The sequence below is a fragment of the Schistocerca cancellata genome, chromosome 8 (genome assembly GCF_023864275.1).
Source record: "Schistocerca cancellata isolate TAMUIC-IGC-003103 chromosome 8, iqSchCanc2.1, whole genome shotgun sequence".
Classification (NCBI taxonomy): Eukaryota; Metazoa; Arthropoda; class Insecta; order Orthoptera; family Acrididae; genus Schistocerca; species Schistocerca cancellata.
In genome coordinates, this window is record NC_064633.1 from 240,225,401 (window position 1) to 240,334,645 (window position 109,245).

The 109,245-nt window shown below is 39.4% G+C and overlaps 1 protein-coding gene across 1 annotated transcript; it reads left to right on the plus strand.

Annotated features, from left to right (window-relative positions):
- The first annotated feature begins 31,172 nt into the window (after window positions 1-31,172).
- Window positions 31,173-90,154, plus strand: LOC126094864 (myrosinase 1-like). The gene is made up of 11 exons (XM_049909496.1): window positions 31,173-31,317; window positions 32,056-32,186; window positions 34,713-34,847; window positions 40,765-40,887; window positions 40,971-41,151; window positions 47,576-47,670; window positions 50,178-50,325; window positions 65,677-65,792; window positions 74,173-74,307; window positions 74,396-74,502; window positions 89,888-90,154. The coding sequence occupies exons 1-11, from the start codon at window positions 31,182-31,184 to the stop codon at window positions 90,012-90,014; spliced, it is 1,434 nt and encodes a 477-aa protein (XP_049765453.1). The 5' UTR covers window positions 31,173-31,181; the 3' UTR covers window positions 90,015-90,154.
- The last annotated feature ends 19,091 nt before the right edge of the window (window positions 90,155-109,245 follow it).

Sequence of the window (109,245 nt, forward strand, 5' to 3'; positions counted from 1 at the left end):
AGCCTTTTTCATACAGAAACAGTACACAATGATATACATTTTTCAGTGACACGTCGTTTGCTACCGACAATGCAGCTAAACTAATTTCGACGTTTTGCAGTCAATCCAAGCCAACGTAGACAAATGTGAAGCACCAACAGACAAAGACAGACAATATTTATAAGATGTTTTGCAATCACATTCTCATGTTTTTGACAATTTATAATGTACTATGCGAGGATCCCCCCCCATGAACCATGGACCTTGCCGTTGGTGGGGAGGCTTGCGTGCCTCAGAGATACAGATAGCCGTTCCGTAGATCCAACCACAACGGAGGGGTATCTGTTGAGAGGCCAGATAAACGTGTGGTTCCTGAAGAGGGGCAGCAGCCTTTTCATTAGTTGCAGGGGCTACAGTCTGGATGATTGACTGATCTGGCCTTGTAACACTAACCAAAACGGTCTTGCTGTGCTGGTACTGCGAACGACTGAAAGCAAGGGGGAACTACGGCCGTAATTTCTCCCGAGGGCATGCAGCTTTACTGTATCGTTAAATGATGATGGCGTCCTCTTGGGTAAAACATTCCGGAGGTAAAGTAGTCCCCCATTCGGTTCTCCGGGCGGGGACTACTCAAAAGGGTGTCGTTATCAGGAGAAAGAAAACTGGCGTTCTACGGATCGGAGAATGTAATGTCAGATCCCTTAACCGGGCAGGTAGGTTAGAAAATTTTAAAACGGAAATGGATAGGTTAAAGTTAGATGTAGTGGGAATTAGTGAAGTTCGGTGGCAGGAGGAACAAGACATCTGGTCAGGTGACTACAGGGTTATAAACACAAAATCAAATAGGGGTAATGCAGGAGTAGGTTTAATAATGAATAGGAAAATAGGAATGCGGGTAAGCTTCTACAAACAGCATAGTGAACGCATTATTGTGGCCAAGATAGATACGAAGAAAGATACGAAGCCCATGCCTATCACAGTAGTACAAGTTTATATTCCTACTAGCTCAGCAGATGACGAAGAATTTGATGAAATGTATGATGAAATAAAAGAAATTATTCAGATAGTGAAGGGAGACGAAAATTCAATAGTCATGGGTACCTGGAATTCGGTAGTAGAAAAAGGGAGAGAAGGAAACGTAGTAGGTGAATATGGATTGGGGCTAAGAAATGAAAGAGGAAGCCGCCTGATAGAATTTTGCGCAGAGCACAATTTAATCATAGCTAACACTTGGTTAAAGAATCATAAAAAAATGTTCTATACATGGAAGAAGCCTGGAGATACTAACAGGTTTCAGATAGATTATATAATGGTAAGACAGAGATTTATGAACCAGGTTTTAAATTGGAAGACCATTGCATGGGCAGATATGGACGCTGACCACAATCAATTGGTTATGAACTGTAGATTAAAACTGAAGAAACTGCAGAAAGGTGGGAATTTAAGGAGATAAGACCTGGATAAACTAAAAGAACCAGAGGTTGTACAGAGTTTCAGGGATAGCATAAGGGAACAACTGACAGCAATGGGGGAAAGAAATACAGTAGAAGAAGAATAGGTAGCTTTGAGGGATGAAGTGCTGAAGGCAGCAGCGGATCTAGTAGGTAAAAAGACGAGGACTAGTAGAAATCCTTGGGTAACAGAAGAAATAATGAATTTAATTGATGAAAGGAAAAAATATAAAAATGCAGTAAATGAAGGAGGCAAAAAGGAATACTACCGTCTCAAAAATGAGATCGACAGGAAGTGCAAAATGGCTAAGCAGGGATGGCTAGAGGACAACTGTAAGCATGTAGAGGCTTATCTCACTAGGGGTAAAATAGATACTGCCTACAGGAAAATTAAAGAGACCTTTGGAGTAAAGAGAACCACATGTATGAACATCAAGAGCTCAGATGGAAACCCAGTTAAGCAAAGAAGGGAAAGCAGAAAGGTGGAAGGAGTATATAGAGGGTTTATACAAGGGCCATGTACTTGAGGACAATATTATGGAAATGGAAGAGGATGTAGATGAAGATGGAATGGGAGTAATGATACTGCGTGTAGAGTTTGACAGAGCACTGAACGACCTGAGCCGAAACAAAGCTCCGGGAGTAGACAACATTCCATTAGAACTACTGACAGCCTTGGGAGAGCCAGTCCTGACAAAACTCTACCATCTGGTGAGCAAGATGTATGAGACAGACGAAATACCCTCAGACTTCAAGAAGAATATAATAATTCCAATCCCAAAGAAAGCAGGTGTTGACAGATGTGAAAATTACCGAACAATCAGTTTAATAAGTCACGGCTGCAAAATACTGACGCGAATTCCTTACAGACGTATGGAAAAACTTTTAGAGGCCGACCACGGGGAAGATCAGTTTGGAATCCGTAGAAATATTGGAACACGTGAGGCAATACTGACCTTACGATTTACCTTAGTAAGTAGATTACGGAAAGGCAAACCTACGTTTCTAGCATTTGTAGACTTAGAGAAAGCTTTTGATGACAATGTTGACTGGAATATTCTCATTCAAATTCAGAAGGTGGCAGGGGTAAAATAGAGGGAGCGAAAAGCTATTTACAATTTGTACAGAAACCAGATGGCAGTTATAAGAGTCGAGGGACATGAAAGGGAAGCCGTGGTTCAGAAGGGAGTAAGGCAGGGTTGTAGCCTCTCCCCGATGTTATTCTCTCTATATTGAGCAGGCAGTGAAGGAAACAAAAGAATAATTCGGAATAGGTATTAAAATCCTTGGAGAAGAAATAAAAACTTTGAGGTTCACCGATGACATTGTAATTCTGTCAGAGACAGCAAAGGACTTGGAAGAGCAGTTGAACGGAATGGAAAGTGTCTTGAAAGGAGGATATAAGATGAACATCAACAAAAGCAAAACAAGGATAATGGAATGTAGTCGAATTGAATCGGATGATGCTGAGGGAATTAGATTGGGAAATGAGAGACTTAAAGTAGTAAAGGAGTTTTGCTATTTGGGGAGCAAAATAACTGATGATGGTCGAAGTAGAGAGGATATAAAATGTAGACTGGCAATGGCAAGAAAAGCATATCTGAAGAACAGAAATTTGTTAACATCGAGTATATGTTTAAGTGTCAGGAAGTCGTTTCTGAAAGTACTTGAATGGAGTGTAGTCATGTATGGAAGTGAAACATGGACGATAAATAGTTTGGCCAAGAAGAGAATAGAAGCTTTCGAAATGTAGTGCTACAGAAGAATGCTGAAGATAAGATGAGTAGATCACATAACTAATGAGGAAGTATCGAATAGGATTGGGGAGAAGAGAAGGTTGTGGCACAACTTGACTAGAAAAAGGGATCGGTTGGCAGAACATGTTCTGAGGCATCAATGAATCACCAGTTTAGTATTGGAGGGCGTGCGTGGAGGGTAAAAATCGTAGAGGGAGACCAAGAGATGAATACACTAAGCAGATTCGGAAGGATGTAGGTTGTAGTAGGTACTGGGAGATGAAGAAGCTTGCACAAGATAGAGTAGCATGGACAGCTGCATCAAACCAGTCTCAGGACTGAAGACCACAACGTCAACATGCGAAGATTTGTGTATGAACTCAAAGTGAAACAGTGGAAGACTTTTGCTTCAAATCATAACTCAGTACCTTTTATTTCTAGTGACAAAGTGAAATTAGAATTAGAACCCATACTCACACAATGCATTAGTGGACCGGTGGCAAGTCTATATATCAGCCTATTACACGTGGTTCCCAAAAGAGACGGATCGTTGAGGCTTGTGTTAGATTCACGACAGGTTAGTGACATTGTAGTTACAGAAACAGACAGACCATAGATACTTGATGAATTGCCACAAAAGGTTCATGGAGTAACAGTATTTTCGACGTTAGATTTACAGCCTGGATTTTAGCAAACATAACTTCATCCTAATTGTAGTTAATACGCTGCCTTCTTATGCTTCGGTAATTGTTATCAGTTCTGCAAATTACTGTTTGGCCTTATCATATCATCAGTAACTTTCATTCGTGGCATGAATACCATTCTTCCATCTGATAGAAAGGATCACAACGTATGTCGATGACATACTTATTGCAAAAGCAACTTGGCATAAAAACAAAAGTAGCACTGGATACATTCTCACGTTAGGGTATTACAGACAGTCTACGGAAATCAGACTTTGGAAAATCATCTATTAAAATTTTAGACCACATCATCACTGTTGACGGAATTAGACCTGACCCAGATAAATTTCAAGCTATCCGAGACATCACTTTTCCCACAAATGAAAAACAACTATCATGTTTCTTGACGTCATCAATTTTTCAAGTCTTTCATTCATAATACAGATTTAGATATACCAAGACTTTGTCAGTTATGTGGTAAAAACTGAAATTGGTTCTCGGATGATCAGGCATTAACTGAATTTCTGAATTTGAAGCATTCTTTACTGAATGCCCCTGTAGGATCACACTCGGACCTTTCCAAAGATTTGAGTAATGCAACAGGCAGTTTAAAAACGGCTCTTGGTGTTCATCTGTTCCAGGAAATAGAAGACAATGAAGTCATCGTCAAGAAGAGTATTGCCTTTGCCAGTCGTGTACTTTCCCCAGTAGAAAGAAATTATTCCATTACAGAAATCGAAACGTTCTCAGTCGTCTCTGCTTTTGCAAAAATTCGCTTTCTTATATTGTAAACATACAAAAGTCTGTAGGGATCACCGCGCAGTACCGTTTCTCATATCCGCTAAGTTTTCATATAATTGTCTGAGACGATGGAAACTTTGTCTACAGGAATTAAATTTCATATTCATCCATGTTCCAGGAACACAAAATGTAGTCGCTGACGCTTTATCAAGATCTCTCACTTGTTCTGAAACGACTGCTTTCACACAATTTTGTCTGTCAAACTTCAGTCTTCTTTACGTTCAGCAAGCTGCGTTTGAGGACTTTGTGTCTTCTGCATTAAAAGATATTGACAATGAACAGGTTTCTCGTGAAGTTTTATTTGGCCAAATTCATGTTGTATTCTCGCAGGCAGATGTATTTGGTTTCTCTCGCAGTTGCAAATGCTCAAAGTCGCCCAAAGCTAAACAACAGCAATGTTACTATCAACTTAGCAAGCCAGTGCGAACGCCAAATCAAACGAAAATAATTGTTAAAGCAAACTTTCAGTACCTTCGTTAACAGTCAGTAGTGTGGCACTGTCTAAAACGCTTCACGGAAATCTAGGAATGTGATGGAATCAACCTGTTACCTTTAACACGGTTCTCAGAATCTCCTGTGACAAAAGGGCAAGCTCAGTTTCGCAAGAAAAAATTTGGAAATTTGTGGTAAGGTCTTATGGGACCAAACTGCTAATGTCATGGGTCCTTAAGCTTACCACAATTTAATCTAACTTAAACTAACTTAAGCTAAGGGAGACACACTCACATCTATGCCCAAGTGAGGACTCGAACCTCCGACGGGGGGAGCCACGCGAACCGTGACAAGGAGCCCTTAGACAGCGCGCCTACCCCGCACGGCGGTTTCGCAAGAGCGATGGCTCCAAAACAGTGATTTGTGCACAGAAGCGTCTACTTTCAAGACAATTTACTATTTTCGGACTGAGAATAAGTTCTGCTGTACACTGATGTTAAAAATGTTGGTCTGTAATTTTGTTGGTCCGTTTTTTATCCTTCTTATATACAGGAGGGACCTGCGCTTCTTTCCAGTCGCTTGGGACTTTGCGCTGGACGAGAGTTTAGAGATAAAGGTAAGCTGCGTAAGAGGCCAGTGCCGTAGAGATTCTGCAATTGTGAAAAGTCAGTATGCTTGCGCGAATCTCTTGCACAAACAACTTATTAACCGGGAAATTTAAAACTTCTGCTTTACTTTTGATAACTTCTACTGCCACACCAGACTGCTCAATGAGTGACTAGATAGAAGCTTTAGATCCACTTAACGCCTTTACATAGCACCAGAATTTTTTTCAGGTTCTTGCCAAGACCTATTGCTACGGTATGGCGGCGGTAGCTGTAAACCTCACGTATCGAAATTTTTAGAGACGCACGAATTTCTATTCACTTCTACCTGTCGTCATTTGCAGTTTCTCTTTTGAGCCGAGATGCAGTAGCCTTTGCTTCTTCAGAATTTTTCGAATTTCATTGTTAAACCATGGCTGGTCTTTTCTGTCCTTAATATAGCTACTCGGCACATACTGCACCACAGTATGATTTACTATCCTTTTAAAATTTGCCCGTAATTCCTCTAAGTCGATCGTACAGGAACTAAATAACATTAGTTCATTGTCTAAGTGGGATGCTAACAACTCTCTGTCTGCTCTTTCTAGCTGCTCCCTGAGTTCTTGATTAGTCTATTAAGTTTAGTAACCAAACTCGTTATGATGACTTCATGTTCACTAATTGCTGTCTCTATACTGACACAGTCGTGGTAGTCGAATTAGTTGCTCAAGACAGATTTTGGGAAACATGTTCAGAAGAACTTCGCGCGACTCCTTGTCCGTGCCCCATGCGGTCATGTGGTCATAGCAATCGTCTTGCTTCATACACGGTTCAAGATATCGAAAAGAGGTTTATCGCCATTGATGCTAGGAAATGAGGAACATACATTGCATGATTTTTTATTTTTTTTATTTTTTAGTTATCAGTCTTGTGACTGACCTGAAGCGAGCGCAAAGAATTCATCTCTGGTGCCAACGTTTTCTTATCAGAATAACACTTGTAACTTACGTTCTCAGTTATTTGCTAGCCGTATTCTAATCTATGTTTTCCTCTACGATTTGTACCGTCTACAGCTCTTTACAGTACCTTGTGAGTTATTCCATAATGTTCTAACAGAAGTCCTAGCATCCTGGCTCTTCTTCTTGACAGTGTTTTCCATATATATTGTTTTTCTCACTGATTCTCCTGATTACTTCCTCACTCCTCATATTACCAGTCCATCCAATTTTCAACATTCTTCTGTAGCACCAGATCTAAAATGTATTTGTTCTCGTCTATTCCAGGTTCCCCACAGGCCATGTTTCACTGTCGTATAATGTAGTGCTCCAAACGACCATCTCAAAATTTCTTCCTCAAATTGAGGCCTCTAATTGATACCAGTAGGCTTCTCTTGACCAGAAATGCCATTTTCCTACTGCTAGTCTGTTTTATATGTCATCCTAGCTTCCACCATCATGAGTTATTCTGCAGCCTAGGCAGCAGAATTTCCTAACGTCATCTGCTGTTAGGAAGTTAAGTTTCTCGCTGTTTTCATTTTTGCTACTTCTCACTGCTTTCATTTTTCTTCGATTTAGTCTCAATCCATACTCAGTACTCATTAGAATGATCGTTCCATTCAGCAGACCCTGTAAATTTTCTTCACCTACAGTGAATCTTACTACTGATATCCTTTCCTCTTGAATTTTAATTCCACTGTTGAAGCTTCTTTTATTTCCGTAATTGCATCTTCCATGTATAGATTCAACTGTAGGGGCGAACGACTACATCCCTGTCTTACACCCTTTTTAATCGAAACAATTTGTTCCTTCTCTCCCACTTTTATTGTTCCCTCTTGGTTCTTGGACATATTGTGTATTGCTCCTTTTTCTCTTTGGTTTCCCCTACTTTTCCCAGAGTTTCGAACAAGTTGCACCATTTTAACTTGTCGAATGCTTTCTCCAGGTCTACAACTCGAATGTATCTTGATTTTTCTTCAGTCTTGCATCCATCATAAACCTCAACGTCATAACTGCCTCTCTGGTATCTTTATCTTTCCTAAAGACATCGTGCCGGCCAGTGTGGCCGAGCGGTTCTAGGCGCTTTAGTCTGGACCGCGTGACCGCTACAGTCGCAGGTTCGAATCCTGCCTCGAGCATGGATGTGTGTGATGTCCTTAGGTTAGTTAGGTTTAACTAGTTCTAAGTTCTAGGTGACTGATTACCTCAGATATTAAGTCCCATAGTGCTCAGAGCCTTTTCAACCTAAAGACATTGCCATCTAGCAAATCCTCAGTTTTCTTTTCCGGTCTTCTGTATATTATTCTTGTCAACAACTTAGACGCATGACCTGATACGCTGATTGTGCGATGATTCTCGCAATTGTCGGCTCTTGCACTCTTCAGAATTGTGTGGATGATGTTTCTCCAAAAGTGAAATGGTGTATTGCCAGTGCCATACATTCAAACCACCAACACGAATTATCGTTTTGTTGCCACAATGCTTTCAGAAATACAGACGGAATGTTATCTATCCCGCCTTATTCGATCGTAAATCTCCCAAAGCTCTTTTAAAATTTGATTCTATTATTGGATCCTCTATCTCTTCTATATTGACTCATTTCTCCTCTCCTATCACGTCGTCAGTTAAGTGTTCCCTCTCATGCAGGCCTTTAGTGTATTCGTTCCACCTATCCTCTCCCTCCTCTGCATATAACAGTGGAATCTCCATTGCACTCTTACCACTCTTGCTTTGAATGTCACAGAAAGTTCTTTCGGCTTTCCTATATGCTGACTTATTTCTTCCGACAATCATTTCATTTTCGATTTCTTCTCATTTTTTAAGCAACTACTTCATCTTCGATTTCTCAGCAACTTATATTTTTGTATTCCTTAAATTCTCTTAACATTTTTGTACTTCCTTCTTTCATCGATCATCGGCAGTATTTCCTCTGTTACCAATGAAATCCTTCACAGTTACGTTCTTTGTACCTATGTTCATCTTTCCAACTTTCGTGATTTCCCTTTTTAGAGATTTCCATTCAGCTTCAACTTAATTTCCTTTTGAGCTATTCCTTACTGCAGTAGCTATAGCCTCAAACTACAAGCATACCTCTTTATTCCTTAGCACTTCCGTACCACAATTCTTTGCGTATTGCTTCTTCCTGACGAGTCTCTTAAACTTCAGCCGATTTTTCATCGCTTCTAAATTGTGATCTGAGTCTGTATCTGCTTCTGTGTAAGCCTTAAATCTGCTACTTGATTCCGGAATCTCTGCCTATGACGCAATCTAACCAAAGTATACTCGTATCTCCCGATCTATTCCAAGTATACATCCTCTTGTGATTCTTGAACAGTTGTTGTTGTTGTGGTGGTCTTCAGTCCTGAGACTGGTTTGATGCAGCTTTCGTTGCTACTCTATCCTGTGCAAGCTTCTTCATCTCCCAGTACCTACTGCAACCTACATCCTTCTGAATCTGTTTAGTGTATTCATCTCTTGGTCTCCCTCTACGATTTTTATCCTTCACGCTGCCCTCCAATACTAAATTGGTAATCCCTTGATGCCTCAGAACATTTTCTACCAACCGATCCCTTCTTCTAGTCAAGTTGTGCCACAAACTTCTCTTCTCCCCAATCCTATCCAACACTTCCTCATTAGTTACGTGATCTACCCATCTTATCTTCAGCATTCCTCTGTAGCACCACATTCCGAAAGCTTCTAGTCTCTTCTTGTCCAAACCAGTTATCGCCCATGTTTCACTTCCATACATGGCTACGCTCCATACAAAAACTTTCAGAAACGACTTCCTGGCACTTGACTCTATACCCGATGTTAACAAATTTCTCTTCTTCAGAAATGCTTTCCTTACCATTGCCAGTCTACATTTGATATCCTCTCTACTTCGACCATCATCAGTTATTTTGCTCCCCACATAGCAAAGCTGCTTTACTACTTTAAGTGTCTCATTTCCTAATCTAATTCCCACAGCATCAACCGACTTAATTCGACTACATTCCATTATCCTCGTTTTGCTTTTGTTGATGTTCATCTTATACCCTCCTTTCATGACACTGTCCATTCCGTTCAACTGTTCATCCAGGTCCTTTGCTGTCTCTGACAGAATTACAATGTCATCGACGAACCTCAAAGTTTTCATTTCTTCCCCACGAATTTTAATACCTACTCCGAATTGTTCTTCTGTTTCCTTTACTGCTTGCTCAATATACAGAATGAATAGCATCGGGAACAGGCTACATCCCTGTCTCACTCCCATCCCAACCACTGCTTCCCTTTCATGTACCTCGACTCTTTATAACTGCCATCTGGTTTCTGTACAAATTGTAAATAGCTTTTCGCTCCCTGTATTTTGCCCCTACCACCTTCGGAATTTGAATCAGAGTATTCCAGTCAACATTGTCTTCAAAAGCTTTCTCTAAGTCTACAAATGCTAGGAACGTAGGTTTGCCTTTCCTTAATCTAGCTTCTAAGATATGTCGTAGGGTCAGTATTTCCTCACGCGTTCCAATATTTCTACGGAATACAAACTGATCTTCCCCGAGGTCGGCTTCTACCAGTTTTTCCATTCGTCTGTAAAGAATTTGCGTTAGTATTTTGCATCCGTGACTTATTAAACTGATTGTTCGGTAATTTTCACATCTGTCAACACCTGCTTTCTTTGGGATTGGAATTATTATATTCTTCTTGAAGTCTGAGGGTATTCCGCCTGTCTCGTACATCTTGCTCACCAGATGGAAGAGTTTTGTCAGGACTGGCTCTCCCAAGGCCGCCAGTAGATCTAATGGAATGTTGTCTACTCCCGGGGACTTTTTTCGACTCAGATTGTTCAATGCTCTGCCAAACTCTTCATGCACTATCGTATCTCCCATTTCATCTTCATCTGTCGATCTCATTTTTGAGACGATTGTATTTCTTTTTGCCTGCTTCATTTCCTGCATTTTTATATTTTCTCCTTTCATCACTTAAATCCAATATTTCTTCTGTTACCCAAGGATTTCTACTAGTCCTCGTCTTTTTACCTACTAGATCCTCTGCTGCCTTAACTACTTCCGCTCTCAAAGCTACCCATTCTTCTTCTACTGTATTTCTTTCTCCCATTGCTGTCAATTGTTCCCTTATGCTCTCCCTGAAACTTTGTACAACCTCTGGTTCTTTTAGTTTATCCAGGTCCCATCTCCTTAAATTCCCACCTTTTTGCAGTTTCTTCAGTTTTAATCTACGGTTCATAACCAATAGATTGTGGTCAGAGTCCACATCTGCCCCTGGAAATGTCTTACAATTTAAGACCTGGTTCCTAAATCTCTGTCTCACCATTATATAATCTATCTGAAACCTGTCAGTATCTCCAGGCTTCTTCCATGTATACTACCTTCTTTTATGATTCTTGAACCAAGTGTTAGCTATGATTAAATTGTGCTTTGTGCAAAATTCTATCAGGCGGCTTCTTCTTTCATTTCTTAGCCCCAATCCATATTCACCTACTACGTTTCCTTCTCTCCCTTTTTCTACTACCGAATTCCAGTCACCCATGACCACTAAATTTTCGTCCCGCTTCACTATCTGAATAATTTCTTTTATTTCATCATACATTTCTTCCATTTCTTCGACATCTGTAGAGCTAGTTCGCATATAAACTTGTACTACTGTAGTAGGCGTGGGCTTCGTGTCTATCTTGGCCACTAAATCCGTTCACTATGCTGTTTGTAGTAGCTTACGGGCACTCCTATTTTTTTATTCGTTATTAAACCTACTCCTGAATTACCCCTATTTGATTTTGTGTTTATAACCCTGTAGTCACCTGACCAGATGTCTTGTTCCTCCTGCCACCGAACTTCTAATTCCCACTACATCTAACTGTAACATATCCATTTCCCTTTTTAAATTCTCTAACTTACCTGCTCGATTAAGGGATGTGACATTCCACGCTCCGATCCGTAGAATGCCAGTTTACTTTCTCTTGATAACGACGTCCTCCTGAGTAGTCCCCGCCTGGAGATCCGGATGGGGGACTATTTTACCTTCGGAATATTTTACCCATACAGTAAAGCTTCATGCCCTTGGGAAAAATTACGGCTGTAGTTTCCCCTTGCTTTCAGCTGTTCGCAGAACCAGCACAGCAGGGTCGTTTTGGTTAGTGTTACAAGGCCAGATCAGTCAATCATCCAGACTGTTGCCCGTGCAACTATTGAAAAGGCTGCTGCCCCTCTTCAGGAACCACACGTTTGTCTGGCCTCTCAACAGATTCCCCGCCGTTGTGGTTGGACCTACGGAACGGCTATTTGTATCGCTGAGGCACACAAGCCTCCCCACAAACGGCAAGGTCCATGGTTCTTGGGGACGGGGGGGAGGGGGTCTTGAACAATATATTCGCTATTACTAGTTGAAATTTATTGCAGAATTCAGTCTTTTTCCTCTAACATTCCCACTACCAATCCCATATTCTCCAATAACTCTTTCTTCTACTCCTTCCCCTACAACCACACTGCATTCCCCCATGACTGTTAGGTTCCCAGTTCCTATTACGTACTGAATTACCCATTCAATATCCTCATATACTTGCTCTATCTCTTCATCCTCGGCTTCCGATGTCAGCGTGTATACCTGAGCTATTGTTGTCTGTGTTGTTTTGTAGTAGATTCTGATGAGGACAAGCCTATCACTGAACTGTTGCCGTAACTCACTCTCAACCCTACCTTAAGATTCCAAACCAATCATAATCCCGTTAAAGTGTTTTCTGCTGCTATTGATGTTACCCTGTACTTATCTGACCAGATATTCTTGCATTCTGTCCATTTCACTTCACTGACACTCATTATATCCAGACTGAACTTTATCATTTCCTTTTCGTATTTTCTAGTTTTCCTACCGTGCTGCATAATATATTCTCGAAACTTTCGTACCGAGACCAGGAAGTAACTCGTCTGCAGAAGTGAGAGATTGCTGGCTCAAGACGCATTTGGATGTCTGTAGCACGGCACGTTATACACCTAAACAGCCCCTGGGGAACGGTTCAGCAGGACGCGTGTATTCGTTAAAAGCATCAAAAGGGCTAGATATGAATTTGTGGAAGTTTCACCAAGTCGAACGTCTACGGCGAGTAGTTGTTTGCTTCTATTTCCAGCCAATGTGCTGACAGTACTGTGTGAGGTACTAATTGATGTCTGCTGTGTTACTGTTTTGTATTTATCTCTTCTTCGCAGAGTTTCCTATCCTTTTGACAAATGTATGTAATGTTTGCAGTTAGGATCTTCATTGAACATTTCAATGCATAATACAATTTCAGGTTCGATTAAGAACACCATTTAAGCGATTTTAACCTCCGTTTGTGACTTATGACATAAAGGAAAGATGAAGCGCGGCTAAAGCGGCTGCACTGCAGGAGGCAGGTTGAACCTGCTCCGTTCCTCCCTCCGTGCAGGTCCTCATCTCATGATGGTCCATGTGGTTTCTGGACCTGCTTCCACCACTCCCTAAAATCTGCTGATTTACAGATAACACACCGTACAATCGGTTGCTGCACTCGCTTAAATATGTCTGCTACAATATAAACAATAAACAGTACCACATGATTCCTGTACAATAATTTGTAAAACGCACTTTCATGACGTCCAGAGAGAAAGAAGGTTATCAAATCGTGTAACACCAAGGATACTTAAAAAAGCCTTTAGGTAAGTTTCTATTTTCTTTTCAAAATTGATTTCTTTTCACTGAAAAAGGAATTATCCACTTGTTTCACTGGTTCAGATGACGTGTTACCTACTTGTGATTTTCAAAATAAGGAAACTGCTAATCATAGACGTATTTATTTGCAAAGAAATATTCAGTAATGTTGAAATATGTTGGAAGTGTTTTAATTACACATTTGATCTCGAATCCTCAGAAAATAAAGTTATTCATTCACTTTTACACCTTGAAACAAAACAAAAAATTTGAAAAACAATTGTCATTTTTAGAACTCACTCACCACATCTGCAGAAGATGATAAAGATCCTTCTGGATCTCCTTGATATGGCAAGTGTTCGCACAATGGCCTATATTTCAATCTTTGTGCAGGAGCACTGACTTGAACAGTGACATCATATTCGTTTTTGCGTTTCCTGTCTTATAGACGGGACAGGCGTGCACAAAGATTCGATGTCATTACAGGAAGTAATGAATGTGATATTACGTAAAGGGCTTATGAGTTTTCTTCTCGTCACAGAGTGACAGAAATGAGAATCAACAACTGTAAAACTTGCATCTGACTACTCAGACTTCACTTGTGGTTTCGGCAGTTCTTCCCTTCATCGCTATATCCACTACACTTTTATGGATTCCAAGTGGATTGAAAAACGTGTTCTTACATACTTAGATTTGTGCTCTTCTTTGTGACAACTAGAAGATAATAGTGAAGTTTCATTTTGAATCCACTCATGCGCTAGTCTTTATACATATCTCTTCTGTGTTTCTGTGGAAAAGTCTCCTTTTCCACCTTAAGTAATATATAAATCTTTCAAAATGATTCAGCCTTTCTCAGTTTCTAAACTTTATAACACTCCACTCTTCAGTTCTTTCGACATGGATTTCTCTTGCTTACTCTTGGAACATGCACTTCCTTGGGGGAGAGGTAGGATGTACCGGGCTGCTGTCTAATTTTTTAAATATTTGTTGCCCATTGGTCTGAACATTTTCATTGTCTTCTAGTGTTGCTTTTTCTTGAATGAGTTTCTTCCACGCCTTCTGAATTCTAATTTAGAGGGCTGATGCATCTGTAATTTCATCGTAAGGTGCCCTTTTCCTTGGCAGTGTAAGTAGGCTGTTTATGTTTTCTTATTGGCAACGTTACGTAGCGCTCTATATGAAAATCACTGGCTGTGCTGTGTGCAGTCTGTGGCTAGTTTGCATTGTTGTCTGCCATTGTAGTGTTGGGCAGCGGCAGCTGGATGTGAACAGCGCGTAGCGTTGCGCAGTTAGAGGTGAGCCGCCAGCAGTGGTGGATGTGGGGAGAGAGATGGCGGAGTTTTGAAATTTGTCATGAACTGCTATATATATTATGATTATTAAGGTAAATACATTGTTTGTTCTCTATTAAAATCTTTCATTTGCTAACGATGCCTATCAGTAGTTAGTGCCTTTAGAATCTTTTATTTAACTGGCAGTAGTGGCGCTCGCTGTATTGCAGTAGTTCGAGTAACGAAGATTTTTGTGAGGTAAGTGATTTGTGAAAGGTATAGGTTAATGTTAGTCAGGACCATTCTTCCGTGGGGATTTTTGAAAGTCAGATTGCGTTGCGCTAAAAAATATTGTGTGTCAGGTTAAGCACAGTCTTGTATAAATTATTCAAAGGGGACGTTTCAGCAGTTGTTCTACTTTTCTAGCATTAGCTAGCTTTAAATACTTGAAAATAGAACTCTCGCCCTTCTTCGTGACTCTTCAGCTGACGATGATTCGTATTTAGAAATAGATGGCGAATATGAATTAAGATCGTCGTCGATGATAGGAAAAGTAGAAGTTAAAGTGGCTGATTCGCGAAGTTTTCCCCTCATGACACGCAAAGAACTAATGCTGCCCATAGAAGAACAGGAACGTGATGTAACGTTCAGTATATTTAAAAGACTCGTTACTATTCAGCTTAACAAATTTACGAAAATATTAACAAGGTAATATTTCAGGTCTTTACTGAGTGATTATAAAGAAAACAACAAAGAGAAATAAACTATTGAAATTTGATATCAAGCTACGGTACTATATCAAAGCTACGGTACTTTAGAAGAATATTGTAGTATATACCAGCATGAGACTGTAAATTCCGTAGAACAGCTTCTACGATATTTTTCCTCTGTGACTAGTAATCAATTAACAGCATAAGAGAGCTCTAAAGTGGAACATACACACACGACTTCTTGAGTCTTTAAAGTATGAACCCAACTTTCACGTAAAGAATGTAGATAACAACGCTCGCCAAATATTTTTGATAATGTAGATAGTATTATTGACGCACAGGCTATGTAAATATTCCACACGCTAGTTAAGTAGTACTCCACGACTACAACTAGTACTCTAGATATCTACATCTAGAAATGCAGTACCTCATCATTTGAATGGCATTTTTCGGCAAAACTGGGTAATTAAAGATACCTGCGAGGGCGTGCTAAAAGGTAATGCCTCCGAATATTTTATTCTGATCGATTGAGATATTACATGTCTTGCAGAATACTCGGTCAACTTTCCCGATTCACTGACGCAAGTGGCAACCCTCCGCCACTACAGGGCTTCGAATAGTAGCGTATAACCGGCGGTGTGTAACGTAAGCACATCGGTGCGTGAGAAAGAACTAAAGCGACGAATTCAAAGATCTCGTTCGCATATCGAGCACCTTCTCCTTGTAATGTAACTTAATTTATATATTCTTTGATGGCTTTTAATAAAGTGATGTCAATTCAAAGGAGAAATAATCCTAACAATACTATGAACAATGTAAATCGCGCGGAGAGGCCGCGCGGCTAGTAGTGACATGTCACGGACTGCGCGGCCCCTACCGCCTGAGGTTCGAGTCCTCTCTCGGGCATGGGTGTGTGTGTTGTTCGTAGAATAAGTTTGTTCAAGTTAGTTTAAATAGTGTGTAAGTCTAGTGACCTATGATCTCAGCAGTTTGGTCCCTAGGAAAATCACACACATTTGAACATTTTGAAAATTAGAACAGTGTAATGTAATTTAATTTTCCCCGACGCGGATCAGCAGTCAGCAGACTAGCTCAGTACTCAGGGTGGTTACGAGATTATAATAATTAATTGTCTCTCTCTTGAATCATCACAGATATTCCTCAATATATATAAAAAATATAGTTAAAACTCATGTGCTTATAGCACCAGATAATATTTCGTATCTCGGTTCAATGTGAAGTAAGAAATCCTGTAACTCCAGATTGTAGTTTCATCTCGAATAACAATATAGCATAATCCTTTGCAGATGGAATCTTATACTAGAACCAGGATCCTGTGACAAGGCCTTTCTGCCTAGGATGTTATCTCGCACCCTTGAGAAAATCTGAAAGTGAAATATATTAAATTATTCATAACGGCCGCATAGCTCGTGGAATCTGATAGAAAATTTCGTGGCCTAACTGGCGACACACCGCGAAGGTGAGCTGAAAGAAAATTACTAATTATTTTCTAGTACGGCACCTAACTATGGTCAATTTTACGCTAAGGCCACGTCTACTCAGGTCAAGAAGGGTTTAGGTTTACAAATAATTATGTACCGTTCTCAAATTTTCAGTCATAATTAACTATATTTTAGTTTCGTTTACAACTTACATAGACTGTCACAGCAAGATGAACCTCAGATAATCGTTCTTTATTCTGCGAGTCCTAGAAAAGAAGACAAGGAAGTTCAGTCACAGAATCTCGAATGTCCATGGAATATATTGCAATACAGTGCGTTTGTTTATTCTATGGTGTACATCGCCAGCTGTTCACACAATTATCATCACTACATGGAATTTACAATTTTCAAATTCATGAGCACCCCAGGATATACAGTGCAATTGCCCCCTAGGATGGCTGGGATAAAATTATTTATGCTTAGCAGTCATACCACAGTACTGTTCGATTATATTTATAAATTTCACAACATTGTATATGTATGTTTCTTAAATGACCTTTTCAAATATAGGTTGCACACAATAGTAATTAACATATGTGCTATGCCTAATTCTAAGGGAGGGTCACTACAATACTTCCCTTCCCGTGTGGCAGATGCTTCAGTCCGGAAAGGTATTAACAAATCTCACCGGAAAACTACTTTAGTTAACCCCACTATTTAGGTTCGCGGGCATGGGCAAACCGGGAGTTAAAAACCAGCCTAGCGTCTTCGGACTGTATGGCCACATTCATTCAGTGTCTCCAGAAATTCCAATTTAGATTTTGCTTCTAATCAAGGAAATGTTCATCGAATGTTCCCCAAGTGAACCACATCAATGAATACAACATGAGAAAGCAGTGAAATTATGATAACACAAATGGAAAAAAGTAAACAATCTTCTTGTAGATGATAAGCAGTGCATTTTTCATTTATAGTGAAACACAAACTTCAAATTATACTACTGAAGCTTGTGACCACAACATACGTGCACTCATCACACGTAATACATGTCGTCGATCGTCGATTCTCAGCCGTTGCGACACCGGTGTGACGAAGACGGTGGTGCGACCACACTGCTGGTGACGGAGCTGCCGGGCGCCCCCCTCCCTCTCCCCACGCTCCCAGGTGATTGTTGGGCGGCGTCCGTTGGCTCTCCGATCAGCTGATTCGCCTCTGCTCTCGTCCTGTCTCAGTATCGAGTCCGTTGCAGGCGCGTGAACATGAAATAACCCATGCTAGCATTAATTTTAACTATTTACGTAACAGATATTACTGACTAGTGGGAAAAGAGAATTATTTAGTGGTCCATTCGCCCGATATTCGCACATGAATGTTCGTTTTAATTTTCTGTAATATCTTTAGTTTCCCGAGCAAACTTTATTCCAGTTTTCGGAACACGATGTATTCTCTGTTTAATTCCTTTGAGAATTATGCAGTCTATTGGTTCGTGACCAGCAAAGTCTCGCTGTCTTGGAGTGTCCAGTAAACTCATTTAGTCACTTTACATAAATTTCAACTCTGTACCGTCATTCACAACTCGTGCGTACACAGTTGTATAACATTCACTGAGTCTATCTGCCTGTCACTATGGTTAGTGTCCAAAGGTAGATTTACTTTTGTCCACACTCACTATAGTGTTCACAGTGTTTGCTAGCTGTAACACACTTGAGCTTCACATGATATTAATATTCATTTTATTCCGTAAAAGTCATCTTTGCTGTACAGCCGTAATCTCAAAACACTAAATATCAAAGTTTTTTTACGTGAATAAAACGAATTATTATGCCAACTTTCATACTCTGGTTTGAGAGTCCTTTCATCTTTAAACTTTTAACTGATAAAAGTACACATTGACACAGTCTTTCACTGTCTTTATGCGTTTGCTAGACTTTTTTTAACCTTCGTAGTTCACGCTGATGCTTTTGCAAATTAAATTGCTTTACATGTAGTTTCTAACGAAACATTATTCACCACGTTGCTACATATATTGGCTTTGTCATTGACGTTAAATCTTTCAGTTATACAAGTTATGACATTAATATTTAGCCCCCATTAGGACTTGATGTTATCTTCATAAATTTTATGTCATAGGCTTCCCTCAACCTTTCGTGCCGAAAGTAGACCTTTGGCCATCTGTACTCCCGATCCTCAGGCAGTTACATGTGTGTTATTCATCACTTCTCACAGATCCACGCTTTCAACTATTTAAAGTTCTAAGTGAGGAACCGTTTGCCCAAAGACCAGGTCTCAATTGCGTGTATTCAATTCATGCTTACACTCGCATCATTCCTTACATACTGCGGTTCTAAACTTAATGCCATGCAGTTACTTTCTCTACGCGAGAACATATTCTCCTTTAATTCTCAATATTTCCCCCCCAGAAGCATGAAATTACATGGCTGAAGGCCACTTCTGCAGCAAACAAAATAGTTACTTAGATCCCAATAGTGTTCTTAAGTAATTAAAGCATGCCTGTTTACATTCACACTCCGAGAAATCAATCAACCGTCGCGACTAAGCATTGATACACCTTATGCACTCCTATAAGTACTTGGTCATATTATTAAATCACACCATTCTCCTACTTACTAAAACTAGTTAAACACAAAAAATGCAAAAGAAATTCTTATCCTACTATGTACATATAAAATTGAAATCTCTTTCTTAGTTATATTTTCAGTGCAATTATTTCTTGCTAATTCTACTTTGTTTCTGTGTCAGGGTCATCCTTAAGGCTGAAGGTCTTATAAATGCAATTCCCTATTGTAAAACTACAAACTGTCGATGATGTTGAAACGTCCACTTAGAACAATTATACACGACTGTGCTTAAACTGACACACAATATTTTTAGCGCAACGCAATTTGACTTTCAAAAATCCCTGCAAAAGAATGGGCCTGACTAACATTAATCAATACCTTTCACAAATCACTTACCTCACCAAAAATCTCCGTTACTCGAACTACTGCAATACAGCGAGCGCCACTACTGCCAGCTAAATAAAAGATTCAAACTACGGAAGGCATTAACTACTGATAGGCATAATTAGCAAATGAAAGATTTTAATAGAGAACAAACAATGTATTTACCTTAATAGTGTTGAAAAACCATAATATACATGTTCATGACATTCAGTGTTACAAATTTCCAAACTCCGCCATCTCTCTCCCCACATCCACCACTGCTGGTGGCTCACTTCCAACTGCGCAACGCTACGCGCTGTTCACATCCAGCTGCCGCTGCCCAACACTACAATGGCAGACAACAATGCAAACTAGCCACAGACTGCACACAGCACAGCCAGTGATTTTCATACAGAGCGCTACGTAACGTTGCCAATAAGAAATTATAAACAGCCTACTTACAATGTTTACCACATGAATACAAAACTTCCATTACTCACTAAAGTGTTTTACTATTTACATCATATTTTAAGTACAAACACTACTTTTCTTAACTGTTTATCCTTCCCTGTATGTACATTTTTAAATCATGATATGGGTATTACCCGCGTATTTTGTCTGATTCTGGATACCCCAGAATATAACATCCTTGAGTACCAATCTGATATTCCCATCAGCTTTTCCCACAGCTAGTAAGGCACTACTATAGCGAGAAAGGGACAGTTCATTTATTCCTCAATACAGCACTTTCTTTATTTCCTTCAACACAGCGTCGCGTTTACTCCTAGGCACGGAATAGAAATATGACAAAATGTCTGGTGCGGATGTACCTCCGTATCATACACATATCCTCGAATTATTCCAGGTTTTTCCAAAAATGTGCCTGCATACTTATTCAATAATCGAGAAAACTCACACTGCTGTTCACTAGTTAAATGTTCTGACTCCCTGACTTTTATTTGAATCTCTTGTTGTATTTTAAGGATTTCTTCATCATTCTCTTCTTTTATTTCAGGATACGCCCTCAATTGTACATTATCCTGTATATTAAGTACAAAGAGTTCCACTTCTACATGTTCGAACCACCGACAGTACCTATTGTGCGTTGTTTTGATCAATGGTAATTGCAAATTCTTGGTAGGCGTTCGTACAAAGCACAAGCCCTGTGGGATGTCGATCAAAGCGCTTCTGTCCCTCGGTACGTCCCATCCCAGGATACAAGTTGCATTTAAATTCTTAACAATGAAGAACGTGCATAATATGGCATCATTTCCTATTTCTATTCCTACCTGCACCTGAGCTTTGATGTTTTGGGATTTTCCCTTTATTGCACCCGTAATTTTACAATTTTAAACTTGTAACGTAGGTAGTCTTTAATTTTCGTTAATGACATTAAAGAAATTTTGAGACAACACCTACACAGCTGCTCCTGTGTCAATTAAAAGCGTTCCGAATACACCATTTACATTTACTGTACCGCAGCTTGCACGACCTTGGTTTGTTGGTCAGAACATTTATGCGGTTCTGTGACTAACTCCTCCCGCAAATCCTGGCCGTCATTATAACACAGCATAGAAATCTGATTATTATCGTATTCTAGTTTGCCGTCGCTTCCACTCCTAGTGGCCGAGTGCCTAAGGTTTAGATCGACACCCTGTAGTTTGTTGGCTGTTTATCATCTGCATCTTCTACTATTTACTCATTGTGCTGTCTATTTTTATTATTCTGTGTGGTATTCGGGTTATTAACCCATGTTGACGTCGAAGTATTTGCCGGCATGGGAGTGGCTTCGACATTATTGATCGGGACTTCCTGTCTATTTGACGGTACCTACCAGTTAGCAGCATTAAATGGCTGTGAGCACTATGCGACTTAACTTCTGAGGTCATCAGTCGCCTAGAACTTAGAACTAATTAAACCTAACTAACCTGAGGACATCACACACATCCATGCCCGAGGCAGGATTCGAACCTGCGACCGTAGCGGTCGCTCGGTTCCAGACTGTAACGCCTAGAACCGCACGGACACTCCGGCCGTAGCAACATTATTCCGCCGCCACCGACCACCTCCTTGTTTCAGACTTTTGGGCTGAAAATTACTTCCGTAATTCTCCCCCTTCCTCCTTTTCCGATCCATCATATCGCTTGGATTCTTACTGAGAAAGCAGTTACCGCTTGACATACCATTTACCCTATTTCCATTCCCTCCTTTTTTGTCCGTTTGGTCTCTCATAGCTATTACCAACTCATTCGTACCTCCAGTTATTACTCCGGTGTTGGTTTCCATAACCGCTATTCCCATGTTTGTGTTTATTACTTGTCCCTTCACCGTTATTAGTCATTTGTCGTGCCTCCTCTTCTGTCGAATCCAAAGAATCCACGACCGACATGAACGTCTCTAAATCATTGTCAGGTACATGTATCAGCTCCCTCCGTAGTCTGTATTCATAAAGGCAACTTGGATTCCAATATCCTAAGTACGTCGCGTGTGGCGATCGGCTCTGACCAGTAACTCGTTTTGTTAATACACTTCTCAAAATATTTTCTGAGCGTTCTTAGCTTGAAATTGCACATCTCAGGGTTATATACCTGTTTCCGTACTCTTTCTTGTATACTAACTGACCAAAACATGGCCAAAAAATGTTGCTCGCACTCGCTAGAAGAATAATAGTTCTCTGTCAACTCCGACGCCCATAATGCGGCATCTCCGATAATATATGACATAACAAACTGTATCTTTTGCCTTTCCTGCCAAGATGAAGGTAAGAGATTTCTTTTCTTCGGAAAACACGTGAAATTGTCTGTCTTTCAACAATGACTCTTCATGTTTCAGTGTAGCAAGAGTGGGTACATCATTGCGCACATCTATCGGATTATTTCTACACGCATTCACTGAACTGCGGATGGACTAACATCACATTATTTGCTGGTGAAGTTTCGTACGTGTCCCGATTTGACACATTATTTCATCCTGCTGTACATTAAATGAACTACTGCTGCTTGGACTAGGTGCGGCACAGTTCATGATTCTATTATCACAGTCACCCAATGATTTCCCGATAATTTCGAATCTTAAGGGTTCGTGGTTTATGCTTGTATTTTCATGAGTCTTGCGTCTGACATGATCAAGAATTACTAACTTCACTTCACCTTCTACCTTTCGTTCTATGTTTAAAGGACTCTCCTCGATCCCCGTAGGTAGTTATTTCACTTTGACATCAAGAGATTCCTGTACCTCTCTGACCTCGGATACTTCTCCGGCCAAATTATTTACTTTGTCTGGTAAATCTTTCAAACTTTTCTTAACTTCAGATACATCTTATTCTGCACTTCTATTTCGTTATTAACGTGATCCAATACATGTTGATCCCTGTCATCTAGAGCACGACTGAGCTTCTGTACTAACGTTTGTTCGCGTTTGACTAAATCTCATCCACTTTAGCGATTATGTTAGTCACAATCTTTTCAAACAACTAATTTTGCCGTCGGATATCTACCTCACGGTCTCTTTTTCTCTGCTGTTCCATTATTTCCAGTGTTTGAAACAGTAACGCAAGCATATCACTTGGCTTTCCTGGTTCTGCCTGAGTTCGTTCACTTTCGGCTGCTCTCTCGCACCTGATTCTTCAAATGAGGGTCCGACAGTCTCTTGTCCCCCCCCCCCCCCCCAGCGATTGTAAACACTGCGGTTCTTCACTGTCAGGTGGGATCGCAGTTCGTTGAGTTTCACTAACTACAGTCCCTCCTGCCAGCGATCCAGGAATATTTTCCACCTGGTCGTCGGTTTCATAATTTTCGAGTTCCAAACGGTTACGTTTTGTACATGGTCTCACCATGGTGCCAACTTACGTAAATTGCGTCACACGCAAAAATCAGGCAACAAGTAAACAACACCTTCTACACTAATAGTTACTATGGAAATGATAGAAGGCAACTACGTGGAAAGTTTGTTATTAACTGCATGCACCCAGGTACTACTGAGTAGCTTTATTTAGAAACCATGTCATGTGCATACGATTCCTTACCTCACAGTCTGTCTTGGGTCTGCGATCACTCATCCAGTTTCTTAGTCAGCTTCTCGTAGTTCCCGTGCGTATGATACATGTAACGGAAACGTTTCATTCATTAATTACGATATACTATATGCTTTTATACATGCAGTTAATCAATGACAACAATGAAATTAGGTCTCAGGAGTCTATGATCCGTTCATCATAAGAATTAATTTGATGTAAACATTGCACTATGTAATCTTCCGCGTTTGCTGGAACCTTATAGCATTTCGCTTTCACGTGGGACCGCAGCCAAGCTGTCTCGAGTACTGTCAAGTACGAAAATAAGGGTATGTTTTGTGCTGTACTTTACGTTCACGTCAACTTAGCATTAATATATGACAACAGCTTTACCGCCGCATTTAGCTAGGACAGCACAGGCCGGTCAGCTGGTACAACCAGCCTACAGTGACGTGGCCAGCTGCATGCAGTTGACCCGTAAAAAGAGATGAGCAGCGGAGCAATACAGCTTCGAATGTCGTTTAATTTTTAAAGAGAATAAAGTAATACGCAGCAAATCTCCCACAATACACTCCTTAGACGATTAGATGAAAACCGCAACACATTACCGTTTTTAGCCAATGTAAGATTGTAATTAAAAACAAGACTTATGAAAATTCCTGAATTAACCACGGGGTAATTTTTCTGCATAAGGTGTGTGTAACATAAGAGAGTATTAAAGAATTTCACCATATAGTTATATACTGAAGCCACTGAAGGAATTACTAACAGTCTGTCGTCTGGTAATCTCTTAGCTCCCTCCTTATCCGAATCGGATTTCAGTTCTGGAAGTGTCAGCTGCTACGTTGATAACGAGCCTATCAACAACAGAATCCACGAAGCCAATCAGGCGCCGAATTTTCTCATCTTCTTTTATGACGAGCCGTTCAATATCCGGCCAGCATTCGGCAGTTACGTGAAGAAGCTGCATGGCTTAGTTCCAGTATGCCTGGCACCTTAACAGTCTTGTTACTTCTCGGGCCAAATCCCGCAGCTTGACTCAAGATCAGCTCTGTTGGGTTGATATTGTAATGGTACAGTACCAAATGTAAAAATGCAACATTTGTATATGTGCCCGATGCGGTGAAAATTAATGTTTTTCATGTTTCTACGTACTTATCTCCCTGTGTGGTATAAAATAATGGACATAGACCAAATAAAGAGGATTTGGATTACCATTATTGCCTCAAAAAGTTAAATTGTTATGTTTTCTTAATTTAAACCACTTTTTGAACAGTCTTTCATAAAACATCGATAATTAAGAGTTCATAAGTGAAATGAAAACAGGAATTTCGAGTCCAATATGTAATTAGAAACAAGAAGACGTGCATTATTCATAAATAATTATGATGAGTTTTATAATTCCGAGATGTAGGTATTTCAGATTGAACGAGGAAAAGAAATGATACTGGGGAGATATGAAGCAAAGTACGAATCAACACAATTTACTCAGTTTCGATTACGCTACCAACTGTGCTACACGTTTAATAAGGAGTTCGTTTATCGACTGTATTACATACAACACTGGGGAAACTTCAAAGCCGATTACCTCTGTAAATTTATGAAAAAAGTTAAGAACAGACCATTTTCCGCACTTTCTAACCGTATTCTACGCGCGTGTTTCACAACGGAACACAAAGCAATCTCAGTCATTTTCATACTGCGCATTAACAGCGCGACAATCAGAGCAAAACACTGCAGAGGCTGTGAATGCACACGATTTTTGAAATAAAAACTCCGTACCTAAAGCGTGACTAAGAAAAACGTTGACGGCTGTTATTACATTTGAATATCTTACAGTTTCATTTACCGTCACTTACTAATAAGATAACTAATACGTAAGTAGGACTTACTTCCAAGACCGTAACAACACCAGGGAACGTTTGCTACGACTTCTGACCTATCATCGCGTTTGTGTTTGTTTACATCCTGTTTATTCTTATGATGAACGGTTAAAGTCGACGTGGGCGAAGTGCAGTTCCTGCAACTGATTAAAGTTTCGTTTTCGGCCCCACGTTAGGGGCAGTGTAACGTAATTTAATTTAATTGATATATGCTTTGATAGGTTTTAATGAAGTGGCGTCAAAATAAAACAGAAATAACTCTAATAATACTACGAAAAGTGTAAAGTAATTTAATTTAGACCGACGCGGATCAGCAGTCAGCAAACTAGCTCAGAACTCAGGGTTGTTACGGCATTATAAATAATTAATTGTCTGTCTCTTGAATCATCACAGATATTCTTAAATATGTATAAAAAGTATAGTTAAAAATCATGTGCTTATAGCACGAGATAATATTTCGTATGTGAGTTCAATGTGAAGTAATAAATCCCGTGACTCCAGGTCGTGGTTTCATCTCGAATACCAGTATAGCATAATCCTTTGCAGATGAAATCTTATACTTGAACCAGGATCCTGTGGCCAGGCCTTTCTGCCTGCGATGTTATCTCGTAACCTTGAGAAAATCTGAAAGTGAAATACATTAAATTATTCTTAGCGGCCGCATAGCTCGTGGAATCTGAAAGAAAATTTCGTGTCCTAACTAGCGACACATCTCGAAGATGAGCTGAAAGAAAATTACTATTTATTTTCTAGTATGGCGCCTAACAATGCTCAAAGTTCCGCCAACGCCACGTCTACTCAGGACAAGTAAGGTTTAGGTTTACAAATAATTATGTACCGTACACAAATTTAAAGTCATTATCACCTATATTTTAGATTCGTTTACAACTTACATTGACTGTTACAGCCAGGTGAACCTCAGACGATCGTTCATTCCTCTTCGAGTCCAAGAACAGAGCCGGCCGCGGTGGCCGAGCGGTTCTAGGCGCTTCAGTACAAAACTGCGCGTCTGCTACGGTCGCAGGCTCCAATCCTGCCTCGGGCATGGATGTGTGTGATGTCCTTAGGTTAGTTATGTTTAAGTAGTTCAAAGTCCTAGGGGACTGATGACCTCCTATATTAAGTCCCATAGTGCTCAGAGCCATTTGAACCATTTTGAACCAAGAACCGAAGAAGACCAAAAAAAAAAAAGAAAGGTAGTCACAGAATCTCAAATGTCCGTGGAATATATTGCAACACAATGCAATTGTTTACTCTTTGGTGTACATCGCCAGATACTAATACAATAATTATCACTACATGTCATTTATAAATTTCAAATTCATGACCACCCCAGGGATACAGTACATCCTTCAACATGACAATGCCTGACAACACACGAGCGCTGCTATATCTGCAATAATCCGGCGCTTTGAGTTCACTGTCATCAGTCATTCAAGTCCTGACTTGGCCCCATCTGAATTCATCTGTTTTCAACACTTACAGAATACCTTCGTGGACTTCTCTTTGATAGTGATAAAGCGATGCTAGCAGAGTTGAGATTGTGGCTCGACAACAAAGTCAAACGGTCTACAGGGACGGTACCAACAAACTAGTCTCTCGTTGGGAGAAAAGTGTTCACCGCCAGGTTGGCTACATTCAGAAATGTGTAGACATGAAGAACAACGATGTAGAAAGTTAATAACGATATTTTAAAATGCATTTGTGAGTTTTCACATAAAAAATTCGGCGGCATTATGTTTCAGCACGCACTAGTATGTGTAGCACAGAAATATTCCCTCGTTTAATGTATGTGTACTGCATAAAAGGACTGACTGAATGATGCATCATTGCCCAGCCAAAACCACAACCACAACCAAAACCACAAAAAAACAAGTACGCGAAACTTGGAGAAGTAAAAGATCTAACATTTTAGGCATCGTTTTAGAAGGGATTTTTCGAAATTCCACGCATAAGGGGGTGAAAAAGGGTGGAAAGTTTTTTTTCTTTTTTTTTAAAGAAATGTTGCTAGTCAGGCAATTCTGAAACTAGAACTAGGAAAATTGCTATTTCGTTTCTTGGTGAGAAAAAGAAAATGTGCTGCAGAAGTTTTGAAAATTCAAACTTTACGGGGTCAAATAGTGGATGATAGTTTTTTTTCGGAAATAAATCATTATTAAAGAGGTACTGAAGCGTTTTTCAAGCTACATCTATGAAAATTGGCGCAGTATTTGGCATCTTCGTTAAAAATAAAGAATATTTGTTCTATGTTTTTGGAAACTCAACTTCTAAGGTGATAAAATTTATTACATTTATATGTGTTTTATTTAAAATATATTTTATGAAATTATTAAAATACTTCATCATGAAACCAGAATCCTTTTCTGGTCAAAGTACATTCGGAAAAGACCGTGCTTTTATTGCCTTCATTCGCGTGAACAGTTACGAGATATTTGCAGTCTGTGAGCCAAAGCACAATTAGCTACTTAACAATCTTCACAACGGATCATGTTTGTCAGAACTCTATAGGAAAAGAAATTGTTATTAAATACATTAATTTTCCTGGGCCTAATATATGTCTATAGAATTATTTTTCTTGTAACTGTCATGCAAATTAATCTTTACCGATTACAAAATGGATCCAATGGTTATATACGATTACCTGTACACCAATATCTACATCTACATTTATACTCCGCAAGCCACCCAACGGTGTATGGCGGATGGCACTTTACGTGCCACTGTTATTACCTCCCTTTCCTGTTCCAGTCGCGCATTGTTCGCGGGAAGAACGACTCCCGGAAAGCCTCCGTGCGCGCTCGAATCTCTCTAATTTTACATTCGTTATCTCCTCGGGAGGTATAAGAAGGGGGAAGCAAAATATTCGATACCTCATCCAGAAACGCACCCTCTAGAAACCTGGACAGCAAGGTACACCGCGATGCAGAGCGCCTCTCTTGCAGAGTCTGCCACTTGAGTTTGCTAACCATCTCCGTAACGCTATCACGCTTACCAAATAACCCTGTGACGAAACGCGCCGCTCTTCTTTGGATCTTCTCTATCTCCTCTGTCAGCCCGACCTGGTACGGATCCCACACTGATGAGCAATACTCAATATAGGTCGAACGAGTGTTTTGTAAGCCACCTCCTTTGTTAATGGACTACATGTTCTAAGGACTCTCCCAATGAATCTCAACCTGGCACCCGCCATACCAACAATTAATTTTATATGATCATCCCACTTCAAATCGTTCCGTACGCATACTCCCAGATATTTTACAGAAGTAAAAGCTACCATTGTTTGTTCCGCTATCATATAATCATACAATAAAGGAGCCTTCTTTCTATTTATTCGCAATACATTACATTAGTCTAGGTTAAGGGTCAGTTGCCACTCCCTGCACCAAGTGCCTATCGCCTGCAGATCTTCCTGCTTTTCGCTGCAATTTCTAATGCTACAGCTTCTCTGTATACTACAGCATCATCCGCGACAAGCCGCATGGAACTTCCGACACTATCTACTAGGTCCTTTATATATATTGTGAAAAGCAATGGTCCCATAACACACCCCTGTGGCACGCCAGAGGTTACTTTAACGTCTGTAGACGTCTCTCCATCCGTTTGAGACGAGAGAAATCATCGCCGGATGTAAGAGTGGCTGTAGTAACTATAGAACGGCTTATGCAATTTGTCTCTTAACACGCTATATGAAATTATATTAAACACACTGGAGAAATTCAACTGTGGAACGAGTGATAGCGATGTAAAGGGTTTGCTAACTATTTTATAGCGCTGAAATTTACACTTTAGCAACGACTGTAACCACATCAAATTCCATTCAACAAAAATATCTGTGCAGACCTTACAGCCTACGAGATCGAAACAGCGGGCGCTAAGCTAGTGCTTACTATTAGGCAAATTGAGGGTGGATTGGGGGAGAAAGGAAAGGAAAGAAACAATCAGCTGCATAGGGAGTTCATGCGGAATAACCGGCGACGAGCGAGAGTTCGTGCCTGCCCGGGACTCGAACGCGGGAGCTCCTGCTTAGTGGGAATTTGCATTAACTACTGCACCACCCGGTCATAATGTTTATCACAAATGTGCGGAATATCTCGGCTCGCTCCCTGATCACCTCACGTTCCCACCTTGCTCCATTAATCTTAATTTCCCTTCCATGTCACTGAAGGTTGTGCTGTAATTGCCTATCGTGATAAATCAGTTATATGAATGTGTGTTGTCTGTTTTATCGGAAATATAAGAATGAACAGATACCACGTGAAATCCTCTGTTGCGATATATATTACGTAAATTGAAGGTGGGTGTGGGATGGCGGAGGGGGGGGGGGGGGTGAGAAATGAAAGAGAAGGAAATGAACAAATGATGTCAGCTGCATCGGGACTTTGTGAGAATCAGCGACGACGAGTGAAAATGTTTACTGGCCTGGGACTTGAAACTGGGACATGTCCGAAAGAACGGACATCACGGTTTCATATGACAATACTTGCGGCCCAATAGTAAATTCTGAGACATATCCAGTTTTAGCACTGAATAGTTCCAGAGTCATATAGTTACCACAATTAAAAAGTGCAAAAGATCGAGTTATTCAGTATTTGTACTATGGTGGTAAAATTTAGGACAGACAACTAACGTGGTCTTTGCCGTATTTCCAATGCTCTGTGACGTTCTTGAATGAAATTTGCTGACTTGGCTCCTCTTTTTTTTTTCCCCCAATTAATATCTGGAGTTTCTTGCACACCATTTTGAAACAGCTTGAGCCGCGGCACATACCGTAGTATTCTGAAACCTTCACCTGAATAGAAATTCTAATTCGACTGCGTGTAGCGATTTCTTAGCAACTGCGATATTTCATGTCTAAAAGCTGCAAAAAGGCTAGAGACAATTATACAAAATGCTGGTACCATGAGAATGTCAGACACTGCCTTCTAATTATGGAGACACTGCATCAAATTCGCTTGTGATTGGGAGGAGGAAATGGGTTACTCCAACAATTTTGTTACTCTCACAGTATGTATTGTAACAGTAAACGTTCCTTGGATGAGAAAATTGCTATTAAAAAAGTTCTATCCAATAGAGCCAGTTAAATAAAATAATGATTCTTCTCTAAATGAAAACCGGCTGTCCATGGAATTATATTGTTTTATGAGTTTTTACCAAAACACATAAATAATTATTCTTTTTATAGTCTGGAATATTTAGCTAAGCGATGAGTCACATATACCGTTGCAGTCGTTGACAACTATCCTTTTCTTCAGAACCAACGTTGCTAATCACCCGACTCACGCGTTTACGGCACCGTCCAAGTGGAACAGGTGAGAGTATCGAAACGTAATTGATAAGAAAGTCTCTACTGATACCATTGTATAACACTCACCTACTCATGAAATTCCCTCCGCACACCTCCGATAATATCGTTGGAAAGCACTTGTATGTTACAACAGAAGTCATCCCTAACGAAATCTACTGATTAATTGTTGATAACAGAAAATTATCTAACTTAATTTGTTTGAGATTTTGTAAACATCTTACGAAACTACAGCGTAGCTACATTACATATAGCTGTAAGCTTGGAGCAGGTTACATAGAGGCATTGGACATTGCCAATAATGAGGTTGCTGATCGCCTTTGCGGCTGTGCTGGCCGTTGCTTCGGCACAGACAGCAGCTGACAGATTCCCAGATGACTTCATGTTTGGAGCTGCGACAGCCGCGTATCAGATCGAAGGAGCCTGGAATGAAGATGGTGAGTTGAGGACGACTAATGTATTCAGCGGCAAAGTAACGAGAAGAAAAGAAACTTCGTATTAGAAAGCGTTCCATTATTATTTTCCACCAGTGTGGATTCACAGCCTCGACGTAACTTTTGAATGTTAAAACAATTTGAAGTATCTACCTTAACCTGCAAATTACCTTATCCAATAGCACATTCATTGTATCATGTTTCACATTACATTATCAGGCAGTTTCGGCCCGTATCTTTTTTCAAATGCAGCTGCATATTTAGAGATTGTCTAATGTGGCGCGAGTACGCGTCTCTCTCTCTCTCTCTCTCTCTCTCTCTCTCTCTCTCTCTCTCTCTCTTTCTGTGTGTGTGTGTGTGTGTGTGTGTGTGTGTGAAGAAGGAGGAAGAACAAGTTTCTTTTCTCGAGTAGAAAAAAATTGTTTTGAAATTTGACACATATACGAGTACCATCGGCGCAACTGCATTTGAACGTTTTCACACACCGGAACTCGCCAGAAAATGCAATGTAATACATCATACAATAAAGGTCACCTTCTATAAGGAATCTGGCAGCCTACGCTGAATGCTAAAAATGATTTTACCATTTAAATGTTCAATTATGTTATCTGTCTACAATAACGTGTGGAGTCAACATGTTCCAAATTGCTGCTAGTCGAAGAAAAAAGTCAGTACTAAACTTTCATGAAAATGCTTATTCTGTTGTTTTACGTACTATACTGTTCTGGCATATCTGTACAGGGAAGGGAGAGAGCATTCAAGACTACCTTTTCCACAACCACCCGGAATATACAACAGGAGACACTGGGGACGTCGCTTGCGATTCTTACCACAAGTACAAGGAGGACGTGCAGATGCTGAAGGCCATCAATGTAAGTGCACTTCCAAATCGAAGAAGACTCTCTTCAACATTTACCAATTGCAACACGTCTCTCTTCATTTTGTGTTCAATTCATTCTGCACTGCAAAACGATGGTGGTTTATTTGCTCTCCTTATTTGCCTTAGAGAGTGTCTGTACTTTTAGAAAAGTGCAGTTTTTCTCGAAAACGAATGTTGGTTCATTTTCAGGTATAAGCTCCTTTGAGTAAACATCTAAGGACGAACTAAATCGTGAACTTCAATTATGCGGAAACTAGTTGAAGCTAAGAAAGTCTAATATCAAGAGGCACTACAGTTTCGGACTGATGTAGCTTTCTCTCGAGCTACAGGAGAAAGAATGCATCCGTATTATCCGGGAGTTAGATGAATCAAATAAAATACGAGCAACATTCCAGCAGCAGTTTCCAATTTTATACTGCAAAGTAAAAGAAATTCTGTAATACAAAAGCGAAAGAATGCAAGTTCACGGTACAATGTAATGTCAGCGACGAGATTATTACATTTGGAACTATGTCCAGAAATGTTTAAGAATGTGGAAGAAAAAACTGCTGTGTTCTTTATAAAGAAACCATTCTAAAATTCGAGTTTGATAGAGTTGGCGAAACTATGGAAAACATAGTTGCTTTGAAAAAGGTATCTGAATCCCGCTCCTCATATATACGAATCAGTGCTTCAGCCAGTGTTCCACAATCCCTTTCTTCCCGAACTTTTTCCCCGTCACGTAAAGTCTATAAATACGGAAGTACAGTGCTTCCCTATTCCTCATTAGGTCACGTGTGAGCTTCAGCCGTGTTAGTGATGAGGGCTTGTACAGTGTCTTGGTTTTATGGTGTTACTACGGTCGATTATGAAAATGAAGAAATGACAGTCGAGGAAACCCAATGCTATCAAACAGCCTCCTCCTATTCCATATTGTCGACAGAGGCTAGGAGCTTTAACGTCTCCATCAGAATATCGTGGGCCGATAGGGTGGAAACTTCGAACTTCTCAGGTATCCGTACTGATAAGCATTTAAACTGAGAAAATAACATTTTTGAGCTCCTAAAACAACCTAGATCAGCAACGTTTTCACTTAGAATCATTGAAAAACGAGGAGAGAGAGATATCATTAAGTTGAGATACATTGCATGTTTTTATTCAATAACGTCATGTAGAATAATGTTTGGGGTAGCTCATCTTTAAGAAAGAAAGTCTTCATTGTTCATAACCGTCCTGTAATAATAATGTTTGGTACTCAACCACAACCATTTTGTGTACATCTGCTTAAAGAGTTGGGCATTCTGGCTACTGCTTCACAGTGTATTTATTCCCTTATGAAGTTTGTTGCAAATAATCCCCTACAGTTCTAAAGCAACAATGATGTACTTAATTACATCACCTGAAGGAAAAATGACATTCATTATTCGGTATTAAGTTTGTCTTAGCATAAAAAGTGGTGCACAATGATGCAACTAAATTTTTGATCGCTTACCCAGTGACATGAAATGTCTGACAGGGAGTAAAATAAAATTTGAAATCAAAGTGAAGAAGTTTCTCCTTGACAACTTCTTCAGTTCCGTAGTAGAATTTTTATTGTTGTAAAGTGTAAAAGATGGTGTGATAGAAATTCCTAATCCATGTCTGTATATTTAAAAAAGAAAAAAGGAACTTCGTATATCTTCATCCTGCAGCCACATTTACAGATTAATTTGCAACGAGAATGTAAAATAACTCATTCCACATCATTATGATTTAACGTGCAAAATTATCCTTGGAATACGAATATGACGAATCAGTCCTGTCTTTGTATGTGTCATTCGCCTATCACTCCTTCCTTTGCCATTACTTAGAACCAAGCCGTGACTTCCATACAGCACGAGAGGCATAATCATTACTTTGTTCAATTGCATAATAGCCTTTCTTCTTACTTAGTTCTTGTCCACAAATAGCCGTGGATCTGGTTTGTAAGTCAAAATGCTACGTAGTTCTCTACAAAAATTCCTCTTCAGTTTGTACAGATTGAAAGTTTATTACGCATCCTGTGACACGTGAGATGCGTGCTTGGTTCTTAATTTTGTAATGTTCACTGTCGTATCTAATCATCTATTTGATAATTACAAGGTGCCCTTGTTGTGTATTACAGAACTTTACGTCTCACATTTTTCGTTTCTATCACTGCGTATTTCTAAATCGCTGTTCATAGTGCACATAGCTTTCCAGAGTGGCAAACAATTTTGCAAAATAATTTCATCTCATATTATCATATATACAACAGATAAAAGTTGGCTTTATGTGAAATATTTTGCTTCTAAATATTTGTTAGACAAAATGTAAAAATTTTTTCACTTTTGACTAAGCTCGATTATCTATAGTTTCCTGTACAATAAAACTATCTACTCCAGTACTGGTTAAACAGGTTGTTAAAGTTCGAGATAAGTCTTACTCCGAAGTTTAGAATTAACATATGAACTAACAATCAAATATCAGCTATTAATCGACAATCATTTTTCGAAGATATTAATACATTGTAATTGAACAGGCGAACGTATACCGATTTTCGATTTCTTGGTCACGAGTATTGCCTACCGGGGACGTTGACATTATCAACCAGCCTGGTATCGACTATTACAACAACCTCATCAACGAGCTACTCGCCAACGGAATTCAGCCTATGGTAAGTAAGAAGTAATATTATCCACAAACTTAATGCAGTACAATAAACCTCTCTTGCGTTTTAAAACACCTGCAGTTACTGTACTAATGTAAATATGAATAAAAATGACACAGATTTTTAACAGCTGTGACAAACTCTACAGTCCTGATATCTGAAATTTTCCCTTACCTCATAAAGGTACTGAGACTAAAATCCCTCATGCTGTCGGGTTACGTAGTTCACTATCTAATAGGGCATCGCTCGAATGCAACTATTTTTTTCAAATAAAAGAACTGACATACTATACATTTGATTGTGATGCTTTAGGCACATCGGACCGTACCTCCAGCACAGCACATACCACAAGCGTTTACTGGGTCATGATTGGAATTAGGGGTGATACTGTGACAAACACGTTAATTCTGGGCCTTTGACAGTACGGCGGGGGTTAGTGTACAGAGAGGCTAGGAATATCACAGTAGTTTCACACCTTGCGTTTGTATGTTACCTTCCCTGTAAGTCAACAGTATACGATGATGAACAGAAAGCACTCGAGCTCGATAACAATCGAAGAAACCGGTAACTAGCTTGTACATTGTGTTAGTGTGAGTTCCGGCCGATGTGGCTTAGCGGTTCTAGGCGCTACAGTCTAGAAAGGCGCAACCACTACGGTTGCAGTTTCGAATCCTGCCTCGGGCATGGATGTGTGTAATGTCCTTAGGTTAGTTAGGTTTAAGTAGTTCTAAAGTTCTAGGGGACTGATGACCTCCGATGTTAAGTCCCGTAGTGCTCAGAGCCATTTGAACCATTTTTGTTAGCGAGTGTAGTATCAGAAATGTGACTGCTGATATTTCGTAGGGTACAGTGGAACGACACTGACTTGCAGTATGGTGCCAAAAGAATCCAAGTGAACATAGCTGCTGACGGGATTGGTCTCAGCACCACACCATAGGATAAAAAAAAAAGAATTAAAAATGTGTATACATTAGTTCCATTAGCAAATGGTAATCACAATTGATACGAACAAATGAGACGAAGTAAAACTGAAGGAAAATAGTAGATTAAGTATTGACGTCGACGAGATGTCTGCAGGTATAACACACAAATGAAATGAGAAAGGATTGGGAATAGTGGAAACAATCGCCGCAGTCTATTTACGGAAAACTTAATTGCATGATGAGACAGAGTGTGGATCCTCTGTCTTCTAAACCTGAATCTAATATCATAATCAATGATCCTTCATCCACAGTGAGTGTCATGTTATTGTTTATAGTATAAGAAATATTAATAGTTAGGTAGTGGGGTAAGAGGTCAACAGTAGCTTTATAACAGCAAATAGATTTTTTAGTTGTAGGCTCTAACTAGAAGTAATAATTAATGTACGGAAAATGAGGGGATTATATACCCTTATACACCGAAGCGCCAAATAAACTGCAATAGATATACAGAGATATGTAAACAGGTAGAATTCGGCGCTGAGGTCGGCAACGCCTATATAAGACTAAAAGTGTCTGGTGCAGTTGTTAAATCGCTTACTTATGCTACACTGGGAGGTTACCAAGATATAAGTGGATTTGAACATGGTGTTATAGCCGACACACGAGCGATGGGACACAGCATCCCTGAGGTAGCGATGAAGCGGGAATTTTCCCGAACGACGAGTGTACCGTGAATATCATCAATCCGGTAAAACCTCAAATTTCCGATATCGCCGCAGCTTGAAAAAGATCCTGTAATAACGGAACCAACGACGATTGAAGAGAATTGTTTAACGTAACGGAAGTGCAATTCTTCCCCAAACTGCTGCAGACTTCAGTGCTGGGCCATCAACAAGTGTGAGTGTCCTAATCATTATCACTACAAGTCACAAAGCTTTACGCCTCACCTGGGCCCTTCAACACCGACATTTGACTGTTAATGACTGGAAAAATGTTGCTTGGTCGCACGAGTCTCGTTCCAAATTGCGGATGGATATATAAGGAGAAGGAGACAACCTCATGAATCTATGGACCCTGCATGTCAGCAGGGGACTGTCCAAGCTGATGGAGACTCTGTATGTGGGGCGTTTGTAGTTGGAGTCATATGGGACCCCTGGCATCTCTAGATACGTCTTTGGCGGGTGACACGTAAGTAAACATTGAGTCTGATGACCTGCATATACCTATGTCCATTGTGTATTCCGAAGGAACTGGGCAATTCCAGCAGGACAATGCGACAGACCACACGTCCAGAATTGCTACAGAGTGGCTTCAGGAACACTCTTCTGAGTTTAAATACTTCGGCTGGCCATCAAACGCCCCAGACATGAGCATTATTGAGCATATCTGGGATGCCTCGCAACGTGTTGTTGAGAGAAAATCTCCGTGTCCTAGTACCCTTACGGATTTATGGACAAACCTGCAGGATTCATGGTTTCAGTTCCTCCAGCACCACACCAGGCATTAGTCGAGTCCATGACATGTCGTGTTGCGGCACTTTTGCGTGTTCGTGTGGCCCCTGCATGATATTAGGCAGGTGTACCAGTTTCTTTGGCTCTTCATTGTACAACCTTATACGAATAGGTAATGGGGCAATGGTATAAGTATAAATAAGTAACCCAATATTTCATATTCTCAATAACAGTGATAGTTGTTTTAGTCTTGTGTAATTTACGAATCTAGTGCGTGGACATCCTCAGAATAAGAGAAAGTGGCATCACATGGAAATTAGCTCCCGTATGGTACTTTCATGTCATGTTTCGTCAGTGAAAAGTTCAGATGAGGTTAATTTCACGAAAACGTGTTTGTTTAATAAAGACCTTGTGTTGTATAAGGCAATCAGAGAACAGAGTGTTTGAAATACAGTTCCAACACAAACGTCCTGCATATAACCATGGTGGCCACATAGCATATCGTTGCTTTTCCAGTCAACGGATCATGTAAGGTGTGCACTGTATACATACCCCATTGTGGAAAGGAGATTAAACCAAAAACATTAGCACATAATCTGGTCAATAGGAACTGTACATCAACAATTCTTCTCCTGTTCAGGTGGTACTAGTTTCCTTCACCGGCTGAATTCGAACAGATATTGCAGTTCGACTATACGGTACACTAGTTCGCTCTCTATCTCTGTTATGGAGGCGACAGCCTATTTCCCTACCATGACTTCTCAGCACTTGTTAATCCGCTTCACAGTAACGGAACATGTACAAAAAGTGTGCTAAATGTAGTAGAAAATCAGCAAAGGTTACGCATTTCGGATATACCCCTTAATATTAACCACTGACCCTGAAATATGTTATGCACTGAAATGACGTTCTTGTTGTGGTGCCGTATCCAAAGAACGATCCCTGGCACAACGGTGGTGGCTTCGATTTGCTCCAGAAGGAGATGGAGTGGAGCTGTAGTGTACAAAGTATTTTATTAGTTAATTACAATATAGATGTGAAGATTTACTTTACTTCGTATGTTCCACTTCAGCAGCAATGTTTTGAGTATTTACAATTATCTCTGAACAGAAAATGTCACTTGATATACTGAGTTTTACTGGTGTCTTCAGTGGAAGAATGACCGAGCTAATGTTCATATAAAATTATTCCTAAGTCATTTAATACACAGATGGCCTGTCCAAGACGATGCTGCCGTGTCGATCGTTGACTGCGAACTTGGCCGAACCATAAGTAGAGCATCGACTATGTAGGCCTAGCGAGGCCCTAACAGATGAGGCTACGACGTTGTTTCTCATTTATCATTTGCAACATGCAGCGATTAAACTTTTCCTTGGTTGTCAACCTTGCTTTGGGGCCCCGCTCGTCATATGACGCCACATATGTCAAACAATTTTCTGGATCATAAAGGAAAACCATCTGGAAAATGTAAAGATGTAAGTTCATTCTCAGACTAGCACAAGATATTAGTATTGAGAAGACAAATATACAAGCTATGGCTAAATTTTTTTCTGGTAGAAAGTTTTCAGACTGGCAATGGTTTGAGCTCAAATTGTGAAACTTTTTGATGATACCACAGCCATCTCTGTAGGCACAAGGAGCGTAACCGACTATCTGGGTGTGTTACAGAAAGATCTAAAAGATTTTATGTTGATTTATGTACATTTACGCACGCTGTTTGCAGTTTATAGATGAACAGACATTTTTTTTTCCCATCGAGAAGTGCTGCACCATCTATATTCAATGAAATCATGTAAATGTCATCACGATGTAACTATTTCGTAGATCTATTTGTCCACAACCAATGGTCACTTTTTACATTGTTTTCCAATGCACTACCAGCCTTCGAGCGAACAACACAAGAAAATATCAGCCACTGATGTCGTCGACACCCATTTAGCGTCAGCTCACAGGTGCCACAGTCAAGAAATTCCTACCTACATGAAGTGATCGGTGCTATGTACTCACCAGACAAATCCTAAAGTAGGGGAGACCAGGAAACCCCCTGATGTAAACAGCAAACTAATTTTCCGACCTCGTATATGTTTGACATCGTCGCTAGCAGTTGAAGTTATTAGAACCACAACTGGCTGTTTGAAGAAGAACTGGGAATCAGTTTACCAAACTCCTGTTCGAACTCCTATAATTACATGAATCAGCTGCGAATGCTGCATGATTTTCTTTGATAAGACCACCACCGATTTCAATACCTATCCTTTTTCCGAATGACCAAGAGTCCCGCACACTTACTGTTGTTCTTCCATTCTGATTTGTGTCATTCCCACTGTTTAGATGTCCAGCAGTTTGGTATTTGGAATTATCTTTTGGCTTTGCACAACATACATAATAGATGGTGAAAGCTACGCAATGAAATGTGTCCGTACAATATTTGTCCACCATTTATTGCACTGTTAGCATCCATTATCTGTTCTTTCTACCTCTCATCTCTGCAAACAAGATTACATTTTGCAACGGCCCTTCACTAACATTACTAACCTCAAGGTCTAAATGATTATGCACCCGTATCTTATCGAAGTCAATATTCTTGTTGTTATTATAATATACGTTAAGATTCATCACAGATCTCTGAAACACAAGTTAAGAAAAAAAAGATACAAAAACCATTAACAAACTACCAGCCTGAGTTACTGTTGCAGAATCCCGCAACACTTCAGGCATACCTATGTGATTACCTTTGTTGCTGTTGTCATTGTTGCGGTCTTCATCTCGAAAACTGGTTTGATGAATTCTAGCAATCATCTTCATTTCCGAATAATTACTTCAAGCTACATCTATTTGGACCTAATTACTTTGCCCATTTCTTGGTCTCCCTCCGCATTTTAACCCTCCACACTTCCCTCCAATACTAAAATGACGAATCCTTAGTGTCTGAGAATGTGTCCTATCAACCGATCCCTTCTGTTAGTCAAGTTATGCCCCAAATTTCTTTCCTCCCCAATTCAACTCTCTGTCTGCCAGTAATTTCCGCGATCTCCTCATCCAGTCTTCAGCATTCTTCTTCTTGATGACGTCATTCTCCTGAGTAGACACCAACCGAAGATCTGAATGGGATACAGTTTTACGTCCGAAATATTTTACACAACAGAATTCCATCATCATTTAACCACACATCAGAGCCACATGTCCTCGGGAAAATTTGCGTCTGAAGTTTGTACCTGCCTTCAGCCATTTGCAGAACCTGTGCAGCAAGGCCATGTTGGATGATGTTACAAGTTCAGATCACTCATTCATCTAGACTGATGTCTCTGCAGCTACTAAAATGACTGCTGTCCCTCTTCAGGAATCACATGCTTTTCTGCCCTCTCCAAAGATACCCCTTCATTGTGTTTGATCCTATGGTACAGCTATATGTAACTCTGAGGCACGGAAGCCAACACATCTCGGCAATGACTGTGGTTCATTGGGCAGGTTTCTCATTACTTGACGAAAAAATGGTGAATTTTGCTAACGATACATCATAAGTTTAACGCTCTAGTATGCTGTTTACAGGTAACAATGTACCACTGGGACCTGCCTCAAGCACTGCAGTACATCGGAGGCTGGCCCAACGAGTTGCTGGCAGACTACTTCGTTGAATACGCCAGGGTACTGTTTGAAAACTTCGGAGATCGGGTAAGTAAGAATTTCAGAGTTTTAATAGGCTAGCAACACGTTCACTTCGCCTAGGAGTTTGATGGCACTGTATGGTTTCACAGGTGAAATGGTGGGTTACATTCAACGAGCCAGCTACCTTCGTGCATGGCAACACAGATGTGAGGATGGCCCCGTCACAACCCGCCAAAGGCATCGGCGACTACCTGGCGGCACACACCATCATCAAAGCCCACGCGCGCGTCTGGCACCTCTACGATGAGCAGTTCAGAGCCTCTCAGAATGGTTGGTGCCTCAAGACCAAATGTGATGTCACGTGATGGTTACAACCATTACATTATTTGATCAAAAGTAGACATAAATACGAGTATAAGCGGGTCTACTCGTCGCCTTTGCAATGACTGAACGCTGCTGTCGACTAGTTTAATGAGATCTGTGAATGTCTCTGGTGGCTTGGTAGCCCATCCCCAAAAGTCGTAACCAGAGAAGGTAGTGATGGTGGACACTGGACTATGGACTGAAGCCGACATTCTGACTTATTCAAAAGGGTTGAGGACAAAACTTTGGGAAGGCTAAGCCATTCCACGAATGTTATCAGACACAAACCATCTCCATACAGATGCTGCTTTATGACAGGGAGCCCTGTCACGCTGATACAGTTATCGTCTCTGAACCATTTCTCTTCTGTATGCAATACGCAATGGAGTAAAATGGGTTCATACACTATGTGATCAAAAGTATCCGCACACCCCCAAACACATACGTATTTAATATTGGTGCAGTGTGCTCCCACCTACTGCCAGGTACTCTATATCGGCAACCTCAGTAATCATTAGTCATCGTGAGAGAGCAGAATGGGGCGCTCCGCGGAACTCACGGACTTCGAACGTGGTCAGGTGATTGGGTGCCACTTGTGTCATAAATCTGTTCGTGAGATTTCCACACTCCTAAACATCCCTAGCTCCACTGCTTCCTATGTGAAGGGTCACGTACAGTGCAAAAGCATACGGCCCAAACTCGTCTGTTGACTGACAAGAGACCTCCGACAGTTGAAGAGGGTCGTAATGTTTAATAGGCAGGCATCTAGCCACACCATGACACAGGAATTCCAAACTGCATCAAGATCAACTGCAAGTACTACGACAATTAGGCGGAAGGTGAGATAACTTGGATTTCATGGTCGAGCGGCTACTCGTAAGCCATACATCACACCGGTAAATGTCAAATGACACCTCGCTTGGTGTAAGGAGCGTAAGCACTGAACGATTGAACAGGGGAAAAAACGTTGTGTGCAGTGAAGAATTACGGTATACGATGTGGCGATCCGATGGCAGGGTGTGGGTTTGGCGAATGCCCGGTGAACGTCATCTGCCAGCGTATATAGTGTCAACAGTAAAATTCGAAGGCTGTGGTGTTATGGTGTGGTCGTGTTTTTCATGGAGGGGGCTTGCACCCCTTGTTGTTGTGTGGCACTATCACAGCACCTTCTTGCTTCCCACTATTAAAGAACAAAAAATGGTTCTGAGCACTATGGGACTTAACGTCTGAAGTCATCAGTCCCCTAGAAATTAGAACTACTTAAACATAACTAAACTAAGGACATCACAAACATCCATACCAGAGGAAGGATTCGAACCTGCGACGGTAGCGGTCGCGCAGTTTCAGACTGAAGCGCCTAGAACCACTCGGCCACACTGGGTGGCTGTTGAAGAGCAATTCGGGGATGGCGATTACATCTTACAACACGATCGAGTACCTGTTCATAATGCACGGCCTGATGCGGAGTGGTTACACAACAATAACATCGCTGTAATGGACTGGAATGCAAAGGGTCCTTACCTGAATCGTATAGAACACCTCTGGGATGCTTCAGAACGCCGACTTCGTGCCAGGCTTCACCGACCGACCTACGTCTCCTCAGTGCAGCACTATGTGAAGAATGGGCTGCGTTACCCCAAGAACCTTCCAGCACGTGACTGATCGTATGTCTGCCAGAGTGAAAACTGTCATTAAGAATAAGAGTGGGCCAACACCATAGTGAGTTCCAGCCTTACCGATGGAGGGTACCACAAACTAGTAAGTCATTTTCAGCCAGGTATCCGGATACTTTTGATAACACAGCGTATCTCGCCCCACTCGGCATTTTATTAAGTGATATTAAGGGGACTGCACCATAACCATGAAAAATATCCCTGTACCCTAACACTAGTCCTTTCAAAGGTCACTTTTATCACCTCACACATCTACAGTTAACGTTCTTCAATTATTCACCAAACCCAAACCCTTGCAACGGTTTGCCGCTCCTTACAGCGATTCATTACTGCAAATCACTAGTTTTCGATCATCGAGAGTCCAGTGGCGTAGGTCTTTACACACCTCCATCGCCACTTAACACTTATTAAAAAAAATTTGTGGCTTATGAGGAGCTACTTGAGCATGGTAGGCCATTCTTTAAACTCCCTAGACACAGCCAAATTGCTAGGTTGACTGTTGGTAGCAGTCTAGAGCTCATGAACGATTCCATTCGCTGATGTCATTTCTTATTTATTTTCATTTTATTTGCGTTTGGTTCGTGCCCATTCAGCCATCTCAGCAATAGAAAGACGATACTACAGTGTATTATAGATGATGTTCTTGTCAGCTACTTCGATTTATTAAGTTGTATTAAGGCGACTGCACAATAACCACGAAAAATATCCGCTTACTGTGACACTAGTCACTTCAAAGCTCACTTCTACCACCTCACACATTTACATCTAACGTTCTTCAAGAATTCACCAAACCGAAACCCTTCCATCGGATTGCCGCTGCTTACAGCGACTCATTACTGAAAATCACTAGTTTTCGATAATCGAGAGTCCAGTGGCGTAGGCGCTTATACACCTCCATCGCCACTTAGCACTGATCACAAAAATTTGGATTCCCATGCTTACCCAAGACATCTTCAGTTACGATACACTAATAATCAAAACTTTGTGACCACTGCTCTTTGTGAAATTGAATGTTCGTGGTTGCGTCGCGGAAACGATGCAACAACGGGAGTATATAAGCGAAGTAGGGACAGTCGAGGAACTGTTCTAACAATGATAAAAACCGCAGATGGGAACATACATTGACATAAGTAACTATGACGAAGGGAATATTGTTATGGCTGAGCACCTATCAACAATCATCTTGGAACAGTGAAGGTGGTCAGCTGTTTGCAATGTGTCGTGAGAATGAAAACTAGTAGAAGGTGCCATCTGTAACAGGTTCATTACAGAATACAATACCGGGTAGGCATCAGTATAATGACGGATTGATAATGTTATTGAACGTGTAATGCGAAGCAATGTTGGTAGTGAGCGTTTAAAGGGGGATACCTTGTCGACGGGGGCGAAATCGTTTTAATCGCCACCGAGGTGAGGACATATGTCCACTTTGATAGAGATACACAGCTAGTGTGACAATTTGGCTAAGTCTTTTGGAGAAAACTGAAGAACGGTGCACATTGTTGTAAATCGCTCTCTTTGGCAGACGACCCATATGAGTTCCCATACCTATCCAAGACTTCGTCAGTTACGATCGCAGGTGGTACGCGATAATCAAGAATGAGCCATGGTTCAATGGAAACTGTTTAGCTGGTAGGATGAATCACATGTCTTGTCACACCAGGTCGATGGAGTGTCCAGGTAAGCCATCATCGACACGCCATTGATGCAGCCTGGTGGGCATAGCATTGATGGCGGGGGATTCATTTGGCTTTCCATGGTACATGCGGTAGTAAACTAATGCAAGTGACAGCAATAGACTACGTGAACATTCTTGACGATCACCTGCAACTATTCAATATTAATGTTTTCCCTGATGGCGTTGGTATCTTCCATAGGACAAGTATTCATTAAATGGAGCCATAGTTGTGCTACAAAGGTTTGAGGAAGATGATAGCGAACTCACGTTGGTGTGCTCGTCACCGAATTTGACTGATCTGAATCTGATGGAAAACATGTGGGATTCTATCAGGTGACAGCTCAGCAGCTACAAACCACCGACCCATAACTTAGAGACACTTAGTGAAGTGTGCGTAGCCTTCTGGTGCCAAATTCTGCGAGAAACCTACCAAGGATTTGCCAAACCGATGCAGAATCAATGTTTTGTTGCTTTCCGAAGTTTAATAAACACGCTATTAAGTAGGTGGTTATAAAGTATTATCTCATCAGATCCGTGTAAAATATGGAAGGAAGTCATATATTTGACACTGCATGACAGTTCTTAAAGAACACTCACGTGCACCCTTCGCCATTAGGATAAGGGTCGTTTACACAGAAGTGTCTCATACTGACAACGGTGGCATCGTGGCACATGGCCTCCTCGAGAAAATGTTAAGTGATAGGGTACAACACTGTACCATTACTGCTCGATCGTTCCCCTTATGTCAAGGAGACTTGTCGGGGCATGGTCAGAGGCACTGACATCTTGCTCGATTACATCTCTGTAATAGCCTCTGCACTACTCAACGACAGGGAGTGAACTGACACTCTGTTGTGAGACGTGATTGGAGGAACCAATTTCTCACGTGTGAAGAGTCAATTAACAGGTAATTTTAGTTCTCCTACAGCAACCTAGTGTTTGTGTAGCGTTCCTCATACAGTTATAACAAAAACTGGTTTGATAGGATGAAGCATTCACTTGACACGATGAGAAGTGTTCTCTGAAGTGCTGTAGTCCGAATAAATACGCAAGTGATCTGTTGCTCGGTTCCTGTTATCAAAAGTATCTGGACCAACATTTAAGGTATGTTAACATTCGTACCATGCGAAGACGGTGCCTCAGAGTTTGGCATTTATTGCCCTATGTTATCTAGACGAACCCGTATCATGTCGTTATCCTGTAGCAAACGTGTAGTGCTACTCATCACTACAGTCATCTATGACTTAGAATATAAACACCTGTGGCATCTCTTCGCCTTTGCTGTGAAGCACCCATCAGACAGGAAATATGATGAGACGGTATGGTTACCCACCAACTGAATCTGCGAGAGGGTAGCGGCACTTTAAGCCAACTATATGGTGTTTCAATTTGATAGAAACCATGATGACCCATGTCATCAACATCTTGGTGCCCACAGCAATAAACATTTGATGGTAATTTGCATCGAATTAAGGTGCTAGACTAAGTAAGACGTGAAAACCACATTATCCTCCCAATCCGAAGATCGGACAACGACATAGCGATGGTAAATGGCACTGAAGCCTGAATGTTGCACATTGCGCTCCACTAATCCGCTATAGGCCTGTACAAAATTTCACGTTCTCGTAGTCATACTACCGTATTGTAGCTGTCGTGGCGAAGAAGAGAGATTTTTTTCCAAAAAATAAGGTATCTCTATCGTATTTTTTGTGAGTGTATTGTGTTTTTCGTTGGGAACGTAGGCACTGGCAAGTCAAAATAACAAACGAACAGCAAGAACTTTTACAATTAACGCAAAAGGGTATGATTTTTCGTAATTGATGAACATAGGGTAAGAAACTGAAATCTACAGTAGAAGAAAAATATGTAGAGGATTATTATTTATTCTTAACAAAGTTCGAAAGACAGTCGTGTACTCCACAGACAACAGCATGCATCGGCTTGGTATTTTTTATACACCTAGTTTCTTTGTAATATCGAATATGATGTCATCCTCAAAGATGTAATGAAATATCAAGTGCCTTGGCAGCACCATCGCATCATATTGTTGTATACTCGAGCACTTGTCACAAAATAATAGTTCGTAAAACCACCAATAGAAGAGACAACTACATGACAATTTTTACTGAACCAGTGTTATTTAAGAGTTTGACTTGGTAATCTTAAGGCTTATATTTTGGGTCGGATTTGCTGTCTGTATTCTTAAAGTAATCATCCTCAGACAATACAGACTTTTCTTTGTTGTTTTATATGCTTGCTGGATTAAACAATAAGCAGAGGGCGGTAGATATCTTAATTGATTTAAAAATATTCATGTTATATTTTGCGTTTGTTGGGTACAAAAATGTTCGCCAGTGGTTCATCATACTTCTAGCAATCAGGAAGCAGAAGGCAGTCCTCGATAAATGTGGAAGAACTCTGAACCGGACTGGAATGTTGCAAAAATGAGGGTGCCACAGGGTCGTGACTATATCTCTTATTTCTTTTTACACATGAAACAAGTCTCATTCCGTATTATGAGAATCGTGCTGCCAATAACTTTACGAACCCTATAGTACGTTAGCAAGAGTAAGTTGTTGCTACCTGGAAAGGAACATGCTGCATCCAGGAACCCAAGAAGAAGTGAAATATTACTTAACGTTTTAAGTAAAGGGAACATTTTAAGTTCCTTTCGTTCTACAATTTAAATTTTTACCCATACATCTTGAATTATGTAGTGATGGGCATGAATGGCAATGGTAATCTCTTGTTCTAAAGTATGAACCGATAGCAAGTAAGTAATCTCTCGTGAGCTTACAGATGAAGCTTAAAAATTCTGAGTATATTATTTATTATGGCACTTTTTGTACACTCAATAACACTTTTACACAACGACATAATTTTTTTGTAATTATATCAAGAAACACATCAGATTACGTTATTTCCACGTTGGAAATATAGAGCAAAATCTGGCGTCTTATTCGAGAACTCTGAATATACTAAAGTTGTAGTTGGCAAAGTACCTGTATTATGTAAGTGATTGCCTCGATATGTTTTACAGGTAGCGTGGGAATTACACTCAATATGAATGGGCTTGAGCCAATGACGAACTCGACAGAGGATATAGAGGCTAGTGAAAGAGCACGACAGTTTCAGGTGGGTACTGCAGCTCTGCCGTCAAGTATTTGGGGCTGCTACAACTTTTCAGTGTGTTGCTAGTGACTTAGAAAGTGCAAAAGATACTTATCACTTCACATTTTTTTTTTTTTTTTTGGTCATCAGTCTACTGACTGGTTTGATGCGGCCCGCCACGAATTCCTTTCCTGTGCTAACCTCTTCATCTCAGAGTAGCACTTGCATCCTACGTCTTCAATTATTTGCTTGACGTATTCCAATCTCTGTCTTCCTCTACAGTTTTTGCCCTCTACAGCTCCCTCTAGTACCATGGAAGTCATTCCCTCATGTCTTAGCAGATGTCCTATCATCCTGTCCCTTCTCCTTATCAGTGTTTTCCACATATTCCTTTCCTCTCCGATTCTGCGTAGAACCTCCTCATTCCTTACCTTATCAGTCCACCTAATTTTCAACGTTTGTCTATAGCACCACATCGCAAATGCTTCGATTCTCTTCTGTTCCGCTTTTCCCACAGTCCATGTTTCACTACCATACAATGCTGTACTCCAGACGTACATCCTCAGAAATTTCTTCCTCAAATTAAGGCAGGTATTTGATATTAGTAGACTTCTCTTGGCCAGAAATGCCTTTCTTGCCATAGCGAGTCTTCTTTTGATGTCCTCCTTGCTCCGTCCGTCATTGGTTATTTTACTGCCTAGGTAGCAGAATTCCTTAACTTCTTTGACTTCGTGGCCATCAATCCTGATGTTAAGTTTCTCGCTGTTCTCATTTCTACTACTTCTCATTACCTTCGTCTTTCTCCGATTTACTCTCAAACCATACTGTGTACTCATTAGACTGTTCATTCTGTTCAGCAGATCATTTAATTCTTCTTCACTTTCACTCAGGATAGCAATGTCATCAGCGAATCGTATCATTGATATCCTTTCACCTTGTATTTTAATTCCACTCCTGAACCTTTCTTTTATTTCCATCATTGCTTCCTCGATGTACAGATTGAAGAGTAGGGGCGAAACGCTACAGCCTTGTCTTACATCCATCTTAATACGAGCACTTCGTTCTTGATCGTCCACTCTTATTATTCCCTCTTGGTTGTTGTACATATTGTATATGACCCGTCTCTCCCTATAGCTTACCCCTACTTTTTCAGAATCTCGAACAGCTTGCACCATTTTATATTGTCGAACGTTTTTTCCAGGTCGACGAATCCTATGAAAGTGTCTTGATTTTTCTTTAGCCTTGCTTCCATTATTAGCCGTAACGTCAGAATTGCCTCTCTCGGCCCTTTACTTTTCCTAAAGCCAAACTGATCGTCACCAAGCGCATTCTCAATTTTCTTTTCCATTCTTCTGTATATTATTCTTGTAAGCAGCTTCGATGCATGATCTGTTAAGCTGATTGTGCGATAATTGTCGCACTGGTCAGCTCTTGCCGTCTTCGGAATTGTGTGGATGATGCTTTTCCGAAAGTCAGATGGTATATCGCCAGACTCATATATTCTACACACAACGTGAATAGTCGTTTTGTTGCCACTTCTCCCAATGATTTTAGAAATTCTGATGGAATGTTGTCTATCCCTTCTGCCTTATTTGACCGTAAGTCGTCCAAAGCTCTTTTAAATTCCGATTCTAATACTGGATCCCCTATCTCTTCTAAATCGACTCTTGTTTCTTCTTCTATCACATTAGACAAATCTTCACCCTCATAGAGGCTTTCAATGTATTCTTTCCACCTATCTGCTCTCTCCTCTGCATTTAACAGTGGAATTCCCGTTGCACTCTTAATGTCACCACCGTTGCTTTTAATGTCACCAAAGGTTGTTTTGACTTTCCTGTATGCTGAGTCTGTCCTTCCGACAATCATATCTTTTTCGATGTCTTCACATTTTTCCTGCAGCCATTTCGTCTTAGCTTCCCTGCACTTCCTATTTATTTCATTCCTCAGCGACTTGTATTTCTGTATTCCTGATTTTCCCGGAACATGTTTGTACTTCCTCCTTTCATCGATCAACTGAAGTATTTCTTCTGTTTCCCATGGTTTCTTCGCAGCTACCTTCTTTGTACCTATGTTTTCCTTCCGAACTTCTGTGATGGCCCTTTTTAGAGATGTCCATTCCTCTTCAACTGTACTGCCTACTGCGCTATTCCTTATTGCTGTATCTATAGCGTTAGAGAACTTCAAACGTATCTCGTCTTTCCTTAGTACTTCCGTATCCCACTTCTTTGCTTATTGATTCTTCCTGACTAGTGTCTTGAATTTCAGCCAACTCTTCATCACTGCTATATTGTGATCTGAGTCTATATCTGCTCCTGGGTACGCCTTACAATCCAGTATCTGATTTCGGAATCTCTGTCTGACCATGATGTAATCTAATTGAAATCTTCCCGTATCTCCCGGCCTTTTCCAAGTACATATCCTCCTCTTGTGATTCTTGAACAGGGTATTCGCTATTACTAGCTTCACATACGTGGCCTATAAATAAAATAATGATGTCTGTTAGGAAAGGTAATGTGTAATTTGCTCTACAGCTGGGTCTCTACGGACACCCTATCTACACTCAGACTGGTGATTATCCGGCAGTGGTGCGACAGCAAGTGGATGGCAACAGTGAGGCTGAAGGACGACCGCGATCAAGGCTGCCAACCTTCACACAGGAAGAGGTCGAGTACATTAGGGGTGAGTATCGAAATACATAGCAGTTGAAGGCAATCGAGATTGATTAACGTTATCCAGCACTGTCCGGAAAAGATTATGAAATAAATTGTTCTGACTCTCGATTAAATTTTCTTCTCAAATGTTCTCCATCTTAGATCGTTAGTAGCAACGACATTTTCTGAGTGGACAATGTCACATCCGAAAATGAACAGTAATATCTGCTTCGTTCCGAGACTCTGGAACTTCTCAGAATTCATCGGCAACTTTGATCGCGATATGTTGAGTAGAACTACTCCCGAAAAGAGTAACAATAGATTATTCAGTAAAACTTCCGAACAATTATCAATTAAATTAATTTGTTTCATTGCGTGGAGCTGTACGATAAGAATATATTCCTAATTAAATATGAAGTGTCAAGTAAGATTCAAGAGATGAACTTTTAAAATATCTCCAAATAACGCTCTGGGAGGTAACCGTTCGATACCTTCAATAACTGCGGATATTTTGACAGGTGAACACTCAGTGATTCTCAAGGCAACAACGAGAGGACGCTTAGCAGGGAAGTTCAAAACATCGGTATACAGGGCACATGCAGCAAGACAACACACGAGGACGGTAAACAAGAGCGCTGCTAAACAACTGAAGGTGAACAACCTCTGAAGTTACCGATGTTGAATATTACTTAACAATGGGTGTACATGTAGCAGGATTCCGATTAGAGTAATACCGCAATCGCCCATGTCTATTGAATTCTATCAATTCGACTGCATATCTGGTGTCCGCCTGCTTAGGCGTGACGTGCTTCCATAAGCTGCAGCGAGCACGGGTTCGATTCCCGCCCGCGCTGGGAATTATCTCCACTCTTGCAGTGTATGTTGTGTTGTCCTCATCATCACCGACCCGGAAGTCGACCAGTGTGGCGTCACCTGAAATACGACTTGCAACACGGCTGCTGAACCTTTCCGGATGGGGCTTCCTGGCCAATAATGCCACACGATCATTTCACTTCATTTCTATGCCCGTTTCTACACTTGCTTTTTGCTGTATGCCGTGTTAGTCTTGGAACTATTTTCCTGTCTAAAGTTTTGTTGCGTAAAATGGGTTAATTTTTTATGTAAGTAGTTGGTTAGTATTTAATACAACCTTCGAAGTAATCTCGTACACAACGTTGCCTTAGTGCGGTGGCACCGTCTAACGACCAAGCTCGAAATCACCTAACATGGGCGCTAAAGCGCATCAGCTCAGCCATCCTGAGTTGTCGTCTACGCTTCTTCTTAACTGCTCTACCTGTATTTGATCCTTATTTGGGCTATGGATTTTTTTATTTAGCAAGTGTTATATCTATTTTACAAACCAGTGTGGAGCTGTATTCTTATGATTGGAACAAGTTAACAGTATGTCGACGAAACTGGTGTGTAATTATATTCCTTGGAGGTATGTAATTTTTAGCATTCAGATAATATGGTTCCTACTGTATAATTGTTGTACGATCACGTAGATTACTAGATTTACATTATTTTCTCCGTACACTGTACGTCTAAGGATGACAACGAGTTATTATCGAAACGGGTCATGAAATGAGCTCTTTCAGATCAAGTGATATTGGTTTTTAATATTATTATAGACTAATTGACATCTGCAATAAAATCAGTTAGCGATACTCAGTTCAAGAATCATAAGCGAAGGAGGTACACTTGGAAAAGGCCGGGAGAGATGGGAAGATTTCAGTTAGATTACGTCATTTTCAGGCACTGATTGTTAAAACAGGTATTGGATTGTAAGATGTCTAAGAGCAGATAATGACTCAGATCTCAATTTAGTAATGATGAACATTAGACTGAAGTTTAAGAGATCCGCCAGGAAGAATTACAGCGCAAAGAAGTGAGATGCTGAATTACCAAGTAATGGAGACATACGCTTGAGTTCCTCTGAGGCTATAGATACTATGACAATGAATAACTCAAGCAGGCAGTTCACTTGAAGAGGAATGGAAATTTCTAAAAAGGCAAACACAGACATTGGAAAGAAGAACATAGGTATAAGGAAGGCAACAACAAAAGAAATGTTACAATGTTACAGCTGTTCGACGAATGATGGAATTACGGAAATGTACAGGGAATTCCAGGAATATGGATATACTCGTACAAGTCACTTAGGAACGAGATAAATAGGAAGTACGAGTACATAGACGTTAAGGGGAAATAGCTGTCTGAGAAATGTGAAGAAAAAATAATTGTTTGTCAGAAGGACTGACTGGCACGTAGAAAAGTCAAAACAGTCTTTGGTGAAATTAAAAGCAAGTGTGGCGACATCAAGAGCGCAATGGGAATGCCATTTAAATGCAAAGGAGAGAGCGGATAGTTGGAAAGACTGCAGTGAAACCTCTATGAGGGTGGGGGCTTATGGGGTGATAGAAGAAGAAACAGTAGTCGATAGGGATGGGATCGGAGATACATTACTATAATCGGTGTGTAAAAGAACTTTTGACGACTTACGTCAAATAAATAATAAAGGATACATATATTCCATCATAGTTCCTAACATCATTCGGGCAAGTAGCAACAAAACGACTATTCACGTTTATGTGTAGACTGTATGATTGTTTCAAATGGCTCTGAGCACTATGGGACTTAACATCTGAGGTCATCAGTCCCCTACAGGATTCGAACCTGCGACCGTATCAGTCGCGCGGTTCCGGACTGAAGGGCCTAGAACCGCTCGGTCACAACGGCCGGCAAACTGTATGAGACTGGCCATATACCACAAGACCTTCGGAAAACGTCATCCACATAATTCCGAAGATAGCAGAAGACGACAAGTGCGATAATTATGGCACAGTCAGCTTAACAGCTCATGTATACATATTACTGAAATGAATAGTATACAGAAGAGCGGAAAAGGCAATTCAGGATGTAGTAGATGACGATCAGTTTGACTTTAGGAACGGCGAAGGCACGTCAAAGGCAGTTCTGACGTTACAGTTGTAATGGAAGCAAGACTGAAGGAAAATCAAAACCTTTCATGGCATTTGTCGATCTGGGAAAGACGTTCGACAGTGTAATATGGATCAAGATGTTCGAAATTCTGGGAATAATAAGGATAAGCTACAGGAAAAGTACAAGGGTCGTTCAGTAAGTGACGCCCAACATATTTTTCTCGGAACATATTTATTATTAAGAGTCAGAATTTGGTGACAACATACATCAACATGTCTTGTCCATGCCCTATTTTTCTATGTTCTGTGGCCGTACGCCAAAGTTGTGGAAGAGCATGTATTCCCTGCTGGTAAAAGCTCTTGTCATGTAGGCGTAACCATGTTTTCACTGCATGACTGACACTTTCGTCTTCTTCAAAGTATGAGCCCCGTAGAAAATATTTAAGCCGCCCAACGAGTTGCAAGTCCGAGGATGCCACGCCTGGACTGTAGGGTGAATGAGGCAATGATGTACAACCCAATTTGGCGATGTGTTCCCAGGTTCTCAGACTCGTGTGTGGGCGTGTATTATCGTGTTGGAGCAAGACTTCTGCTGGATTTTCGTCCATCTGAACACGTCGGAAACGCTTCCTGAGTTTATTCAGTCTTCAAGTATGCCTCTCAATTGATGGTTGACCCTCTTGGCATCACATCCTCGAGAATGAAGCCATCACGATCCCAGAAGACTGTCACCATGACTTTTCCGGCAGACGGGGGTGGTCTTGAATTTTTTCTTTTGTAGTCAGTGAGGGCGATGCCACTTCATGACTGCCATTTTGTTTACCGCCCAAAGTGGTGAACCCATCTTTCGTTCCCCGTACCGATCCGTCATAGAAAGGCCTCTCCGTCGGTCTGAAAACGGTCAAACAATTCAAATGAAATGGCAGTTCTTTGAATCTTACGGTCCGCTGTGAGCATTCGTGGAACACATCGGGAACACCTTTTTGAGTATCCTAGAGTCTCGATCATTGCAGATGCACTTCAAATGCTGAACAGCAACTCTAGAACCAATTTTTGAGTTGTGATGCGCTGGTCGACACGAATAATGGCATCGGCAAGATTCAGCATGTCTGGAGCAGTAGCGTGGCCGATCACTGAGATCTGTTTCTGCATTTCCTTATGCTGTAACGTTCTTTAACCACCGCCTAACTGTACTCCTACCAATTGGCAGCATCGTCATACATGGCACACAAAAGAGTATGGATGTCCACCACGGTTTCTTATTCGGCAGACAAGAATTCAATAACAGGACGCTGCTTGTAATCTAAGTCGTATGTAGACGTCATTTTGACGCTGTGCTACGTGTCGGCCATCTGCCAGAACATTTCGAAACTTTACCGGCGCACAGATCAAACAGCAAATGTGAAAACACCAACAAGGACGTTTGTCTGTGTATTTTAATGGCTTCTTTAAAAAATGGGGGCTTATAGTCTTTTGCCCTTACTTTTCTATCTGTACGTCGAAGAAGCAATGAGAGAAATAAAAGAAAGTTTCAGGAGTGGGTTAAAGTTTAAGGTGAAAGGGTGTCAGTAGAAGGATTTGCGGATAAGATTGCTAGCCTGAGTGAAAGTGAAGACGAATTATAGGATGTATTGCACGGAATGAAGCGTCTAATAGGTACAGAAAATGGGCTGAGAGAAAATCGAAGAAAGACGAAGGTAATGATAGCAGAAATGAGAACGGCGAAAAAATTAGCATTGGATGTGGGATTCACAAAATACACGACGTGAAGTAATTCTAGTAATAGGCAGCGAAATGTAGCATGATGGACGGAGTAAGGAGGACATAGACCGCTGACTAGCGCTGGCAGATAGCGTATTCCTGGTCAAGAGAAGTCTGCTGGTATCAAATAATAGTCCTTAATATGAGGAAGAAATTTCTGAGAACATACCTTCGGAGCTCAGCCTTATATGGATGGGAAACATGGACTGTGGAAACACCAGAAGAGAATCGAAGCGTTTGAGATGAGATGTTACAGACGAATGTTTAAAATTGGGTTGGCTGATAAGGTAAGGAATGAGGAGGTTCTGTGCAGGATCGAAGAGGAAATCAATATGTGGAAAACACTGACAAGGTGAAGGGAGAGGATGATAAGACATCTGTTAAGACATGAGAGAACGATTTCAGTGGTACTAGAGGGAGATGTGGAGGGTCAAAATCATTCAGGAAGACAGATTACAATACACCCAGCAAATAACTGAGGAAGTAGATTGCAAGTGCTACTCTGAGATGAAGAAGTGAAGAAGCTGGCACAGGAGAGGAATCATGGAGGGTGTCATCAAACCAGTCAGAGGACCAGTGACTCAAAAAAAATATCTTGATAATTCAGTCTCAACTGTTCCCTTAATAACTCTATTCCAATAGCTGCAATTGCATGGCAGAATCTCTGTAATGTTGTATTCCATAGGAATACCGGTATCAACGCACTTTTGATCAATAGCACATTTTTTTTCGGCTATTGCATACGCATGTGACACATGTGCTCAGTAAACCAATCCTCCGCTATCCTCATGGTCTAACCAATATATGACGTACCACACCGGCAATGGGTACGGTAGACATCCGCTTTACACAAACCAAGATCAGCCTTTAGACATTTTAAAAGGCTCTAATCTTAGATAGTGGTCAACAAGCAAAATGTTTTTGCCGCATATGACCAATCCTGTGGGTAATAGTATCTACACAGGACAAAATGGTCATTTGGTGACCCATTCGATTGACGGTTCAGTGATAGAGCAATCTACGACCGTTCTGGCGAAAGGCTACTCCGAGTTGAGGTAATCCAGCAGAAAACTTTCAGCATCTGACAACAATGTCGGCCATATAACCAAGAAACAAAGTACCACTTCAAGGTGAGTTGGGTGGTGACAACTATCATGCTGAAGTTAGCAACTTGCTTTTTCTCATGTTACACTTGTGCCTTGAAAATGACAGGGTGTGCACCCGACGAAATGTCGACGTTTTTCAAAGATGACACCCGGGAGCATTGCAGTAAGTCGTTCGAACATTTTACACGCCGGAAGAAACTTCTACCAGGAGGAAATGTATTGTTGCTTGCAGAAGACTTGGCTGTCGTAGACTCATATTACAAAGTGTTCTTTCGTTTATGTTACTGTGTTAATATCATAATGTTGTTCCAAAGTTGTGGACAGCGCTAATTCTCAGGGCGGTTATCAATCAGGCAAAACATTCGGTCAGCTCTTGTTCGCAATAACTATCTGGTCTTTGCTTCTTGGTAGCAGTCTGACTGGGAATTTTCTTCTGTAACTGCCCGACATTGGTCTAAGTTCGAACGTCTTCGTCTGTCGGAGCTTAATATGACACCTTGCCGTTCTGTGATCAGCTTCACAGAGAACGCTTTGGACGAATCAGCTTTATCCCTTCTAGGAAAAGGTGTAAAAATTTGCAACGACGGCTAAGCACTTACCAGATATTGATTTTGTAAGTTAAACAATCTCCTCAAGCTCCAGAAGAGGGTAGGGAAAACGCATGTCGTTTGTTGATAAGGGCACATGTATGAAAATTATTACAGAATCTGTGAGGGCTTATTTTCGTTCACTGAGAGTGGTCCTGATATTATCTTACCCACGAACGAGAGTTATGCTGAAGTGACACCGAACGAGAAGGATTACGTTCAAGTTCAAAATTAATTTGACAATTCTATAGTTCAACATGTTAATTAAAGCTTTATTCGTACGCGAACAGGTGATAAAAATATTATACCACACCATTTCACGTGTTCCGTGTTAATCTGATTGTGAAGCCATACTATCAGATGATGAGGAAATGTAAGGATTATAGATTCGAAAGAAACAGAACTTGTTCATGTGGTTGAGGAAACGAATCAACACTATCAGTTGCGCAAAAAATGCGAATTGCCTGCAGCGCTGAGAGATAAGTAATGCTTGAACGACAGCAACACTTCTACCAATCTCAGAAAAATACCACATTTATGTACAGCGTTCGAACATCTCGTTGTGTAGAGCCGATGGGTCCTACAAGACAATACGGTTGGCTTTCACTTTCCCGTTTTTGTTCTTATCTCGGATGAAGGTTTTTTCACCAGATGCTGTATGCTCAATAGTCGCAGTAGGTAGGTATATGCCGATGAGAATCCCCAAACTACAGCAGTGAAGAATCGCCAACACAGGTAATAAGTGAATTTGTGAGTGGTCGTACTTGCTGTTGTTGTGGTCTTCAGTCCTGAGACTGGTTTGATGTGGTCGTACTTGACAGTAGGTTAATAAGTTAGCATTAGACTTCCCTCCGATTAACTGCACATGCGTAGACAGTATTTCTGCGAGACACTCTCCCTTGGTTCCTTGTTAACATTCCATTTGAATGTGTTGCCATATGTCCTTGTCCACCATCGTATGTGTCGTCATCACGACAGCGCCTTGTATAGTTCATCGACCTGTTCAGGTGTCGTGACCGGCCACCCCTTTATGTAGCCTGAGGCGGATTAATGTGGAGTTTCAGATGGAAGCATGAAATCAACTATTTAGTGTTTGTATCGATCACCCAGAACCAGAATGGAAACTATTTTCAATAATTTAACAGAATTTCCTGATAAAGTCTCAATTACAAAAGCCAACTAAACTGCATCTTCAGATATAAACATATATAACATACATGAGACTATCGGCATAGTCACAATTATCATTCTGATTGCCCCTGTTGGTCAACAGGTATTACCAATAACTGGATCAACCATGTGGAGACTGATATGGACAGGGAAACGTAATGAGGTAGCTACAAAATATCTTGGGCTATCAGACCATTTCTGCCAAACAATGAAAATAGTTTTGTAAGAATTTCCTAAATTATAGGAATACAAAAAGCATTCTTCAGTAATCGAAACATAAAATTTTCAAGAGAACCAGGTAATCAAGACAGGGATGAAGTGTATAGAGAAACCGACACCAATCCAAAATTCTATGAATTCTCAACATAATTGAAGTTGAGCTTTAAAAAGACATTTCCTGTGATTATCAACATCTCACACAATTAAATTTATAACAGCGGGTACTAAAAAGTCCTTCCAATTCCTTAAAACACCTCATGAAAAAGTGTCATAGTGCGCCATAGTTATTAAATTTCTATCATAGAAAGATTCATACAGAAAGATTCATAGGACGGTGTTGATTTCTACAAACAAAGTCATTTAATGACAAAGTAATAAACAATGCACAAAATAAATTCAAACCAAACAGAGGAAGACAAAGAAATGCATAATAAAAGACTGATAATGGAGTCTGAAGTAGAAAATGATCCAAACCCTCCAGCAATTTTCAAGCACTGGGGAGGAATTACAATAAGAAGTCCCCCAAAACAACACATGTAAAGAACTACAGACTAAGTACAATGATGTTACTACCAATTACAGAACATGATGTCAGTAAAACTACACCAAAGCTAAAACAAAATAAGCCAGTGGGCTCAGCTGAAGCACCAATGTTTATGCTGAAGTCATACGTATACAGTCATTCTTAACGCATATAATAAATGGATCACTCATATCACGGAAATTTCCAGGCAAGGATTGTATCTCCGCTAAAGATAAGGAGCACAGAAGACAAAGGAAACTACAGTCCCATTTCCGTACTGTCATCATTTTCAAAAATAATAATCTGAGCTATGAAAAACAGATCATTGAAACTCTGGAATAAATACAAGCTCTTAAATGGTTTCTGAAATTGTAGAAGTACTGATTCAGCTGTACTAGTATTCACAAAAGTGGTATTTCATCCTCCTGACAAATATGAATAGGGCGCAGGCATAGTTTTAGATCTTTCTAAGGTGTTTAATACTGTTCACCGTAAGATTCTGCTCCATAAGCTAGAAGCATTAGGAACGTAATGGGTCTTGATAGGAAGGTTTGGGTATGTGGATCCGTGCCGTAGGTGAGTGAATGTGTAAACGATGTAGACAGGCACCATCGTGTTGAAACCTTTTATTAACAATTTAAACAAACATGTAGTATGTTCGCACCACGCCAACAGAAGGCAATGGGCAATGTCCCTCGGATCCAGGCGTGCTGCACGGACGCGCCGACAGAGGCGTTTTTCAAGGAGGGAGCGAACAGATTTCTGCTCCCACTGCTTTGTGGCTGTCTACGTCGGGATGGGGAAGCGGCAGAGCGGCGACTGGTGCTCAAAGATAGGAAAGCCTCGCCAAGCAGGACTGCCCCGGGTGTTGAACACAGGCCTCACAGGCTGGAAAGCGGCTCTGCTGAAACGGTTGGACCTCTCTGCTTGTCTCAGCCCATAAGGCCGCAACAGAGCTGCTTACTGCTGAGATTCTCCAGTCAGGAAGTCGTGGCCTTTGCGTCATCAGTACAGCATTGGCTGACACTGAGAGGACGTCATATCATTGCCTAGCTCTTCGATTATGATATTGTGTTCCTGGGGAATTTCAATACCTCTGTCAACCGCTAACCTTTTGGGGAAGCAACCATGTTTCTGGGTCGCTTCAAAGGCTCTCGCACTAAAGAGCTTGTGTCATGTACCCACAAGACATTTCATCTTCATCGTCACCATTCCAAGCTTCCATACAGGCCACTGATCTAGGTGTGAGTCTCGGTGCTTGGAAAGAGGTCGACTTGAAACTGAGACAAATGTGACGGGTTGTTTCGACAGGTCTCTAGCTGCTGGTGCTGGCAGCGTTGGTGGTCTGCTTATGCCTCTGGAATGTGACAAAGTTTTGTATCGTTACATTCCTCCCTCCTTAGATAAAGCCTGACTATTGGAGTGTAGTGTAAGCGTCTAGCTACAAAAGAGATACTGGTGTACCAGACATTGTTTTTACAGTTTACATTCACCTGCATGTGTAATGTTTCCCCTTAGCATGTCCTTCTTCCATTTTTATAGTATCTTACGGACACTCTTCTAATGCTCAAGCATGGAGTTTCTTCCTTTCTGCACAACTCTACTATACTCACTAAAGATGAATGACTTTTTCTTTGGTGCCGACAAACTTGCTGTGAACCTGCTGGTTGAAGGAACGTAAAGGTGGGACGTGATCAACTCTTCGTGGGAGGTGGCAGTACGCCGGTATACAATAGTTCAAGATGACACAGGCAGCAGACGTGGAAGTTACTGTAGTGACGCGTTGGTGGCAGTATCTAGTCCAGTAGTTTTTAACACGACGGAACAGGTGTTGCGTCGTCACACGACCATACTGTACAGTTATCACCTGATCCAGTGAAGCGAGGAGGGTCGAGTATGGGGTGGAAGTCAGTATTTCTTTGGTTAGGATCTCGAAGGGCTGGTTAGGCATGCAGATTAAAGAGTTGTTTAGGGCTGTGGTTTCAGTTTCATTTTGAACAACGTTTCGCTGCTCCAGCTACCTATCTTCGCGCCAGTATGCAAAATATCAGGTTTAAAAGAAAATGGGGCAATCGCAGTGAACCTCAAAAACGGTCGGTGACACGGCAGAAGTTGTCCGTTACTGTCTTTCACCGTGTAAACCATATATTTCCCTACGCAATGCTACCTTATCAGCTTGAACCTTAGCTAGCTCATCTGGCAAATGGTAAATCGTCTCTTGCGTTGTCACTCTTGTATCGACAGACATTTTGCGTAATACTAGCACCATAAGTGTGCACTAACCCTAAACGGTAAAGAAAGGAAGGCAAAAAACACAACCAGACAGGTTGAAATATAAATAAATAAGAAAAGCTGACACTCACTTGAATGCTTGCGCCGACCGCTACTGCTGCTACGTAATTTACATTTCTGGCCACCCCTCCCCCACCCCCACCCATCAATTGGTCACCATTACACCCTCCAACAGTTCTGACAGCAAATATCTTGGATATTGATGACCAGGCAAGGTGTAAGTGTGTCTCTCCCTGCCGAAGCCGGGTGGAGGTGCAGACGATGTAGACAGCCAGCAAGTTGTTGAAACATTTCCTTAACAACCAATCACAAATGGAGACCAGGATCTGTGTCTTTTCTTGATACACAAGAGTGGTTTTCTCAGTTGTGTCTGTCATAGGAAAGAAATTCTGTTCGCTGATTACAGCGATATTGTAGTTACATAGATAACAAGTCGATAGGCAGTTAAATATGATTCAACATAGAGATAAAAATTCCATGAATTTCAATTCGTGGAGGGAAAATGACACTGTTAAATTAAAAGTGGATGGCACTTCTATAGACTGTCATAAGGAACACAGAATTTCTAGGTATAAATATCGATTCTGAACTGATGTGGTGCAAACGCACAAAGATACTTGCAACAGAATCCCATTACCATATTGCACCCTTAGAGTTCTATCATCAGTGTCCAACAGCCACTGCCTTCTTATTAGGTAATGTTCATATATACATTCAGTAGATACCTAAGGGGTACAAATGTCCAAAATATTAACACAGTTTTCAAGCTACGAAAAAGTGCCATAATAATAATAACCAAAACCAGTAGTGGAGCTCATTGTAAAGATCTATCCAAAACACTGGGTATTTTAATAATGTTATGCGATTATATTCGTCAGTCAGTTGTGTACATCAAAAACAATATAGATAATTATTTTACAAACAGCTTTGCCCATGATCATGGAACAAGATCTAGTTTACGCTTGTATTTACCAATAAAGGATAAACATAAAACTCAAAACATCTTACTACACCAAGGAATAAAACTGCACAATAAGCTGGCCAAGGGGATGAAAAAGGTTACTAACACAATCTTATTCAAAAAGGAAGTTATACAAATACCGATTAAGGGTTTGGCAAAATGTGTGACACAAATAAGGAAAAATAATGATAATAAAACATATAAAATGCCACTGAACTATTCGTTTAAATTAGTACCTGAGGTAGACTACATCAAAGCACATTTCGATAAGCGACATATGGGCGCTGAAGTCAACTTGTAATGGCAGGAAATATTTTGTTAGTGGTGCTGATGTAATCTGCTGTGTCGGTGTCGTTGACTGGGAATATATACTGACAGTCAAGACTTCTCTCATTACCTCACAAATCTATGAGGCGTGGTCTCACACATCTCTTGGGGTTTATGAAGCAGCTGACGTATGAAAACGTTGTGGAATCAGAAGACCTCGTCGCTAGAACTGCCGTCGCTGTTGGTGCCATTACGGACATGCCTGGAATCTTCGAACGGTCACGACCACCAATGGTCCGACGATGTCCTGCGTGCGTACAGGCCAATGGTCACGCACTGGAGCAGCTCCCCGTGAATACCAGTGCAGCAGTTGGCATGCTAAATTACCTTCTGTGTAAAGCGTCCCTGCCATCAGAAACTGCCGTCGGGGACCATATGTGTCACAACTAAATATATTTGTTTTGACATTCTCTACCCCTGTGTCAATTGGATCGAATACTTTCGGAACATCCTGTACGTCATTTCCGACAATACTTTCACGTTATGTTTCTTTCTGCTTTTTTCCAGAAAAAAAATTACTCCCAAAGCTATGCCATGTAGAATTGTAACATCTTATCCTCTTTCTGAACTCAATATCTCAGTCGAAATAGGGGGATGCTGAGTGACTTTTGCTGACTAGGGAATGGGCAGTTGCTGTGTGCAAAATGTGAAACCAAACATAGTCGCTATGGTAATGACATCAGCTGGTAGTGTGTGTAGTGCTACATTATGAAACAATGTGTGAGAGCAGTGGTTGAGAGTGAGAAATGAATGACTAGTGTTGTAACGGCCTTTTACATTACTAAATAACTCCTTTGTAATACGGTATTGTGTAGAAGGGACAAACAGAATGAGGTAGCACTGTTTTAAACAGCCTGTCCTTGTATTCGGCCATCCTGATTTAGGTTTTGCGTGGTTTGCCGAAATTACTTCAGACAAATGCCAGGGTGGTACCTGCTATAAGGGAACGACCGACTACCTGTCCTATTATTGTCACACTAGACTGTAAGTATGTAAATGCCCGTATAGATGCATTATGTAATTTTTGTTGCTCTTAAATTGTAATACCAAAACACGTACAGTGTCCCAGAAAATGAGATCTATGGGTTAATAAAACTACTATTACTGTAAGTTATTTTCACATCCCTCTGAAAGCGGGAATCAGGAGCGGATTAATGAAGTATTGTAGTTCGGGGAGGTTGCTTAGGTGAGAAAGAAGACCCAGGAGTATTCCTCTTGAAAGTTAAGGAAGAAACCTTCAAAAACAGTTTCGAACAGTTTTGATGCTTAAAGATATCAAACAGTTGTAAAAATATGTTTGTTTTAGGCAAAAATATTTTAAATTTTTTGAAATGTGTACAATTCACAAACTTTTTCTAGGTAACTTCTTTTATATGACTGTTAACACAAAGCAACTAGCTCATAAATCTTTTGTTAGGATAGAGTTTATAAGTAAATTAAGAACAAGTAAACTAAAATTACAAATGAAATACTTTTGAAACTGAAATTATTAATTTCTTCATTACTATAATTTGCCAAATATAAATAGTGAGATCTTCAGTAGATACTGAAATATGTTTTTCTAACTTTTGTTTTCAATACAATAAGTACAATTCACAATGATACTCGTTTTTAAACTAACATAGAGAGAATAAAAACGCAAAATTCATATTAATTATATTATCAAAACAATGTATTTGAGACTAATACCTCCAAAGAAATACAACGTGAACAGTGACAATGATATTACAACGTTACAGTAGCTCAAAGCTTACTTGCAGGTGCATAATGGCATAGTTTTGAATGTAATATTGAGTTTCTTTGATACACTGAATAATTAAAATCTGGCAATGAAGATCATTTTACAAACTATAATCAAACTTATATTTTTCTTCCTACTGCTCTATACATACAGTGTATATTTGGCATGCTTCATGCCTATTAGCATCTGATTCACACTTTGTTCAGGTTTTATACAAAACTGTAATCAGTGGGAATGCTAATTACTCAATCTTTCTGCATTACAGAAGAACAACTGCCACTATGTTAAATGTTATCTGTACTTAAGAGAACATAGCTTTCTATTCTTTCCGCCCTTCTCGGTATACCAATCTATAGTTTTTTCTTTGGCAATAATGATTCCTCTATGGGCACACAACAAAGCGAGTCTTGTTAAGCGGTATTGTCTACAACAGTTTTTCAACCGTTTAATGAGTTTGAGTGTCGAGAAAGATCTTTCTGCTGTTGTAATTGACACAGGAAGAGAAGAAAGGATCAACATCTAAGATCTAATTTTAGGAAAAAAAATTTGCGTACAAACCTGCAAATACTCAACCGCACAGCCTAGCAGAGGTGTTTCGTCTGCCTCTTTTCTTCTCCATTTAACAAGCAGTTTATCAGTAGTAGCAATGACAACAGTGGGGGCAAAGCAGGTAATGCCCTAAGGGAAACGTGAAGCACATGCTCTTGGGAGGAATACAAAACTGTTTTGAGCGGAAGGTAAGCCTCGGTACTTGATGTTTTACTTACATGAGAGTGGAAGTGGCGACAGTGTTGCATTTCCTCTGACCATGAGTTACGGTCAAAGGAAAATTAAACACAGCCGTATACGGTAACAATTTGGAATGTTCTTGTTTGTCACAAGAAACAACAGAAAGAAATCGAACACATTTTATACTACCTTGACAATACACAAAGCAAAACCTGTTCTATCATTAGAGGATCAAGCAAATTACGTAGACAGGATTTCTCAAAACCTCGTCCAAGACTCCTTCGATATAAATTGTTGCATCGTTTGCGCTGTACATCTGTTGGTTCAAAAGAACAAAATAGCTTCCCACCTTTCACCATGAAAAACGGAAACAAACTACACAAACGATGCTTTATAACGAAGCGGAAGACCATCTCGGATGTTAAACATTGTAATAGTAGCATTGTAGAAACACACGGTACTTGAAACATAACTCCTGTCTTTAGAACCAAAAGCAATGGTTGTCCAGAAACTGAAGTAATGCGATTCCAAGGGGAAAAAGTCCTGGTAGTACTGAACCATTGGAAATCCACTCTGCACACCACATTCTTCATTCCTGTTGTAACACGAAACTGACGACAGTTGCAATAGCACTGTTCCTTAGCACTCTATGTATGTCCCTCAGCAAGCGTTTCTTGTAACACACCTGTGTCACTAGTATAAAGCATTGAGACACAGCGTTATTTTATCCCCATTTTATTAGCGCGTAGTGAAGTACCAATCACGCTCTCCGAGTCGACCGCAAGCACCGACTAAGATCTTTTACACGTCATTGGTCCCTTCCCAGTGTTATCTGTCTTTATAATAAACATGCACTTGAATCATTATTCGTTTTCGGTTCCCGCAGCGTCGTTTCTGCACGGTGGAACAATACATTACATGAGATAAATGCAAACAAAGCCACAAAACTTTGTTCTTAATGTTCACGCTGTCGATCCGATTAACCAGGTAACTGAAATAGAGTGATTATACCTTGTTACAGGATCAGCAGACTTCTTTTCGATAAACCACTACTCAACGACTTTCGTGACACCAGGAATCACAGGCGATTCACCTTCCAAAAAACGTGACATGGCTGTAATTACAACGTCTGGTGAGGTAAGTTTAGTGGAAAAATATTTGAGGCAGGCAAGTGTTCATAAATTGATGAGGAGTGACATGATCACCTTGTCGGTAAAAGCGATCGCATGTTTGATAATGTGATGTCTCACTGAAAATTATAAAAGCAGACATAGTCGAGCTTGAACTCTTTCTCTCCTACAACTACTTCACTTTTAATAACACAATATGCTGCCAAAAACAAGGCCTTCCAAGGGATACAGCTTAGATGGAACATAGGCTGATATATTTATTTTTAGGTAAATTCTCAAACTGTAAACATCACACCATTCATTATAAACGTTTTGTAGACAATATCTTGGTTATGCCAAAAGGTAGCCCAAACGATATCGATGTCAATGCACGTCAGCTGTGTCATATAAACACCAAAACTTTATTTTACCACCGAAATAAGGGAAATAACTCTATTAACTATTTGGACATGACGATCACTAAAACAAACAATACACGTAAGTCCAGAATTTGGACCTAAGGGTACATAGAATATTACTCATGTCAAATCCTATCACTCACAGCGCCTGAAGGAGAATGTTACTGCCATGCCACACCGACTTACTAGCTTGCCACTATATGGCCAATATAACCGCGGAAAGCGGATACACATTCAGCGTTGTCTTGAGACCGTACTACTAGATGAAAAATAAGACCATAACCATTTAAGAGCACAAGAGGCATACAAAGTAACAAAAATTTTCCCCGGATGACATACTATGGAAAAGAGTATCAGCAACTAGAGAAACAGCTTCAAAACACAACCGTCAGATGCACGTTTCAAATAAATAATACTATGGAAATTCGGCTTAGACACTAGACAGGTAACAAATATAGTTTTGTATTGAAAAGACGGTTAGATAGTTTAATATTAGAGTTAGGGAACAGGCACATCCGCAGAACAGAACTGCATCTGGACTATACCTTACTGAACACAAGCATACTGTAACCAACATGGATAAAACCGTCAGTATTATACATACTGCAGCAAAGGCCCCTACTACTGAACCCCTGGAGGAGCCAAGGATCCATGACTACTAGAAGAACACCTTACTGAAATGTTTCACCGATCTCCATTTTTCACTCAAGGAAAATTCTTGCACTTCCTGATCTTCTGAACTGTAGTCCAGTCAAACAGCACATATATATTTCAAAAGTTGGGGTGAAAGATGTTTTCTCTAACTCAGTCATGTCGTTGGTAAAATTGAAAATCCAAGATTTTTCGATAAAATTTATGTTTCGTAAACTTTCTCAAGGCAAGATACAGGTCGCACTTCTTTCAGCTTCTTTATAAAAATCTCACCTTCTCGTGCTCTGAGAGCTTTGACGTCTACGTCCTTTTTAAATGAGTACAAGTTTCTCTACAAATTCCATTACTAGAAACATTTCCTGCACTCAACACCAAGGGCCCTGCAGTTCGTCAAAAAATAGCAGTTTTCCAACTTTTGTGCAAAACGGAGACATACGTAGTTTCTGAGTACTTCTACTGCCGTTTCTGCTCATACAGTACAAACATATTATTTATTATATTTCAAGTTGGAAATGTACATATCAGTTTCTGATAACAATTACTTCATCTGCAATTGGATGGTTCCTACTAACAGTGAGACAGCCTTTTCCAGTTTGTTAATTTCGCCGTCTGTTCCCTCAGTAATTTCCATAAAGTATACTTCTCCTTCACTTTCGTCTTATAAAAATTCTTTTACGTTTTCACAGTTGACTACACTGTAGTTACTGCCAATGGAAGAATATTTCAAATCTGCTTTCCTTCAGGACCACGTTCCGCCACATCTCAGCTTACATGAGCACGAAACAACGTGATGAACTTGCTCAGGTGCTGGATCTTGCCTCGTTACAACAAGCCTCGGACCGTGGCTACCGGGAGCCCCACTTCTCAGGATGTTTCCGGTTTCCCATCCAGCTTTTGACTTGCTGGTAACAACGTAAATAATGCTGTTTCTCGACGTCTTCTACAGGCTATAACCTTGCAACATTCAGATTTAGCTAATAGCTGTTACTGCAAATCATCATCTGAGAACTGCTGACACCTTTACTGTACAATGGGATAGTAAACTGTTCTCCAGGTGTTATCATTTCTTCCCTGGTAGCGTCTTGTTTCCTGAACGTGCCATTGCTGAGTTTAGGTGTTATTTTTCTCCCTAATGTTGCGAAACTTCACTTTCCCTTGACCATAAAAGGAGCATGTTTTATCACACCCACTGAAAGTGTGAACCAAATCTGTTCTTCCGTGTTGGTCTACAGATAATCAAATATAGCCTCCATCACTTCAACTGTTATTGTTGCAGGTAGGTGCCCTCTTGCAACGGCCCTCATACGACAGTTTGTAGGATTGGAAGAGAAGAGACCTGGGCATATGGAGCACTTTTAACATTTTGGAAGGCGAATGGCGACTTCTTAGCAGCGATAAAAATTCCAGTTCAGATCCTCTAGCCTGCGTGATACCGACTTATCATTTTCTTGACAGAAAAATTCATAATTACACTATATTTTTCTTTCCCCGAGTGCTACGGATGGCAGAATCCTTTCATAACGGGATTTTATTGACAGCTACGTAACAGTAAACAGCACTCAGTCACTAACTGAGTAAGAAATTAAAAATGTAGCATTAATTATTTCAACACGTTCCTGCCATCTGTCCATGGTGCTTGTGTTTTAACTTTGCTGTTGTCGTCTGACACTTCTGGTCTTCGTGGTGAAGCTAAGTAGCTATTTTCTTGTTATTATCTTAAACTTTTCTGTTAAGCCAGTATTCCTTTACTCTCCTGCTCAGCTCTATCTTGCGTTCTTCGGAGGACTTCTTGATATTTCTGTGGCTAGCGTCTGTACGAGGTATTAGGAATGGTCTGGTTTCTACAGTTAAATGGTAGTCGCGCCTGTTGTTTATTATGTCTCGCACATTAAAAAATTCTGCAACACCTCTCCCTATTGCATAAAAAGTTCTCAGGTTTCAAGTCGCATCAAGTAATTAAAATTACACAAGCTTTTGACGAAGCTCGCTTTGGCCATCGTCAAGTGCTATGACTGCTATTGAGCGACTGGTACGCCCTTACGTATACTAACTACCGGCTGTAACGACACTGGTCCCCTCAGCATCTCCATATATGGGATCACTTTGACTCGGCGTTCGATGTGCCCGCTTTGACAGCGCTATCGCTGGACCCCACGCAGCACTCATCTGCTGGCCACCTTCTCTATTTACGATGTTTTCGGTTATTTTTATTTCGATGGTTTCTTCAATTTCAGTGTCCCAGAACCGGTTAGTGCAAGCCGAGAGAGAGGTTTCGACAAATTTTATCCGGTGGCCGTTTTATAGTCATGCTCAACTAAAAAGGATTTCTCGACGTAACATAGGCGACAGAAACTTTCATCCTCCTTACTTTGTTGTTCCACAGTGCGTACAGTTTGTCCGATGTAAGATTGGCCACACTCGCAAGATATATTGTAGACCCCTCGTGTTCTAAGACTTGCTGTGTCTTTAAATTGTCTCGGAAACTGACGGACTTTTGTCAGAGGACTGAAGATACAGTTGATCTTGTGTCTTTTCAACAGCCGCCTTGTCTTACCTGATATGGAGTCAGAGGAAGGCAAGATAGTAAGTTTCTTAGGCTGCTCATTCTGATTTTTGCTTGAAATAACTTCGTTTACTTGATGAACGTTACAGGCGTTGTTGCAGAAAACTTTGCGTAGGTTGCTCGGCTCATGGGGCCACTTATCAGTGTCTGATACCATTATTACATGATGCACCCCACAGTGCGCTTCTGTGCTGGGTGATGAAAAATTTGACGAAACTTCTATCGCGGCTCGCATTAGCAACTTCTCGAGACTGTGTAATGGACTACCCTGTATATGGTCATCTGTGATATGTATTTTGATACTCCCTAACTCTGACATCAAAACCTGCTGGACACTTCATGTTGACCTATAATCATGAAATTTGACAAAAAGCAGGGCATCTCAGTATGAGTAAAGGAAAAATTCTGAAAATGTTTTTATTTGTGATTATATCAAATGAAAAAAGTATTTTTTGTCATTTTTAACAGACCTAAAAGTTAAAATTAAAACAATCTCGGAAGTTCTGGAATTACTGGGGCTGATACCTCGCCAGTATCGATATCATTAACAGGCATAAACCCCGAGGCTTTCGATTTCCAGGATGGCTGAACTACCTATTCACAGAATTTAGTTAGTATGGAACTCTAAAAGCGTGAGACCTAGTCGAACTTGGCAATTTTTTTGAGAATTGGGTGGATATCAGCCGAGGTCCAGTCATTTGGGAATTTCTCTGTACACGTTATGTCCAGGGTTACTGTGTGCTTATGCCAGTATGTCTGTTTTCTTCAACTAGTTTGAGCATTTCTACCACTCTCCCAGCTTCTACAGAAGCGTTGTTGTTTGTTAGGAGACTTGCAACCTCTTTGACTTCCTTATATGTCAGAGGAGGCACGTGCTCAGTAGTGGAATTAGTGGATTCTCTAACATTTGTTAAAGAATCCACTAATTCACCACTGAGCACAAGGTATCTTGCACCCTATATTATGACAAGGCTGACTGGTTTATATTTTTTGATTTACCAGAATGATATCGATGGTATACTCATCGTCAGCAGTCATATAGAAGATCCATGAAAGCTATATGCATTTTCAAAGACATAGAAAACATAAAAGGCAAGTAGTCTTGTCACTATACATGCAAATAAAATGTGTTCCACAGAATTAAGTTTGAATTATTTATACTAAATTTTTTCTATTTTGCGAATTCACTGTGGGAGGTAAGAAAGTGAAAATCAGCTTGCAATTACAAATCTGGTGGGGTCAAACGTAACTGTTCCTACTGTTATTATTATCATCTGAAAGACAATTTACAACATATTTAATTTTGTGTTTGTGATCCTATTTCAATAAGTATACTTCATAAATTAGTTTAATTATAAATAAATTCATCCATCAACTGGATAATGTATAGTTATATTTTGGCCTACTGACTACTAATTCAATCTTTTCATCTTTGTATATCATAATATTTGACCATACATTGTCAATGGACAACGATTTGTGTGCCTTTGGTGCTGTAAAATTGAATTTACCTCTTATCTAATCCCATATTTGTGAATGGTAATATTTCTCATTACAGAAAATGCTTTGAGCATCAGTGTACCTCCCGATTTTGCCACAAGAATGAGTGATCAAACGTCATTTCACATTTAACGAATATGCAATATAAAATAAATACTGCTGCACATATAACGGGGATTAGTAACATAGAATAGGAAATTCAAAGATTGCACGAATGGTACTACTGAAGAATGTAAGAAATTTCTCGCTACTTCTGTTATGTATATGAAATTTACTTTAAGAGATTTATATTTTGGCACTAGTAATATGTCACATATATTCATAAATAAACCATTTCCCTTTCTGTGACTCGTTCACTCTTAATAAATTATTCAAATATACTTCACTACCATGAGTAACACATTGTGTACCTGCAGTCAGTTAAAGAACTGTTTATAAATCAGTATAATTTTTACAAAAAGGAATTACTGGTCAATTACTAGAAGAAGAAATTTACAAAACCAGAACACTTCTATAGGCAAGTTTTAGATAGGTTATATAAGTTACTGGTATGGAAAGCCTGAGAATTTTCCATGGAATGTCAATCATTTATGCTGACTTTTAATCTAAAAGAAACAATAATATACTCTAAATTAGGAACTCGAAAACAAACAAGTATGCAACATATATTTGTGACTACATTATAAAATCCACTATACAAAGTGAAGTACGTAAGGGAATTATCTGATTCTAGTAATTTTATTAACATGAAATTTGACAGCAGCATCAGTTTACAGATCACACTAAATGCCTGTTTTAATCAAGAAATATACACATAACCAATGAACTGTATAACAATTGTACAAGTTATTTGTGTACATACAGAAGATACATAATAACAGATCCAGCAATAATTTGAGCGCAAAATCTAGGAATATTAGTGTCTTACGTACTATCATGTAGATTACAAACATAAAAAGATAAGAAAAATTTAACAAGAAAAGAAAAGAAGTCAGTCGTGTTATTGGTGTGGCACAAAAGATGGCTAGATGTGTTTTGTTAAAAAGAAAAAAAAAACAATTACGTCCAAATTTTCACACACCACTATCTTATACAATTTTTTACGTGCTGCAATAAGGATGGTGAGAAAACTAATTCAAAACGATGGATAACAGTATCGAATAGAAAGTTTTCAGAGTTGATGAGCACATTTGCGACCCAGATGGTCACAATTTGCAAGTTTAATAATTTCCAGGTTCAGTCAGATAGAACAAGTAGAATGCAAAGCCGTCTAGAGGCCGGTGAAAAAAATAGAATCTATCAGAATCCTTAGAATTTATAAAACATTATATTCCGAGAAACTAAGTCAGTTTTTGAGAGTGATAACATAGGTATATGCTGTGGTGTTCTTATCAGAGTCTTCGCGAGTCAAGAATTACTGACAGCCAATATTAGGCTACCAAGAGGATGAGAACTGTAACACCGTTCTTATTGGGTGTAACTGCATTTTATTTTGAGAAGCCTATGTCCCTCTCTTCCTCATATTGAGAGTTTCATGTTTTACTGATGTGTATTTTCTATTCGTTGTCATATGGCTTATATTATGACTACAGGCATCAAGTGTTGGGTCATCACTTTTTTATTTTGTTCAGATGTACATCTGAGAATGTGATCCGATACCATGAGGCCAGTCGAGCTCCTGTAAATAAAGGTGCATATAATCTGAAAACGGTTTGTTTGTCACATATGGTGGCGGTAAGTTTCTGATCAGCAGACATTGCGTCAATGTAATGGGTTAAATTCCAGTTCACTCCCTAGCGTATTGTGGTCGGAGAGAATATGGTGGGATTCTCGGATCTGTTCCAAAGCCTTATTTCCTTAGTAAATGAATAATTTTGAATTGTTGTTCTAAGAATTCACCGTAGACATAGTCATCGGTGGAGGGGGGGAGGGAGGGGATTGGCGAAGGAAAGGTGTTGTAATTAGTACACTGTGTTAATACCTATAAGGACATGCAAATCAGGATTTGTCTGGGTTTTACACTGTAGACAGATTTTGGTCCTTTCACACGTTCTTGTCAAATTGTCACCACCTCTCAAAAGGATGAATAACCACCTTTTGCAGAGTGGACAGCTGCAAGGCGGCAAAAAAGGAGTCAGTGAAGTTCTGGAAGGTACCGACAGAAATGTAGAGTCTTGCTGACTCCAGTGCCATGACCGGATGCGTTAGCTTTGTCGGCTGAGGATCTATGGTGCAAACAGCTCGATCAAGGTGGTCCGTAGACTCTCTGTTGGGTTTAGACACGGTAGTTTTGTGACCAGGAGAATATGGTAAACTCATCCTGGTGCTCTCCGAACCACACAGGCTCACTGCGGACTGTGTGGCACGTTGTATTGTCCTGCTGGTAAACGTCATTGTTGCGAGGAAAATAAAAAGTCGCATGTAAGGGTGGTTACGTCCCAAAGGATAAACGTATACTTGTGTAGATCCATTGTGTTATCCTGAATGCCGAGATCACCCACAGAATGCCACGAAAACATTTTTCAGACAATAACACTCCTTCTCCGACCTCGACGAGTTTTGCAGGGACATACACATCTACGGTCATATATCCAATGGACCCTAAAAGGTGATTCATCTGAAAAGGACATCCGTCGGCAATCAGTGGACGTTCGGTTGCCTTCGTCGCCAGTGAAGAATAATCAGCACGCCTGCTGCAAAGGCACATAAGCGGCAAGTTTCACTGAACATTCGTTCAGGAGACACTGTTGGTGCTCCGTAACTCACCTTGGCGACCCGTTGCTCAACAGTATCATGCCTGTTCTTCCATATATATTTCCACGCCCTTTTACCATACGCGATATACCTTAACCACAGCGGCACACGAACAGTTTATAAACTTTGCCGTTCCGGAAACGCTTCCTACCTCGACCCGAAGGGCATTTATCACACCCGTTTCGAATGCGGATAATAATGACTCTGCTTCCGCATTATGGCAAGGACTGCACTGTTTTCCGCGTTCCCCGACACCCTTTATAGACTCCACCCTTTATAGACCCTACTGCTGCCTCCTGCACGTTGACGCCGAACATATCTAGTTGTCACATTAATGTGACTGGATCTTGTAATTTCGAATAGAAGATATGAATAATTGTATGTAAGTAACTGAGTAATCCCGGGTTGTAACTAATGAAGAGATAAAACTGCCAAAAAACTTCATTTTATACCTGCGCGTCCATTTTGAAGAAGCAGGTGGGGATAGAAATAATGTCTGTAATACGTATCTTACCTTTCAGCATCTTCCTTGGGGGTTTCGGAGTCAGCTGAACTGGATCGCCAACGAATACCCAGGATATCCAATAATTATAACAGAGAACGGTCTCTACAATTCCGGAGGACGAAACGACACAGACCGCATCGAATACTTTAATGTAAGTAAAAATTTCTACAGTAATGTAGCAGCCATTTTCATCTTCCGAAATTCATTTCTCTACCTGCAGTATGCTATATTATAACTAGGGATACCTCGGAGCTGTGCTGGAGGCGATAAACATCGACGGTGTTCCGATTATCGGATACACGGCTTATGGTCTCATGGACAACCTGGAATTTAACTCGGGATTCACGTGAGTAATTATGATATTTTCATGTGTTAAAACAAATAATACAGACAAAACACAAACACATTTACCTATCAATAAAACCCTGCGACTTCCTATGAGCTTAGTACAACGTAGTGTAAGGTCGATTATTTCACCATATCTCATAAAACAAGTCACTTCCATAGTGTTACATAATAGAGGATTGTAAACACAGACAGGAGCAACGTTTGCTCAACATGACTGCTTGTATTGCCATGTGTTGGCACATTTACTAATTTACCATCCAATATCATTACGTTTACGTCTATACAAAGCGAAAAATATCTTCTCTATGTCAGACGAAGATTATTTGGGTGTTAGGACGCGTCAATATACAACATTAAAAATACTATAAAACCGACTTTTCGACCTTATAAGCAGTGATCCTTCTCTGTTCGAGCAGTTTTTCTTTCTGCCAAACGAGGACAGCTACCAAACTGGTCGAAACCTTCGTTGTATAACGGTCTTAATCTTTGAAAAGTGTTCCGCCGAACAGCCAAAAGGGTTTTATTCGAAGCGACACCACTCGAGTAAGTATATCTGATTATAGAGTCAAAGTCGATATTGGGAGCATCTGCGATAAACAGGGTGATTCCGTGATCACGTTCCGAACCTTTTTTATCAGAGGTGGAATGCTAAATACAACAGTCATGTAGTCGATGAGAATCCCCTCGCGACAATTGTGAAGAGCAACCAGCAGACCGAGCGGCGTAGCGCAGTGGTTAGCACACTGGACTCGCATTTAGGAGGACGACAATTCAAACCCACGTCCGACCATCCTGATTCAGGTTTTCTGTGATTTCCGGAAATCGCTTAAGACAAATAGTAGGATGGTTTCGAAAGTTTTCCTCCTCCATCTCTCCCTAATCCGACCTTGTCTTCCGCCTCTAAAATGGTTCAAATGGCTCTGAGTACTATGGGACTTAACATCTTAGGTCATCAGTCCCCTAGAACTTAGAACTACTTAAACCTAACTAACCTAAGGACATCACACAACACCCAGCCATCACGAGGCAGAGAAAATCCCTGACCCTGCCGGGAATCGAACCCGGGAACCCGGGTGTGGGAAGCGAGAACGCTACCGCACGACCACGAGATGCGGGCTCTTCCGCCTCTAATAACCACGTTGTCGACAAGATGTTGGAAACTAATCTCCTCTTCCTCCTCCACAATAAACACAGATCATCAGTCAATGTTTGAGCAGGGACTGTCAATGATTATGTACTAGACCCGTTTCTCAGTCCTCCCACCTTAAATGCTCCAGTGAACAAAGTGTTCATCAGTATCATGCTATCGAGGTTCCTGGAACATATCCCACTTGCTATTTGTCAAAGTATATGGTCCCAAATGTGATGGAGCTCCACTTCACTTCGGACTGAAGAACACCTTTATCCGACATTCCCTGAAAAGTGGGTAGGCAGTGGAGGTCATGTTTCGTGGCCAAAGCGTTAAACTGATTTTACTGAAAAGGATTTTTTGTTGTGGATCCATGTAAAAAGTATCGGGTACGAGAGGCCTAAAGTGACTAAAATAGATCTCCTGTCAAGAATTCTCACTGTCTGAGACACTAGTCGCACTACATCGGGGATATTAGAACTGGTACAAGAGCACTTTCTGTGACGATGCCATGCTTGCACTGATGCGGCGGCACACTATTTTGAGCATCTGTTGTAAATGTGGCAGCTTGAAAAATTTGTACCGGTAAATGATTATCGGTCTCTCCAACATCAAGTGACGTGCGCTGTTACAAGTCCAACAGGGGAGTACTGATCGAGAATTCTGTATCTCATCATCAGGATTCGTTAGGCGGGGCCCTTAGTTTCAGCACTGCGCGGATTTGCAAAGGAAACATGAATCAACTTTCGCTTATACCTTTCTGCTCGGTCTTTTTCGGAATACGGTCCCTGCCTCACACTGCTTCATTTACCCTTCTCCATCTTCCAGGAAAGTTTGTAACATCTACAAGGAATCAACCCGTATGATACACCTGATCGTTTAGAACATTGTATTAGAGCTTCTTTCTTCTTTTCTAACAAATTTCGGATGTCAGTGTTTATTAACTTCTGTTCTGTAACATTTTTCACATCGTCTAATCACGATATTACAAGAATCTGATTTATACATTGACGAGCCAAGCACTATTATCACCCACTTCCCAACAAGCTGGTTCATCTTTCGAAAACAACTGAGGAGCGACTGTGCGTGGTATGATTTCGACAAGGCATTAGTGAGTGGCACAAGGTGTCTACTCACAGTTAACTCAAATCCCCTAAATTACGCGCCAGTGAATTGTAGGGGCCGAGTTGGCACGAAATTGCCCACCGGATCTGTTCCGTCGGGTTCAGATGAGGCTAATTTGGTGGCCAAGGCATCGGCTTATGTTCACTGTAATGATTCTCAAACAGATGTAGCACGGTTCTGGCCCTAAAGAACGGTTGTTTTCCTGAACATCAAGGGAGGCAGATGCCCTTCAGTAATATACAGCTACTCGACGGCTATATTGTTGTCTTCGATTACTATCACAGGTCATATGGCAGACCAGGTGGATGTCTCCCGTGGCACAATACTGCATTCACCAGCTTACTTCGTGGTGTGGTGCGTGTTTGGAGCAGTCGTTCGCCTTGTTGACGGCGTACCCAGGCACCACCATCGATCTGGTGTAGCAATAAAGGCGACCAGGCGACACATTACTTCTGATCAGCACTCCAATCTCCATGATTCCGTACCCACTACAATCGTAATACGACGATGCTGCCGGGCCTACATGGGAAAACACAGGGATAGTCTGTTCCAGAACCCCAAGTTCAACAGTTTCCACCAAACCATATGCTCAAAAATACCAGAACAGTCCTGTGGCGTGAGATCTGTGGCGTCAGATTTGCCACGCCACCTTTCCTCCTCTACAGAGCGTGAATTCCTCCTATCTTCTCGTTCTGCGGTGACGCATAGTCGAAAAAATGTCCCGTACTGGTAGTTTTACCGTCCTTCAACCACTTTCCATAGATTATCAAGACAGTAGCATGCGAACAGTCGACCAACTGCTCGTTTTCAGTCGCTGGGCCGTAGCTATATGCCCTTCATAGAAGTACATAAGTCAGTGGATTTCCCCATCTGTGACCCGTATTGCCACTAGAACATCTCCCGATTCGTTTGTGTTCCGTTTTTATACTCGTCGTAGTCAGTGGTCTTCATTTGCCTCAGGAGTGCGTGATCCGTTCTCAACAATCTTTTTTTCTATCCTCACCTACATACTCTACCAAATTAATTACTTCAATCCTGTGTCATGTAAAACCTAAGTATTGCTCCTTTGGGTTACAGTTTTCCATAGACCTTTTAACGAGCGAATTGGCGCAGATGTTACGACCCCTGATTCGCATTCCAGTCCAGTTATAGAAATATAGGTTTCGAGTAGCTTCCACGAGTCTTCTCGAATCGAGTGCCGTGGTGGTTTCTTTCAGGAGGCCACCCAGTTTCCCTCCCATCCTTACACAGTCGGAATTTCTTCTCCGTTTGCAACAACCTCGTCATCAACGATTTCATCAATGGCGCCTGGGAGTTACTGTTCTTACTTCCTTTGTGTCTTGATTCATGGTGGCTGTATGTTCAAAATGGTGTCTTCTTTCGGACATGCCCGAAAGAACGGACAACACACACATAATTAAGGCGAACACGATCGATTATCGCTTCATTGTGGTTGCACAACACTCTCAAACTCTTGGGGGGACCGGCGAAATGCTGCGAGTACTGGGGATAATGAGCAAGGGGCACTGCATTAGTAATGTGTAGAGAAGTTGAGAATTTCGGTATGACGGAAGGCGTGCAAGAGGTCCGTGCAGTTGTCCTGACCACTGTGTTCGGATGGCGCACTGGCAAGCGCATGTGCCTGCCTAGTAAGCAGGAAACCCCGGTCCGGCCCAAGTTTTCAACTTTCTCATTTGATTTCGTCAGTGCGTATTGGCAGCTAATGTCATGAATTCCTTTGTGTCTCAAATATTTATCTTCCATTTTTTCTTTATATGTACATGTGATATATCTTCAGTCTGTATATTATCACGTAATTCGAAATTTACCTTTAGGTTTCCCTCTCCTGATAGTAATTTACGATGATGGTTTCGATGATGGTCTCGGTGTAAAAATTGAGTAGATCCAATGTGCTCGCACTTTCTGAGAACGAGATTGTATAGCCACTACTTTTTTCTGGCATTCCGTTGCTTCTGATTTCCCTGGAAGTAGTTACGCTTCGCGTGTCTGTACGTCAGTCTACACTTCTCGGCTTTACAAATGATTGTTTTCTTTTGGACACTCCTGTAGGTACCCGAGTGGCATAAGAGCATAAGCTTTTCATGCTTAGAAACTATTAACAGCTATGACGTCTTTAAGTGTACCCCTTTACTCATTATACCACATCTTACTGGATAGGGGGGAATTTCTGCCACTGGTCCTTGGGGTCCTTGAACCATTACGTTCAACTCTGATCTGTCCTTACCCAGTTCCACATTTCCTGTATGGTAAAATATCGCCAAGTTCTTTTCGGAGACGTAGTTCCGCAGGAAATTCTCTCCCCGCTAGATTCACCCATATCAAGAACTTTTGTGGAGGTAATAACACCGAACTCAGTTATCTGTTTACGCCATGGAAATTTTGCTACTTGTAATGACTCTACTCCCATTCTCACATCGTTGAGTCTGACAAAGGAAAACAGTCTTCAGCAGAGTAAAGTCATGGAATCTCTTTAAGAAGTCATGAAGAAATGTTTCAAAAAATATTCCCGGGTACGAAGTTGAAGCTGATCGTTCCATAGGGTTAATTTTTGTTTTATAACATCTGATATCAAAAGATAGTCTGTTTGCATTAAGACATTTAAGACTTTAAATAACTAGTGATTTTGTCACTACGCTACTTACGCTCAACTGAGATTTTCCCCAAATGGTCGCCTTCAGTTGTGGCTACATTCGTATCGTCTTTGTAGCTCATCTAATAATGACGTTCCAATGATCATTTCCGTAGCTCGTAATAGTGTGACGGTTTATTAAGCACTTTGCTTGGCCATAGAACTATAGAAAAGTAAAGCAGTTCTCCACTTTTTCTATTTTTCTACAAATGCGCACAGGTCATAGTATTCCAAGTGCGGTACATTAATCTAACTTAACAATAGTAGTATTGTAATCACACTGCTTGGCGTGTGGCAAGGCGACTCTCTTGCTCGAGCGGCTTCCGGTAGCTGTCTTCCATTTCCCCTTCCTACTCTCCGCTCAGCTCCACTGACCGCTGCGCTATGAGCGCTAGGCAGGGGCGTCGCCGGAGCATTAGCGACCGCGGAGCGCTGTTTCGCCATGTCTGCTGTAGAGGGTGAGAGTGGAGTGGTGTATTGCGGTGGGGACAGAGGCATTCCCTGTGTGTGTGTATGTGTGCGTTAGTTTGTTTTAACATTGTTCGTTGTTAATTTTAGAAAACAAATTTTTCATAAGAATTGCTTTTTTATTCTTCATTATTGCTTTAATTTCTTATTATAATCAATGAATTAGTGTAAAATTGTCCTTTTCTTGTTGCTATGTCACTGAGGAAGTTTATTTTCATTTATGGGCCATCATACGAAATACCTTTCCTCCAGAGTGGGCGTTGGCTGTTTTATCCCTTGGTGATCGTGATTTTATTTCCAATTCGGGACTCTGCACAGAATAAACATTTTGCTCGCTACTCTGCTGCTACAGGTGGTATCGCATTAACTATTACTTTTATGGTATGCGTGTTTGAGATTAGTTAAGCAGGATCCCACTTTTGATTTCTTTTATTTGTTTTAAAAATCTGAAAATGCTGAGACCATGAACTAAATCGGTATCATTGGAAATACAAACACGACAATGGACTGCGATACAAATCCTGTATGATTCCCCAGTGAGAGAACACGGCAGGTCTATCACGCAGTACATTTAACTGCTTGTACTCAAATGATTTTATGTAGCAGTACCTCCATCACCTACCTGAAACGAGCCTAGTTGACATGCGAGATGTATCGCCTCGTCCAACTCCCGATGTATTCCAACGGTATATACCAACGTACACCCAAACTGTACAGCTATGCTCTGAAGACACCTACATTCTGCAAGCCACCTTGCGTTGTGTGACGGAGGATACTTTATGTGTTTCTGTCGTTTCTTGTTCCAGTCGCTAATTGTTCCGGAGAAGAACGATTGTATGTAAGAACCCTGGTGTGTTCGCATTTCTCTTATTGTATCCTCGTGGCCTTTTCTCGAGATATACGCAGGAGGAAGTGTTGTATTCGTTGACGCTTCTAGGAAAGTACGCCCCTGGAACTTTAACAATAAACGACATCGTGATGCTGGACGTCACTCTTGCAGAGTATGCCACCGGAGTTGGTTGCTCATCTCTGTGACTCCTTCGTGCTTAATATATGAAACTGTAACGAAACGTGCTGCTAACGAAACGTGCTGCTCTTATGTGGATCTGCTCTATTTTCTCTATCAGTGCTGTCTGGCATGGATCCCATACAGACAAGCAATGTTTAAGTATTGGTCGAAGGAGTGTTTTGTAAGCTACTTTCTTTGTTGATGGGTAACGTTTCCGGAGGACTAGTCCAATGAATCTTAGTTTGGTATCTGGCTTACTCGCGATTAATTTTTTGTTGGCGCTGTGCTTCGAATCACTCTTTTATGGAAGTAACTGCTTCCAGTGATTGTTCGGCAATTATGTAATAAATGGTCCTTCTGTCTATGTATTCGCAATGCGTTGTATTTGGTTGTGTTGACAGTTGCCACCTCCTGCACCAAGCATCGATCCTTTGAATTTCGCTACAATTTCCTAGAGGCACGATTTCTTTACATGCAACAGTATCATCTGTTAAAAGGCTCATGGAACTTTCGACGTTATCTGCTAAGTCATTTACACATGCTGTGAAAAGTAACAGTCCTATACCACTCCAGTGACGCATGCTCAAAGTTACTATTACTTCTGTTCGGAATGACATTCTGTGTTCTCTTTGCTGGTAACTCATCAGTCCATTCACGCAGTTGATCTGATATTCCGTACGCTAGTAGTTTGCTCGTTAGGCGGCAGTATGTAACGGTACGGAAAGGATTCCGGAAATTGCGGGACACGGCATCTACCTCGATGCCTGTACCTAGTGCTTTCTGGGCCTCGTGGACACACAGAGTGAGTTGGGTCTTACGCGACAGTTGTTATCAGAAGCCATGGTGGTTCCTACAGAAGAGATTTTCGGCCTCCAGATATGTCACAGTATGTGAACATCAAACATGTTGCAAAACTGTACAATTGATTCAAGTCATAAATATGGACATACAGTTTTGTGTGTCTGTTCGACGAGCCTTTATGGGAATGGGAATGACCTGTGGTTTATTCCAACCATCAGAACCACTTCGTTCCTACAAAGAACTACTGTACACTGCCGATAGAAGAGGGCAAGTTCTTTCACACACTCTGGTTAGAATCGTATTCGTTCCCTTCATGAATGATATGTCGAAATTACTACCGATGATAAACTGTCACATGAGTTCTAATTTCTATGATTTTCTTGTAATGATCGTTACGCGCAATGCGTTTGGGAGGAATTAATCTCTTGCCCGATTCTTCTAGAATCGTACGCTATTGGAATTTCAGAAGTATACCTCCCCGTGATGAACACCACCTCCCTCGTAGTATCTCCCAGCCGGCCGGTGTGGCCCAGCGGTTCTAGGCGCTTCAGTCTGGAACCGCGCGACCGCTACAGTCGCAGTTTCGAATCCTGTCTCGGGCATGGATGTGTGTGATGTCCTTAGGTTAGTTAGGTTTAAGTAGTTCTAAGTTCTAGGGGACTGATGACCTCAGATGTTAAGTCCCATAGTGCTCAGAGCCGTTTGAACCATTTGGAGGATCTCACACTATGGTTTACTAAGACGCTCACGTGACGTAAAGACTTGCTCTTCGTTTTGAACCTCTTGTATGTGTTTTACTAATCCAACTTGGTGAGGATTGACGCTCGAACAATTCTCTACAACCGATGGAACAACTGCCGTGCAAGCGGCTTCTTTCCTGGAGTAATACATTTCCTTACGATGCGTCCAATTGATTCCAGCCAGGTCTGTACTTTTCCAACAACTAGTTTCATATGTGTATTCCATTTTGTATCGCGACAAACGGTTACTCTTGGAATGTAACGGTTCTTGCTGTTCTCAGTAATTTATCTTCAGTAGCGTAACCTAACAGTAATGGATCTCTACACATGTTTGTGCATTTGTGCGTAGTACGTTAAATCTATTTGAATTCAAGTGAATTAGTGTAGCTGCTTCAACCATTAATCCTTTGGAGTTCTTGCACTTCACTGCCGTTTTCTGGTATTGTAACCCTTCTAAAGACAACAGCTTCGTCAGCAAACCTTGTCTGGAAGCTTCTGCTGTTGTTCACTAGACCCTTTATGTGTGCTGTATAACGGCACTATTACACTCGTGTAAGTGATTATTTTCCACTCTTCGTGCGTTCTGTAAATGGATTGATGCGTTCCTGATAATATCTGTGTCTTGCCATAGGTGAGGGCAATATTAGCTGCGCACAACATTGAAGGCGTGGCTTTACACGTGATGACTAGATGTCCCGTCTGTTCTCTGTTGTAGTGTGAAGCAGTCGGCGACCAGTCTGGCTATAAATACGTCGTTACGTACTACAGTCCAATCTGGTGGCGGTGCATTCTCCTCTTATCGAGCTCTTCACGGTTTACCCTTGACACTGTGGCACTTGAAAGCCCAGAGACTGCTAACTCTAAGAGATTAAGTGTTCAGTGTGTCATGTTCCATTAATTACGTATTATAAAATCCATTATATCTGGCGTGTTGCTCAATCTTCTTTCGTCTGTCACCATCCCTGACAACACCCCAGCCTCGAGACAGGCCCATCTGCTCCGCTCCCTCCAAGACAGTACGTAGCTTTAAATGAGTTTCTCACGACGATCATTCACTGTGTAGGCTACATCTCTGACCAACAGGGTATAAAAAAGAAAAGAAAACCACCTGATTACTGCTTAATCCATCATAACGACAGTTTGAACTTAGACTAGTTTTAATGACAGTGGAATAGTATAAAACTAATTTGATCTCAATATGTTGACTCCATAGACATAATGTGTATTGTGATATTACTGTGACTCATTTACCTGCGTTTACCTCACTCCGTCGTCAGACCACGAGTAGCCTACCGGGACCATCCGACCGCCATGTCATCCTCAGTGGAGGATGCGTATAGGAGGTTCAAATGGCACTGAGCACTATGGGACCTTACTTCAGTCCCCTAGAACTTAGAACTACTTAAACCTAACTAACCTAAGGACATCACACACATCCATGCCCGAAGCAGGATTCGAACCTGCGACCGTAGCGGTTGCGCGGTTCCAGACTGTAGCGCCTAGAACCACTCGGCCACTCCGGCCGGTGCGGATAGGAGGGGCGTGGGATCAGCACACCGCTCTCCCGATCGTAATGATGGTATTCTTGACCGAAGCCGCTACTATTCGGTCGAGTAGCTCCTCAATTGGCATCTTGAGGCTGAGTGCACCCCACAAGCATTTACCTCACACTATCTTAACTTTTGTCACCTTCTTATTTGAACTGCCTCAGATGAATTTACCCTCAAATTGTGTTCCGATTACTTACTGGGCTATTCACATAATAGAGAGGTAAACAACACAGAGTAGATACAGATTATAGACGTCGTCAACGGTGCACACACCCCGACTAGACTAAACACGATTGTATGAAATATTGTGCATCCACTGACAATGCCTAGTGGGGAAGAAGATGGTGCAGCAGGTAAAAAGAAGTTATAAATAGTTTTCTGTTGAGAGAAACGACTACTTAAATAATCCATGTTCCAGACATAAACCGCAAATAAAGTTTTTTGTTTACAGGAGCACGACTAGTTTCATGATATCAGATCACACCTTGAGGTTATATACGTTACTAGCACATTAAGTAATCAATCGCCGAAGAAGTACCATTAATGCATCCTAGGCTTCAGGCTCTATCGCAGGCCAGGGCTGACGATTGCCTACCGTGGCAGACGTTGACATTAGGAAAAGAACAACGTGTTTACCGGCTGGCTTCAGGAAAGCACCGACGACGCAATACTTTCCTAAGCCGATCACGTGTCCGTAAGCAAGCGAGACCTCCAACCTTCCGCACATCCGGTATTTATGGTGCCACACAGCTCAGAGCCAGTTAGTTTCGGTTTCACTCTACTACTTCGAGTTACCTTCTAGTTCTATAAGCCGCCAAGCTATGTTAATCAGGGAGCCGTTTATAGAACATCCAAATCTGTCTGAAGTAGTTGTTTTGGACTGGCCATCCAAGTGTTCATTTATGTTACTTAATTTGGACTTTGTATCTAAGTAATTATTTGCCCCTCATAGTTGGGACTTTGCAGTTAAACGATCATTTAAACCCCTAATTTTGAGTTGTATCCAAAGATCTCGCTTAACTGTGTCATTTGGACTTTGCATCAATGAGACAATTTGGGAAATTCTGCAAGTCACATTCGAGCTCTTTATGCGAGTCAAACTCTATGTACAGTGTGTTCGATAAATGTATTGATTTTAGTGGGATTGTCGTTGATAATTACGTAGCCATATGTAGAAACACTGGAAATTTAAGGCGTGCAAGTCACTGCTCAGTGACAACCATTACAACACCCATCAAGATACAAAACGATAAATTTAGAAGTCCTTCAAGGAAGCATGTGAGAGCTGTCATCTGTCTCTGATTTTGTCATCTTCTCCTTGATCTATATAAATTTTCTTGTCCATGATTAAGTTCGGTGAGATGGTAATTATTTCTGAACATTTTTCCAAATGTCCATGTAGGTGGTTCTCATCTTCGAGCCTTTACCAGGTAGTTAATTTACATTAGCAACCGATTTAAGTTTGTTTTCGGTTTCTTCCCCTCCAATTTTAGAACTACTTGCTTTCCATCTTTCCACTTATTGCCGCTTCCCGACAGAGCGGCAACCTGTTGGGCCCGTGGCCTTTCTCAGCTGCAGCTTGTAACTGAATAGCAATGTCTACACTTAATTTTGAAACACACATCGTGCCTGCAATTAACATTTGTGTAAACTGACAATCAATCTCGAAGAAATATTCGAGGAAAAGTTATTGATGTTGTTAACACAGGTATCTAAGAGATACTTTCAAAATAACTGAAACGTTGAAAACCAATATTAATCGAAGATGTACCAAATGTATCATAATACCACCAAGAGGTACTCGGATTTTCAATTTATCAATGAAATTTCTGCCACATAGCACTTAAACATGGAACTGAACTTTACAGCACGATTGACAACACAGTCCAATAAATTAGCCACCAATAAATTAGCCATTTTGACTTAAAAGCAGTTTTGAACTGTGCAATTTGACCAGTGTCATAAGCTACACCATTCTTTCTATGAGATCATGCAGAAGATGGAAAGTTTAGATACAAATGTGGATGAAACAGCCACTCAGTATGTACCCACCATGGTCACTCTGAATAAATAGTACCACTCTTTTAAAAAACGAGATGTGTAACCTGCACCTGAATTGTGGTAAACGACATCATGTTAAACAAATAACGAAATTGCCTATATTGTACCATTTACGAAATACGTATGCTTTAACTGACTTGCTAAAATTGATGCAGTTAATTCCCCCCTCTCTCTTTCCATCTCTCCCCCTCTCTCCCGCCCACCATCCCTCCTTCCCTCTTTTCACAACCCGTCTTTCTGTCTGTCTATCTCTCTCTCTCTCTCTCTCTCTCTCTCTCTCTTGCAAGTTAAGCACCTCTTGTTAACGTATGTAGTCCAGTGTCAGTACCACTCTTGATCTAAGGCACAATGGACGTTCAAATTAAATATTTCCACATTTCGACTACTGTATAAAACATCTTACCCATATCGAGTATCACAATGTTATTTCTCCACACACACACACATACTCGTAACTGTCAAAACTGATACCTGAAACATGACTGTGGACTCTTAGAGTAAGTGCCCAATGCTGTTTCCACTTCTAAATTGTTATAAAACCTATAATTGTACACAACGCACGTTGGTAAAAATATTAAGATAAACAGATAAGAGTGATAGCTGACACAAACAACCAGACAATCCGAATTACTGCCAGCTCCTGACAGAATGAAATTAATTTTTAACTTATGCCATGACTTTGAACTCTCAATTTAATTTTGCACAATGCCAACCCCACATCTTAGCTGTTCTATAACTCTACACACGTAGCATGCTAAGTAATCAGGTAACTTCATCCTACGCCTGAATGAGAGTACCTGAATAAGCACCATTTCAGGGACAAGAAGATAATGGATCATGTTCTACACTAGAGAAATATAACTAATGTTCTCCTCTTAATAAGTTCTCGATATTTAATCGTGCAGTTATATCCCACAGGTATTCAGTACACCAACATCATGTTTTCCGACAATTTAGCAAAACATGCCATAGAAAGATATAGCACTTTTGACGAGGTGTTCAATATTGGCATTTCGATCGCAGGCAACTTGAGGCTATGTTAGCCATGGTACAAAGATCAGACTACGAACACCTGCGTCACTTCACCAAGCACGAATTTAGGGAGGAAGAAGAAAATGCATCAAGTTCTACCTTCTAAAATTATAATCGATTGTTTTGATTAGCTAATATTGCTCTTTATTGCATTTTCTTTTCGTCTACTAGAGGTTACGAACAAAAAACTGGGTATGTGTGAATAGGAATCATGCCCTGAAAGTGGCATACAAACTCAGTTATGAATAGTTATAATAGCTTCATGTGGTTCAGTGGCCTGGTGCGATTGTTTCTACTGGACTCCGCTCTGACGACTTGGTACGCTAGTTATCCAGCCAGGGCACAGGACTTGCAGTTTAACGTGGAATTAGAAACACGGGTTGCTTTTCGTGACTCGTCACATCGTTGAGAGGTGAAGGCTAAGTTAGAACGAAGATTGAAAGAGACAGAAAAATGTGTAGTCTGACCAAGACTCAATCCCGCCACATCTTGTTTTCCTGTCTCATGCTTTACTATTGGACCACCAGGATTGACATGGATATAAAACCTTCATTTGGAGGTTTTAAAAATAAGTTTGCAGATGTAAAAATTTGGCTTGTGTGGCCGTAATCTTAAATTATTTACATCTCTAACGAACCGTAGACTTTAGAATTTAATATAAATTTCAACTTGATATCTCTGTTGCTTTTGATGTTACCCTATATTCGTCGTACCGGAAATCCTTATACTCTTATCTCTTTATTAACCCCCACCTTACCTAAATAGAGCCTTTGCATTTGCTTTTTCAGATGTCCTAGCTATCCTTCTGAAGTTCCACGTTCCGACACGTGGAAGGTTATCAATTCTTTGGTTAATGAATAACTTTATGATGTTTGCCTTCCCCTGCTCAGTCATCTCTCGAAAATACGAATGGGGAACTAATCCGAAATCTTTTGCCACAGGAGAAATCATCATGACAATTTTTCAGCTACAAGCCCCGTGTCCTGTGGATATCTGTATATGCCGGGAGTCTTCTGCGGCCATTGCTGGCGATTTTATTCAAAATTAAAGCAGTTATAACCCAGTACACCTAGACCAGATGATTGAGAAATGGCTACTTGTATTGCGTTTTGGTACTAGATTAACTGCAGACGGTCCATAAGAAGGGCGTTCCGAAAACAGTCACCATAAGAGTTATAGTGTCACGCTGTTAAATGTATAGTGTATTCACGAGACGAGCCGTACCTCCATGACAGGAAACGTAACACCTTACTAAAATAAGTCACCACAAGTACAAACCAAAACTAAGCTACAGCGATCTCAAACGAGGCTGACTCCTAAATAAGTTATCATACACGATTTATATTTTTTCCGAAGTGTCTCCTTATCACACAAGCAAACGTGACAAAGACGTGAACTCTGACTTATTAGGCAGGAAAAAGAAATTGGAGAGAATCAACTTGCCCGGAAGAGAATGCCTTAATCTACTGAAGAAACGGAAAAAATCAATTAAAATTATACATTGTGTAATTAAAGGGACCGGCAGAAGATAGTATTAGAGCTCAATTGCCTAAGGATTACCCATTGTGTTTTAGAATGCACCAACAGCCGGCAACAGGCAATCCCGTTTATACAGCTAGGAGGCGCTGTATATTATACAACAGTATAAACTATGTAACTTCAGAAATTGTTCTGTCTCACTGTATTGATATTATTGTGTTGGAATACAAGCAAAACAAAAGCATGCAATATCACAAAACATTCTCTTGTGGGTTATCGCTTTCTTTTATCGATAATTTCAATTAATAAGAAATGCTCGGAATCTGAATAAATTTCTCCTGAATAGCATGGCATCTTCATTTACAATAATGAGAAAATGAGTTTAATGTAAACCAGAGGAGCAAATTTTGTGTTTCAGCTTGTTTTCTACATATTATACTAACCTTGATAATTAGTACTGTCATGTCGCCAGCACATTACTCCACCTCTGAAGCATTGTCGTTGACAGACCCTTCGTGGCATTTTGGGAGGGGGTGGGCGTGGAGGGCGTGGAGGATCCCAGTTTAATTTCGGAGTTTTGCAGTGTCCCTAAATTGGTCGACGTTAATGTTGCAATCCAGCCATAAATAAGTCCCTGACGGATTCATCTCCCATTCTTGTACAGTCTCCCCTTCTGGTCAATCTACAATTAACTAGTCGTTTCAGACGCGACTCTAAACTTAACCAGTCTTCTTTCCTAACGTATTCTTCGCAGATTTACTGCTTATCTAATGGTTCAGTCTCTTAGAATAAGGTAGTATCCCTACCGACTTCTACTGTAAGTTTGCAATGAATTTGACACTAAACGCTTCAAGGACTTAGGCATGGTTACAAAATCGTATTACGGTACTTCTAGTAATAAATGAGGCCACTTAAACTCTGATGCACGCAACCTAGATATTAAATTCAGAAAAATTTAAATTTCCAATTTGTATGGCAGTGTGTGATTCAGTGTGAAACTATATACGCTCGTACAAATCTCTGTAACAAGCTACCCACAATAACAAAGTAAGAAATTTCTAACCCAACACGTTACCAAGCTGAACTCAAGACACTCGTTATTTGTTACTCCTGTGTAGTGTTTCAATGTGTGAAATATGTAAACTGAAACCCGGGGTAGATATTGAACCCTATAATATTCCTAGATACTTTCCAGTTTAGTACAATGTACCTAGTTTTAATAGCTGTTCATTTCTGTAAATGTTCTCATACTCTCATCCAATATTAGTGATAGTACATATCAGACGTGCGTATGTGGATCGTGACTTTTTAAATAAACACTCTCATGTTTACTATGCAGACTTAAGTCTGGGCTGTACGAGGTGGATTTCAGCAGTCCAAACAGAACGAGGACGCCGAAGGCATCGGCCTTCTTCATGGCAGAAGTCTTTAGCAGCAAGCAATTGCCCAGCTACTACAACGAGTAAGACGTTCCGTGTTAACCACAGAAGACATTAATGAGGATGTCAACACAGTGTTTAATATGATCTATTGCCGAATACAGTACAGTTAGATGAAGGAATAATTGTATTGTCTGCAACTACTGAATATAGATATTTTTCAACCACTGTCTATGTAAATAAATTTCTGAAAATGAGCAATTGTACTTTGCTGTTTTGAACATGTCTGTCTCTCACCAACCGTACGTAAGTTTCAACGGAGAAGTAACACAGCCTACCGGTCTAACGTTGTCCATTACAAAGAATACGTACGGTACCAAAAGCTGGAAAATTTTTAACTTTTAATTCCTGTCTTGAGCATGTAATTTTGACTGTTGCCTGCTCGAAATGTAGCATTACGGTTGTTAAAATTTCATGTCCATGAAGGCATCCTTAGAGGTTTAGAAATCTAGGTCAACGTTTTAAAAATTATTTGCAGTAGGTGGGCTGTGTTACTTCCCCGTTGACTTATACTTTGATAAATTCCCGTAACAGGAAAACGTGGCCCCGAAGCTATAAAACGTGGGCTATGGAGCAAAAGAAGAAATTCATTTTTTCTGATGAGTTTTGCCTCATACTGTTTCCTGCATCTGACCGAGGTTACATGTCAAAAGCTCTCAGTAATATTGAGCCCATGGCTCTACTGTAGTGAGAAAGTTGTGATAGCTATCCGCTCCCATCATCGTTACCTGATCTGGTCAATAATTTGCAGGAAGAATGGTACAAAGTACCCTTGAAAACCATACAGGATCTATTTCCATCCATTTCGAGACCGTATTGACCATAGTAATGTGTTTTGTTTTTGATATTTCCATTAGGTGTAGGTTGACTCGCGTAGGCAACGGCCGACTAGTAACGAGAGGAAACTGGTTGAAAATATGACCATTACAAATAAATTCGTTTTATGACTGGAACACATGCCAATAAAACATGGGGTTAAAGACACCAAAAATTACCAGAGTTTTTAGGAAAGCTTTAGTGTATTGTTGCAAACATCACCAAGTCTCATAAGCTCCTTATTTTAACACTCATAATACCGCTATCCACAAAAGTCTCACAGCTGTGACGAACATATGTATGTCTTACGTTTATTGGGCAGAAACGATTTTCAACAGACCGATTAGCAACAATGCACCCCAATTCGCCATCTTCAGCTCAACCCGCCTACATGAAAAGTAAAGACCACCAACTCTAAACTAGCTGTGAAGTTTGCCATGTCTATCAGAGAACTGAGAAACAATCCTTGACAGACAGTACTTTCTGCTAGGCAGAAGTTAAGAAGTGCCAACCAGTCACATGTGCATTCCCCCATCTCTCTACTTCTATGACTACTTTTAAATATATGCTTACATTAACTTGCGGTTCCTCTGTTGATCCAGACTCATCAATATAGTTAGCTCCTATTTCTCTCTTCTAATTCTTGATTTTAATTATTAGTGTATTAGGCTGATTAGGTATGTCATCTGATTTGAGGAGACGGTATTTCGTACGTAATGATTGCTACCCAACTACTGGAAGGTCTGTTAGATGTTCCTGTAGCACACAGAAACATACCTGCATCAAAATTATGGCCTTTACGACGACGATTTCCGAGATTTTATGGTATCACTGATCTGCATGTGGCATTGGAGTCATCGCCAGCCCAGCTTGAGAACGCAACACTCACACAAACCACACTTTTTTAATGTACCTTAACAGCTAGATGCGAGCACTGTATCAGTGCAATAGACACAATTATAACTATAGTACAGACGTCTGTAGGTGTAGTAGTGGTGTTTTGAATATTCAGATTTTATATTGAGCTTACGCTGATCACAAAATGTAACACATCTATCAGCCAAGACCTTACACATCCAATATTTTACCAAATTAATTCATTAATTGTATGCTTTATGAAAACCTAGCCTTTTACAATGACCTTTTTCCTTTTCTTCACACAATTATTTCAGTTAGATTGAGGGGGGTCAGAAACGAAGGGGTATAATTATACTTCTCCTAGTTTTGAGAAAGCTGAAGTCAAGGTTCACAAGGTCACAGAATTATCTTGAGATTGTAAAATGGAATTTCCGATTTTTTCTCTATATTAGCCATAAAAATAACTTCTATCGTTTTGTGATCGGACGTTGGAATAAAAGTTAATACAAATGATCAGGTTTGAAACAGAATTCGTAAATGTCTGTATTATTTCTATCCCATTTTTTTACAGAACTTGCGCAATCAAGAAGAATGTGATTTATATTTTCAGTATAAAACTTTATTACTACGTAGTTGCTATCAATTCAATTATCATATTTCTCATTTTTAGAGCTATACCAAGACATTCATGTGATGCTAAATCTCATGCCTTTTCTGGACTACAATAGTGAAACTAAATAAGAAAAAATACTGTTAATGCATTACCCCATTAATGAAAATATTTTGCGCCACCTGTGTCACTTCCCTCTTCTCATGCATCATGTTGTTGTTGTTGTTGGTCTTCAGTCCTGAGACTGGTTTGAATGAGCTCTCTAAGCTACTCTATCCCGTGTAAGCTTCTACATCTCCCAGTACTTACTGCAACCTATATCCTTCTGTATCAGCTTAGTGTATTCTTCTCTTGGTCTCCCTCTACGATTTTTACCCTCCATGCTGCCCTCCAATGCTAAATTAGTGATCCCTTGATGCCTCAGAACATGTCCTACCAACCGCTCCCTTCATCTTCTCAAGTTGCGCCTCAAACTCCGCTTAACCCCAATTCTATTCATCTAATCTTCAGCACACTGCTGTAGCACCACATTTAGAAAGCTTCTATTCTCTTCTTGTCCAAAATATTTATCGTCCATGTTTCACTTCCATACATGGCTACACTCCATAAAAAACTTTCAGAAACAACTTCCTGACACTTAAATCTATACTCGATGTTAACAAATTTCTCTTCTTCAGAAACGCTTTCCTTGCCATTGCCAGTCTACATTTTATATCCTCTCTACTTCGATCATCATCAGTTATTTTGCTCCCCACATAGCAAAACTCCTTTAGTACTATAAGTGTCTCATTTCCTAATCTAACTCCCTCAGCATCACCTGACTTAATTCGACTACATTCCATTCTCCTCGTTCATCTTATATCCTCCTTCAAGACACTGTCCATTCCGTTCAATTGCTCTTCCAAGTCCTTTGCTCTCTCTGACGATTTACAACGTCATCAGTGAACCTCAAACTTTTTATTTCTTCTCCATGGATTTTAATTCCTACTCCGAATTTTTCTTTTGTTTCCTTTACTGCTTGCTCAATATACAAATTGAATAACATTGGGGAGAGGCTACAAACCTGTCTCACTCCCTTCCCAACCACTGCTTCCCTATCATGTCCCTCGAGTCTTATAACTGCCATTTGGTTCCTGTACAAATTGTAAATAGCATTTCGCTCCCTGTATTTTACTCTTGTCACCTTTAGAATTTGAAAGAGAGTATTCCAGTCAACATTGTCAAAAGCTTTCTCTAAGTCTACAAATGCTAGAAACGTGGGTTTACCTTTCCTTAATCTATCTTCTAAGATAAGTCGTAGGGTCTGATCTTCCCCGAGGTTGGCTTGTGCCAGTTTTTCCATTCGTCTGTAAAGAATTCGTGTTAGTATTTTGCATCTGTGATTTATTAAACTGATAGTTCGGTAAGTTTCACGTCTGTCAACACTTGATTTCTTTGGGATTGGAATTATTATATTCTTCTTGAAGTCTGAGGATATTTCACCTGTCTCATACATCTTGCTCACCAGGCGGTAGAGTTTTGTCAGGACTGGCTCTCCCAAGGCCGTCAGTAGTTCTAATGGGATGTTTTCTACTCCCGGGCCTTGTTTCGACTCAGGTCTTTTGGTGCTGTGTCAAACTCTTCACGCAGTATTGTATCTCCCATTTCATCTTCATCTACATCCTCTTCCATTTCCATAATATTGTCCTCAAGAACATCGCCCTTGTATAGACCCTGTATATACTCCTTCCACCTTTCTGCTTTCCCTTCTTTGCTTAGAACTAGGTTTCCATCTGAGCTCTTGCTATTCATACAAGTGGTTCTCTTTTCTCCAAAGGCCTCTTTAATTTATCTGTTGGCAGTATCTATCTTACCCCTAGTGAGATAAGCCTTTACATAGATACATTTGTCCTCTAGCCATAGATACATTTGTCCTCTAGCCGTTTTGCACTTCGTGTCGATCTCATTTGCGAGACGTTTGTATTCCTTTTTGCCAGCTTCGTTTACTGCATTTTTATATTTTCTCCTTCCATCAATTAAATTCAATATTTCTTCTGTTACCCAAGGATTTCTACTAGCCCTCGTCTCTTTACCTACTTGATCCTCTACTGCCTTCACTACTTCATCCCTCAGAGCTACGCATTCTTCTTCTACTGTATTTCTTTCCCCCATTCCTGTCAATTGTTTCCTTATGCTCTCCCTGAAACTCTGTACGACCTGTGGTTTAGTCACTTCATCCATGCCCCATATCCTTAAATTCTTAAAGTTTTGCAGTTTCTTCAGTTTTAAGATGTTTAAATCTGGTCATAAAAACAACTATGCTGATTTGTGTCGTAAATGAAAACTTTAGTATATCCAGAAAGAGGACATTTGGGCTTTGGTTGAGACTGAGGGAAGCTTTGGTTAATGACGTACCTTCCTTTTCTGTGTCAACATAATTTTCACAGGGACCAAAAGTACTGCATGCATGTATTTTAATGTGATTCTGGATCGTCGCAACGCTGTCGTCTCTTTTTTATTAGCATAAGACATCTATGACATGACATGCATCATAAATAGTTTATGTAGGTAATACAAAACATAAAAAGTCAGAATAACACTCCAAGAATGAAACTGTTTCGTAACTTCCTGTAACTAGTCTTTTATTTGTTTACCATGGAGCAGTACAGAGTGGACTTTCATTTGTATCCATTTGACACAACAATCTTACACGTCCTACCAAGCGTTAGATGCACATACCTCATTTTTGTGGGATATTTCACATGTATCCCTTTGCTTCTGATCCCGTCATATGTGGATGGGTGTTCATTCTCTCGTAGTCCTGTGCTGAAGAAAACTCTTGCTGCAAGTCACAATATGAATTCTTCCAGCAGATAGATTCTCGGATGTATGTCCGGAACTGTTCGAATTTTGAATGTCTCGGTATATCAGTTTCTGGTGAAGCATTTCTTGAAAATTGTGTTTGCTAATTCTATCAAACTTGCTGCATATGAATTTAGTCATTTGTGGATCTATAGTCTTGATCTTACTACACACTTCAGACAAAAGTGTATTATCTGACATTAACCAGTGACAAATTAAATGTTTTACATTATGTGTGCTTGTACTCACTTGCTAGATCTTGCACCATATCAATTAATCCATTTGGAAGAACCTTGCTCTGTGGAACGTTAAACATATTATTTTATTGAAATACTCCCCCACTGAGACTTCGAATGTAAGTAACGATGCATAGTGATTAATCTTCCATCTTTGCATTAGCTTCTCACATGAATATATTTTTGTGAATGCTTCTGTCATTTCAGTTCTTTTTAGACTTTAGACCATCCCTTGGATACTTAGAGCCCTTATAAAATACTTTTAAGAAATATTTATAACCTGAATTACTTTTGAATATATAATCAGATCAGCTAAATTGGCTTCACGAATCTCGTACATTCCTTTCTTTAAACTATGCACGTAAGACAAGGTTTGAGTGCAGGTCAACGCCTTTCATCAGCTATTTCAACCTGCATGGTGATTGCTATGAATTCAGCAACGACAGTGGAATTTCGTCACTATAAGGAATGAGCAGTAAATTTTTTTCCATAGTATATTGCAGAGAGGAAGGAAAAAAACGACCAATCAAACAAAAATACTCCAGATGTAAATTTTACTGCATGTACATTACAAAATTCTGACATTGCATTCTTTCTTTATCATACGATACATCAGAAATCATACTTACAGAATTTTTATAAACATTCCCTGTAACGTTCAGTAGGGTTTTAAATGTATTCTGCAAGATCATGATCACCATCATAAGCATTAACAACATCAGTTGTGAGATCTACAACTGTTGTAGTAAAGAGCAATATCATGATAAAACATATTTAAAATTACGATCTTAATTTGCATGCAATGTTCACAAACTGTGTTCTGTTGTAAATTTCGCTTAAGAGCATTTTGTGCTGGACGTTTGTGCTCTCACTTTTTACAGAACAGATAGTTTTTATATCTAGAAAGTATATGTTTTGATAATACTGCATCTTCATCCTTTGTGATATCTACAGCGTCATAACTGTGACAGTATAATACAAATCATAGGAAAGATTCCATATAAAAGAATCTTCACATACATTTTAGCCTGCACATATTTTTTCAGGTTTTTATGAAAATCGAAATATATAGGAAAATTTAGATCCATTTCTCCCCATACCTACTATAGCAAATATATAGAAAATGTAAAGACATAAATTTTAATACTCTTACAATAGAAGTTTATGCAGTACAAAGACATGTGGCCTGTATGAGAAACTCCAAAGTGCATCCACTTACAGCGAATAACGAGAGAAAACTGATGAGAAATAACTGTTATAATAAAGCCCTTATTTTGAATGTGTTGTATTCTAATAAAACGACTTATCATCTACACTGGACTTTGTTACATGTAGATCACCAACGCTTCTAGAGAATAATTAGCATTTCATTGCAAATGCAAACGTGTCTAATCCACTGTTGCTTTCAATATGACTAAATCTAGCCAGTAAGTTCACGGCTGCAACAGAAACATAAATGTGAAGTGTGCCTGGCACAACTAGTTTCAATGCACCAGATCCCAAGGTAGTAAAGTACTACATCATCTGCACTCCACCAAGCCTTCATGAAAACCCGATCCACCAAGACTCCGCCAGTTATGAAATTTATCACATCTCCCTGAGAAGTGTGAGAGAATTCCGAGGAGATATTGCATTCTGATAAGTCATCTCTTCATGAGAAACGCCAGCTAATCACATGTCAAGCACTGTCTGAATTCACCAATGCTTTTTAATACTATCTTGTATTAAATTCTTTTTTTCTTCCCTCTATCGTTAGCTACAATTTCTCTCTCCTAAAAGCTAATTTGAATTACTAATGAGTCACTCTATGCAGCACTGCCATGTAATTCTCTGAATGAGGGTTCACTATGTAGCGATTGCTAGCCACTCACTAGGTCGAACGTTATGTATTTTTGCTGCTCATAGAAACTTATCGACACCAATATTATAACCTTTAGGGTGGTAATTTCTGAGAATTTTCAGTGTCTCTTATCTAAAAGTGCAAACACTGGGAGCTCATGTAACTTGCCCAACACTCCTCAGAGAATAAAACTTACAGAAGACAAGTGCCTACCTTCTTTAAAGTATTTTACTAGTAAGATGAGAATACTGTATAGTGACAGCGGGCACAATAATGAAACATATGAGTAGGTTTGCTATGAGCATTCTGCAACAGATCCATTCTACTAGCGCCTGACCGAATGTTGTGATGTCATCAGCAATATCATCATCTGTACCAGTGATGTCATCATCCTTACCAGTGATGCCATCACCTTTATCTGTAATGTCTTCATCCTTCTCAATGATATCACCATCCTCATCAGCGACATCAAGTGACATCATAAATTAACCTTGATTTCATGCTGTAATCATTGACATCATTATCTTTATCAGTGGGAAGCCACACTCCCCAACCCTCGGATTTCCAGCGAGTCACAGTGCAATATTAAAATTCCAGTAATTTAATTACATTAATGGAAAATTTAAAACTCCCTCCACTTCCCCTCTATCTCAAACCAATCAGGAGGAGTACTACTTATGTGTAGCCAATCATAGTGCGAAAGGTCCAAGAAGGCAAATGTGCTGCAATTGTGTCAATGGAAAATTTAATGCTTTCTTTTCCTCTTGTGGAAAAAGACTTATTTTGCGCTTTGTACCTCTTTCGTGTCCTCTTTTTCCAATCAATCAGATGGTTGTATTAGAAAACAGAGCCAGATATACAGTGAAGGTTATATAACTCAAGTCCCTTTATTTCCTTGAAAGTGAAAAATATTCATTAATTCCAACACAAAAGTGGTGTCAAGTTACATTATTTATGATCAGACCAATTGTATACTATATATTACCTCCTCCTCTTCCTCCCAATCAATCAGGCTTAAAAACAGTGCCTGATGTGCAGTAAAAAAACTTACACAACCTGCGCTTTACGAAATACACATCTGTTTGTGCACATCATCCAACCTATATCTCATTATCAAATAAACAAATCATAACTTCTTTTCGAGAAACAGAAATACTCTGAGCACTTAAGCTTTTTCGTTAGTCATTACACACATCATAGGGCAGTGCCTCAAATTATCACCTGCTGTTGCGAGGCAGAGAGAGAGCTGCTATCCAAACTTTTTTTCATAAGGTATTTACAATAAACACGTTATATTCTTTGCATTTTACAAATATTTACATTCTTAAAAATAAAATCTAATTAGGAGGGATAACTAAATTTTTCCATAGATAATGTGGAACATATCTCCAGTTACAATCTACAGTGTATCTTATTTATAATAAAGTCAAATAAAGATGGATCACTGAATTTTTCAATCAGAAAAAGGTTACATTCTACAGCGTCCATTATTTGCAATGAAACCAAATTACTGCAGATGATTAAGTTTTCAATCAGAAAAAGGTGATCTCATCTAAAATAAGAATTTACTTCTATTTATGGTTTTGCAGATTATTATTTATTTACAATCATTATTTGACAGTGGGTAGTGACCTTGTCATGGGTACTGACAGAGTCACCAAGTATCAAACACAAGGTGCTTTTGGGATTGAATTATGTACAGCACAGTCAATTTTTCATTGTAATTTACCTAAAAACAGTCAAGCAATCAGTAAGTTCTTCTACCAATGGATGTTTCACACCTTTTGTTCTATGCATTACGCATTGGGTGTCAGCTTCCACAGTGGATTTTTTCTCCCAGTCGCAAGAAGTCAGACAATTCACCTATCATTAGACCCACTTTCTCTTTTGTTTATAAGGGGGATGCTATAAATGTTGTTATCAGGGTTTGCCAACATATAGAATCATGTGAGCACAGTGTTTTAATTATATCACAAATATACAATATGTTTACATTACATTTTAGGCTATCTGCACCCCTAAACCATATAATAATTTTTTCGGTAATTTTTTTCACTTCTAGTAATAATGAAAATATACAGCAGCGTTTGGGAAACATCTAGACCGGCCATTTCCATGGCCAGATACTTGTCGAAAATATCGCTGAATCTGCTCATTTCAGTCTCAATTACATTTTCGTTAAGTACAATGTTGCACTAGAAATAACATCCTACGGGCAGAGCAAGAGCAGCATATCTCCCTTCCAACACGCTACCATTTTCAAGTCTCTCATTTTTCATATATGCCGAACAGTTTTGCTGAAAAAGCTGTTGTTCATCAAAAACTTTTTTTCCAAATTACACATTTGAACTCATATGCTTCTCAACATTAATATTAATACCTCACTCAGCCTAACCCACAAAATGATAATATATGGTGAATTTAGCGGAGAATAAAGTTATTCTTTAGACACTGCTTTAAGTTTCTATAATCACGTAATCTTTCTCATTGTGTTAGGTGGGACTGAATTTCTTTCGAATGCCTGACATGTTCATGGTAGTTGGTTGCACAGTTTTCTCCACACATAAAGGCAGAACATAGTGGAGACCATGTAGATATTCAGGCAGCTGTATACTACTACTAGGATACAGCTCACGTTTGAATAACTGAGTATGCTCATACATCTAAATTCTTAACAGGCATCTATGATAGATTATGGTAGGTGCGTCATCTTGGCCCAGGTAAACAGCCTGTTATAACCAAGATATTTAAGACTCATCCTTATATTCATCCTTATTTCCTGTTCAACCTTCAAATTCTTAGATGATCTGAATTCAGACTGACGTGAAACAGGTCGATTTCTATCCTAAGATTATTTATCCATATTAGTGCGAAAGGACCAAACAGTTAAAATATGTGCAAGTAAATGCAAAAGTAAAATATAGATTCTCCATTTGCATGTGAAGTTCGATTGATTCAACCCTTATTTACGTCCTGGCAGATAAGGACAACACTCCTGAATGCTATTTCAATGTTTGATGTATAATATATAGCTAAAAACAGTCCAGTCACGATTTAAGTTAATAAACATAATCCTTATAAGGACCAAAAACTCCATCAAAATGAAATATTTGTTGGTGTAGATAGATGAATGAGGGAATTATTTGAAATTTGAATGAAAGGATGTCTTAATTGTATAGGTTTATTCATTAGTAAAATTATCTTATTTTATGAATAGGTCCTTGGTTAGGTATTAAAGATTTTAACTACTGCTAATAATGGAAAAGAGGAATAAATAATAATTATTACTGTAATAGTAAATCTTGGTCTATTATATAATTTTTCTAAAGATATTGTTATTTCTTGATAATTGATCGAATTATTATAAATTATAGCTTTGGTATATTTGAAGAAGTTTATAAAGATAATTATGCCTAAAATAATTAATGTTGACATAATGAAGATTCATATTATTAAAGTAAGAATTATAGTAATTGATTTAAGCTGAAATATTTCATTTGATGCAATTATTGTGGTAAAAATAAGTAGGACTAACATTCCACCAAGAAATATGAGAAACAGAGTATATGACAATGAATAACTTTCCATTATTGTTCCTGTTAGTATTCCAACAAGAAAAGTTTTGAAGGATAATGAAGAGTATTATTGATATTGGGTGTAATACTTTAATAAAATTAATATTTATTACATGTGATAGTGGTGTAATTATTATTTTAATCATTTCAGGTGTTACTTCAATAAAATATCGGTTTTGGGGACCGATGATTGAAAGTTTTGAAATTGGGAGCTAGACTTGTTTCCGGTTTACAATCTATTAAAAATAATCTTTAAAATCGTTGCTTTTACTACTTTTTTGTTTTATCTTACTGGTGATTGTTTTTTCTTCTAAATGTGAAGAGTTATTAATGGCGCATTTGAGGTTTAATTATATTGTTCTTCCTTTAATTGTACTAATTATTATTTTGCTTACTGAATTTGTTTATGATTATTTTTTTCCTGTTTTTTAGTTTTTTTCTATTTGTGAGGGAGCTTTATGACTTTCTATCCTGGTTCCAATAATTCGATCTCATGGTAATGATTTTTTAAATTCTTTTGGAATGTCTTTATGTTAAAATATTTATCTATGACTTTTTTATCCTTCTTTGTTTACTAAAATAATTGTTGATGGTTGGTCCATTCTTTAATGCTCCTGTCAAGTTTTGTTTTTGTAATTTGTGTGTATTCTTATACTCACTTAAATAAGGTAAGATATTATTTTGGTATTGATTATCTTTCTTTTAGTTTGATTTTGTTGAGTTGTTGAATATGTTCATTGATAATTACTGCTAAAAGTTCAGTTTATTTAACTTCATATCATTCTATTATTTTTGTTTTTAAAGTTTTAATTTTAATAATTATGCTTTACTGTTCGTTTGCCAGATTAAGCATATTCTTTGTATATTTTTGAGGCTATATTGGTTATGACATAACTTTTAATTTTAGGTTGAGGTTATCGACGTGAGTGCTTACAGGCTGATGTTTATTTAATTTTTTATACTTTAGTTGTTAGATTACCTTTATTGATAGCTTTATTTAAGGTTTAAGATTTTGAAAATAATATATATTTTCCTTTGTTGACTGATTTTGGTTCGTATTACTTTACGATTTTTCATAATTTATGCTTATTTAGTAAAGATGCCTATGTTTTTAGTTCACCGTTGGCTACCTAAGGCACATGTAGACGCCCCTATTTGTCGTAGAACAATTCTTGCTTGTGTTTTGTTGAAGTTAGGTATATTCCATGTGATGAAGCTTATTTCTTATTTGGGGTAGTCACATTAATTATTTCTGATTATCCTTAGGCTAATCTAGTGGAGATGTTGTTAGATATATCTGTTTTGGCAAGTTGATTTAAAGTCCTTTCTGGGTTGAGATGGTTTGGGCTGGCTTCTCATACAAGAATGTTTATTGATGGATTATTAACTATAAATTGATGAGGTTGTATAGGCTCACTTTTATTTAATGGTTGGCCATGATTTATGTTCTTCTGGTTTCTTTTGTATTATTTATGAGTGCTTAGGTAGATAGAGATTATTAATTAACAAGGGCATAATTAATTTAACACCTATAATGGTTTTGTGGTAATTTCTTTTAAAAACATCAATTATGACTGCTCCTCTTTCATTAAATTTGGTTTGTGAATTGAGATTATTAAGTAGAATTATGTCTTGATCCTATTTTAGATTTTTTATTCTATTTTTTACCTTTTTTTACAGCTGTTGATAGTAATGAAAGAATATACTCTTATTCTCAGTATGGTGTTTATTATTCTGGGGTTTATACTAATCGTTAGTTTTGGGAGATTCATCTTTACCTTTTACATTGATTCCCTTTGTTTAAGGGGTGTACATTTCTTTGTTTAAAAAGCTTAAGTATTTTAATTAAAAATATTGTTTTGTGGGATCAATGATATGGAGTTGTTCAATGTGTATTTATCCTCAATTTGTACTGTAAGATTTTTTATTTTTTCTTGATCTATAATTTTTATTTTGGGTATTTATTATTTACTAATTAATCATAGAATTTTTGTTGAGTGAGAACTTTTTAATTTAAATGGTTCTATTGTTGTGACAACTTCAATTTTGGATTGAATATCTCTTATTTTTATGTCTTTTGTTGCATATATTGCTTCTTTGGTAACTAATTACAGAGAGGATTATATATCAGGTGAGAAAAACATAAATCGTTTTATTGTTATTGTTTTAATATTTATTCTTTCAATAGGATTTTTGAAGATTGGTCCTAATTTGATTAGAATTTTTCTGGTTTGAGATGGTTTGGGGCTGGTTTCTTTTGTTTAGTTAGTTATTATCAAAATCTAAAGTCTTGTAATGCTGCTGTATTAACTGCTTTGTCCAATCGAATTGGTGATGCTGCTATTGTAATTTCTGTTTCTTGAACGTCATATTTCGGTGGTTGGAATTATATTTATTATTATGACTTTATTTTGAGTTCCTTTGAAATAAAGCTTATTACTATATTAATTGTTTTAGCTGGTACAACTAAGAGAACTCAGATTCCTTTCTTTTCTTGACTTTCTGCTGCCATAGGAGCACCTACTCCTATTTCTGCGTTAGTCCATTTGTCTTCTCTTGTTACTGATTTGGTTTATTTATTAATTCGTTTTAGACCAATATTAGAGTTTTAAACTGTGTTTGATTTTTACTTTTAATGTTTTGTATAACTATGTGGCCTGAATGGGACCAGAGTTTTGAATTTGATTTAAAGAAGATTGTTGCTCTTTCTATATTGAGGCAACTTGGTTTATTAATGAAAATTTAGGTTATAGGTTATCCAAAGCTTGCATTCTTTCATTTGTTGGCTCACACTTTAAAGTGTTGTTATGTATGTGTGGAAGTTCCATAACTCATACTTGAAAGGATTATCAGGATATTCGTTTTATAGGTTCTATTGTTAATATTATACATTTAACTTCTCTTTGTTTTAAGGTTTGTAGTTTATCTTTATGTGGTATACCTTTTTTGGTTGAGTTTTATTCAAAGAATTTAATTCTTGAGATGATTTGTTTAAGATGAATTAATTCTTTAATTTTTCTGTGGGTTTAACTGCTTCTTATTATTTTCGTTTATTTTATTATTCAATATCTGGAGATAATAATTTTTGCTCAACATTTTCGTTTGATGATAAGGGTTATTATGTTTCATTTGACATACTTGGATTATTATTTGATGCTGTTTTTAGCAATAGCCTTTTGTCTTGATTAATTTTTCTTATTCCACATGTGATTGCTTTACTTCATTAATTGCAATTTTTAACAATTAATGTTGTTTTTATGTGATTATTTGGTTTGCTTTATTTCTAATTGATTTTTTTTGTAATTGTTTCCGTTGAAAATTCTGACTTTTGTTAGATTTGCTGGTTCTATATAATTTATACTTTTCTTTCAACTAAGTTTGATAGACATACACCCTAATAGTTGGATTATTATTCACCAAAGTCTTTTGATTATGGCTGGATGTATTAGTAGTGTAGAGTACTTATTTATTTAAGTAATTATATACAATTTGATATAACTCAAATTTTACGATTTATCTCGTATTATGTTTTCAATATTTATTTCAGTGGTAATCTTTTTCTTGTAACTAAATAGCATATAATTAGAGCATCACAATTAAGAGGTCAATGAAATATTTTAATTTTTAGGTATTTATGAATATAATTTATATTTTTTTACAGTGAAAATGTAATCTTTTATTTAAACTATATAAATGTTAGAACTGTTAATGAAGTTTAACCAATAATATAAAAAATTAGCAGCTTTCACATTGGCTTTACATTTCCTTAATACAAACTTTATAGTTAATTATGTTATTAACAGTACTACACCTCTTTTAGGTTTCAATTAAAGAAGAAGAAGGGTACTTTATTTACCAACCTTTCAAGTCGAAACTGACTGAATATTTCTATGCTTATTCTATTTGAGGTTGATTGATTATATCAAAACATTTTCAATGCAACCTAAATTTTACAGTTATCTACAGCCCTTTATTTGCTTATTGTAGAGCTCCTGGATTTCATTCGTGATATAGGCCTCCTAATAGGAGTAAAATGAAGAATATTGTTGACACTATTCAGATTATAATGTCTGATGTTTTTAAAATAATTACAATTTGCAGAATTAATGTAATTTCTACATCAAAGATTAGGAAAATTACAGCAATTAAGAGGAGTTGGAGGGAGAATGCTGATCTTTTCCCATCGAATCAACATTCAAATGGTGATCTTTTTTCTAGGTAGTGCTGTTGTGATGATTATAATGATTATCAGAATAATAAATCTAATAAAATTTCTTGTAGGTAGGAATAGGATTTGTTTTCTTGTTTTATATCAATCTATTTGTTTGGAAGACAAATACACTATTTATACTAGAAAACAGTTATCTACCTCATATATAACTGCTATATATAGGAATAATCATAGTACATCTATGAAGTGTCAACACCATGCTGCTGCTTCAAATCCAAAGTGATATCTTGGTGGGAATTGACCCATTGAATGTCGAAGTAAGCATGTTGTTAAAAAGGTTGTTCCAATAATTACATGAAGTACATCGAATCCTGTTGCAAGAAAGAATGTTGATCCATGTACTGCATCTGCAATGGTAAAAGGGGCTCCTCCATATTCACATGCTTGAATTATTCTGAAATATAATCCTAATAGCGCTGTGAAGAATAAACCTTTTATTGCTTGTGTATCATTAGTTTCTATTACACTGTGGTGGGCACATGTTACTGTTGCCAAAGAGGCTAAAAGAATAACTATATTAAGTAATGGAATTTGTATTCAATTAAAAGGTTGAATTGCTATTGGGGGTCATAATATTCGTAAATTAAATGGTTGGCACCAGTCTACTGCTTAAAATATCTCAGAAGAATGATACAAGGAACAAAACTTGTGATGCAATAAATAAAACTATTCCCTATCATAATCCAATGGATACAAATCCCGTATGTAATCCTTGATATGTTCCTTCTCAAACTACATCTCATCATCATTGAATTATTTTTAATAAAGTCTTTCCAAATCCAATTATGAATAGGCTGATATCAAATAGATGGAATCATTTTGCTAATCCTGATACTAGAACTACTGTTCCTATTGGTTCTGGTAATGGCCTAGTTCTATAATCTACTAAGTGGAATGTGTGGTTTGAGTTTCTAATTTAAGTTTAGTACACTTCTCTAGAATATAAAGTCCTTAAAATTAAGAAAACGTAAGCCTGCTTTATAGCTACTGCTGATTTTAGGATTAATGATAGTATTTGTCCAATTGTTAATGATAAAATTAAATTTATTGCTAAGGAAGGCCCTGTATTACCTAATAAGGTTAATAATAAGGGTCTGGCAATCATAAAGTCTGCTAGTTCTACTGCTAATGTACCTGGTCAGATAACATTTACAATTGTTTCAATTAGTACTATAAATAATATTAGCGCTTATGGAGTACCTTGAAGGAGTGGTATTCTATGATTTGTATGATTAAGTCATCCATATAGTAGAAATCTTAGTCATACAGGTAAAGTGATTGTGAATGTTAATGCTAAATGTCTTGTTCTGGAACAATATAAGGCAATAATCCTATGATATTATTGAATAATATTATAATGAAAATTGAGATAAAGATTAATGTTGTCCCAATGAAGGATTTTGATACTAATAATATTTTAGATTCGTTATGTAAGGTTAAATGTAGGTTATTTGAAATAATATTAATTTATGAATGTGTAAGCCAAAATATTGATGGGATTAATAATAGCCCTAGAAATGATCTAGTTCAATTTAATAATAAATTGAAGATTTTAGTAGTGGATCAAATGTTGAGAATAGGTTTGCAATCATTTTCAGGTTAGATTTTTATCTCAATTGTTCTTTTTTCTGCCCTTTTAATAAGATTTGCCTTAAAGGAGAAAAAGTTATTTTCATTAAATGGAATTACAGTGGCTGAATATATAACAAATAGAGAGAATCGTATGAGCAGAAATATTTGAGGGCATGCATTAAATTTCCCCATCATAAGTAGGCGTTAATTTATTGTTATTTGGTTTATGACACCATTACTTACTTTCAGTCATCTGATGTTTCAAGGTGAACTAATTATTTAGTTATTTTAGATTGACACTCTAATGTTATATATTTTAACTAACTCCTTAATTTATCTTAGATAACCACTTGATAAATAAATTTACTGAAGTTATTTCAATTGCAATTAGTATAAATCTGTCATTTGCTCCACAAATTTCTGAGCATTGATCGAAACATAGTGCAGGCAGATTTATTGTAAATGTTCCTTGACTCAGGTGACTCAGGATGGCATCAATTTAACTTCTAGAGCAGGTGCTCTCATGAGTGTAGAACATCTGAAGATCCTGTTAATACTTGCATTTCTGTATTTTTAGATAGAACTGTCTGATTATCTACATCTAGTAGTCGAAATCCATCGGTCTCTAGATCTTGTTCTGGTGTTATGCATGTGTCAAATTCTACGTCAATAAAGCCTAATTATTCATACAATCAGTATCGTTGTCGTCCTATTGTTTTAATTGTGATTATAGGGCCTACTAAGTCGTCAAGAAAATACAATAGTCGTAGTGAGGGAAGTAACAATAAAGTGTCCATGAAGTATATTTCCGTTTATATAAGCAATAAATGGTGTATATCTTAGAGTGTAGCCTACAATTATTGTAATTAGTAACAGTACAACTATAGTATAGTCACTGAAGAATGATAATTGCTCCAGTAATGGTGAAGATCAATCTTGAAGTGATAAATTGGACTATGTCGCCATAGAAAATTTTTAATAAAAGGTCAGACCTTTATTTGTAAATCATAAATCTACTGCACTAACCTTCCACATTAAAATCTAGAAATTAATGGTAATTCTGAGCAAATATGTTCTGCAGGTGGATTATTTTGTAACCATTCTGTTGATCTACTTACATTAGCTCTAAATATGATTGCTCGACTTGTAACCAATATTTCTCATATAATTACAATAAATACAACGATTAACACAATAGAAATTGTTTATCCAATTTTTGACACTACATTTCATGATGTGTATTCGTCTGGGTGGTCAGAATGTCATCTTGGTATTTCAGCTAATCCTAGGAAGTGTTGAGGGAAGAAGTTCAGATTTACTCCATAAACATAATTGTTAACTGAATTTTTCATCGTATATTGTTCATGGTTAGCTCTGTAAAAAGAGGGTAACACCCACTATGACTGCAAATACTGCTCCTATAGATAATACATAGTGCTATTATGTAATATGTAGTACAATCTCAAGGGATGAATTTGCTGCCAGCCAGTGTGGCCATATGGTTCTTGGCGCTTCATTCTGGAACTGTGTGACCACTACGGTCGCAGGTTCGAATCCTGCCTCGGGCATGGATGTGTATGATGTCCTTAGGTTACTTAGGTTTAAGTAGTTCTAAGTTCTAGGGGCTGATGACCACGGATGTTAAGTCCCATAGTGCTCAGAGCCATTTGAATCATTTTTGACGAATTTGCTAATACTAAGCCTGTTAATCCATCGACTGTAAATATAAAGATAAATAAACCTGTTCTTTGCAATTGCACGTCTGTGGGCCAAATAACAATGTCACCTCTGATGCCGTGCTCAACATTTTTTTTTTGGTCATCAGTCATATGACTGGTTTGATGCGGCCCACCATGAATTTCTCTTCTATGCTAACCTCTTCATCTCAGAGAAGCACTTGCAACCTGTCTTCAATTATTTGGTGGATGTATTTCTATCTCTGTCTTCCTCTACATTTTTCACCCTCTACAGCATCCTCTAGTACCATGGAAGTCATTTCCTGATGTCATAACAGATGTCCTATCATCTTATCCCTTCTCCTTTTCAGTGTTTTCCACATATTCCTTTCCTTTCCGATTCTGCAAAGAACCTCCTCATTCCTTATCTTATCAGTCCATCTAATATTCAAAATTCGTCTGTAGCACCACATCTCAAATGCTTCGATTATCTTATGATCTGGTTTTCCCACAGTCCATGTTTCACTACCATATAATGCTGTACTTCAGACGCTGTTGTTGTTGTGGTCTTCAGTCCAGAGACTGGTTTGATGCAGCTGTCTATGCTACTCTATCCTGCACAAGCTTCTTCATCTCCCAGTACCTACTGCAACCTACAACCTTCTGAATCTGTTTAGTGTATTCATCTCTTCGTCTCCCTCACCGATTTTTACCCTCCACACTGCCCTCCAATACTAAATTGGTGAACACTTGATGCCTCAGAATATGCCCCATCAGCCGATCACTTATTCTAGTCAAGTTGTGCCACAAATTTCTCTTCTCTCCAATTCTATTCAATACCTACTCATCAGTGATGTGATCTATTCATCTAATCTTCAGCATTCTTCTGTAGCACCACATTTCGAAAGCTCCTATTCTCATCTTGTCTAAACTATTTATCGTCCGTGTTTCACTTCCATACATGGCTACACTCTATACAAATACTTTCAGAAACGACTTCCTG

What these genes read in the sequence shown, in the direction of transcription:
- LOC126094864 (XM_049909496.1), top strand. Translation starts at nt 31,182, where the DNA reads ATGAGGTTGCTGATCGCCTTTGCGGCTGTGCTGGCCGTTGCTTCGGCA. An exon ending in AGGAGCCTGGAATGAAGATG is followed by an intron (nt 31,318 to 32,055) that starts GTGAGTTGAGGA and finishes ATATCTGTACAG; the next exon opens with GGAAGGGAGAGAGCATTCAA. An exon ending in AAAGAGCACGACAGTTTCAG is followed by an intron (nt 47,671 to 50,177) that starts GTGGGTACTGCA and finishes TTTGCTCTACAG; the next exon opens with CTGGGTCTCTACGGACACCC.